General features: G+C 32.2%; 13 protein-coding genes and 1 non-coding gene across 16 annotated transcripts; 8 read left to right on the top strand and 6 right to left on the bottom strand.

Annotated features, from left to right (window-relative positions):
• Window positions 1-14,577: 14,577 nt before the first annotated feature.
• On the top strand, window positions 14,578-16,598 carry LOC11415425 (protein DOG1-like 4; the record flags this gene model as incomplete). The annotated part of the gene is made up of 2 exons (XM_003596293.3): window positions 14,578-15,063; window positions 16,161-16,598. Coding segments are annotated over 2 exons (762 nt in total), but the record flags the coding sequence as incomplete, so codon positions are not given.
• A 15,835-nt stretch (window positions 16,599-32,433) lies between these two features.
• LOC11406837 (tubby-like F-box protein 7) lies at window positions 32,434-37,272 on the top strand. Its single transcript, XM_003596298.4, has 4 exons — window positions 32,434-33,040; window positions 33,944-34,031; window positions 35,628-35,757; window positions 36,535-37,272. Exons 1-4 carry the CDS (start codon window positions 32,726-32,728, stop codon window positions 37,115-37,117), a joined length of 1,116 nt encoding a protein of 371 aa, XP_003596346.1. The 5' UTR covers window positions 32,434-32,725; the 3' UTR covers window positions 37,118-37,272.
• Window positions 37,273-38,747: 1,475 nt separating this feature from the next.
• Window positions 38,748-40,787, top strand: LOC11408400 (tubby-like F-box protein 7). The gene is made up of 4 exons (XM_003596299.3): window positions 38,748-39,047; window positions 39,595-39,682; window positions 39,843-39,972; window positions 40,105-40,787. Exons 1-4 carry the CDS (start codon window positions 38,748-38,750, stop codon window positions 40,688-40,690), a joined length of 1,104 nt encoding a protein of 367 aa, XP_003596347.1. The 3' UTR covers window positions 40,691-40,787.
• A 2,184-nt stretch (window positions 40,788-42,971) lies between these two features.
• Window positions 42,972-44,084, top strand: LOC11405276 (late embryogenesis abundant protein D-34). The gene is made up of 2 exons (XM_003596300.3): window positions 42,972-43,380; window positions 43,755-44,084. Exons 1-2 carry the CDS (start codon window positions 43,063-43,065, stop codon window positions 43,839-43,841), a joined length of 405 nt encoding a protein of 134 aa, XP_003596348.1. The 5' UTR covers window positions 42,972-43,062; the 3' UTR covers window positions 43,842-44,084.
• A 1,866-nt stretch (window positions 44,085-45,950) lies between these two features.
• On the top strand, window positions 45,951-47,470 carry LOC11406225 (late embryogenesis abundant protein D-34). The gene is made up of 3 exons (XM_003596301.4): window positions 45,951-46,354; window positions 46,881-47,096; window positions 47,205-47,470. The coding sequence occupies exons 1-3, from the start codon at window positions 46,037-46,039 to the stop codon at window positions 47,301-47,303; spliced, it is 633 nt and encodes a 210-aa protein (XP_003596349.2). The 5' UTR covers window positions 45,951-46,036; the 3' UTR covers window positions 47,304-47,470.
• Window positions 47,471-50,433: 2,963 nt separating this feature from the next.
• Window positions 50,434-53,048, bottom strand: LOC11405708 (uncharacterized). The gene is made up of 5 exons (XM_024777106.1): window positions 52,790-53,048; window positions 52,091-52,113; window positions 50,947-51,114; window positions 50,593-50,760; window positions 50,434-50,484 (listed from the first exon to the last, which is right to left on the bottom strand). Exons 1-5 carry the CDS (start codon window positions 53,046-53,048, stop codon window positions 50,434-50,436), a joined length of 669 nt encoding a protein of 222 aa, XP_024632874.1.
• Window positions 53,049-60,798: 7,750 nt separating this feature from the next.
• Window positions 60,799-63,082, bottom strand: LOC11413376 (uncharacterized). Its single transcript, XM_003596307.2, has 6 exons — window positions 62,812-63,082; window positions 62,252-62,511; window positions 61,782-61,946; window positions 61,486-61,653; window positions 61,296-61,372; window positions 60,799-60,844 (listed from the first exon to the last, which is right to left on the bottom strand). Exons 1-6 carry the CDS (start codon window positions 63,080-63,082, stop codon window positions 60,799-60,801), a joined length of 987 nt encoding a protein of 328 aa, XP_003596355.2.
• Window positions 63,083-67,687: 4,605 nt separating this feature from the next.
• LOC11409296 (cytochrome c oxidase assembly factor 5) lies at window positions 67,688-73,604 on the top strand. Its single transcript, XM_024776096.2, has 3 exons — window positions 67,688-67,876; window positions 67,981-68,085; window positions 73,265-73,604. Exons 1-3 carry the CDS (start codon window positions 67,808-67,810, stop codon window positions 73,304-73,306), a joined length of 216 nt encoding a protein of 71 aa, XP_024631864.1. The 5' UTR covers window positions 67,688-67,807; the 3' UTR covers window positions 73,307-73,604.
• Window positions 73,605-79,360: 5,756 nt separating this feature from the next.
• On the top strand, window positions 79,361-80,918 carry LOC11426162 (uncharacterized). The gene is made up of 2 exons (XM_024776269.2): window positions 79,361-79,800; window positions 79,939-80,918. The coding sequence occupies exons 1-2, from the start codon at window positions 79,382-79,384 to the stop codon at window positions 80,651-80,653; spliced, it is 1,134 nt and encodes a 377-aa protein (XP_024632037.1). The 5' UTR covers window positions 79,361-79,381; the 3' UTR covers window positions 80,654-80,918.
• A 2,377-nt stretch (window positions 80,919-83,295) lies between these two features.
• On the bottom strand, window positions 83,296-83,369 carry TRNAN-GUU (transfer RNA asparagine (anticodon GUU)). Its single transcript has one exon. It is a non-coding gene; the product is annotated as a tRNA-Asn (tRNA).
• Window positions 83,370-87,202: 3,833 nt separating this feature from the next.
• On the bottom strand, window positions 87,203-92,170 carry LOC11427217 (uncharacterized). Of its 2 annotated transcripts, XM_003596310.4 has the most exons (9): window positions 92,012-92,170; window positions 91,803-91,910; window positions 91,143-91,205; window positions 89,391-89,990; window positions 89,253-89,300; window positions 89,001-89,078; window positions 87,703-88,308; window positions 87,566-87,610; window positions 87,203-87,464 (listed from the first exon to the last, which is right to left on the bottom strand). In XM_003596310.4, exons 1-9 carry the CDS (start codon window positions 92,033-92,035, stop codon window positions 87,432-87,434), a joined length of 1,605 nt encoding a protein of 534 aa, XP_003596358.2. In that variant the 5' UTR covers window positions 92,036-92,170; the 3' UTR covers window positions 87,203-87,431. The 2 variants fall into 2 exon arrangements, with proteins under 2 accessions (XP_003596358.2, XP_013464571.2); XM_013609117.3 differs by lacking the exon at window positions 91,143-91,205.
• A 133-nt stretch (window positions 92,171-92,303) lies between these two features.
• LOC11416440 (uroporphyrinogen decarboxylase 1, chloroplastic) lies at window positions 92,304-98,408 on the top strand. Of its 2 annotated transcripts, none has more exons than XM_003596311.4 (6): window positions 92,304-92,461; window positions 92,541-92,674; window positions 95,682-96,064; window positions 96,152-96,436; window positions 96,973-97,208; window positions 97,984-98,408. In XM_003596311.4, the coding sequence occupies exons 1-6, from the start codon at window positions 92,433-92,435 to the stop codon at window positions 98,138-98,140; spliced, it is 1,224 nt and encodes a 407-aa protein (XP_003596359.1). In that variant the 5' UTR covers window positions 92,304-92,432; the 3' UTR covers window positions 98,141-98,408. The 2 variants fall into 2 exon arrangements, with proteins under 2 accessions (XP_003596359.1, XP_039686627.1); XM_039830693.1 differs by having other exon boundaries at window positions 92,541-92,673; window positions 95,678-96,064.
• A 709-nt stretch (window positions 98,409-99,117) lies between these two features.
• Window positions 99,118-100,933, bottom strand: LOC11415426 (GEM-like protein 2). Its single transcript, XM_003596312.4, has 4 exons — window positions 100,671-100,933; window positions 100,471-100,578; window positions 99,670-99,947; window positions 99,118-99,518 (listed from the first exon to the last, which is right to left on the bottom strand). The coding sequence occupies exons 1-4, from the start codon at window positions 100,795-100,797 to the stop codon at window positions 99,306-99,308; spliced, it is 726 nt and encodes a 241-aa protein (XP_003596360.1). The 5' UTR covers window positions 100,798-100,933; the 3' UTR covers window positions 99,118-99,305.
• A 9,577-nt stretch (window positions 100,934-110,510) lies between these two features.
• LOC11408401 (protein LIGHT-DEPENDENT SHORT HYPOCOTYLS 7) lies at window positions 110,511-113,273 on the bottom strand. Its single transcript, XM_003596316.4, has 2 exons — window positions 112,599-113,273; window positions 110,511-110,784 (listed from the first exon to the last, which is right to left on the bottom strand). Exon 1 carries the CDS (start codon window positions 113,162-113,164, stop codon window positions 112,628-112,630), a length of 537 nt encoding a protein of 178 aa, XP_003596364.1. The 5' UTR covers window positions 113,165-113,273; the 3' UTR covers window positions 110,511-110,784; window positions 112,599-112,627.
• Window positions 113,274-136,108: the final 22,835 nt, after the last annotated feature.

The following is a 136,108-nucleotide window of genomic DNA, read 5'->3' on the forward strand; positions in this document are numbered from 1 at the left end:
TTGTATACCGAGTTTCACAGTCGGTGAACTTCTTGCTCAGATAGTAGATAGCATGTTCTTTCTTTCCAGTCTCATCTTGTTGACCAAGCACGCATCCCACAGATTCATCAAACACTGACAAATACAAAATCAAAGGCCTTCCTTCCACGGGAGGGACAAGGATAGGTGGTTCCAGCAGGTAATTCTTGATGCTATCAAAAGCTTCCTGGCATTCATTGTTCCATACAATAGGCTGATTCTTGCTCAAGCAGTCGAGTGATCTCATATGGTATATCATCATCCTCTTCATCTTCGGCTTCATACACAGGGAATTCAAAATTTGGAGGAACCGTAGGATTACTGTGTTCAACGGGTTTATTATGGTTCAAACTGCATAGAATGGTTGAATGATTTTAGAAAATGGTTTTTTTTTTTCTTTTATGCAGTTCTTTGAAATTGATAAGAAAAATAAAGATGTTTTGGTTTTTTCTGGTATTACCATTATTTCCAAGAAAAAAAAGCACTAAAAAAAAAATAAAAGTCGTGAAAGAAACGACAATTTTTATTAATAACGGCGATGCCGAAACAAACATGCCCTTACAGAAAATATCACTGTCGCTTCGGGCAGAGTGAGAGGATTGTTATTTTTGAAAAACAAAACACATAAGCAACAAGACACATTACTCGGAAACATGCATGATTGAAGGAATGATGATGGCATCCCAATTTCTCGCAATGCCTCCTGGTATAACAAACATAGGCCTAGGATCAAATCCAGTCGTCTTTTCAGTAATTGCATTGGCAAACCCAGCACTGTAGAAGGTTCCTGTGGAGACTCCTGAAGTTGGGGAATATCCGAGACCCTCTTTATGCTTATTCTCAAGGAGTTGTATTAACTTGCCCCAGCCAGCAGCTTGTCCTTCTTGGATGTCATTGACAGTCAGATAATTGTCGTTCATCAGTCTCTGGATGTCATTCTGAACAACGTAGCAACCCCAAGGATTATGGAAGCATTCTGGGCAACTGGCATGATCATGGTCAAACAGAGAGGCTTGGCATAACTCGATGTGTGGTGGCACCAGAGGAGTTGCAACGTTACAAACGTCCGATCTGGGAGCTTCCTCATATACCTCAATCATGTTTACAGCAGCGTGATTCGGAAGAGGATTGTCGACGACGTGAGGGACGTTATTCTTAAAGGTCAATTTTCCTTGGTCTATGAGTTTTTTTACAATGTACCTCAACGCGTAGCACCCCTCGACATCATGACCCAGGGCGCCTTGATGAAAATCACATTTGAGATCGGACCTGAACCTTGGAGGCAACGGATCAGGTGGAGGCTTGCCCTGTCTGGTTGTGCAGTGCCCTTTGAGAAGTAGAGTCGGGAGTAATTCAGCATATAACATTGGTATCAGAGGAAAGGTAGGTCTAGCTTGTTGCTGCTGTCGTTGTTGAGCTGGAGGCTGTTGTTGCATTCGCTGAACGACGGCATTAACGGGTACCTGAGGTTGTCCCGATGGCAAAGGATACTGATGATAGAATGGTGGAAAGAAAGGATGCTGAGAGTATTGCGCATACGGGTACGACGGAGGTAGCTGAGCAGCATTGATGTCCAAGACCTGGAACGTGATCAGAAAGGTTTCGGGACAGACAGTTATTGGCAGATCTATCTCCCCAAGAATGTTCTTACGGGATCCGTCGAAGGCTTTAACCAGAAAGGTGCTCCTTCCCAAGGGAGTTCCCCGATAGCTCAATTGATCCAGAGTGGCCGTTGTCTGAGGCAAGGTAGTATTGACAGAGACTGTGTTCGTCCCAGGAATCTGGCCATTATTGACAGTACCAGAAACGCCAGCTGCAGTACTAGGAGTGAAAAACGGTGGAAGCCCATACGGAAACCCAGCTGGCATAGCAAAGCGAGCGTCTGCAGATGCGGTTGGGAGCACGCTTGTAGTCACCGGTACAGCTGTGACTATAGGGATAGCCGTAGCTGATTGTTCTTGAGCGGCTAGCAGAGCAGTCATGACATCATTAGCTTTAGCCAATTCTTCCCTTAGAGTGGCTAACTCGGTACGGAGCTGAGCGTTCTCTTCTTCCATAGCCTTTTTCCTTCTTCTGTATTCTCTGGTTCGATCGATTCTGTCAGGTTCGTAGACCTTCTGAGCACGAGCCACTTTTCAAACTGTGGCAGAGGAACCAGGAGGTAGTGAGCACTTGGAAGCCTTTGTGACCAATGCATGATGCATATGATGCATGATATGCAAATGCAAATGCAAAAGACTTCTTTTTAATGTCATCGAAGGACTTTTTAAACAAATTCGAAACATTGTAAACACTGTTAAACAAGCAAAATAAGGTTTTACAACGGTAAACTTATGAATACAAGTTCACACCTGCGATGTCTTACAATGTTTTGATCTGTCTAAAAAATCTTCGATGTATGCGTGAAAAAAAACTTATGCATGAATGCATGTATGCATGGTTGCTTTGTTTAGTTACAAAGAACAAGGTGGGTTGAGATTCAAAGTAACAGGGCCACGGATGGACACGGCGTCCGGTGAACTAAGGCTTTGGATAGTAGTAACCAAGGTTCTAACACAGTTCCCAAACTGCAACCTCTCTCACATATATCATGGTAGTACAGGACGACACCCGTTCCATGATTATTTGTGAGAAGGTCTAGTTTGAGTGTAGTATCGCGTGACGACTAAAGTTTGAGACAACACTCAATTTAGCCACCGCACTACGTCCTAAAAAGGCTAGGATGGGTTTGGTAACTACGGTTCATAGCTTCGTCGAACAATTGAAAGTGAAGTGCCTAAGCATGACAACACACGCCGACAATATCACCTTCAAAATGCCTCAGCTATGTGAGATTGATCGCATAATCCAATACACGAGGCAACCCCCGGATCGAATTGTCGATTATATCTCTACCTAAACATAAGTTCACTCAGCCCGGGTATAGAACTTTTGATATTCTCACCCCACACGTCAAATGAAAATAAACAAGTATTCACATATGTAAACAATAAAACAAAACGTAAATATAAACTAAGGAAAACTAGGCGCGACCCGCTAAAAAAAAAAATCCCCAGTGAAGTCGCCATTTCTGTTATCATGGTTTTTGGGTGCCAAGCCATTAATTGGACTTGAACCTTTTGACCGTTGATAACTCTCTTTTTTCTTGGGAAGGGCAAAATTGAGAAAAAACCCTTAGATTCTAAGTTCGGGGGTCGTTTTCGCTACGGGAAGGTGTTAGGCACCCGGAGCGATTATGGTATTCCATAAGAACCGTTCTCCTAAGCTTATTTCTACGCTTTACTTTTAGAGACTATTTGTAAAAAAGAAGGTGTGATTAGTGAAGAATGGGGGTGAGAAGAAGTAGAATTTGATTTTATTTCGGCTTGGAGGGGTTAAAGTCCCTTGCCTACGTACCGTTTTACGGGATCAAAACCGGCGTAGTTCTTGCTAAAAAAACTTGTTGTTTTTTTTGTTTTAATTGTTTGATTTTAAATTTTGAAAATGATTTTGAAGAAGGGGATTGAGAGGCTTCATGAGCATTAGAGTATGAAAAAGTGGGGGTTTGTTTAGTGATTTTGCAAAAAGTCTAAATGATTAGATTTATTTGAGAATTTTATTAAGAAAATAAAAGGTGAAAAATTGTTGGAGTTTTGACTCCATTTTTATGAAAAATATTTGAAGCTAATTTGTTTGCATATTTTTTGGAAAAAATTGGATTTTCTCTAAGTGTTTAAACCTAAGCATTCATCTAACCATGCAATCCTAGCCATACATCTACACATGCAATCCTAGGCATACATCTAGGGTGAGTGTGTGCGTGCCGGTGCGCCATAGTGTCCATAGTCCATATTACAAAAATTGCCTAAATACATTCTATGGCCTCTTTGCCAAGCTACAAACCAATGATAACAAATTACATCACCGAATGAATTAAAATTTGCAAAAATAAATGCTAAGCTAAAGAAAGTGGAGGAGATAGTGAAATGCTATGAGTGAAGTCACATAAGGAACAAAATGTTAGTGAAACAAGGAAAAATATAATGGGAATGATGAAAAATGCACCAAATGAATATGCAATAAAAAGGGGTAAAAACATGAGAACTTATCAAGCACAATGTGTAACAAATGGCCTATAATGCAAGAACAAGTATAAACCAAATGAAAACAGTGGCACAATCATTGGATTATCATCACATCTATCATGAAAATGCATTCTAATTAGCCATGCTATGCACCAAAATTCTTAGGACAAGAATCAACCTAAAAATCATGAAAAAGCTAACTAGAGAAGTAAATTGAACAAGAGGCCTATGCACATATTTTTACCAGTTATTTGCAAGAAAAATATCATTAAAAGTCATCAAGAGAGTGGTAAAAACATGTAGTAATTTTTGGAATTTTTTTGTAAAAAAGGTGAGCAAGAAACAGGTTCAGATAGCAAAAAGAATGGTGCAGATAGCAAGAAAAGGAGCAGAAACGCGCAAGAAGCCTAAGCCCAACCCAAAGCCCAACACACAAAACTCAGATTGCACAGGAGACGTTGGATTGATCCAGGGTAGGAAACCCTAGATCCAACGGCCAGGAATGAAGGAGGTTGGACCGGTCCGGTTCACTGGCTTTATAAAGGGGGGAATCCGGTTTTTTTTTATTTTCTTCCTCTCCTTCTCTCTCTTCTCTCACTCTAGTGAGAGAAGCTCTCACTTCTCTCTTCCCTCTCTCTCGCCGGAAACTGGAAAACTGAAGATGATCTTCATCTTCTCCGGTGGAGCTTGTTCCTCCGGCGTGGTGGCCGGCCACCCAAAGGTGGCGGCGCCGCCGCCGGAGTTGAGCAAACTCCTCCGATTTTGAAAATTTTTACATTTTTAGATATCCTTTTTCATGCTATTCACGAATCCAAACTTGGTTTTTTGAGAAAAAGTCCCAATCGGAGTAGATCTAACTTCAAAGATTCGGAAATTTTTGAATTCAAAAAAAAGGAGGAAAGAGGAAAAGAAGAGTTATTACATGTTTGTGATGTGTTGTGGAGCAAGGGAGAGAGCTTTGCTTTCTTCCGGATCCGGAATATTCCTTCCTTCTTTCTCTTCTCCTTCACGTGATTCTTTGACCGAATTTGCTTGTTGTTTGGTGATGTTCTTGGTGATTTGATTCGGATTTTGTTGATTTTTGTGGTTCTTGGTGCGGATTTGTTGCTGGATTCGGTTTTGTTGCTTTCGGTTTCGTTGCTTTTTTCTTCTTCTCCTCTCTCTGTGATCGTGCTTGGATTCGCCGCTTCCGGTGGCGGATTCGCACTTGAATTGTGGAGCAGAGACGATTCGATGATGAAGATTCGCAAAGAATCTCTGAGAATCACACAAAAGGAAGATGAATTTGATGAATTTGTGATGATTTTCAGTTAGGGTTTATGTGAATGTTCTTGATGATTTTCTATGATTTTTCTGTTTTGATTTGCAACTGAATGGAGAGAGAAAAAAAAAATCTGTTTGTGATGTGGCGTGTGATTAATGGATCTCTGGATTATGTGGCACTGTGAACAGTATTTATAGCTGATGTGTGAGTGATTGGACCATTAGAAAGCTGACATGTGGCATTGGACTGAAAAAGGGGCGCTGCCCTGTAATTTGACTTGAAGGACCTGTTTGCAAATTTGAAAAATATATGGACTGGACTGAAAAATGAAAGTAAGGACTGAAATGAAATTAAAAACTGTTTGGACAAAAAAATGCAATTTTGGGACCTCAATTTGAGGGACCAAAATGCAATTAAAAATAAAATTGAATAAAAAACGTAATTTGACCAAACGTAAAGCGAAACAAAAAATAAAATTGACAAAACGGACTAAAACGAACCAATGGCTTAAATGAGGTACTTCAAAGTAACCTCTCTATGCCGAAATTTTGTGTGAAATGACCAAAATGCCCCTAGGGCTAAAAATGACCTAAACAGATTCAAATTGACTTGACACTGACTCAGATGCAAGTTTGAAATGAATTTAACAAGGTTTACTGATGAAATGTTAAAAAAAAAAAAATCAATCTGAAAAGACTCAGAGACAGTCACAAGGATGAAAATGGGTCCCACTGCAGGAAATGACCAAAATACCCTTCTGTACGACTTTTTGCAAATTTTGAAATAAACTGTAGAAAAATCAATGTAATGATTCAGAGACACTTTTGAATGACTTACAAGACAAGTAAAGACATTTCGAAAGGTTTTATGCAAGAAAAACATAGGTAAAATGGTGATTGAAAATACTGCGAGGCAGAGACAATTTGAACTGTGCAGTTGAAATTTGATAATTGACAAAGTTTGAAATGAAATTGGGCCCAGTATTTTTAGGTCCAAAAACAGGGTATAACAATACAGAAAATGGAGAGCAACTTCATTCAAATGTCAAATCTTGGACAAAGAAAAATAAATCCATGATTCTTTTGTTGTTGTGTTTTCCTGTAAGGTTCTTTCATTGTTGTCAATCTCAAGTGTTTGTTCCTTTCGTGGAGGGTTTTATTTTTGGATAGGAGAGAGGAAATTGATCCAATTTTCTTTGGCTTTTTCGGTTACGATGTTATAGTATGGTATGCATGCACACAATTTATCTTTTGCTTTTTTCGGTGTGATGCTATTTAACCACCAACAACCTTCAAATATTCATATCTTCATAATATGGTGATATTATCTATAACAATAGTCATCAATACATATAGATATTATTCTTTGTTCTTGATTTTTATGTTTCCATTATTACCTTTCCATTAGTGTCGGTGTTTGAAACTTTTGTTTCACTACTTCCATTATTTCAAAGAAAAAATCAATCATTACAAAAAAACAGACAATGTGGAGAATTCTTTTCATTTCATTTTTTTTGGAGGATTTTGTGCATTTTCGTTAAAAAAAAACAAGTAAGTTTAACGGGTAAAGATGAGCATTGCATTCATTTTATTTTTGGTGTTTGGATATGGCAGAAATGTTCATTTCGTTGTTGTTGTTGTTGTTGTTGTTTCGTACAATTCTGTCTTCATGCCCACTAACTAGAAATAAATGAAACATTTTTCTTGCAGAAAAAAAAAATTATACTTATACATTGTTTAATTAATTTAATTTATTTTTTAGTAGTTTTTCTCACCTTTTTTTGTTCGTTTCAAAGTGGATGGTGTTTTTCTCGCGTTACTGCCGAAAGATAGAGGAAATGGAAGAATTATTGCGAGAGAAATTAAGAAAAAGTGATGAGGAAATGGGCTACAATGGCCACGGTAACATCAAGGCGTTAAGATATAGTTGCGGGGAAGAGAGCAGGCAACGTAGCAACAATAGTGACACTAATGTAGATAAAGAGATAGACATCCCGGAAGATAAGAAGGCGATGGTGATGGTTATTGATTGCACGTGCAAAAAAAAATGTAGACAATGAGAGTGTGGTGCTGATTGAGATGATGAATGTGTACTACATTTTGATTTTAAAGAATGTAAATTTGGAGAACGCAATGTTGAACATGGAAAAAGAACTGCATTAATTGAGTAACTTTTTACCACGTACATCTACTTTGATATTTTTAACTAATGAAGAGCATCAGCTATGTAGCTTTTAACTACTGAAGTGCATCAAATATTTGCTTCATTATAAGTTACGAGATTATCATATTCATTCTTCTTCGATTCTCTTGCTTAGATATATTAATATAATATTTTATGCAAAGTAATAAAATTAAACAATTGTTTCTTGATTAAGTACGTTTCTTAGATCAAATAGAAAGTACAAGTATATAAACCACTTTGAGAAAAGAGGCATTGTGTAGTTTAAATTACCAAAACAATGTGCAAACAACATGAAAATGAAGCACACAGTGGAGTAAAAGAATGTCATGTAGTTACGGGATGATACATCTTTGCGCAAATATTCTAACACACAATCTAAAATAGAGTATCAAAAGTATGATTATAATTTTTTTACACGAAACATATATTTTCCTTTTCATAGTTTCTATATGTTTTTAACAGGGTAGAACTTGCTTTATGGTTTGTGAAATATTTAAATAGTAGATAAATTTTAATTAACTTACCTATTGGTGCAACAACAAAGCAAAAAAGGGCAGACAGATGGATACAAGAGTGTCCATCTGCATGCGAGAACCAAAAAGAAGAACCAGAGAATATAGACATAAGAGAGACGAACCAACGACACTGCATGAGAGTTCAAAAAGGTACATATTCCTTCTTCATTTTTTTTTTACAAAACATATTCCTTCTTCATTTTAAATCAAATTATACAATAATGTTGTCTCATTTTTTTTAGGGGATCTCATTTCTTCTATATTCCTATTATTTGTTTATTAAATCTCTTATTTTTTTTAGTAAATTCATCTCTTACTTTAACTCTTCCCATATATGTTACATTAAAAATAATTTATACAAAGAAACATCAAATATATACATACGTTAGCGCAGTAGAAAGAGCGGATAGACGGGCACGGGAGTGCCCGTCTGGACGCTAGTTTATGTAATAAAAAAAAAAAAAAAAAGGAAAGATAGAAAAAGGATGTAATTAAATAGTACTTATTTTTAGAATAACTAATTGAAATGTATTTTTGTGTATCTACCTAAATGATATGTCCAAATTCTTGTGAATTGTGATGCAAGACTTCCTCCTAAGGAAACTTCTGACCATATGATTTTTCAATTAGTTTTGCAAGTATATCTATGGTATTGGCTCAGTTTAAGGCGAATGAATCTATAATTTTTCTCTTCAATCTATTTTTAGCATCTAAAAGAATACTTTGAGTCATCAAGCAGATTTCAATAACAAAATTATTTATGTCAGACCGACCATTAATATGATATTAACTTCTAATATGTCATTGAGTTAAAATTTAACCAAGAATCATATTTTCTTTTTAGTTCAGGAGTTCTCTCTCCCTATTAAAATCTCTTTTGTTGGATCATGAGGGGAGCTTGGGGACCGTTCACATCGAGGTTAGAAGAACCCCACAAGCAAGAGAGATACCTCACTCTTACCCAAAACCCTAAAGCTTTGTTTGGGAGTTTGGAGGGGAAGGGAGAGGAAAACTTTGGGGGGTTGGAAATATATAGAAAAATGAACAAAAAATTCACAATTTTTGAAAGAACAGTTTTTTAGAGACTGATAAACTAATAGTTATGATTAATATACTTTTAATTTTAAGAATATTATAACAATATAGATTGAATTTGAAAAATTCATATAAACCCTCCATAATCCCCCAATACAATTTTTGAGTTCCCCCAAATTAGGGGAATTTTTTATTATGAGTAAAAAATTAACCTCCAAAGCCCTCTCCTCCCCTCCCCTCCAAACTCTCAAACAAAGTCTAAGGCAATGAGTTTATGGGTCCTCTTACTTATAAGGTGTTCAACATTTACTATTTTATCCGATGTGGAACATATAACTCACACTTTCACACAACAACATCTTTTAAGTTAGTTACAAATTATAATCCTTAACAAGCTCCTTTACATTATCTTGAAGTCAATTGGTGTATGATTTCAATGCAGAGTTAGAATCATTTATGACTACTATCAATCTTCAAAAAGGTTGGTGGAAGCTCTAGTAGGAATGCAATTCATTTTTTGGATCCAATCTTTTTCATCTTATGATTTGGTTCCTTGGAAATTAGAATCCTCGTGTAAGATGGAGAACTAGTTTGTTATTATTATCGTTCATGCAATTCAAAGTTTCTTATATTTAACGTATAGAAAAATTTTGTGCTGGTAAATTGGTTTGATATGGAGTTTCATTTAAATATTACTCTTGGGATAATTATATCCCCTTTATATTGGCCTAATTTACGTGCTACCTTTTGTTCTTGTCATCAGGCATAAGAGTCGGCTAGTTACGGTGTAGATCAACCGTTGTCGTGGTTCTTGATGGTTGAAGTAGATCCTTCACCAATGCAGGGGGTTTGCGTGGAAAGACATTTTAATATTCAAGTCAGTGAGGTTTTGAAGAACTTTGAGGAGATTTTTAGAATAAGATTGTGTATTTTTAGAGGATTTGACCTTGACTTAATCTATACAACATTCCCCCAAGTCGTTGACTCTTGGCCTAAGGCAAGGACTCTATAGCGTTCTAGGCATAGCATTGGAGGAAACATATGTTGCGACCTTTCATTTTAGTACTAATGTATTGGGTTTTGTATGTGATGATTGCACTTCTGCTGCATCCACGTTTCTTAAAGGTTGTGGTGTAAATATAAATACATAGAATCTGCTACGATTACGCCGTAAATTATAGTTTTAAAATTCGGCTCGGTCATCGATTCGGCGGGGGTACTGGGTCAATGGTCGAACCACTGAGTCATTGGTCGAACCGCATGACTGAATCGGAACCACTCGGATGACTCGGTTAGATAACTTGGTCCTTAGATTAAATTTATATAGTTATTTAATCGGATTAACTCGGATTGAATCGGTGACTCGATCACTATAGAAACTAAAATAATTAATGAGTGTTGTAATTTAAAAAATGTTTACATTTAAGGACAAAAATAAAATCAAATGGGTGTTTAAATATAGGGTTAAATATGTTTTTGGTCCCTATCAATATACCAGCTTTTCGTTTTAGTCCCTCTAAAATTTTCCTTCAACTTTTAGTCCCTATAAAGTTTTCAATCACTACTTTTGGTCCCTACTTTTAAGTTAAAATTTGTATTTTTTTAATGAAATTGTGCAGAAATGTGTAGAATATTGTAAAAAATATTCCCCCAAAAAATTAGAATTTTTTAACAAAACATAAATTAATTATGAATTTTTAACCGTCAAACATATAAAAATTCATATTAAATTCATGTTTTATTAAAAAATTCTAATTTTTTTTTGAAGAGATTCTTATAATATTATGAATTTTTGTGCAAAATTTTATTCAAAAATATGTATTCTACATATGAGTTTACTTTAAAATAGGGACCAAAAGTGAAGATGAAAAAAATTTTAGGGACTAAAAGTTGAAGGATAATTTTAGAGGGACTAAAACGAAAAGTTGGTATATTTATAGGGACCAAAAACATATTTAACCCTTAAATATATGGACGAAGAGAGTAATACATATTCAAATAAATATAGTAAAATAAAACTATTCTTTCAAAAAAAAAATATTGTAAAAAAAATGTTTATTAAAATATTTGAGATGTCGGACAATAATATTTAAATGATAAGAGTGAGCTTGGTTCCTTAAAATAAAAAAGAGTGGTTGGTTCCCTTTAAAAAAATAGAAACGTTTACTTGTATAATATATTATGAAGATAGAATAAAAAATAAAAAGAGAATACATGTTTTTTTTTTAAGAAAGACAAAATACAAGTTATTAAAAAAAAATGACGAAAATACAAATTATGCAAAAAAAAAAAAAAAAAAAAAGGCAATACAAGTTCAAATGTGAATGGAAAACCAATATGGTATTTTGAATTAATATATAATCAATATGAATCAATATTTTATCACAACAAATTTTCAGCTGCACCAATTTTCAATTTTTTGATATATAAAACAATTGTTCATTAAAAAAATCGGTCAGCTCATTAAATCTCCGGTTCGCCGGTTTTAACCAAGTTTGTCCGGTTCATGCCGGTTCTCACCGGTTTAAATGCATGACCGATCCAATATGTCAACCGAACCGATTATCCCTCCGGTTCACGGTCGGACCGGTCCGACCGGCCGATCCGGTCCGGTTTTCAAAACTATGCTGTAAATATTTTAACGAGTTTTTGTATATAAAGTAAACAAATATTTTATAGAAATACATTAATATAAATGTTTGTAAAAATACTAGTGAATTTTCTCCACTTTATAATATTTACTTTATATATTATTCATTACAAAATAACAGACTTGTGTCTTTTATTTTTTAATTTTTTCTAATCAGCAAAATTTTATTAAAAACGAGGTCTCTGCCCAAGACGAACAGAGACCGGTGTTACAGAAAGTACAAATCAAAGCGCCGTATATAGGTAGAACACCCGAAAACTAACACCAACCAAGGCAACCCTGCGATCAACACCAATAAGGACAACTCTATCAAAATAAACATCAACCCATAAAACTGACTCCTATACTAACCAACCAGTGAAAAAACGACATCTGAAACACTCGTCGCCACTACTAACCGAACACCTTGTAAAAGAGAACCAAGTCCTCAACACCAACACTGAGTCACATCCGAAGAACTCCTTCTCTAAAGATCATTCAGCTTCCCCCACCACGCAACCTCCGGTCCACCAAAGGAACATCAAATAAGCTCAAAACCAAACTTGAACCAGAGAACTGACTCCCGATCTCGAATTAAAAGCGATTGGCCCACCAGACTTCAGCATCAAATAAGAAGGACACCCCTAACCCCCGGTCCACCAGAGAAATACCGAAGCCAACCACACCATAATGCCTCTAAACGCCAACTCCCGACCTCGAAGGAAAATGATCGGCTCATCAGAATCCAGCACACTATAAGCAAGACCGACCACGTGACTAGTGGTAGAGCAAAACAACAATCAAAGGAAAAAAAGCTCAGCTCGAAGGAGACACACCCTCAAAACACCCTAAACTCAAACCAGAGCTAGCGACAATGAGTATGGACCCGTATAACAGAGGCGGCCACCAATAGAAATCGCTCACAACAACCCCCCACCTCCTCACCTAAGCAACACCAACCACCACCACACATTATCACCCCCACCACCATCACCACCACCACCACAACCACCACTGCATCACCACCTCCACCACCACCCCATCACTACGCCGCCAAATAGCCTCAGCAAGAAACAAACAGCAACACTAACATAGATCTAGAGGAAGACGAAACCCAACAACAAAACACGGGCAGCGACGCCGGTTTGAAGCGGAAACACAACCTAGATCATAAAAAGGTGACTGTCAATGACAAGGAGAAGACATTCGTCGGTAAAGTAAAAGAGGACCACTGGATGAGCGAAACAACAGATTTATGATCAACACCCCAATCTCACCAAATAAAAACTCCACCCTTAAAATCGATTGAGAACTTGACACAAAATCACCATAATTATGTCAACTCCTAACCCAACACCACCATGACTTTTTCAACTTCTCAAAGTGTCAAAAGCGACTTCAACAAAACAACCCAACCCGTAAGAGCATAGAAGCCCCAAAGTTAAAGTGGCTATTTGGCGGTGATGATTTCATCTTTTGATCTTCAACAAAATTGTCTTCACTCAAAATTGTCTTCAACAAAAAACACTCAATGCTTTTGATGTTTTAGCTTTTGGCACGACTTTTAAGGAGTAATTAAAGTATATAATATTTGTGTGTTTTTGACCAAAATGTCCTTATTTATCATTAAATTCACATGTGATAATCCAAAGGTCACAACTACTTTAATAGTTTATGGTGTTTTCCAATAAGGGTAAACTGATAAAACAATAATAAATTTACTAAAACATCAAAAAATTTGGAATATATTTGAAGTTCTAAAACATCAAAAAAAAATAAAAAAAATAGAAGGAGTAATTTGAAACAAAGAAAATGTTTTTTTTTTTTTTTCCTATAATTTGGAATAGGGAGAGGTTCGATAACATAATCGTAAACAAAATGTATTTCTCTTAAAACACAATTAAATTTGTTCAAATTTCATTGAATAAAAAAACATTGAAGCACTTATACATTGAATAATTAGATGAGGTATACATTCTCAATCAAACTATACGTGTAGAAACAAAGTAAAAATATACTTCCACCGTTTCAAAATACATGTCGCAGTCAACCACCGTACATATGATAATACACAACTTTGACCATTAATATCTAATTTAATTATATATAATAAAAAATTATAAAAATTTGATATTTTGAAAATATTCATAGATACAAATCACACATCTTACGTGATAATATTTATATTTATATATTAGTTAAAAAATATGGTCAGAGTAAGCTATGTGAATAGTGTACAGTATAAAATTGCGATATGTATTTTAAAACGGATGTAGTGTTATAAATATAAGAAAGAAAATTGTCACAAAAATGATCATAAAATAATGAGTCCTTCTAATCGGTGCCCTTGGAGCATTGATTAAGAATTCTACAAATAAATATTTTATCTTAAAAATATAAAATGTTATTTTTAATCAAGTAATGATTACACAATTTTTTCATAAAATTTACTTATTTTAGATGATTAACCAATGCCCTTGGAACAATGGTTAACATTCTTCTAAAATAATTTTTTTTGGGTCATGTTAACTAATGCCTCCGAGACACTAGTTAAGAAAGTAAAAAATAAAAAAAAATATTGACTTTTAGAAAGTTGAGCATATCATTTTTAATAATTTCCAATGCAAAATTGTTATATTAGTCTGCTTAACCGGTACCTAAGAGACACTAGTTAAAATTACTTTTCCCTTTCCTTTTTTCCTTTTTAGAGAGTGATACATACCATTGTGTTGTGTTAGGACTTACGAGACAAAATAGCATACACCTCTCAAGTCTCAACTCTCAAGCTGAGTATTACACGTAAGATGTCAACGTGTCATCACCCCAAAACCTCTCCTCTTCTGTACCCCACTTTCCACCGTTTGAACAAAACTTCAACCATCTTCACATATCACACACAAACCCCACTTCACAATATCCAACACAAAACCATTCCTCAAACTCACTCAAACCCAAACAACAATGACAAACTTTGCTCAATTCTACGAATCATGGCACACTCAATTCAACAACCTAATCCACCAACTCAAACTATCAACCTCAACCCAAACCGACTCAGAAGAACTCATCCAAAAAGTTCTCTCTCACCATCAAGATTACTACAATGCAAAATCAATGGCTGCTGAAAAAGATCCACTGCATGTCTTAGCATCTCCTTGGGCTACAACACTTGAACGTTCTCTTCATTGGATTGCTGGTTGGAGACCCACTACAGCTTTTCATCTCATCTACACTGAATCTTCTCTTCTTTTTGAGTCTCATATTATTGATATTCTTCGTGGATTTAGAACTGGTGACCTTGGTGATCTCTCTCCTAATCAGTTTCGTCGTGTTAGTGACTTGCAATGTGATACTGTAAGTAATTCAATTTCTTATTAGTATCAGCACTATTGCATGTTTAGAGTTAATTTTATACTGATTAATTTTATGATATGGTAATTTTGTTTAAGCTCTATTGATTAATTTTTGCCTAAATCACTTGTGGCATTGTGATTATACTAAAGTTAGTGTCACGAGTCTTAATCTAAATATGCACTTAAATCCACAACATTCATTGCATGTTTTGATTGGATTTTGATAATCATCGTGACATTTTGGCAAAACAATTTGGTGCTTCAACTCCTTGATTTTGTTAAATCTATCAAAATCTAACAAAATTTTGTTAAATCTACCAAATCTATTGTCAATCCCAACATGCATTCAACAATTAGGGAAAAGTGCCGTTTTAGAGTTTCTATCTAGTTTTTTAACTACTGTCTAAACTTTAATAGTTTAATTTAATTTAGTCTTAAATGTGGCGAGTATAAGTCCCATAAGTTGTAAGCTCGGTTGATAGCTCTATACTAGGGACAATGTTTGCAGGGGTTGGGGTTCGAACACTGAATTCCCCACTTCTCCGCACTTTAAAAAGTGTAGCGAATACCCTATTTTTGCTAAAGTGCAATTTTGCTTTTGCTCTCGATTTTTAATTGTGCAACTTTGACCTTATCAATAAACTATGTCACATATTTGTCAAAAAAAAAAATAATAAACTATGTCACATAGTGTAACTTTCGCAGGGCCTCATCATATTTCTGCCTAAGTCACGTTTCAAATTCAAACATAGTACACTAGTTAACATGTTTTTGTTAACCTTGAAAAGAAAAGAAAAAATATGTTTGTTAACCCAACGTTTTTTTTAATGACCCCGATAATTTAATTTCCTTTATTTTGAATGGATATAATACATATACTAGACAAATTGTATGTAATACATGTTCATTTGATGTAGCTAGTGTTATAAATTGGTTTGCTATTCAACCAAAAATAAATTAACCAAAATGGTCATTTACAACATTAGATGAATTGTTCTGTAAATATTTTTCAGCAATTGGAAACTAGTTTTACAATCATGAGTGACTCGATTGTATTTTCTTTTGTATCCATTCATTTCTTTTATTGAAAAATGAAAGGTGAAAGAAGAGAATGCAATAACGGAGGAGCTATCAGAGTGGCAGGACAGTGCAAGCGATATGATGGGTTCAGAAGCTGATATCAACGACAAGATCGAACGGCTGGTAAGTATTATCAAGAAAGCTGATGATCTACGGCTGAGAACGTTGCGCAGTGTGGTGGAGTTCCTGTCGCCGCAGCAGGCTGTTGAGTTCTTGATTGCTTCAGCTGAGTTGGTTGTTGGGATACGGGGTTGGGGATTGAATCACGACCGTTCACGTCCTAGGATACGATGAATCCTAGGATGTGATGAACTCTTGTTTTATGGGTTGAAAAATTTGTCTCTTAATTTTGATTTTTATGAGATTTATTTAAATCATTGTCAAATGAGTACTGTTGCTACTTTGTCATTTTATTTTCTATTTGCAATGTAAAACTAAATTAAGTACTTTAATGAATTGTTATTTTTCAACTAATCTTTTTTTTATAAGAAAAATTTAGTGTGAGAGAATCATGTCCAAGTCAACTTCAAGACTTGCAACATTTATATTTATCGAGCGCATTACTCTAACGTCTGATTACAAAATTTTATACTCTTCAAATTGATATTTATTTTATAATGATTTAAATTTGTCTACTTACTTATTTTTTAGTTAAAGAACTCAGGTAATTGTGGACTAATATTTCATATTGAGAAATGCTACTTCCAGCGGCATTTAACTGTTGCTCAGCTCTCTATTGACAGTTAAATGTCGTTTAAAACTTTTAAGATCAGTTTCATCTTTAAATCGGTTTAACTGATTTAAAAAAGTAATCCGAACAACGACTAATTGTCGCTGTCGTTTTGAGTAAACGAGTAGTTTTAGGGCGTTTTGTAGAAATTTTGAAGTAAGAAGAATATTTTTCTCCATAACTACCAAATGGGAGCCCAAAACTAATGCCCAATTGCTATTCACACCTTTGTTCTACACAGCAGTGAACCAGGATAGGCCTACAACACACCTTTGTTCCTAGAATCCACAAACACTCATTGCCCCCATAATTAGCCATAAGTCGGCAGTTACAAGATTGTGTTGTTTGTAACGGTTGCCAACAACATCCAAAATACAATCTAAGAAACCTAAAACTCGTAATCTAGCTCTTGTACCGACTTAAACATGGAATAGACTTTTGCAGATACCACCCCTCCCCTCATGTTGCCGTTGTTTCAACACCACACTAAAGTTCATCGGATGTCGTTCTTCAGATCACTATCATATCTTATCTTGATCAAGTATTTGATGAACCAATAAAAAATGATAAATGAATTCTAAATCTTATTGTATCCTGACATCAATTGAGTTGTTTTTGTAGGGAATATGATTAGAGTAAACGAAAATCATTTACCCTTATAAATTATAATTTAATTATAAAAAATTGGAATCTAACAAGTTCTAAATAGGAAGTTCAAAAAAGAGAATGTAATTGAATATTAAATTAAAAATATAAACATTAATATTAGCTCCAAAAACTAAGTTTTCTTTTTATGAAAACACTAACTTATCATTGTTTTTCTTCTATTCTCTCTTCAGCTGGATTCTTCTTGTGTTTATACGCATGTTATGACTTAATTTTTAAGAAACTTAATGTTAATTTGGATCAGCCAATAAAGCCCAATAACTAAATAAGTGAAATTATTCATATCCACACTTAGTGATTCCGTAACTGAATTACGCGACTCGTGGCTCTTAGCATGCGACGCAAATTGAGTCGTGACAAGACAATGTAACAATCGGGGTTCTTAATTCAAAGATTTTCTGATTAAATAATTTTAAACAATATCAAGACCAATTTGAATAATGGAATTGAAAATAAAAGTAACATTTAATTACAAAATAATTGAGAAGGAAATTATTAGAGTTTACAAAACATGTGGAAATTAAATTACAAGAATATAAACTCTAAAACTGGACATTTAACACTGTGACCCGACTCCAATTAGCTTCAAAATAGTTTATACCTGAAAAGGTGAAATCAATGTGGGATGAGATACTTTAGTGAGTTCTCAAATTCAGAATAAAACATAATATGTCACGTATAAAAAATGTTAGTATACTTTTGGAGGATTATGATCAGATGAATATCATGGTAAATCATAAGTTAGTTTCTTATATCGTAATTACTTTTTTTTTTTTACAAAATAAACGATATTCATTCATTCAAATTGATAGAGTACATCAATACAATAGAAATCCAAATTTGCTAAAAATAAAAAGGATGAATCTGTGAACAAACTCACAGCATTCATGTTAATAGCATAAAACGGCAAAGTATCTATGCCTACAAATATGACTAATATGATTATGTTTTTGTCTCTGGAATACTTATGTCTCCGGATCTGCAACGTTGACGACGCCAAAGTCATTGTCATTGATCGGATCTGCACTTGCTCAAAGCTAACTTTCAACCTGAATCAAATAAACACCGCACTAAGACAGGAAATCAAAAATACACCGCACAAAGACGGGAAATCAAAACAAACAAAGTCGTTCAAAGACGACGAAATCAGAAAAACAAACGAAAGAAAACAGAAAATATGTGAAATCACTTATTCAACTAGGATAAAAGAAAAAACAATTCGGAAGGGTGATTTTTGGATCAAAATTGACTCTAAATCATCCCTCTAAAAAGAAGAAGAATAAAGGGGTGACAGCTAAGGTTTGAGAAGGAGAGAAGAGAGATGAAGAAAGGGCTAGTTGAAACCTGGAGAAGCCATTGATGAAAAAACTAAAACCCTAGATTTTATAGTAAAAAGATTAGAAGATAAAATATTTTGTTATATCGCAACTACTTAGATAACTCTACTATTACATATACATACATATATATATATATATATATATATATATATATATATATAAATGTAATTCTGATGGGATGAGGTGAATCCGACAGTACATTATCTTTCAAAAAATATATATTTTGCAGGGATCTTTTAAAAATCAAAACATTTTGCAGGGACTATTTTTCTAATAAATGGGTTCAGTCATCATGTGTCACGTGTGCAAATCATCACAAAAGTGGGGCCAGGGACCAAAACCAAAATTAGACATATTTGCAGGGACCAAAAACAACAAAAAAAAATTACAGAGACTAAAACCAAAAGAGGCATATTTGCAGGGACCAAAACCATATTTTAGCCTACATTTAACAATCTATTGCATGATTGCTGCAATGCTTTTATCTAAATAGCGTTTCATAGTTAGCTCTTTATCAATCAAACACTAATACTTTCTTACTCCCTCCGTCCCAAATTGTATGACGTTTTGGGCATTTCACACATATTAAAAAATGTAATTAATATTGTTTGGGAAATAGATATTATGAGTTATTTTACAAAATTATCCTTAATAAATGATATGGGAAAGATAAATGAAATAATTGAAAGAAGAAAGAGTAATAAATAGTTAAGGATATAATAGGAAAAATATCATTAATGTTTCATTGGTATTGTAAAGCGACATATAATTTAGGACAATTTTTTTTCTTCTAAAGTGACATACAATTTGGGACGGAGGGAGTATTTGTTTACTTTACTATGATATAAATACACAACAATTCGCAACAACAATAATTATCATTATTATTATCATACTAACAATTATTATCAACATCTTTTCAAGAGACAAAATCTAGATTGACATTTATTATATAGTTTCTATGATCAATTATAGTCAACTATTATCAAACCAGTTCGAAGTTCCAACATATGGTAATTATAGTAATTTCAACATAAATCACCACATGTCATTCTTCCTACTATTTTATCTTATTACTACCGCATAATCATAAGTTTAAGGCATATTGTACTATAAATACTAGTTTAACAACTTTGTCTCATACACACATTGCACCTAAAACGCCTATTTTCTCTGGCATTAAGACTATAACTAGTCATTAGTATAAGAATTCACCAATCTATCTTAACAACGCAACATTATTTATTTTTCAACAACCAGACTTATGTTTCAAGTAGTTAATTAAAATATCAAATGATATTTAATTTGAGTAAACAAACATTCTCTGGAAAGCATATAATGTTTAGACTATAACTATAATCTTTATTTTTCAAGATAGACATCTAATTAGTTTAGTTTATTAGATTAAGACACCAAGGTATGAAATACGAGAACAACTTTTATCTCATTTTATAACACAATTTAGACTATCAATAGTCAGTTAATTGCAACCAAAATTGTGAGAAAACTGAAGGGAATTAAGTCTTCTTCTCAATGTAACTAAAATCACTTAAAAATGGCATGTATATTAAAAGTTATACGGAAATACTATCAAGATATCCAAAATACGATTTGCAATATTTTATATAAATCAATAAATTTAGCATGATCTTTGGTGTTGTACAATTCTAGACAATATTTTTAATTTCTTCTATTTTCTTTCTATCCTCGTCATCAATTGTTTCACACTAGTTTTTTCCCTTAGCTTTTGAACGTCAATTATAATTTTTTTAACGTTATTTTTGTAGTTGAATATGTAACCAATTTGACAACTAAAATGTGGAACCACAACTTCAACAATTTATTAGTAATAAGATTCATGGTCACCCCTTTGGTAATGAGTGTGATTAATGAGTTTATAGAATAATGTTAAATCAAATAAATATTTAGATTACAATTTTTTAAGAGGGCTTGGATTCTAATTTATGGGAAAAATCACATGACATCATAGTTAATTTGATTAACTTGAATAACACATTGAATTGATAATTTTAGACCGCTTAATTTTATAAATTATAATCTAAAAAAACATAATAAACAAATCTTTATATGATGTAAATTAAAGAAGGGAAATGTTAAAGAGAGACCTTATGGCATTGGTCAAGAGGACAAACTTAAAAATATTGTATTGGAAAATGGTGAAAAGTGATAGATTTAACTTACTAATTTTAATTTGCTTAACTAGTGCCCTAAGAGCGCCGATTAGCATAACTCATTAAAAAATACAATAATTATTTAAAATATAATTTTAACACATAATTAAATAAAATACAACTTAACATTCGTTTAAAAAGCACAAAAAGCATATTGTTTAAAGAAACGACATACAAACCAAAGATGGTAGCAAAAATAAAGTTTGTATCCAAACTATTCAAACAAATAGTTTTTCATAAACTACAATTTGGACTACTAAACAAAGTATTTATCTAACTGATAAAAGGATTAGATCATAACCCTAATATGAATATTTTATAAGTGTATTATTAACCTCCGGTTTAGTAGTTACAAAATACTATCTTAAAGCTATAATAAAATACAGTTTTAAACAACTAAACCTCCATTTTCAAATAACTAATTAAAATATGAAATGATATCCTAGTTGAGTAAACAACAATTCTCTAGAAAACATAGAATTTTTGGATTATAACTATAATATTTATTTTGTAAGATAGATATTTCATTGGTTTAGTTTATTAGATTAATACATCAATGTATTAAATTTGACAACAACTTTTATCTAATTTTGTAACACATGAGAAAAACCACAAAATCAATCATGAAAAAATGCAATGGTTTATGTACATAAGTGTGACCTAATGACCAAGCTTAAGTTTATAGAAATTTTGTAAAGTATATTATACCTTATTTTTTATCTACTTACTCATATTAATTCATTTATCCTAGTCACCTATTTTAAGTTAATCAATACATACTTTTGTACTAGCTGAACATAGAACATGAAAGATCACTAATCTAAGACTAACAAAGTACACACATTTTAAAATAACTAATCATGATGATTGAAAACCCTAAACACGATTCACACTTCAGAGAATAGTAGCGCTTCTTTCCACGATTGGCCAAGCTTCTCTCCCTCAAATCTCGCCCACACATTGATTTATACACCTCAGTCAAGTTCTGTCATCTGTGTCTGAATAACAACAACAACAATGGTTAAGGTAGAAACAATAAAGATGGTGGTCGAAGAGTTGAACGCTCCTTTAGATGTTGTCACTAAATTATATCAAATCCAAACAAAGCTTAATGAGAAACATAAGGAGTAGAAGGATGAAATTTTGACCAAAAGGTGGGCTTTCATTGCGTCTGAAAAACTAAATTATCTTGAGCTAAATAAAATTATCAATCAAATTCCTGATTTTTGGTCAACTATGTTTTCGAACATGATGAACTTGGTAATTGCTTCACCAATGAAGATAAAGAGATTTTCAAACACTTGGCTTCTCTTGAGGTTGAAGGTGTCAAATCAGATTGTTCATTCACTTTCATGTTTGAGGAGAATGACTCTTTCACGAATAAAAGTATTGTAAAGTGTTATAAAGTCTCTGATGAGACGGATAATAGTACTATAAAGCGTTATAAAGTCTTCTCTGATGGAAAACAACCATTGAAGTTACACCAGTGCAATGAAAAAAGAGGGCCATAGTTCTCAGAAGAGTTACAGTAGAAAATAAAGAGAAGAATGGTGTTTTTAATCATATCAGTTTCTTTACTTGATTTTGTGAGCCAACATTGCTGATTGAGTTAGTAGGAGATGAGCAATTTGCAGAGATAATCAGGATCGTCATATGACCAGATACGCTGTCTTTTTTACATAAGGTGAGTTAACCAGGGACGACATAAGGAGAGAGTTGTGTAGGCCTCGACAGCCAACACAAAATTTTGTCGAATATTACCATTTAGCGACCCCAATTAGTGGTAAAAAGCTTTTGGTTGTTATTGTTGCCGTTGTTTGTCGATGTCTTAATATTAAAATTTGGGTTGACTAAATCTTATGTTTAATTTAATTTTATGCTCAATTATGATAGTCTTCATAATTTTTAATTCTCCTAAAAAAATAATCATGATGATCATTATACAGTATGTTCAAATTAAAATTCATATCATATATTTTTTTTATCAACACTATAAATTAACAGCATATCATGTACAAGCCGTACAAAAGGTTGCAAAAACCAATACAACAACCAAATTATGGCAGGTTGGGACTGATACAATAGAATAAACACAAAAAAACAACACCAAAATTGAATACCGCATCAGCAGAACAAAGGCACTAACTCTTAACCAAAAACTAAAAGACTCAAATTCAATCATATATGGCCAAACATAGAAGGTACACAAGGAACAACAACATGCACCAAAAACACAAACCACAAACTCTTAATCCCACTACTGCCCCCTCCCCGGAAAATACAACATCTTCAACGTCATGTTACCGTAAGACACAATCTCTCGGATTCCAACACACTCATAAAAAAGACATGAAACAATCTTCAAGCGACTTAGACTCCAATTCCACGACACAACTTTAATATCATATAATTGAAAACAAGCTAAAAAAACTTATTTGATAAACACATTTAATAACATAAATTTCAGATTTTTCCTTCTTCCAATATCACATCAAAGTTCACAAATTTAATATCATACCCCCAGTTTGTAATAGTTTATCTTTAAAAATCAACTTATCAAAACCAAGCTAAAGCTAAAACACCAGTTAAAGAAATCATCCAGATCATACAAAATAACACTTAAAAAAACAATTTTTAATGTAAAAATGAACTAGGTCGTTGAAGAATACCCCAAAACACCACAACTTCATAATTATGAATACTCATGACATAAATCAACAACAACAACATCATTTAACCATGAATTCATCAATAATTACAACCACAACATCATTTTACACCAATTTAAACTGGGTAAAATGATCCTTTCTCTCTCGACTTATTTGTCTTCAAATGCAAAGAAAAATACTAAAAACATAGCAAAAAATGTCATGTTATGTTTTGTCATCAACAATCATATAATGGTTATCCCTAAAAGTGTGAACTATTTTAGGTGTCATAAAAATATCAACTTGATTGTAAGGAACCTCGTTGGAAGGTTTGATCGAGAGGGATTACCTACTAAAAAAGTTGCAACAATTTTTTAGTAGTGAAAGCTCGTCATTATGTAATTGAGATTGTTGAAATCATTTGAGATATCTTCTCTCTAGAAGTTTAAATGTCACTAATTATCAAGTTGTGTTTAACTTTTGCAATAAAAAAACAGGTTAAGAATCCAAATTTCTTTTTATGCAATACAATGTATTAATGAGTCTCGAATGATTTTTTTTTTTTGGTGGATGCAAGACCAAGCTATAAAACTTTTGAAGATGTGGTTACATTTAATAAAACATATAAGACCATTAACTCATTTAATCATATATTATAAATAAAATTTTGACAGGGTTCACTGCATTAGTATATAAAGTTACAATCACCAATTTCAAAACCCTTACAAAAGAAGATATCTACAGGACCTGAGACCAAACTAAGATTGCAAGCTTGTCAATGCATAATTATATAAATGGTTGCAGCTTCAAGTATGTATCAAACATATATTACTTGAAAATCAAAGTCATGATAAGCAATTTAATAAAACACATTATGTCATATTCTTTAATATGTATTCAACATCCTCAATCAAACACTCATCATGGTTCAATAAGCTTGGAGATTCCCTTTTGAAATTAGAAGATTCTTTGATTTTCAACCCTGACTGTGCAAAATGGATGAGGTGGCATGCTGAGTTGGATTTGACTATGTACAAATGCTTATTTGACGCGTTGACTTGACAAATTAAGTTTGTTTTTATTTTATTTATTTCCACTTGGATAAATAATAATTAGGTCAATATTTATTTTTCCCTTCAGAAAAAGGTCATCTTTTTTTTAGGATCTTGGTTAAGGATTCCATTAATAGAAACTTTGTCTTGAAAATACAAGTCTTTACTTTTTTCATAGAAATAATTACACCACTTTTCGATGCAAACTTACTTATTTTAATACTTTAACCAATGCCCCAAGGACAATGGTTACCATTCTCCTTTTTTTTAATATCTTCATCTCTTATCCCTCTCTCATTCAACATCTTCATCAACAACACACAAACCCCGATTTTTTTTTCTTTCAGAAACCACCACACTCTCCCCTTCTTCTTCTCTCTATCTCTCGCTCTCCCCTTCTTCTTCTCTATATCTCTCGCACTCTCCCATTCTTCATTTCTTATCCCTCTCTCATTCAACATCTTAATCCACAACACACAAACCCAAGTCTGGGATGTTTTTGTAAAGAATTAAAAAAATCGAAACCCAACAACAATATTTTGAAAATAATTTAATTTTTTTTTAACCTGCATATGTGTGGGTTTATGTTGAAGGTTTGAAAAAGAAGATCTAAAATTTTTGGGTTTGAAAGAGAGTCAATCACGTGTTAAAAATTTAATGGAAAGTAGGATTGTGGTTTGATTTGAGAGGAAAATTCGTTTTGGAAGATGATGAGATTGTTGTGTTGTTGTTGTTGATGTTGGTTTAGGAAGAAGATGTTGTGTTGTTGTTGATGTTGTCCTGTGTTGTATTGTAGTTGATGTTGTGGTGTTGTGTTGATAATGAGAGAGATGATGGAAATTGATGAGAAGATGAAGGCACATAACATTAAAGACAAGAAGAGGCTCGCTGGTGAAGAAGAGGGGAAAAGAAATTGGGATTTGTAATTTAGCATTATAGGTACTTTAGGTATTTCACATCTTTAACATTATTTTTTGTAAAAAATTATAATGTGTATGCCATGTGGATTTTAAAATTTATATTTAATTGGATTAAATGGCATGTATGCCACGTGGAGTTTTAATTAAATCAAAACTAAAAAAATAACACATCAGCGTGGCACATCATCTCATTAATTATGTCAGATGGCTTGGGAGGTGTAAACCAAAGTATCTTGATGTTTCAAGGGGGAGTCTCTAAACTTTTTTTTTATAGGGGGTAAACCAAATTTCACCCAAATGGCAGGGGCTAAATGTCTATTAATAATTGATTTAATGTAGAAATTATTGAGGGAGAGACTAAAGTTTATTTTGCTGTTCAATTATTTAAGACAATATTATTGTTAATACTGGTGTGTTGTTTGAGCTCAAGAATATTTGTATAATCAATGAGAATGGGTTTAAGACAATATTAACATTATAAATGTTATTATAATGAAACCATCTACAACTTAATGTCTTAAAAGTTGAAAATGATGGAATCCCTTTGAAAATTATAAGGAGGATGTTGTCTCTAAGGTGTTTAGAAATTACAAGACACACAATGACTCAATTTAAAATATTACAGACCCTTTCTCAAACCGCAAGTATCTCACTATAATCATCTATAAAATCCTAAAATTAAAGATAAAAAGACTCAATGAAACAGTACAATGCATGCTATGATGCAAAGCCTTCAACTATACAAGGCTAGGGATAGGGTTCCATTGTCCTTTTAGTCTTGATGCTAAGAATTTGTTCGATGTAGAAATTATTTAGAAAGAAACTAAGGTTTACAATGATTTTGTTGGTGAACTTTTTAAGACAATATTATTGTTAAAACTATTGTGTTGTTTGAGCTCAAAAACATTTTTATAATCAAATGAGAATGATTCGGAATTGGAAAATTTTCCTAAACCCAATTTCCTAAAGTGGCCATGAGAATGGTTGAGTTAGGGTTCAAATAAAAAATTTCCTTACTCTCTTATGTGGTAAATCTTTAGAGTCTGTTTGGTTGGAGATTTTTGGTGGGGAGGGGAGGGGAGGGGAGGGAATATTTTAAAATTTATTTGTTTGGTTCAATTTTTAAAAGGGAAGGGGAGGGATGGAGAGGGAAGCAAAATCCCTTATATGCTCATTTATTGCTTCCCATCAAATTGGAGTTTTTTTGTGGGAAGGGGAGGGAAGCTCTTTAAGATTTTATTACACTGTCAAAATTATCCTTAAATTATTTTAAAATTCCAAGAATATCCTTCTCACAATTTTTATTATTAGGTTATCTATCATTGTTATTTCTTACATGTAACTACTCTTCCAACCCTACTCCTACTTTGCTGTCGTTGTCGTCGCGGTTGTTTCAGAACTTTACGATGTGAGTATTGCTTATTAATTTTTGTCAGATGATGGATGAATAATGTTTATCTATATTGCTTTGTCACGTTTTCTTGGCCATTAGTTTTTCACGTTATTATTGGATATGTTAGTGATGCTTTCAAAACCACCACTGTGATTGTCACGTTATGATAATGAATAATCTTCTTTATGTTTGTTTTCTTTTTTTGTTAACAAAGCCATTATTTTTATCATCATTTTTATTGTTTTATAATCCATTATCCCATGATGATGATCAATGATCTCTTGTTTGTTTTTTTTTCCTTTTTATTCTAGTTTATTATTTCAAGTCAGTTGCAGCTTTTTTTCTTCTAATTGTATTAATTTATTTATTTTATAAGTTGTTGCATTTTATTGTGTGGGATATGAGTTATATATTATCTAGAAAATAATTTTATAAATATCTTATGGAATTAGATGGAAAATCAAGATCAGGAAATTGCTATCAATAGATGGTTTGATTTGCGTCGAAGAGCTGTAGCTCAACTCATGTGTGCTATTGTTTATTGTTATTTACGGGTGTTTCATAAAAGAAAAATAAGTATAGTATGAGTTTTGAGAGAGAAAGGGTCCGTGAAGAAGTAATGTATCGAATTAGAAACAGTGAAAGTAGTCGAAATATATTAAGAATGGGTCCTCGAACTTTTTTAAAGCTATGTGATATGTTAGAAAGTGAAGGGGGCTTACGACCTACACGATGGTCAAGTGTGGAAGAACAAGTTGCAAAATCAATCTACATACTAACCCATAATGTTAAAAATCGTGAAGTCAACTTTTGGTTTCGTCGTTTGGGTGAAACAATTAGCCGTCATCTCCATCAAGTATTGAAAGCTATTCTTGAATTGGAAGAAAAATTTATCGTACAACCTGATGGCTCAAGGATCCCCTTGGAAATTTCTAGTAGCACTAGATTCTACCCATACTTTAAGGTAAATTTTTTATTAATAATTTGTCCAACAATAAAATATAAGCAAGATTTGTATAGATCATATACATATATTTATTGATAAAAAAAATATTATGTCAGAATTGTGTTGGTGCTATAGATGGAACACATATACGAGTTAAGGTATCTGCAAAAGATGTCCCTCGATATCGTGGTAGGAAAGACTACCTAACACAAAATGTTTTAGCAGCGTGCACTTTTGATTTAAAGTTCACTTACGTGCTTGCGGGATGGGAAGGCTCTGCCTCTGACTCAAGAATAATAAAGAATCCATTAACACGAGAAGATAAACTTAAAATTCCTCAAGGTAATATAAGAATCACCATACACATATAACTATTACATTTATTGTTTCAAACTATAACATTAATGTTGACAAGTATTATCCTTTACCATAGGAAAATATTATCTTGTTGATGCCAGCTTCATGTTGACAAGTGGACTTATTACGCCTTATAGAGGAGTTCGGTATCACCTGAAAGAATATTCGGCAAGAAATCCACCCCAAAATTTTAAAGAATTGTTCAATCTTCGGCATTCATCTTTACGAAATGCAATTGAAAGAGCCTTTGGTGTGTTAAAAAAAGATTTGAGATTTTATCGAATTCAACAAAACCCACTTATGGAGTCAAAGCGCAAAAATTAATCATTTTTGCATGTTGCATTCTTCACAACTATCTAATGAGCGTAGACCCAGATGAAGACCTTATAGCTGAAGTAGATGTTGAACTTGCAAATCAAAATGCATCTCATGAAAATCATCAAGCATCAAGTGATAGGGATGAATTTGCTATGGGTACTTTAATAAAAAATGGTGTAGCCCATCAAATGTGGTCGAATTATGAAAATGATGGTTAGACCTAAATGGTTTACCTTGTAATTTAAATTATTATTTTGATGTTTGTTGTTCTTTGAGGAAGCAGTACTGATTTTATTGTCATGTTTATTAGATACTTGTGTTTGGACTAAATGTTTATTTGATATTTATGTCAAGTGAATGATATTGGGACTTCATGTTGATTATATTTATTAATTTAATTGTGCTATAATTGACCATTTTCATATAGTATGGCATCAAAAAAGCAAATTCCAACCAACAATGGTAATTCTGGGACTTTGAGTTGGAATAGAGCCATGGATGATGCTCTTGTTGAAGCTTTCATGCAAGAACTTGAAAATGGTAACAAAGTCAACGGTAACTTTACGACAACAACATATAACAATATTACAGCTGAACTTGTGAAATTATTTGGTGACAAAATTGATAAGTTAAAGGTACAAAATCGCTGGAAAACTTTGAAAAGAAACTTCAGTGAATATTACGAAATTTTTAAAGGTGGTATGAGTGGATTTTCTTGGATTGAAACTACACAGTTATGGGATGCCGAGGAAGAAGTTTGGAAAGCTCTAATTGAGGTAAATTTTGTAAATCTTGAATTTTGCAATATTTTATTAATCAATAGTTTTATAAATTGTCTGAAACCTACTTTTCAGTCGAAACCAAAAGCAGCAAGTTGGAGATTTGTTCCATTTCCAAATTATGAGAAAATGTTGAAACTCCATGGACCCAACCGAGCTGATGGAGATGAATCTGAGACTTTTAAAGAAACAAGAAAACGAGGGGCATCGATCACCGAGGAAGATTTTAATGAAACTATTCAAGATATTGATGGCCAAGTTGCTCAAAATGAGGTGAATTTGGAGAGTTTTGTTCCTGATTATGATTTTACTGTACCTGAAACACAATCACCAGATCCTTCACCCATTGCAAGTGGTGGCAAAAGGAAGAAACTGAAAGTGGTTAAAAACAAAGAGGCAAAAAATGAGATTATTGAACTTAAAGAGTCAATGAATGTGGTTGCAGAGGCACTCAGAGAAGGAAATGCAGCAATACGCGAAGGAAATGAAATAACGAAAGAACGTCATAAACATGAGTTGCCTCCGATTTCAGGAGAAGAAACCTGGAATTTAATAAAGGAGTGTGGGTGTGACAAAGATTCATTGCCTAAGATATATTGTGCTGTCATGAAGGATAAAGACAAACTTAGAATGATTCTTCAGTGTCCACCGGAAGCGCACAAAGCGGTGATAATGCAAATGGTCTCTGGCTAGTTTGAATACTACAATGTTTATGAATATTTTATTTGCATTTAATATGTTTTTGAATATTTCGAATACTGAATATTTTCATTTTAATTATTTGTGTTGTTTATGAATGAACATATTTCTCTCCCGTGTGAAATTTAAGTTTTAGTCAAGTTCCAATTTTTTTTATAACTTCTTTTTTTACAACGACGAAAGATGTAACTCATATTTGAATGAATCATGGTTTCTTGCTTCATTTGCAAATGAGTTGGTAACCTTAAATTTTTAACCATATTGCAGGTTTGCATGAATCATATTTACATGGCTCTAGTCCTTTGGTTCCGTTTTCAATTTTTCTATTACTAATTTTCAACCAACTGCATTTATTTAAAATTGTTAAATAAGCATTGCACATGTTTTTGAAAAATATATTTAATTAAATTTAAGGGTAAAACTGTAAAATAGTTTTAAAATCCCTCCCCTCCCCACGTGAACCAAACACATTTTTAATTAAAATCCCTCCCCTTCCCTCCTTTGAACCAAACATATGTTTAATTAAAATATCATCCCTCCCCTTCCCTTCCCTTCCCTTCCCTCCCCTCCCATCCATTAAAATCCCTCCCCTCCCCTCTCCTCCGTTGAACCAAACGGACCCTTAGTTTAAATGAAAAGTTTAAAGTAAAATGAGAGTTAAGATTATGATCAAAGTAGGAAAATAAAATTAATTTGGTCACCAAGTTACAAAACATGGATTGAATAATGAAGTGATATTGCAAGCATTTCCTTTGATCATAAATACGTAGCTATTTATAACTTTATATTTTGAAAGTTGAAAATGATGGAGTCCCTTTAAAAATGACGATGATGTAGCTTCCGAGGTGTTTAGAACTTAATTTTTAGAGGAGAATGTTAACCATTGCCCTTAGGGCATTGGTTAAAGTACTTAAATAAGTAAGTTTGCCTCGAAAAGTGGTGTAATGATTGCTAAGAAAAAATAAATACTTGTATTTTCAAGACAAAGTTTCTATTAATGGGATCATTAACCATTACCTTATGACAATGGTTAGCAAGACCCATTTTTAAATACTTGAAATTTTTAAGAATGAACACACTGATGCCCATTGATACCTATGCAGTTTTATTGAATATGTACTCTTTTGATCTAATTAATCAATATCATATCATATTAATTTATTTTAAATTAAATTAAAATATCAAACAAATATTTTCTAGAGTATACCGTTGTCTAACCAAACTCAAATTTACTTACGAATATATATTTTTAAAAAGGATTTTAAAATAGTGAATCTTTACTACTCCCTCCGTCCCTGAATAAGTGATCTATTTGACCATTTCACACAGATTAAGAAAAGTGTAAAGATGAAAGAAAGAGAGTGATATTTTTACTAAATTGCCCTTATTATTATTTTTAAACCTTCACTTTTAAATAATAATTACTTTAATTGTTCCACTACAAGCTTTTACTACAACCAATGAATAAACTTTGCTCTACATGCCAAAGCTACGTAGCTATCAGATACCAATATGCCTATGCCATGAAACTTGTAGCAATAAACCAAATTCTGATTGCCTTAGTTGTAGTGTAAACCAACCTTTAATGCACCAATCTAAATCCTTAGCCAAAGTTTGATTGCTTTACGTTAACCACTAATGCACTCTCAATGGAGCTGACACACTTTTTTTACATGGAGACCATACAAGCAATTATAAGGGGTAAAATTGTCAAATTTTGCTTTAAAATTTGAGAAGGTCAAGTATTTTGGGACAATTTTTTTTTACAAATATGTCACTTATTTAGGGACGGAGAGAGTAATATTTAGAAAGTCATGTATCCATCCAATATATCCAATAGGAGGAATGTTATTTGAACAACTCTTTCTTTGGACAACTTCTTGAACAACTAAAATTTACAAAGAAATTCAGGTAGTTACACGAAAACCAAAACGATAGAAAGATAAAGTAAAAAGAAAATGTGAGTTTGAGAGAGAAAGTTGTCACAAAAATTGTCAAAAACTGGTTGTTCGAATATCATTTCTCATCCAATAGATTGGATACATTTGGTAAAAAATATTGCAAACATGAGTTGAAAAATATTTTAAAAAAGACTTTCTCATTGAAGAAAAAGTCAATAAACAACTAAAGTAGACTTTATTTTATAGTAAAGCGTAGGTTCAATCCATCAAATTTCCAACCAACTTTGAGCAAAAACATAAATAGCACTACTTGTCAAGTATCTACCCCAAAATTCCAACAATCTATCAAGTCTTCCTAGGTAAGATACGAAAATAGTGCACAAAAAAAAAAAGGTTTGATTAGAATAGATAAATGAGTCAAAAACACACTACTCCGATAAAAATGGTAATTAATGTAATAATTACAGCTTAGACAAAGTCATAATCGTCTTATTACAACACAACATTTCAATTCAACAACAAAGCCTCTCCACCCTTTCACACACTCTTTCCTTAACCTTCTTTCTCTTTCTCTCTGTAAACTTAAAACTCTCTCTCTCTCTCTCTCTCGAACCCTAATTCATAAAACCAATACTACTACACATGTCGTTAATGAAGGTATTTCGATCTCGTAAATACTCAAAATCCTTCAAGGAGGTTCAATCTATCGACACCGTCGCCGATGACCGGAGAGACGCCGGCGGTGAATCGGCGGATGGAACTGATTGGTCTACGATGCTACCGGATCTCCTTGCAGAGATAATTAAACGAGTCGACGTTGCCGAGGAACAGTGGCCGCACCGTCAAAACGTCGTCGCTTGTGCCTGCGTGTGTAAACGGTGGAGAGATATTACACGTGAGATCGTTAAGTCACCTCAACGTAACGGCACAATCACCTTTCCTTCTTGTCTTAAACAGGTACTTTGGGTTTGGTTTAATTTGTTTATGCTTTTAATTAGTTAGAACTTAGAATAATTTATGGTTTTGAAAAAAAAATGATTTTTTTTTGTTTTGTTTTGTTTAGATTTAGCGCTTTTGAAAGTAGGTTTGCACTTGGTACTAATAATTTCTTGAATTTATTAATTGTTTTAGGAAATGATTATGAGATTAATTATGGTTTTACTTGTTGAAGATACAGCAGAATGGTTCAATTAGTGTTAGTAGTAAAAGGGTTTATTGGTGAGTGGTTAATTATGTTTTTGTTGTGAGGATTGTTAGTTAGTTAGTGATTTTGGGATATTTGCATTAGCCATGGAAGCTATTTGATAATGTCTTAATACTACTTGGGAAATTGCATCAGTAGTTGAATAGTAAGGTGTTTTGTTACATTAATAAGGTGTTTGTTAAACAGGTTATTAGTATTGGTTTATTGTAGTTTTATGTGTTTGATGTGCAAAAGACCGAAGAATAGTGTTTAGGAATCAAGGAACATAAATCATTTTATCTTAAAAAAGTGATTTTAGGATAAAATGATTTATGTTTGAACAATAAATTTGAGTGTAAAAATCGCGTTAGGGGGCAAAAACTAACATTCCATTGCTTCACGTTAGAACCAATTCTCGAGGAAAACTCATTTCTAATCTAAAACCTGCTAATAATACCAAAATCAATTTAATGGTTTATTTTTGCAATACTTTCTTCAATAAAGGATGGTAATTGATTATGGTGAATGTTTTCTTTGCTTGTAGTGATTTTACATAGTGTTGATTAACATTTTCTTCAATTGGTGGCCTGTAAATATCTGGTTTGTATTGAATGGGACATAAGTTGATTTCGGGGGTTTGAAGTTTGACAATTTTGTTATGTTTTGATGACTTACAGCCAGGACCACGTGATCTTCCCCATCATTGTCTTATAAAGCGGAGTAAGAAGACTTCCACATTTTACCTCTATCTTGCCCTTACATCATGTAAGTACTGTTTTGGTAAAATGTTTTTTTTTTGCCTGTTTTTATATATGGTTGAAAATTAATTATGAACCGAGTTGTATGCTATCCTTTTATCTTCCTATGGGGTACAATGTTGATCTTATAAAGTCTAATGGTATATGTATATAGACTAGATCTGCGAAACATCTCATTGGTCAAATGTATAGCTCAATATTTTCCTTATTGACTTGGCAAACATTACTTGTGGGGTATCAAAACAAAGAAGAGCTTTGTTGTTGGTCAACGTGTGAAATGACTTCTGTTCATTTTATAAATGAAAACTAAATATATTTGTCAAACCTCATGGTTCTGACCAGTCAGTTGACCAGACTTAGTCCAATACTCCAAGATGACTTGCTTCAGTCAATGTATGGAAGACCTACCTTGTTCAATTTACTCATCCTATTCCTAACTAGTTTGGTTTAGTGTTGTGAAATATCGGCCATGGTGGCACCATGCCGTTTTGTGGTGGCTCAATATGGTGGATTTTTGGATTTCCACTACAGTCTGCCAATTGATAACACTGGTTTGGTTTCCCAAATTTAAGAAAAGTGAAACTTTAAGTCTTTCAATAATGAGTTATGTGTATGAACAAACAATAATCAGAAATGTTTTCAGAGATTGAAGTCGAAGGATCTATACTTGTTGAAGTGTATGATCATATATTTAAAGAAGAAATTTCATTAACATATAAGGGGGAGATTTCATGTGTGGCTAAGCCAGCCTCAAAGCAGAGGTTGTTTGAAAGCATACTCTGATATGTTGGCAGTTAGATGGATTATTTGCATTTAAGCATGGTGTCCTTGGTTACTTAATTCTATCATCTTTTGGTCTTGCAGCATCTCATATTTCTTAGAAGTTGTAAAGAGCATTTTTGCTTTTCTGCTGAGAAAGAACATTAAGGAATTCTCGTTATATAAATCTGGATATACTAATTTTCTAATTTAATAATTTGTAGGTATTGACATTAATTCTGTTTCACTTAGAATTCAACATTGCATAATTTGCATTTCTTGTTGATTAATATGCGACATAGCTTTTATGTAGACCCAGGTCTAGGAAAATTGCTGATCCTGATACAGGCCAGCAGCAGTTTGCTCTATGTTTTTCAGTTACCCTTTCTCTTCTCCTGTAGTATAATGAATATTCCTTTGTAGGATAGTTATGTGGTTGTCACATGAAAAATCAAATAGAGCTATAGAATTCCAATTCTTGACAAATTAATGGAAGTGACAATGTGACATTATTTACAGTAAAATTATGTTTGAAGGACGTCAAAGTTTGAATCTTCTTTGGTTGAAAGAACTTGTGAGTTTTTCTAACATTAATAAATCAGAATATTATGCGGGATTTTAATAAACCTATGTAATGTAATTTGTCGAGTAGTTGATTGTAACTACGATAATGATTAAAATTTAAAATGATGATAGTTAGTACAAGGCTTATTTTTCATTTCAACAGTTATAACTTGCTGATTATTGAACAATTTATGATTTTTATTTTACATTTTCTTTGATGTTTTGGGAGTTAATGCTTTTTTATTCCCCTGCCCCTATTTCATGTTCTGCCCATCGCCAGCATTCTCAGATAAAGGGAAATTTCTATTAGCAGCTAGAAGATATAGGTGTGGTACCCATACTGAGTATGCTATATCGCTTGATGCTGATGACTTATCACAAGGAAGCAATGCTTATGTTGGCAAGCTAAGGTAAAAATTTCTTACAACAAAAAGTTATTTGCTTCCAGAAAAGAAATAAAAAGTGGCTTATGTGTCTCTTTTGCTTGCTTTCTTATCCTTTTGTTGAACGGTATGGTGTTTATGTAAGATACTGCCATTGTTTACCTTTATATAGTGTTTTCAAAATGCATCAACTTATTGCTACATTTGCCATTAAACTAGACCTTTTATTTTCTCTTTTGAGACTGCCTTGGTGAGAAACTGAGAATTAGAACTTTGTGTTGGCACATTCAAGGAACCGATGAGTTACAGTTTGTGTTTTTTCCAAATCCTCAACCACAAGAAAAATAAAAAGGAACTTACTCAATCTAAAGGATGGATTACGGCATTGTTTTTTACATCAAAACTGCTCCTAAAAAGATCTAAGAGCAAAGTTCATTGATTTTAAAAATCCAAAGCACTGCAAATGATCTTAATTTGCAGTTTGTATGTTTGTTTTCTTTATATTAAACTATAGTTAAGTATCATCCTCTATTTACACCCAAAGCTACATAATATTGTTGAAATTCTATTAATTAAAACCCTCTTAGCCTTGTCTATACAAAAACTCTTGATGTGTATGTTGGTCAACAAATTTGCTGCTTGTATTGAAATCTATGCTGAAATCTGTGTTCATAGCTTGGAGATTGTCTGCTAATTTGCTTAGTTTTATTTTTTTAAATGAAAAACCATTAATTGAATTTCTGGTCAATCTTTTAATTTATCCCGAGTACTACTGACCATTTAGTTGCTGAACTGTCTTCACAGCTCGGACTTTCTTGGCACCAACTTCACAATTTACGACAGCCAGCCGCCCCATAATGGTGCCAAACCATCATGTGCAAGAGCTAGCCGACGTTTTGCCAGCAAACAGATAAGTCCTCAAGTTCCTGCTGGTAACTTCGAGGCAGGGGATGTCTCCTACAAGTTCAACCTTTTGAAATCAAGAGGGCCAAGGAGGATGATGTGCTCACTGAAGTTTCCTGTCCCATCAGTGGGTGAAAGTTCAGATAGCAAGTCTTTTGATGGTCAAAAGATGCACAGTAAAGAACATGCTGCTTCTGCGCACACAATCTTGAAGAACAAAGCTCCAAGGTGGCACGAGCATTTGCAGTGCTGGTGCTTGAACTTCCATGGTCGTGTGACAGTGGCATCTGTGAAGAACTTTCAGCTGGTTGCTACTGTGGACCAAAGCCAACCGGGAGGGAAAGGAGATGAAGAAACGGTTCTCCTCCAGTTTGGTAAAGTAGGGGACGATACCTTCACCATGGACTATAGGCAGCCCTTGTCCGCCTTCCAGGCGTTTGCCATTTGCCTAACTAGCTTTGGCACTAAACTGGCTTGTGAGTAATATAATTTTAGTATCATTATGCTTATTTATTCCTTGGATGTTATAAAGTGAATAGTTTTTTTTTTGTCCTTTCACTTGGCTGAGTATAATTTGATTGTAGGAAGCTTGTTGTAAATGTTACATTATTACTAATTACTAATATTAATACAACATGACGTCTTCCATAGTCATATATTTGTGGTCTCTGTCCAGATGTGGATAGCTCATGACACTGCAATAAAATTTACAAACAAAAGTTCTACGAACTTGTACATATTGAACTAACAAACAGTAAATGTATAATGAAATAATTAATCGGAATGACTAAGTTTATGTAGAAAAATGCATCAAATTGTTCTTTTCTATTGTTATATGGAGCATTTTATCCTGGGTTCAACTTCCAACACCATCTTCGTTTACCAGTCTTGCTCTTTCCTAATATCTGCACCATAAGCGAAATCTTCAATAAATCATCTTCTAGTCCAAGAAAATTACAGAACGTAAACTATCACATTTCACAATGCACCAATCTTAGACGAAGACACCACTGTGCTTACATATCAATTACATGTCTAAAGAAATTCATTTCCTCAAACAGTCAAACTCCATCTTTCAACAGTTGCAACACGATCCTCAAACATTCATCTATATCAAAAGTGTAATGAGTGTGTCCTCAATAAAACGTCACAACTAATCTAGAATGATATTTTTATGAAGTGTACCGCACATTAAAGTGTACCACAAATTCACTCGCACATTGAAGTGTAACGAGTGTATCATACAAACTTACTCGCAAATTTAAAAGTGAGTTTGGATGGAGGGTTTATGAGGGGAAGGAAGGGGAGAGTTTATTTTTTTTTTTTAAAGTAAAATGATTTTTTTAAAATTGAATTAATAACATGATAAATGATCATATAATACTTCAAAAACACTTAATTTATTTAAAAAAAAAAAAACATTTTACATTGTTTGTAATTTAAAAATTAAAAGTGAGCCCTCCCTTCCCTTCCCCTCCTAAACCCTCGATCCAAACGCACGTGTTGGTATACTTGCTTCCTAAATCAGCATATTACCGATCACTTATTGAAATAAATAGCTATTTGTCGATTTATATATTATATAAAATATCATTTTATAAGAAAAAACATCATTTCATTATCTATAAGAATCGTATACTAAATATTTACATTTTTTTTTAAAAATAATCAATATTTACTATGATAATAAAAAAAAAATATTTTGCCAATATTTTTGATAAATAAGATTTTGTTGTTATAATTGTAAATGATAAAAAAATAATATTTTTCTTAAAAAAAAAACAACTTGGTTGAATTTTTCATTGTACCGTAAAAATTGTTTAAAAGATTGCTCCACATTCCATAATCACTCAACTTTGTTGATAATATAATATCAATAAAATTTCCCACCAACTTGAGCAAACATTGGCACCCTAACACTTTGCTAACCTCACGATCCACTCATTCAACGCTTTACCACTCTCTCTTCTCGGATCTCTCCCAATGTAAAAACAACACACTCTCTCTCTCTCTCTCTCTCGTGCCCAAGTAATAGAACTATTATTATCTTATTCTTTTGTTATCGCTCTCTCTTGTGCCCTAAGTAATAGAAACATTATCATTATACATGTCTTATGAAGCTCTTTCGATCTCTTAAATTATTCAGATACTTCAGCAATGTTAAGGCTCTCAATGCTACCAACGATGACACCGTTGGTAGTGAATCAGAGGACAAAACTGATTGGTCTACCATGCTTCCAGAAGTTCTTGCGGATATCATTAAACGAGTTGATGTCATCGGAGAACAATGGCCGCATCGTCGAAACGTCGTCGCTTGCGCCTGCGTTTGCAAACGGTGGAGAGATATCACACGTGAGGTCGTAGGGTCACCTTCTCTTAACGGCAAAATAACTTTCCCTTCTTGTCTTAAACAGGTCCTGCAACATAATGAATTCATTTTATTTTTCTCTCTTGAATAATTTATGGATCATGAAAAATTTGGATGTAATAATACATTATTTTTCTTCATAATGTAGACTAACATTTTGTTCAATTAGAGTTGGAGTTTGACAATCTTGTTATGTTTTGATAAAGGTTGTTAAAATCACGAGTTAACTCGTAGGATCGTATGTTTAGGTATCAATTTTGAGTTGACTCGACTATAAACTCCAATTAAGTTAACTTGAAAATGAAACCAAGCTTACTCGGATGGACTCGTAGTGAATTTGTTAACTCTTAAACTATCAGAAATTTTTTGAAGAACTTTTTTATCTCTTCTTTTTTCATCTCAATTTTTAAACTCAATTCCTTTTCTTCTTTAATAGTTTGATTTTGAATTATTGATGCATTTATTAAGTATATAGGTCATATATTATTTTAATATTAGGTAAACTCATACAAGTCTACGAGTTAATTTCACGTAGGCAAATTGAGTTTACTTAAACTATCGATTTTGACAACCTTGGTTTTGATGGCTTCCAGCCAGGGCCACGCGACCTTCCCCACCACTGTGTTGTAAATTGGAATAAGAAGACCTCCACATTTTACCTCTATCTTGCCCTTACTCCATGTAAGTAAGTACTGTTTTGGCAAAAGGATTATTTGGTTATAACTACGATAATGATTAAAATTTCAAATGGAGAATGAACAATGCTTATTTTTCTGATTATTTCAACAACTATAACTTAATGATGTTGCACAACTTATGATTCCTTTTTTCAAATCACCAGCATTAACAGATAACGGGAAGTTCCTATTAGCAGCTAGAAGATATCGGTTTGTTACGCATACTGAGTATGTTATATCGCTCGATGCCAATGACTTTTCACAAGGAAGTAATGCTTATGTTGGCAAGCTAAGGTAAAGATTTCTTGTAACAGAAAGTAAAATTATCCTCATTCAGGAAAGAAAAACCATTTATTGAATTTGTTCTCAACAATCTTTTGCTTTGTCTGGAGTATTGATCATTTAGTTGCTGAAATGTCTTCACAGTTCAGATTTTCTTGAAGCAAACTTCACAATTTATGACGCCTCGGCTGGTGCCAAACCATCAAGTGACAGAACAAGCCGGCGTTTTGCAAGCAAACAGATAAGCCCTCAATTTCCTGCTGGTAACGTCGAGGCAGGGAACATCTCCTACAAAAAATTCAGCCTTTTGAAACCTAAACGACCACGACGAATGATTTGCTCTCTGAAGTCTCCTGTGTCATCAATATGCGAAAGTTCAGACAGCAAGTCTTTCGACAACCATACGATGCACTGTAAAGAACAAGCTACTTCTTCTGCCTACACAATCTTGAAGAACAAAGCTCCAATGTGGAACGAGCAATTGGAGTGCTGGTTCTTGAACTTCCATGAGAGAAAGGATATGACAGTGGCATCAGTGAAGAACTTTCAGCTGGTTGCTACTGTGGACCAAAGCCAACCAGGAGGGAAAGGAGATGAAGAAACAGTTCTTCTCCAGTTTTGTAAAGTAGGAGGTGATACTTTCACCATGTACTATAGACAGCCCTTATCCGCCTTCCATGCGTTCGCCATTTGCTTAACTAGCTTCGGCACCAAACTGGCTTGTCAGTAAGATAATTTTGGTATCATTCTACTGCTTGTTCATTCCTTTCAATGTTAAAAAGTGAATATATATTTTTTCCTTTCACTTGGCTGAGTCTATTATTTGATTGCAGGAAGCTTGTTGTAAATGTTATATTGTTTTTGGTGTCAATGAATGTTATGTTGTGTTACTATAAATTATTAGTACTAATCTAATACATGACATCTTCCATAATCATATATTTGTGGTCTCTCTTTTGAAGTTATATTCGCTTCTGTATGTGCATATTAATTATGCGAATGTTTAAGGCCCTTATGAGTGAAGGGATTTGCTATGCTTAAGGATTGATTTTGATAGAAAGACCAAATTAACATAAGAAAAAAGAGGAGGGTTCAATATCAAGATTCAAGCTTCCTTGTTTCTGGCGGAACAAAATTTTATTTGTTTGAAAATAGGAGAGATCAAAAGTGCATTTTGGCATAAATTGTATATGTGTTCCAACAATACTTTTCTTTTGTTTGTCATCCATTTAAGGCATATTTTGTCTAATGTGAACAAGTAAATTAGTGTTGCCCCATGTACAAATTTATTTTTCACCATTTGATTCATAAGTCTTGCAACATCTTATTTGATCTAATAGTGAAACTTATTGATTCATAAATCAGTTTGAATGTATAGTTAACAAAGAACAAATTAAGATCAATCCAATCTGCTATTTACAATTCACCAGTTGCTGGTCAAATGAATTCACTGCATAACAACGACCCTTATATAAAAGGAAAAAGAAGGTAGTTTATCCTTCAATGGAAACATATATAGACTTTGTGAAATTTCATATTTTGGATCCCCTCCTTTCAATCAGTCTCTCCTTTCCCTCTTTCAAAAATGTATTCATCTCTTAGTCTCTCTCTCTCTCTCTCTCATGATATTCTCTTTAAAATATATAGAAATAGACATAAATTGTGGAAGGTGAGGGAGAAACATATAGAGTGAATGAAAGGAAAGAATCCAAATCCAAATTTTAACATTAAACACCATTGCAAAGAACACTGTACCCTAGATATGAGAGAGGCAGGGGAAGGGGCATGATTGTACGTTTGAATGCATAAATATTCTCATTTTTTTTCTAATGAATATAGACAATTGATTAAATCTAACAATTTTTTTTTTGAGTTTTCAACCTAAAATCCACCGAACTTGTAAAGTGATTTTGTTTTGTTTTGTATTCTCCGACTTAGTCTTCCAAAAAAACCTTATTTTAGAGACTGGACAATCAAATATCACATTTTTTTTATTAGAGAAAATTTGGATTAGTGAAGGGAAATTTCGCATTGTTAGAAGTTAGTTAGGAAAATTTGTTCCCCAAAAAAAAGTTAGGAAAATTTGTTAGAAAAGTAGCTATAAGCGATAACATGTTTCCCAAGTAACTTGCATAACAAGTAATGTAGACTATAAATAGTTTAGCTTGCATGTATGTGTTTGTATTAGAGATTTTCCCAAAATAATATACAGGTTTGATTTCTCCTACAAACTCTCTGTAATATCTTTTCTCTTTTCCTCTCTATTCACTCTCAAAATTCACAAATCAATCCATTTGTTCTAACACTTATAAAACAAGCAATTTCATTGAAAATTTGTAGGAGAATTTACATATAATCTGACGATTGTACTATTCCGTGCTCAAACCAAAGTCACAACTGATGTGAGTAAAAGGTCTAACCGTATGTGCCAATTAATTGTGACTAATAAATATCACTCTTTGTGCTTGTATTCAACATGGAAGGAAAATATTTGTATAAATATTTACTATTTTTAAAGAGAAAAAAGAAATATTTTACACATCTATAAGAATTGAGTATATTATTTAAAAAAAAAAACAGTTATAGTGTAGATTTACGTGACAATATGATGAGTTTTTTTTCATTGAATTATACCTATACGATACAAAATTATTTTACAAGGCATCTCAATTGAACTCATTTTTAAATTTATGTAGGTCTCATTTTTTTCTTTCTATTTGATACTATACTATATTGTATCAATGAATCACTCTCTTTCTCAATGCATTGACATAGTTAATTAGTCTGCTACTGCAAAATAAATTGTCTATATGCCATATCAAGAAACATCTTGACACAAGGAAAGAAGAATCCTGATTGAGAACTTATCATGTATTCTCCACCTGTCCCATATTGAACATGCACCTACAATAGTGTCCTTCACCGCTTAGTTACGATGCAATGAACATAACTTTATCCGTGTCAGTGTGACAGTGTCACAATATGATACGAGTATATATAAATAATCACTTCACCCCTTAAGCAAGCAAAATCAAGAAAAGAAAAAAAAAGAAAGATAGAATCACTTTTGTTTGAGAATAAGCTGTTATTAATCTCCTCATCATGAGTCAAGAGAAGCCACGAAGACCTGAGCAAGAACCAATAAAATACGGTGATATATTCAACGTGTCTGGTGATTTATCATCACAGCCTATTGCACCAAGAGATGCTGCAACCATGCAATCAGCAGAAGATAGAACATTGGACCATGCTCGAAAAGATGGGCCTGCTTCACTCATGACTTCTGCTGCTCAAAAGAATGAGGATGCTGGTTTCATTGATAATAACACTGCAACAAATATAGCAAGAAATGAAGGTGTTGCTGTTTCAGAAATTAATAATGGAGGCAAACGTGTTATCACAGAGACCCTTGGTGGACAGGCAAATATTTATTTCTTTGATAGATAAATAAATGACAATAATCATTAAAAATTCACACACGCAAATGGAGGAGCTGGGTTTCGTAACTTTGGTCACGTTAATCTGTATAACAATTTCAATATTTTTTTCGGTCTGACCTAATACTTATAAATAAGCATTCATACCTTTTAACAATATTTAAAAACATAATTTTTTTTAAAAATGTTTAAAGTTATTTTGAAATCTTTGATTGATTTGAATATATATACTTCTTAGACATGCAAGAATAGCTAGGCCAATTAATTTAATTTGTTATTTCAAATGCTCTTCTTTTTTTAGAAAAAAATAATAATATTTGAGATATTGAATTGCATGTTTATTCTTTAATGGAACAGGTCCTGGGGAAGTACGAGGAAGATGCAGATGGGGCAAAAGGGACTAAGGATGCAAATTCCAAGCATGCAGGACTAAGGGCTGTCTAATAGAAATACTGAAATTATATATAAATAGTTCCCTTGGGGTTTAAGTTTAATATATTTTGTTTTCCAGCAATGTTTAGTTTAGCTTTTTTGTTCTTTTATTTCTTTAGGTAAAAATGCAAATTTTACCTTTTTGACAAAGGGTTCTTTGGATGTAAATGTATTATCAATCCAACTTGATGGTATTAGTTTTTTAAATCCTTATCAAGTGGAGTTTCATGAATGCCAATTGAATTGTCTTTTGAACACACATGTCAATGAATAATTAATATTACTGATAAAATATATTTTAGGGAAATTTATATGATTGTGTTTCATACTAAAATATATTTTACAAATTGTCCCGTAAAATGCTGAATTTATGATCTACATTTGAAATGTATTCACAGATGGTAATATGATTTTAATGGACTTAGTTTTACTTTTGATATTATCAATGACAATAATTCATATTTAAGATTTTTTCATGTTATAATAATTAAAAATTTAATATTAGAATCCACGGTGGTCGGGATGTAAGATGTGTAGTGTTGTAAATAAGATTTTCTTAAAAAGAAGTTAAGAAAATAAGATTTATTCTTAACAAAGAAGAAATTAAGACCAGTTTAATCTGCTATTCAAAATTCACCGATAACTAGTCAAACGAATTTCACATTTTTGATTCTCTCCTTTCAATCAAGTATCTCTGATCCTTCTAAAATGTATCTATCTCTTGATATTCTTTGTCTCTCTTGTTCATCTTTATTTAATTTTCTCTCTAAAATATATCGAGATAGACACAAATCGAGGAAGAAGAGAGAAAAATAGAGTGAATAAAAGGAGAGGATCTGAATCCAAAATTTCAGTATTAAACACCATTGCGGAAAACATGATACCTTAAATATGAGAGGTAGGGGAATGGAAAGATCGTACCTATATAAGGTACCTAGATATAAGAAGTAGGGGATGGAGAGATTGTACCTATATAAGGTGTAAATATTCTCATTTTTATTTTTAATGAATATTGACAATTGATTAAATTTAACAATTTTTTTTAGTTCCACTTGATTTGAGTCTTCAACCTTGAATCCTTCGGACTTGTAAACTGATTTTTTTGTTTTTGTTTTTGTATTCTCTATTAGTCTTTCAGGAAGCCTTATTTTAGAGTTTGGTCAATCAAATATCACATTTTTTTTATAAGAGAAAATTTAGATTAGAGAAGGTACATTTTGTATTGTTAGAAGTGTTAATTCATGGTTTGAAGTTAGTTAGAAAATTAGTCATAAGAGATAACATGTTTCTCAAGTTGCTCTCATAATATATAATATGGGCTATACAAAGTTTAGCTCTCATATGCGTTTGTATTAGATATTATTTCAAAATAATATATAAGTAGTTTAATTTCTTCCATAAGTTATCTCTAATCTCTTCTCTCTTCTGCTCTCTATTCTCTCTCAAAATTCATAAATCAATTCTTTGGTTCAACATGTATAAGATCAGGAAAAACTTCCAATTTCATTGAAAATTTGATGCAGAATTAACATATAATCTAACAATTATATAATTCCGTACTAAAACTAAAGTCACAACTGATATGAGTAGAAGGTTTAACCATATATACCAATCACAATTGATAAATATCACTCTTTTTGCTTGCATTCAATGTTGAAGGAAAATATTTGGTAAATAATATTTTCCACATCTATAAGAGTTGAGTATATTATTTTTTTAAAAAAGTTACAGTGTAGATTTACGTGACAATATGATTATTTTATCAAGCATCTCAACTGAACTCATTTTTAAATTTATGTTTTTTTTTTTTGTGTTCGGAGTTTAAACCTTATCAATATTTATATTTATGTATTATTCTTATCAACTGAGTTAAGTTCATAAGACTTTAAATTTATGTCTTATACGCCTAGGTTCAATTTTTTTTTCTTTTTGATACGATACTATATTGTATCAACGAATCACTCTTTTTCTCAATGCATGCCATATGAAGAAACATCTTGATTCTTATTGAGAACTTGCCATGTATTCTCCACCTGTCGCTATTTGAACATGCGGTTGTGTCCTTAACCGCTTGCAATGCAATGAATATAACTCTCACCGTATCAATGTCACGCACCTTCACTCCTAACAAAGAAAATTCACAAAACCAAAAAATAAACATAAAATCACTTATTTTTAAGAGCAGTTTTGGTAACAATAATATCATCATGAGTCAGGAACAACCAAGGAGACATGAGCAAGAACCAATAAAATACGGTGATGTGTTCAATGTGTCTGGTGAGTTATCATCACAACCCATTGCACCAAGAGATGCTGCTACCATGCAATCTGCAGAATATAGAACATTTGGCCAGACTAGAAAAGATGGGCCTGCTTCTCTCATGACTTCTGCTGCCCAAAAAAATGAGGATGCTGGTTTCATCAAACATAACACTGCTACAAACATTGCAAGAAATGAAGGTGTTGCTGTTTCAGAAACTTATGATGGGGGCAAACGTGTCATCACTGAGACTCTTGGTGGACAGGCAATTTTTTGAACTATATTATATACATAATTTTTGTTTTATATAATTAATATAAATAATTAATAATGGTCCCATAGAGATCTCTCGGTTGATAAGGATATTACGGTATTCAGATGTGAAATTTCAATCACTAGAATACTAACAATTTTTTTGTTAATTATGATTTAGATTTCAGAGGGTACTACTCTCAAGACCTTTCCAATACCAATTTATGTGGATCATTTTAGTCCATATAAAGTTTTGCTCCGACTTTAATTGACCTTCACTAATGGAATTGGATTTAAATTGGTCCTTAAATCGGAGATAGAGATTTAAAAAATATATAACTTGTTAATTATTCTTTTTCTTTAAAAAAAAGTTATTTATTATTTTGAGAAAAATAATAATTATTGTCACAATATATTTTGAAACAATTATTCTCGTCACAAATGTACAAGCACAAGTACAATTTATCAAGAACTTTAGGGTATATACTTAAAAGAATTTATTACATCTATATATGTACTTCAATTTATTAATGGAACAGGTCCTAGGGAAGTTTGTGGAAGATGCAGATAGGGCAAAAGGGAATATGGCTGGCGATGAAATGGAAGACGAAGGTGATCCTAATCCTGCCTCAGCTCAAGCTCCTAAAGTGGGAGCAACAAAAGACATTGATTTTATAAGTAACAAAGGTGGTGGTGCCATGAATCCTCGGTTTGCTGGGAACCAAAATGAGTATGCTAGGTCAAATGATTCAATGGTACGTAAACATGTCATATACTATGTTGTACATGTTTATTGTTAGCATGTATGTTTCAAAAATCACGTTTGATACTTTTTTTTTAAAGTGCAACTTGTGAAAACACAGGTGGATAATGAAAACCCTGGAGTTATAAATAGTGTACCTGGTGGCATGGGAGCATCCATGGCAACTGCGACTGCAGATCGAGTTAAGAAAAACAAATGAAGTGCACTTTGAAGTTTGAGTTCCAATGTTCCAATTTGTTTTTCAGCAGTGTTTTATTTTACCTTTTTTTGGCTGTGTATTATTATGACTTAAAGTTAATCGTATAGCTCTAATATCATAATTCCTAAATAAGAACTGTATATTGATCTAATGTTTGTTTAGCTTAACTTATTTGCATTTATCTAGTGACATAATAACATCATTGTTTATGAGAGTTATAATGAAAATAGTTTATAAAATATACATAAGTTGTTTGCGAGAACTTACGAATATAGCTTATAAAATAACTTATTTTGACAAACAATCGTCTCTCTTAAGATATTTTATGATAAATATTTTATAACTTAATACAAAAGTCATTTTGGTTCTTTATAACACATCTTTTCTTGCAAAAAATAACTTATACATAAACGTTTATTATGCTTCTGCAACTTGGAGAGTATGTTAAAAATTCTTAGATCTTTCACATAATAGAAACTCTACACACAATACTAATGTCATATATTACAGGTATGATCCTTGGAGCATTCCCAAGGGGTATTAGGTTTTCTAAACAATAGAAGATGCAGTCAACGGATTCGGATCCTCTCCATTGAAAATTTTCTCAAATTTTCTCCATTTTCAATCTTTACCAATTAAAATATTACAACTACTTTCATTATAATTTAATTCTCACTTTCTCTCTCATGATTGATGGTTGAGATTTCACATGAGAAAACTTAGAGAATTTTAAATAGAGAGAATCCCAATCTGCAGTCAACATGACAAATAGACACACGTGTGAGTATTATCGGTTGAACTTGGGATATAGGGTGTATTTTTTAACAACATAAAACTTTAATTTATTAACTATTTTTTGGGAACTTGGTTACGATACACAATACTAATACTAATACTAGTGTTATATATTAGAGGTATGATTCTATGGATGTGTCGTAAGAGGTGATCAATTTTGTAAACAAGAGAAGATGACAAATACAAATGCGTGAGCGTTACCGGTCGGTTCGACTTGAGCAAAGGCAACATATATATAGAAAAATAAAATTAAAAAATAAGACAAACTTATACAGTAGCTTTTGTAACTTACATAAATAGAGTAGCTTTGTAGAATTATATGGGAAAGGTATTATACGGGTAGTACTTGGATGATATTGGTCAATACGGGAAAGTGGAGAAGGATATAGCAAGTGGATGCAAAAAATAACAAAATCATTGCAAATGGATATTAATTTAATCTGATTTAATTCTTTGAATATAATATTACAATTAATTTGTGTTTCTATGGTAGGATTTTTTAGCTATTGTGGTTAAGATTATTGATTTGAGTGGTTGTAGTATCGTATTTGAGCGTGTATGCATTTCGATATGGTTTTAGTTAGATTGTTCTTTTTAATGGGGACGTCATGGTTAATAGATTGTTTGCACAATTTAGATAGTATCGTAAATATATAGTTTAACATATAGTGTCCTAGTCTACAACTTAGATATTTCAATATTTTTTTCGGTGGCTGCAATCCATGAATGGATGTAGAATTTTGATAAAATAAAAATAAAAATACACTTTATGTGTTGCGAGAGCTTTGTCTCTTTTTTAGTTTTGGATTGAATAATACTTTGATCTTATCAAGAAACCATGTTTCTTGTGGCGATCCTCTACTAAGTTGATCATCTTCCTTAAATTGGGAAATTGTATTAGCTACCATTTCTGTCTATTTTCCACCGTTCTTCACCTTTTTAATATCATATTTTATCCAACATTCACAAAAATACAAAATTAAAATTCTATCTCCTTTTGATCCTTATCAGTGGTGGATATTGTCAATTTGCATTCGTGGTAATGTTATATAGTATAAATCTTGGGTCATTTGCAAAAATCTCCTACTCAATCGAGTTGCAGAACAAAAAGTGCTACTCATGGCTTTGTTGGAATAGCAAATTAGGGAAGTAGAACTTGGATGGGTAATGATCTCTATTTCATCTGATGAATTCACCTATATCACTATATAAAAAAATATTTTTATTCTTTTTTATGGTAGAGAGGACTATAGTCACTCAAAAAATGAAGGTTAAAATAACTAATTCTGAAGTATATGAAACACTAAATTAAATAGACAAATTTTTTTTTTAGAACTACGTCATGAACAAAAATTGCACAGTTTTCAAACAAGAAAAGCATAGGACTTTAACATTTTTGTTTACTCTATTTGATTTAGACACTAAACAGAACTAAACAAAAACATGTAGCACGAGATCGATAAAAAATAATATTGTTTTATCTCTTACTAAACCACGAAACAACTTATTATCCGAAGTATAAACTATCAAAAATTACTAGAATACCTTATTTTTTATACAAAAATATCTTTTTTATTGTTAACATGATTTTCTTTACCGTTCTATCTCTCTCAAATACAGTTATGTCTTGTTATAGTGCTTCATCATGTCATGTGATGTTTTGTAAATCAAACACATTCTATATCACTAAGCTAGTATTACTATGAGAATGAATCATCTCATATCACTTAAGAGATCATTCTCCATTATTCATCAAAAAGAAGAGAGAAAGTGAATTTATAAAAAAGTAAATTTATAAAAAAAAAAGAATAAAAAAAAAAAAAAAAGCGAGTTTTAAAGATAGAGATCATAAAAAATAAGTGAGAAAAATTAAAAGAATCCATCCTTCAAATATAACATGATAAATTCTTGTTCTTAAACAGAATCATGCATTCAATACTTCATAAAGATAAGATTCAATCATGTAAAACTCATTGACAACAATGAGATAAGCTTCAAGTTAACACATGAATATCAAAATAATTAATGAAAAAAGGTACTGGTATAATTATCTGAAGTAAATACATCCAACATAAAAAAATAAATTTGAGCTGATGGATACCAGTTCCGGTGAGATACCAACAAGTGCATTATACAAATATCATAGCTAAGTATGAATTACGTGTCCAAAATCAAATTATTTAAGAAGTACTATGCAGAACGAAAAAGGTCTTCATACCCATAGAGAATTCATCGATTTCTACGCATTATTTTTCGTAGAAGTCAAAGCTTCTGATTTACAAATAGGACATTCATTTTTTATTACCAACCAATTTTTGATGCACTCCACATGATATTAATGCTTACATTGAAGGATTCCAATCTTCTCCTGGTCTTCAAATTCAGTCTATCCAATTAATAAGGAACAAATAATAAGTATATTGAATTAAGATCGAAAAAAAGACTTTGAAATATATGTACGAAACTAGAGAAAATAGTGACTGAAATGACATACTTGACATATTGTGCAAACAACAATTTCTTTGTCGTTAAAAGGTAACTCCTCCAAATTAGTACAATTAGGGTATGGGATGTAGACTCTTGTCTCTAGTTGATCCGTAATTCTTTCCTCATGTAAACCAGTACTCACACTACCGATCCTCTCACCCAATGCAATAAACTCCTGTAATCAATGATTTCAAGCGTAAATATTTTTCAATTTTTTGTGTAACCTTCAAACTCCACGGTCCTATATTTCACATATGATAGAAAAAAAGTATAATTTGAATATGTGTGTGTGTGTGTACGCGCGTGTGTGTATATATATATATATATGTGTGTGTGTGTGTGTATGTATATATATGTTGACCTCATAAGACATGTTGTTCATGTCCAGGCGCATGTCTTGATGTTGATCAAGCAGAATTTCCACTTCATCATAATCTAAATCAATAATGTCAAGAAGATTTTGCATTTGATCATTTAAAGCAACACCGTCAAGACGGTTTTGCACTCCCTCATTTAAAGCAACGCCATCCTATACAAATGAAGTTCAATTGATTAGGAAATCTACGTGTTATCTTAATATATACTCCTAATCAATAAGCACATGCAGATACATTTATTTATTTTTCTTTATCCTTAAAAAAACAAAATAAATATATGTTTATAATTTTTTTTAGAAATAAATGCAATTTAATTGAATAATTTGAATTGTCTATAATTCTAAATTCTTGAAAATTTATCAATTACCTCGTCAAAACACACTCTTAAAAAAATAAGTAAAGAGACTTTATAATTTGTGATGAGGTAATTGATAAAAAGAAATAGTTTTTCTATCTCTAATTTTAAATATTAATTTAATTATTTTCAAGTTGTGAGAAAATACTACATCGATTTGTGCAGATTCAAAGGGATGAACACTTTGATGTCCGAGAGTCATCTCTGGCATCATTCCACGAGATTGCAAAATATGAAGGCCTGATTGTAGAGGATTTGCACCACCGCGTGGAGGATTTGGTTGAACTCCATGCATAGGAAGTGTTGGACGATGATATCATGGTGTTGTTGATTAACAGGAGGATGAGGAAACCTTAAGTCATTCCTATTTGCAGTTGTATCATTTGTATTGGATGCTGGAGAATGATAGTGAGACAATCAAACAAACTTTACTAAAATAATAGATTCAAAGAAATATTTCTAATCTTAGGCACATCAAACATGGAAAAATTAAGTATGCATTAATACAATCTTAGAGCATGTTCACTGGAGAATTCTTAAAATGAGTTTTTAAGTGAGTATTATGTGTAACATCATCCATTTCTAATTTTTAAATATCAATTTATCATAAGCATTGAACTAGGTATGACAACAAAACCCATACCCGTGGTTACCCGCCCAAACCAAACTCAATTTGATGGGTTTTTCCCGCTTTGACTGGGTTTGGATATGGGTTTGGGTTATCCTCGATTTCAAAAACACGGGTATGAGACGGGTAACAGGTATATAAGTACCCACCCCAAACCCATAACCAAACCTGTCACAAATGCAGAAAACTACTTTATGCTGATATGCCATGTTATTTTGTTTGATAATTGTCGTGTTATAAAAACTACCATTGATATTTAAAGGAGCAACTAAATCAGTCGGTCTAACAAATGTTAAAGTGAACATATTGTTGGATAATGCATTACAATATTTCTCAGGGGTTGCAAAAAAACATCTATTTTTTATTAAAAAAAATTATTCAATGCGGGGACGGGGACGGGGACAGGATTCAATTTCTCATCCCCGTTGGGTATGGGTAGGGTAACGGGTAAGTATATGATAATCGGGTATGGGGACGGGGAATGTAAAACCCGTCCCCACCCCGCCCCATTGTCATGCCTACATTGAACCCTTCCAATGCAATTTTTCTAAAAGTTTACTGAATGGATTCCATCAATAACTACACATCATTACATTACAACAATAATTTTTATTATTCTACCAATAATTGAGAGAGAGAGAGGGAGAGAGAGAGAGAGAGAGAGAGAGAGAGAGAGAGAGATACTCTTAAAAGTTCAAATCCAATGATATCTAAACAAATCTTTTCGTAAATTTATTTATTGAAAGTTTTTTTTTTTCATGTTGTCACAAATATGTATATTTGTCAAATAGATGAGAAGATATATCAAAGAGAAGAACATCAAAATAAGAAAATAAAATTTTACCTTGTATATGAGGCGTTGGCCAAAAGTGTTGCACCAAATTGTTTTCAGGAACTAAATGGCTATTACCGTTATTCACCATAATTGATTGACCGGGCCTTCTCCATGAATTACCAAGTTGTCCTACTTGATCGAGCAAGTGAATTTGAGATAACAATGTTGCATTATCCCTCATAGCAATCCCATTAAAAGAACTTGCCAATGTACTAGGAGATTGGTGATTTCCTCTAATCCTTTTGGGTGGACCTCTACCAGAATCCATGGAGTCTATGCTTCTTCTGAATTGAGATAATTATGCTCAGTTAAAAATTTGAATATTATCATATTTGCATTTTTTTTTGCAGCAAAAACACTAATAATTTACTCACAACTAATAAAAAAAAATTTAAAATAGTTTCTAAGAAAATAAAATAAAATTGTTAATCTCCTTGGTGATTTAGTTGATAACAAATAATATTTTGATAATTTCAATTTAGAAAAACTTCAGTAATAGATGCAATTGAAACATAAATAGTTAATATTATTCAATAAATTTTGCATATACTAAAAAACACTTAAAAAAAACTAAATATCTTAAAGTTTATTTTGATTCAACCGTTCAAATCTCGCTAATAACTTTTAGTTATTAAAATGATACTCCATTCGATCTTTATTTTAAAAAATAATATACATCAATTGATTAATTGATATATCTATGGTCTATAATATACATCAATTGTTCAATGAATCTAAAAAGTAAATTATTTCTCATAAAAAAGACTAGAGGAAAGTATTTCATTACCAAGATCATAAGACTTGTTAGGCTTGATACGCATTTCAAGATTTTGCAACATAATACTAAGTTTTTATCGAATAAATGACTAAAATATAACATTACTTAAGAAAAATTCAAAATTCTCTTCATGTGTTATAATGCTCATATGTACTATTAAATGAGCATTTATTTGATCTACACATACATAAAACTAATAATCGACCCCCAATGTTGTGTGGATTTTAGAAGGATTTTTATCATTGTGTTTTCTCCGTCGAATTTGACATTTTTAAACGAACATATTCAATTTTTTTTTTAAGTAAATGAGGCACAAATGAATCTACAACACCCCAAGTAGATTAAAATAAAAATAAAAAAGAGTAGAAAAGACTAACTATTATGTCAACACTAACTATTTTATAGTCAAAGCAAAAAAAAAAAAATAAGCCTTTTGATGACCAGAATACAATAAAAAGTGAATAGTTGATATAACAGATCTGGATGAAACAACCACAAATAAAATAAAATAAAATAAAATGATACAAAACAATAAGAAGGGTAAGGAAAACCACAAATATCAATTTACAATTATGTCAACGGTAACTATAAAATTGTCAAATCTAGTAGAAAGGGGGAAGGGGATATACTCATATACTAATATTCAAAATGAGAGACAAAACTACATGATACTTACAATGGTGGTGACGACACGATGATGAGTCTTTTGATGACCGAGACAAAATAAAAAGTGAATAGTTGATATAACAGATCTGGATGAGATGATTCAAATTTGTTCTCTGATCATCTAGAATATACTTGTGGGAATCGAATATGGTGGTCGCGGCTGTCTTAAAGAGAGCAATGAGATATCTTAATTTTGTTTTACATATAAAATAGGGTATTGCCAAAATGTTTGTGCACGTCACATGATAAGAAAGAGGTCTATAATTAATTTATTATTTATTTTAATTATATTTAAAATATTAAATACATAGGTCGAATTTTCAAATAAAAATACAATGTACCATTATGTTAAAAAACTAAAACAAATTCATGCTCTACAAAATTTATACCATATATTTCATATCTATGAGTCTTGGTCAAATCTATTATTTTCATTAATGATATATGATATATAAATAAATAAATAAATAAATAAGGGTGCACATCACATTTTGATTTATTACAAAATATTTTAAAATGAATTATTTACTTTCTCCATTCCTTTTAAATTTTCAATTTTGTAAAAAAAGATTTATTCTTATTTACTTGTTATTTTAAAGTCCAATGCAACATGAACTATTATTTTATCAATAATCTCTTCCATTTATTTGAAAGAGTCAAAAGTGTAAATAAAAAGATAATTAAAAAAGAGAGTACATTTTTTTTTAAGAAAAAATTTAACATGTTCATAACTGCATACATGAGTGAGATATAAAAACAAAAGCGATTCTAAAGTATGGCTCGACTAGGGTATTTTTTTATGGAGTTCACCGCAAAATCTCATAAACCTCCGGATGATGATCCTAATCAACAAAAAATATTCTTCCGTGAAAAACTCATGGGAGCCCAAGAGCCTCTCCCGAGGTTAGAAAGAACTAACTTAATTGAGAAGGATCTATTCAAGATAGAACTACAAGACGATGATCGTTTGAAGCCATGATGTTTCTTGGATGAAATATTGTATAGGGGCTTCAAAAACATCTTCAAGATGTTGTTATCATCAAGTAACTCGATAAGAAAATTGGTTACAACACAATGATGAATAGACTATATGTTAAGTGGAAGCCTACTGGAGGAATTAAAATTGTGGATGTCGACAATGACTTCTTCATGGTGAAGTTCGATGTAAGAGAAGACCGTTAGAAAGTGATTGGTGAAGGTCCTTGAATGATCTTTGATCATTATTTGGTAGTTCTTGCATGGACACCCGACTTCGATCCAAAAAAGGTAATTATTGATCGCACTTCAATTTGGGTTCGTATTCTCGGGTTAGGCATGGAGTATTATGACGAAAGTGTGCTTCTTGCATTGTGATAAGCTATATGAAATCCTATCAAGATAGATTTTTGTACGAATGATGCATCTCGGGGAAGATTTGCTCGCATATGCATAGAGATTGATCTCAGTCTGCATGTTCTGGGTCAAATCTGGTTTCGTGTCAAGTACGAAGTATTACACCTCCTGTGTAAAAAGTGTGGACATTATAATCATGTTTAGAGAAACTGTACGATGGAGGCAGAAGAAAATCGAACCTCAGTGACGCACGGTAATGAGGCAACATGAACGATGCACCTGAACCTCACGTAACTGCCAACAATTGTATGATGTCTCAACTACGTTGGCACCACTAACAAACAAAAATCATATGCAACCATATGTGTGTGTGTGTGTGTACTACGCACCATCCCATGTCTTGCTCGGGGTGTCTAAACACCAGTACAGTTGGCGGCTCTACTTTGGGGCTATGTTTTTTTGGCCAGTGGTCTGGTGCGTCGGTTCCATAACGTGTTGGTGTTGCTCGACCACCATTCACGTCAGTTTTTTAGTTGGAGCAATCAGAGGTGCTCCAAGCCTTCGATTTTCTAAACCCACAAGGGCAATCTCACTCCAGATCCGGTGGCACAAGTGATTTTATATGAACATACTTGTTTCTATTCTCAGTTCGCTTCTTTGGGTCTTCGTCGCCGTGCTTTTTGGTGGATGCTTCTCCATACTTTGGTTTCCTCGTTCTGCTTCAGATCTATTGAGATCTACAGGTCTCAAAGTTTCAAATTTTGTGTCTGTTGCTCTGGAGGTTGAGATTGTTTATGGTTGCTTCTTTAAAAACCTCGTTGTCGTCACATTGGGTTTGCTCAGATCTGTTTCGCTAGGTACGAGGTTCGTTGGGCCCGAAAAGGTTGTAATGTTGTTGTGTTTTGTCGCTGGGGCTGGTTCTTGAATATGTCTGTGTTGGCGGTTGATTCATACACCATTCCTCATAAGATATAAGATCAGTTGATTTTATTTAGCTTAGTTTGTGTTAGTTCGTTCAATGCTCGTAGACTGTTACATATCAATTTCTTTTGCAATCTGGTTTCGGGACCTGCATTGGGCTTGGTGGATTGCGCTTATGATGTTTATTTCTTTGCGTTGAATTTGAGTTCATCATTGGATTTACGTCCAGTTGTTCTTTTCAAATACCATTTTTTGTTAATCTTTGTTGTATTGCCATGTAAAGGTTTTTGTGGTTGTTGGGTCAGGTTTATCTCCCCCTTGCTTTTTGTACTTTCTTTTTTAATTAATATATTTTCCTTGCTTAAGAATTATATTTATATATACGTATGTGTGTGTGTGAAGAAAATACAATAGAAGATGGGGCCGAACCGAACCCACTTCAATGGCAAAAAAAAGGGAAAGGAAAAACAAAAATGAAAAAATAAAATAAAATAGGCTTATGCTTAATACATAAGTTTTACATGTTAATTATATTCATTTTTAATGAGAAGAAGGAGCACCCTTTGAATGGGTTTTATAGGTTGAATTTGCTCCTTTTGCCATTTTCTTCTTCAAATTATAAGATACATATGGTGTAAATGGTACCTCCTTTTCACTATCACTACATTTTGCCTTAAGTTGTGAAACCTGTCAAATTACCGCAATATCATATAAAACCACTTTGCTTAAAATTGGACGGGTTTCACTTCAATGTGTGTTTCTAGAACCTCGCCATCATGAATACTCTATTTGCATTGCTAACTAAAGGTTGGGAATTCTCTAACTCGGCAGGAGTAGGAATGCTATCATCACATTGTGTATTAGTTGGAATGTGATATGCACATTATTCCTCTAGTAACCTAGCATTTTGTTCCTCCTCTACATGGGGAACAACCAACAAAGGAGTACCATTGGGCATGACATCGGTTTTGGAATCATCTTCATGAGGGAGTATGAACTTGATCATCAACCGTGTGAAAATCTTCATTAGTGTCTTCAACATGAGCCTCATTATCATGCGCATCAACAAAAGGTATATTGGTCGTATCTTTGGTTTCCATATCATTATTGTACTCCGCACTTTGATAATTTTAATTGGAAGGTATAATCTTATCCATCTTATCAATAGAAGTTGATTTTCCACTAGATGAGACTTGTTGAGATAGAGGCTAAATCCCAAATTGATGTTTTAATGATAACAAACCTTATGAAATAAAATTTTTAATTTTACGAATGCCGATCTACTAATCTTAAGGTTTTATTTAAAGGATAAGAATCAAAGAAGTGGACAAGCTAGAAGCCATTTACATCAACAAGCATGTAGATTAAGTTTTTTTTTTTTTTTATAATATAAAACAAGCATGAAGATTAAGTTTTTTTTTATTAAGAAGCATGACGATTAAGTTATTAGAAGAACATGTTGGTTGATTTTACATTTGTTTGACAATATTAACTTCAGATATATATCTTATAATTTCTTATTTTTACTTATAAGTTGCGCATTTAAAATTTTATATTTTTCTTATTTTATATTGGACGGGGTTTCACTTCAATGTGTGTTTCTAGAACCTCGCCATCATGAATACTCTATTTGCATTGCTAACCAAAGGTTGGGAATTCTCTAACTCGGCAGGAGTAGGAATGCTATCATCACATTGTGTATTAGTTGGAATGTGATATGCACATTATTTCTCTAGTAACCTAGCATTTTGTTCCTCCTCTACATGGGGAACAACCAACAAAGGAGTACCATTGGGCATGGCATCGGTTTTGGAATCATCTTCATGAGGGAGTATGAACTTGATCATCAACCGTGTGAAAATCTTCATTAGTGTCTTCAACATGAGCCTCATTATCATGCGCATCAACAAAAGGTATATTGGTCGTATCTTTGGTTTCCATATCATTATTGTACTCCGCACTTTGATAATTTTAATTGGAAGGTATAATCTTATCCATCTTATCAATAGAAGTTGATTTTCCACCAGATGAGACTTGTTGAGATAGAGGCTAAATCCCTAATTGATGTTTTAATGATAACAAACCTTATGAAATAAAATTTTTAATTTTACGAATGCCGATCTACTAATCTTAAGGTTTTATTTAAAGGATAAGAATCAAAGAAGTGGACAAGCTAGAAGCCATTTACATCAACAAGCATGTAGATTAAGTTTTTTTTTTCTTTTATATTATAAAACAAGCATGAAGATTAAGTTTTTTTTTTATTAAGAAGCATGACGATTAAGTTATTAGAAGAACATGTTGGTTGATTTTACATTTGTTTGACAATATTAACTTCAGATATATATCTTATAATTTCTTATTTTTACTTATAAGTTGCGCATTTAAAATTTTATATTTTTCTTATTTTATATTGGACGGGGTTTCACTTCAATGTGTGTTTCTAGAACCTCACCATCATGAATACTCTATTTGCATTGCTAACCAAAGGTTGGGAATTCTCTAACTCGGCAGGAGTAGGAATGCTATCATCACATTGTGTATTAGTTGGAATGTGATATGCACATTATTTCTCTAGTAACCTAGCATTTTGTTCCTCCTCTACATGGGGAACAACCAACAAAGGAGTATCATTGGGCATGGCATCGGTTTTGGAATCATCTTCATGAGGGAGTATGAACTTGATCATCAACCGTGTGAAAATCTTCATTAGTGTCTTCAACATGAGCCTCATTATCATGCGCATCAACAAAAGGTATATTGGTCGTATCTTTGGTTTCCATATCATTATTGTACTCCGCACTTTGATAATTTTAATTGGAAGGTATAATCTTATCCATCTTATCAATAGAAGTTGATTTTCCACCAGATGAGACTTGTTGAGATAGAGGCTAAATCCCTAATTGATGTTTTAATGATAACAAACCTTATGAAATAAAATTTTTAATTTTACGAATGCCGATCTACTAATCTTAAGTTTTTATTTAAAGGATAAGAATCAAAGAAATGGACAAGCTAGAAGCCATTTACATCAACAAGCATGTAGATTAAGTTTTTTTTTTTCTTTTATAATATAAAACAAGCATGAAGATTAAGTTTTTTTTTTATTAAGAAGCATGACGATTAAGTTATTAGAAGAACATGTTGGTTGATTTTATATTTGTTTGACAATATTAACTTCAGATATATATCTTATAATTTCTTATTTTTACTTATAAGTTGCGCATTTAAAATTTTATATTTTTTTTATTTTATATTGGACGGGGTTTCACTTCAATGTGTGTTTTTAGAACCTCGCCATCATGAATACTCTATTTGCATTGCTAACCAAAGGTTAGGAATTCTCTAACTCGGCAGGAGTAGGAATGTTATCATCACATTGTGTATTAGTTGGAATGTGATATGCACATTATTCCTCTAGTAACCTAGCATTTTGTTCCTCCTCTACATGGGGAACAACCAACAAAGGAGTACCATTGGGCATGGCATCGGTTTTGGAATCATCTTCATGAGGGAGTATGAACTTGATCATCAACCGTGTGAAAATCTTCATTAGTGTCTTCAACATGAGCCTCATTATCATGCGCATCAACAAAAGGTATATTGGTCGTATCTTTGGTTTCCATATCATTATTGTACTCCGCACTTTGATAATTTTAATTGGAAGGTATAATCTTATCCATCTTATCAATAGAAGTTGATTTTCCACCAGATGAGACTTGTTGAGATAGAGTCTAAAATCCCTAATTGATGTTTTAATGATAACAAACCTTATGAAATAAAATTTTAAATTTTACGAATGCCGATCTACTAATCTTAAGTTTTTATTTAAAGGATAAGAATCGTGGACAAGCTAGAAGCCATTTACATCAACAAGCATGTAGATTAAGTTTTTTTTTTCTTTTATAATATAAAACAAGCATGAAGATTAAGTTTTTTTTTTTTTATTAAGAAGCATGACGATTAAGTTATTAGAAGAATATGTTGGTTGATTTTATATTTGTTTGACAATATTAACTTCAGATATATATCTTATAATTTCTTATTTTTACTTATAAGTTGCGCATTTAAAATTTGATATTTTTCTCGCTTAATCGTACTTTTAAGTTTGCGCCCCCCCCCCCCCCCCCTAAACTTAATTACTTCCTTTGTATTTGTCTGTATTGTTTTGCAAATTAAACACACCCTATATCACTAAGCTAGTATTACTACAAGAATAGATCCTCTAATGTGATCACACAGTTCTTTGAAATCTCCATCATTCACTAAAAAGAAGAGAAAAGGAGACTTTATAAAAAAAAATGAATTTTAAAGATGGAGATCATAAAACATAAGGTGGAAAATTGAGAGAATTCATTCCCATAGTCCTACACAAAACAAATATAAATCATAAATTCACAATATAGCTTGATAAATTCTTGTGCTTAAACAGAACCACACATTTAATACTTCATGAAAATAAAATTCAATCACGTAAAACACAATAGCAACAATGAGATAAGTTTCAAGTTAATCCATAGATATAAAAATAATAAATGAAAAAAGTAATGATATAATTATTTGAAGTAAATACATCGAACATAACAAAATAAATTCAAGTCGTTAGATACTAAATCTAGTGAGATACCAACAAGTGCATTATACAAATATCATAGCTAAATATGAATTATGTGTCCAAAATCAAGTTATTGAAGAAGTAATATACATAATGATAACGGTCATCATATCTATAGAGAATTGATAGATTTCTATGCATCATTCTTCATATAAGTTAAAGCTTCTGACTTACAAATAGGACATTCATTTTTTATTACCAACCAATTTTGTATGCACTCGACATGATATTCATGCTTACATTGAAGGATTCCAATCTTCTCATGATCTTCAAATTCAGTCTACCGAATTAATAACAAAAAAAAATAAGTATATCAAATGAAGAACTGCCCAAAAAAAAATCCTTCGAAATATATGTACAAAATTAGAGAAAATAGTGAATGAAATGACATACTTGACATATTGTGCAAGAATCAATTTCTTTGTTGTCAGAAGGTAACTCCTCCAAATTAATACCATTAGGGTATGGTGTGTAAATTTTTGTCTTCAGCTGTGTTGTAATTGCTTCCTTTGATAAACCAATACTCACATTACCGATCCTCTCACCCAATGCGATGAACTCCTGTAATTAGCAATTTCAACGGTTAATATTTTTAACTTTTTGTGTAACGATCAAACTTCATTGTTCTATATTTCGCACATGTACATCTACATTGATAGAGAAAATATACTTTGAATATATATATTAACCTCATAGGACATGCCCTCAATTTCCAAGCGCATTCCTAGATGTGGATCAATCAGATTTTCTTCTTCATCATCTAAATAAATCCCATCAAGTAAATTTTGCACTTCATCGTTGAAAGCAATATCATCAAGCAGATTTTCCATTTCCTCATTTAATGAAATATCTTCCTATACAAATGAAGTTCAATTGATTAAGAAATCTTTGTGTTCTTCCCAAAATAATTAATTAGCACACGCAAATACAAATACAGTTATTTTATTTTCTTTGTCCTTTTAAAAAAACTAAATAAATACTCTCCTCCATCATATTTATAAGAGATATTTTGGTCAATAAAATTTGATGTATCTGATCCGAATTTTGTATTAGGTACATCAACTTTCGTTGATTAAATGTCTCTTATAAATAGGATTGGATGTAGTGTATGTTAATGAAAACTTTTAGGAGAAAAAAAAAAGTAGTGAGGAAATATTACATCATCCTGTGACGATCCAAAGGGATGAACACTTTGATGTCTGAGAGTGTTCTCAGACATCACACCACGAGATTCCAAAATATGAAGGCCTGGTTGTAGAGGGATTGCACCACCAAGTGGAGGATTTGGTTGAACTCCATGCATAGGAAGTGTTGGGCGATGATTAACATTGTGTTGTTGATTACCAAGGGGACGATGATGATGAAACCTTAAGACATTCCCATTGCCACTCTCTAATGAACTTTCATTTGTATGGGATGCTGGAGAATGATAGTTAAACAATCAAACAAACATGTATTTCTAATCAACACATCAGACATGGAAAAAACATGCATGCATGAATGCAATCTTAAATGTTCAAATCCGATGATATTTAAACAAATAGATTTTTCATAAATTTATTTACCTCGAGAAAGATTTGTTTCATGTTGTCACAAATATGTACATTTGTATTTTTTAAAACTTTTTACATGTTATTAATTCATTGACTTATAAAATATCAAATTAATTAGAAGATATATCAATGAGAAAAGCATATCAAAATAAGATAATAATGTTACCTTGTATATGAAGTGTTGGTTGAAAGTGTTGCACCAAATTGTTTTCAGGAATTAAATGATTATTTTCATTATTCACCATAAGAGACCGACCTGGTCTACTCCATGAATTACCAAGTTGTTCTACTTGATTGAGCAAATGAATTTGAGATGGCAATGTTACATTACCCCCCATAGCAACCTCGTTAGGGGGAGAAATAGAAGAACTTGCCAATGTATTAGGAGATTGGTGATTTCCTCTAATTCTTTTGGGTGGACCTCTACCATCATCCATTGAGTATATGCTTCTTTTGAATTGAGATAATTATGCTCAGTTAATAATTTGAATACTATCGTCTTTGCATTTTTTGCAACAAAACACTAATATTTTACTCATAATTAATAAAAACTTTAAAAAATAGTTTCTAAGTAAGTAAAAGAAAATTGGTAATTTACTTGGCGATTTAGTTTATAACAAATAATAATTTGATAATCCCAATTTAGGGAAAAAAATCTAATTGATGCAATTGAAACATAAATAGTTAATATTATTCAATAAAATATCCGTATACTAAGAAACACTTCAAAAAACTAAATATCATAAACTTTATTTTGATTCAACTGTTCAAATCTCGCTAATAACTTTTAATTCTTAAAATGATACTCCCTCCGGTCTTTATTATAAAACATAATTCAATTTTTAGGTCCATTTACTAAGTAATATATATATGATCTCGATATACATCAATCGTTCAATGAATCTAAAAAGTAAATTGTTTCTTGTAAAAAGGACTCGAGGAAGTATTTCATTGCCAAGATCATAAGAATTGTTAGGCTTGATATACATTTCAAGATTTGGAGCATAATACTAAGTTTTATCGAATAAATGACCCAAATCTGACATTACTTGAGAAAATTCAAAATTTTCTTCATCTGTTATAAGGAGCAATTATTTGATCTACAAATGCATAATAATAATAATAATAATAATAATAATAATAATAATAATAATAATAATAATAATAATAATAATAATCGACGACCCCTAGAAGACTTGGCAGTCGTGCCTCAAGGTTTGGTTCTGTGGATTTTAAAGGGATTTTTATCATGGTGTTTTTTCCGTTGAATTTGACGTTTTTAAACAAACATATTCAGTATTCAATTTATTCACAATTTTTTAAGCAAATGTGACGCAGATGGATCTACGAAATCATAAGTAGATTAAAATGAAAATAAAATAAAAAAGTACAAATGAGTAAGACACATAAAGTCTGACCCAGTCAAAGCAAGAAAAAATCCCAAAAGGGTGATACAAAATAACAAGAAGGGTAAAGAAAACCACAAATCTCAATTCACAAATGTCAACCTTAACTATAAAATTGTCAAATCTACTAGAAAGGGAGAAGGGGATATGCTCATATACTTATATTCGAAGTGAGAGACAATATTATATGATACTCACAGTGGTGTTGGCAACACGATGATGAGTCTTTTGGTGACCTGGAGAAAATAAAAAGTGAATAATTTATATTGCAGATCTGGATGAGATGACTTCAAATCTGTTCTCCGATCATCCAAAAGATTCTTGTGGGGAACGAAAAAACCAATAAAAATATGGTGGCCGCGGCTGTCTTAAGTAGAGCAATGAGATAACTTCATTTTATTTTTGTTTTTATATAAAATAGGGTTTTGCCAAAATGTTTGTGCAAATCACATGATAAAGAAGTGGTCTATAATTAATTATAATTTATTTTTAAAATATTAAATACAAAGGTCTAATTATTAAATAAAAATACAATGTACAATAACATTAAAAAAAATAAAATTGATGCTCTACAAAATTGATGACGTATATTTTCATATATATCAGTCTTGGTCAAATCTACTTTTTTTATTAATGATATATGATATAAAAATAAATAAATAAGGGTGCACATTTTTTTGAGGAAAGATAAATAAGGGTGCACATCACATTTTAATTTATTATAAAATATTTAAAATTATTTATTTACTTTCTCCATTCCTTTTTAATTTTCACTTTTCTAAAAAACAATTGTTCTTATTTACTTGTTATTTTAAAATCCAATGCAACATGAACTATTATTTTGTCAATAATCTCAACCATTTATTTGAAAGATTCAAACGTGTAAAATAAAAGAATAAATAGTTACGGCAATGTAGAAAAAAGATAATTAAAATAGAGAGATTACATTTTTCTAGGAATAAGTTAACATGTTCTTAACATAAGTATCCTTTCAAAAAAAAAAAGATGTTCTTAACATAAGTGAGATAGGGTCATTTACTTATTCTTAAAATATAATTTAATAATTAAAAATTTACGAATACCTATTTTTAACGAAAAAATTTACGAATACTTGATTTTCATACTTCAAATACTTTTTAATTTAAAATATATACTTTATCATTATAAGAAAAATCACCAATATTGGTTTTCATGCATTTCATTATTATCAATTCACTACTAATTAAAAAAAAAAAATCTAGCTTTTGCGTATAATACATAAGTTCTACAAGTTAATACTATTCATTTGGAATGTGAAAAAGGAGCACCCTTGGAGCGGGTGTTATAGGTTGAATTTGCATCTTTCACCATTTTTTTCTTCTGATTACGAGACACAGACAGTGTGAATGGTACCTGTTTTAACTTTCACCACATGTTACCTTCAGTTGTGAAACCTGTCATATTACTGAAATATTATCTAACCTCAGTTTTCATAAAATTGGATGGGGTTTCACTTCAATGGGTATTTTTAGAACCTCGCCATCATGAGTACTCTATCTGCACTTCTAGCCAAAGGTTGGAAATTCTCTAGCCCGGCAGTTGGAATGCTATCATCACATGGTGTATTAGTTGGAATGTCATTTGCACATTCTTCCTCCTAACCTCAACATTTTGTTCCTCATCCACATGAAGAGAACAACCAACAAGGGAGTACCATTCGGCATGGTGTTGGTCTGGGAATCATCTTCAGGAGGAGTATGAACTTGATCATCAAAACATAGGACATCTTGGTCCTATCATATATCTTGAAGGAAAAAAATTGATGTTAAATCAAAATTGGTTAAAAGAAAAAAGTCCTTAAAGTTTTGATGATAACAAAACATGATTGAGATCAATTAAGATTCTCTAAATGTGTGTTTAAGTGTGCAGAAAATTTAAAGTACATGTGAAGTATTGTCTCTGTAATAAGTCAAAGCTCTCGAGATGAAGTCAAAGCTCTGGACTAAGTCAAAGTTATGGCCATGAAGTCAAATATTTGAGCTTATGCTTCACACACTATGCTAAGTGTTTGAAAGCTATGGACCTTGATAAGTTATGTGTCATAGATAAAGGCAAAACTCTGCACTAAGATTAAGGTCAATGTTGTCGTGGAACTAGGATAAACTTTATGTTTCGTTTCTTTCCCTTATCTCTTTACTTTCCGCTGCTATCTGTGTGTTTTAATGAGTTACAAAAATCGACAAACACAATTAAAACCCTCATTTCTTGTGTTTTTCTCACTTTTATTTGATACAATGATAAATCTATACAAAAATTAGCACCTTTAAACTAAGTTCGGATTGTAGAAATCGAAAAGATGATGAATACATTTCAGATTCTATATGGTGAAGGGCACTAGAAACCATAAAAAATTTCAATCAAACCACAAAGATTTAAGAAAATGTGTACTAACTTCTTGTGCAATTGTACAGATGGTCTCTAGTTCGAAAGATTCTACCAAATTTTGTTGAAAATTGACACAATAAGGAGAGATTCATATCCGGTGACGGAATTGCGAGGTTTTAGGTTAATTTTTGAGAAATTGAAGGGGATAAGAAATTGACTAGTTTATTGGCTAAATTATTATCGTTTATTTTATTTTATTTTGCATCATCATCTTCATATTCTCGTAGAATTTTATTTTTTGGTATAAATGTACTCTTAAAGTTTGTCCAATAAAATTACATTCTTTGTATTCTTACAAAATTAGATTTCATGCCTTCATCATCGACAAATTTATTTTGTATTTTAAGATATTGTTATTTATTAATGTATTATTTTATTGTTTGAGGAAGTTGATAAATACACACAAAATTGGCCATATCATCATATTTAAAAATGCTACATCAAATATATACTTAAAGAACCAAGACGTTTAATTTTTCAATAGAGACACTACTATCATGGGTGTTATACACTAAAGGAATTCTATTTGTATATTGGCTTAAATTGCTTCAATATAAATTTTAGTATGGTTGTTTATGTAATGTCTCTATTAATTGAGTTATATTCACGTGATGAATCTAAAACTATTGTCATTGATTATAATTTTATTTGGATTTGCCACATCAACAACAACATATTCACATAAACACAAAAAAAAAAATTCAAAAACTGGATAACGATGAACACGTTTTATGACTTAAATCAAAAGAATTAAAGAACTAGTTTTATACAATTTAGATCTTTATAAATTTTTGTTTCTCTTGAGGGAAACCTTTACAACACATTGCAAACCTAACATGTTTAAAAGATTAGTTTATGTAGTTGCACACAAATAATATCTCATTCCCAATAAAAAAAAAACCTTCAAAAGTTTTTTTTCCTTTGAATCAATCTAGAGTTTAATTATAAATTATTTAACATTTAGAGACTTACCTTAAAACCTTTTGCGCAAGAACTTAATACAAAAACTATGGAAATTGTAATTAATGTTTTTTTAGTTTAAATAACTATTTAATTTTCTTTGTCCTATGAGCATAACTCAGTTGGTAGGACAATGCATTATTATATGTAGGGGCTGGGGTTCGAACTCCGAACACCCCCACTTATTCACGTTATAAGGTGAATTCTAACCACCAGGCTACCTGACAAAAAAAAAATTACCGGGTCGGAAACGCTATTGAATAAACCGCTTTAGAAAAACCCAGAAACCCTTCAAAGTGCAACGTTTTCTTCACATTAACATTCAAAAAAATTGATTTTCACGTTTAAGAGAGGTGAAGGTGAAGAAGAACAATGTCCAAGTCTTGCAAAGGATTAGCCATGGAATTAGTTAAGTGTCTCAGTGAAACTGATTGTGTTAAGGTTCGTTTTTTTATAATATTTTTTTATTAGTGTGAATTTATGTAATTTTTAATTATGATTTATGTGATGTTAAATGGGTTATGTTTATGTTTATGAATGAATAGGTTGATAATAGATCATACAAAGAATGTGCTGGAGAGAAGACTCCGTCAATTTCAGCTGAGTGTGTTGGACTTAGGGAAACCTATTTCAATTGCAAAAGAGGACAGGCAAGTTTTTTTATTTCTTGTCTCTATCATCATGTTACCTTGTAAGTTGTTGCATTTCAGTTATGTTAGTTAGTTTTTGATTATAAAACGTAGATACGGACACCAAACACGATACTGACACATGTTGATAGTGATAATCATTTGAAAAGAATATATAATTGAATGTAATCAGATGTGTCTGTGTTGGATGGTGACACGTGTCGGATACCGAGCATGCCTTCAACAAGAAGTGTTGGTGATAGATAGGTTGTTAACCTCTTAAGTGGGTTAATTAGGTTGTTAGTTTGAGTAGGTTGGTTAGTTTTTAATTTTGTTTGTTGAAGCTGTTAAGAAACACAGGATTCATGTCATAAGTAAAATAAGCTTTGAGAGCTTGATAGAGAGGAAAATTTCTTCCGATTCGTATTGATTGAGGAAAGATGGTAAATGAGTACGTGTGATGCTCTATATTATAGAGAGCTAATATAGAATCAACAAAATAACTACTAATCAACAAATTAATTATCTACTGACGAACTTTAACTAACTTTCTAACAAACTTTTATATTTCTATTAGAAGCTAACCAACTGTTGTATAAACTTGTATTAGTAATGAAATTCAATACCAGTCTTGTCAAATATCGGCCATGGCGGATATCAGTAGGTTTTTTTTGGCTTTTCGCCAGGACCAATTTTGTAAATAATCACCACCATACTCGGATATGGTGGCGCCACATGTCGGCCGGTATGGTGGGCTTTTAGCTCTTCCCCATGGTCCGCTCGACATCGGCAACACTGTTCAATACGGAAGTTTTAGTTTTTCCAAACATCACTCTACCAGTCTTCCTAACAGCCGCTATCAGAGCTTCACATGGGGTCTGATACAGAAACTGTAGTTCTTTCTGTGACAGTTAGAGAAGAAAGTGAGAAACTACAGAAATTCATGGCCGATGGGAACAATTTCGTTTAACCTGCAATTCTAGGGTTCGATGATCACCAGACCATTAAGCAATGCTGATAGAGAATGTCCTTTGAATAAAGGAGTATTGGAACATGGTGGAAACTAGGATTCTGTCTCTTTCAGCCGTAGCAACTTAAGAACCGGTCAAGATTGTCGAAGAGAGCAAGTTTAAAGATTTGAAGGTGAAATCTGGATATTCCAAGCTATAGATAGAAGAATCATGGAGACCATTGCTGTCACTAATGTGTTTTAATTACATCCCTGAGTTGCAAAATATTCTGTTTAATGTTGGTCAGCTTCAGCAGAAGGGACTGATTGTTGTGTTTCAGCAAGATATGTGTAAGGTCTATCTATCATTCTTTAAGAGACCTTCTTATGTCTAGCAATATGTCTGCTAATAGATTTTGTGTGCCATTATTGCAACTGCAATTCTTCCTTCCTGTTTGCAAATGAGTAAACAACCATTTTTATCTGTGAATGTGTGAGGCACCATCACTATAGTATCAAAATTACAAAACATACTTAAATGTGTCTTTTGTTAGTCATTTTGTCCTTGAATGTGTCTTTAGTTAGTTTGTTAAGTTTAATGCTCAAATTTGTTTTTCTTTGGTCAATTTAGTCCATAAATATACTAACAAATGAGACACTTGGAGACGTATTTGTAATATAGATACATTTAGGAACTATGGTGATATCACCTTTTACATTCAGGTGCCAAAATGATTGTTTTTACACCCGTCTGCAAATAATGGGTCTGGACAACACGCAATTGTGACACCACATATATGGTCATTTCAGCATCAATGGCTTGAGAACTTCGGCACATAAAGAGATGGTCTGAGAATTATCAGTACCCAGGGTTTCCCCTGTTATTTGCACTTGTTGTGTGGTTGGAAAGCAGCACAGGGAATCTATTCCAAAGAAGAGTTCTTGGAGAGTTTCTCAAAGACTTGATCTTGTTCATTCTGACATTTGCAGACCCATCAAACAGAAAATAAGAGGTGTTTCATCACCTTTTTTTTATAACTTTAGTAGAAAAACACGGGTTTCCTTAATGCCAGAAAAACCTATTGTCTTTGATATTTTTAAGAAGTTCAAGATTATGGTTAAAAAGAGTCTAGAAATTCCACATGCTTCCTAAGAACAGACAGGGGTGGAGAGTTCACTTTCTCAAAATTTGATGAAGTTTGCAGAACTAATTGTCTTAAATGACAACTCACCACCACATATAGTCCATAGTAGAATGAAGTAGGAAAAAGGAAAAATAGAACTGCAAGGAGGAGAGTCAGGTCAAAAGAGTTAGGCGAAGACCTAGGAAAACTATAAGAGAAACCATTAGAAAGGATTTAGAGGTCAATGAGTTGGATCCAAATATGGTTTATGATAGAACACTATGGCATAATTTGATCCATGTAGCAGACCCCACTTAGTAGGATAAGGCTTGGTTGTTGTTGTAATGATTATTGTTAGAAAGTATGTTGTCAGAAAAAGAGGTTCTTAAAGAATTTTGGACAATATATGTGCTCTAGTGGTAAAGGATGTCACATCCGAGGAGGCTTGGAGTGGAATCAAATACTTTGTCCATCATTTTGCAAATACTTGGGTGCATTACACATATTAATTTTCAGATACTCAAACAGATAAATTGAACAACGAGAGCATCAAGTGTGTGCTCTTGTGAGTTAACGAAGGAGTTCGATGTGACAGATCTAGGAAGAATGAGACATAATGTAAGAATAGAAGTGACTCAAAATGATGGTGGGATAATCAGTTATCAACAAAAATATGCTAAGGAGGTATCGGAAAGGTTTGGTTTAGAAACGAATAACATGGTGAGCAATCCTATAGTCCCAAGACTAGTTAACAAGATATGATGTAAGAGAAACCTTGGAGTTCTGTACAAAAGGAGTAAAGGGATAAGTTTGATAGCATACTTGGATAGTGATCACTGGGGGTGTGGATGATAGAAAGAAGACATGAGGATATGTTTTATGCTTGGCTCATGATCCATTTCATGGTCTTCAAAGAAGCAACCAGTGGTAACTTTATCAATCAAAGAGGTTGAATTCATAGTTGCAGCATCATGTGCTTGTCAAGGGGTTTGGCTAAGAAGAATCTTGGATACGAACAAAGGAACTCACCACCATTTTCTGTTATAATAATTCCACTATCAAGTTGCCCTGTAATCCAGTCATGTATGGCAGGAGATAGCATATAGGTGTGAGATTCTTCTATTTCCTTCACTATCTTGGTAGAGAAGGAATCATTGAACTGGTGCGCTGCAGCTTTCAGGAGCAGCAATTAGACACCATAGCTAAGCCTTTAAAGTTTGAGTCCTTCTATACTCTTAGAAACTAATTAGGTATCTGCAGGACGTGTAATAAAATTGATTACAAAATGCAATTCAGTTTAAGGGAAGATAGGTTGGTTGTTGTATTTCAGTTAGTTTAGTTGGTGACTTGGTTTTTAGTTCTGTTTGTTGAAGCTAACCGACTATTTTATAGACTTGTATACGTAATGGAATTCAATAAGAAAGTTTAGTTTTTCCAAATTTCACTGTACTACCAGTCTTAACATTTATTGTATGTGAGTTATAATAATGCAAGGTTGCCAATATTTTCCATTTGGAATATTCATTTTCTATATAGTTGTTCTACTGCTAGCATTTCGTATAAGGCATACACGTTACTAGTTGAAGAAGACACATTTAGATTGAATGAATGGTGATTATTTCATGAATGGCCCGCCCTTTTGGATGTTATTATCATTTTTTATTTAGTTTTTTAACTTTTTTTTCCCTTTTTCTTGGGTTGAGGAAATGCATCTTCGCATTGTCTCAGCCAAATAATCTGCTTATTTATTATTATTATTATTATTATTATTATTATTATTATTATTATTATTATTATTTTGGTCAAGATCTGCTTATTTGTGAACTATAATATAAAAATGTAATGCTTGAGATTTTGGCAACTGGTACATGGCAGAAAGTGTGGAGTTGAAAAGTTGGGATGGGAAAGCCAGTCTATGAGCTTGTTAGAAAATTATTCAGAGTTATAGGATGAACAGTTATTTGGGTCTGCAAGGTACAGTTAATGAAGATGAAATAGCATTGAAATTTGGGACATGAGATAGTGCAGTAATTGTTTATGAGGAAGTGCAGTAATTTGGGACATGAGATAGTGCAGTAATTGAAATTTCAAAGTACAAGGAGACAATGGTATCAATTTAGGCTCAGAATGTTGATACTTGACAGTTTTTCTCTCTTAACTGATTCTTGTATTCAAAATTATGCTCCCTCAAAAAACGTTTTTAGCAATGGGAATAAATAAATGTTGAAATGGGTTGATGGCCATGGTACTAATGTTAGTCTATGTGATATTGGCCTAGTTTGGATTTGGTTTCAGCTTATTGGGGCTTCTCAGTTAAAATAAGTTAATGATTTATCGGTTACGGAAGTCCTTAGGTGTTTATGAAGTTATACGAGAGAGCTTCTAAAAATTTGAGATACTAAACTAATTTTAATTGATATGAGAACCTTTTGTTTAAAAAAAATCATAGTTATTGAAAATCGTTTCCTTGACTGCATGGAAGATCTTGAAGTGTTTAAAACACGTCCTTTATGATCTTACCTGAAGATTTTAAATTGGTAAGTCAGCTTGTTATCGCATCTGATAATGATTTTACTTGGTTAGCATAGAAACTAACAACCAACTAGGTGTCGTTGTAATTCAGGGTTGAACTAAACCAGGTTAACAATAAGATTGATGTCTTTGTTAGTAGTGATGCTGATATGCAACTATAGTTCATCTTGTTTTTACTAATAATTACTGACAATATTTATACTGGATGTTTTAAAAAAAAAAGTCCATCTTGTTTTATTAAGGCATTTATGGCCCGTATTATAGACTTAGTTTACAATATATCATATTAACTGAGATAAATTTGTACTGTACATTTCACCATTCACATGTTCAAAAATGCTGGTAAGATAGTGGTTATTAGTTGTCAGGGTTTAGATACCTGAACCTTCTGCTTAAAACTCTCAGTGTCCTTTAGTTCATCAACCGAACTACTTACTCGAGACTTCAAATAGTATTGTTAGTAGGGCCAAGAGAATCAGTTGTAAACATGTGTGTATTTGGTGAAAAAATTGAATGAATTTGTTAGTTATAATGCATAAGCTTTATTCAGTATGATATTGATATTAAACAGCTAATGTTATTTTTTCACTCTCAGATTGACATGAGAGCTAGGATTCGTGGAAACAAAGGGTATTAATGATGCCATACACCGGAAAACTGCGGTATTGTGCTGTCCAGTTTTGGTACTTTCATTAGTTTACTCAAGATGAGTTCAACTCAAAGTGAAAGATGAGAATCAGTCAGAGAAATGGAAAGCTCTGTAATAATTGTTTGAGATCATGGCATTGTAATGTTTTCATGCACATGAAAGAGGAATTTTGATATGTTAAGAGAGAACATTAATATAGACAATACTCCCAAGGGTTAGATGAATATAATGATAAGTCATACTTTCAATTTATTTCATAATTCATCATCGAAAACTTTATGGACTACACTATGATTTCCATGAGTCTGGAATGCTTCCTATTTCAAGATAAAGAGAATGGGAAATTGGGTTGTTGTGACAATAATGATGACGTTTTCACTATAACCAGCAGAAAACATGTGTATTCGTGCGGGTCGCTTTAATTTTTTTGGTGGTGTCCACATTGCATATATTATGCATTGTCCTTACCAACTGAGCTATACTCATGGGGACATTCGTACGGATTGCTTGATGTTGTTGAATATATTAAGGTATAGGTATATAATAAAATTATTTAGAAATTTGTTATAAAATACTTTTATTTGTTATAAAATACTGTTATAAAATTATATGATTTATTTTATTTTATTTGTGGGTATTCATTAAGATATTCGCCATGTATCAGTCTGTGATGAAGACATATCATGGTAAAGAAAATGGGTTGGTGGTGATTTAATGGAGGTAGGTTTTTGTTCATTTCTTTCGTGAGAAGTTATGAAATAAATTAGAAAATGAGAGAAGATAAAAAAAATAATTTGAACATGAGAGAAATGATAAGGAAAATAAGGAGTGTGTGCTTTTCTATGAGCGTGAAAGGAATAGAGTGAATTGCCTATAATTTTACTGGTTTGATTAAGGAGTTGGAGATTTTTGAATAAATTATCATAATGTTGGCATAATGTTGGGATTTCTAGGTGATTTTTCACCGGGTTGGATGATCGTATTAGGTCAATAGCAACCATACAAATGAGATTGACACCAGAACTTCACATGAAACCTTAAGACATTAGGTATTTTGGTCATCTGACTTATATGTTGCTCAAAATCTACTCTTCCATCTAATGTATAAAGTTAACTCGCATTTGACACATTAACATATCCTAATCAATTGTGCGTCTGTCTACGTCCATAATTATGTTACGTAATCAAATAAGGTCAAAATTAGACACAACATGTTCAAACAAGTTGATTGATGGTGATTTCATGAAGGAAGGTTTATATTCCTTTCATCTATGAGAATAGAGAAAGGAAACTAGAAAGAAAAATAAAACAAGTAAGAAAAAAAAATTAACATGAGAGAAAAATTAAGGTGAAAAATATGTATTGTGTTTTGTCCGTGAGAGTACATAAAATAGATTGAATTATCGGTAATTATGTGGTTTTATTGAAGGAGTTGAAATTTTTTGGGTAATTATTACCAAAAAATTAGACTTAATTAAAAAAAACGTTGTATCATTTTAAAATTTCTAATAAACATGTATTTTGTAAACTCATCATAGCACATGTGCATTTTCCAGTGTCACACCCCATCATAGACCATATGTGAAGGAGTTTGAAAAAATAGAGGTTGAATAGAAGAATAGAATGAAAGCGATTGACATCTACAAATGAAGTTTTACCGAAAAAATGGTTAATTAAGTAAATGTTTCCTATAAATATAAAGATATTTTTTTAGTTTCTTGAAAAAAAAATTGCATTTTTTTAATCGTTGTAACTTTTTTATTTGGCATTTTTAGGGACCAAAAACACGGACTTAAAATTTTACAGGGACTAAGAATGTTGATAAAAAAAATTGACAAAAACTAAAATTGTTGACAATTTTTTTACAATAACTAAAAAGTGCGATTTATTTTTGTATGGACTAAAAATGAAATTCTGGATATTTATAGGGACCATTTACTTGATTAACTTTACAAAAAAAAAAATTTAAAAAAAATCAAACACCAGTAAATTAGTTCGTCATAATGTTGGGACTACGGAGGAAACCTACATTGGTTCGGAACATCATGTTATGGTAAGAGCAATCACACAAGTGAGATTGACACAATATCTTCACTTGAAATGTCTAATAAGCATGTATTTTGGTAAATTAGCATTACACATCTACATTTTTCCATTTTCAGATCACACAAAAGATCAAAAGTGAAGTAATTTAAAATAGTAAAGGTTGACTAAAAAAATTGCATCAAACCAAATGATATTCGAAAACTAAAATTTTAACATGATAAAAAATTAAACAAATGACATCTAAAACTAACAAAACAGTTCATCGTAATGTTGTGACTTTCAGGGAGAGCCTAAATTGAGTTGGATAATCACATTTGGGTAAAAGCACCCATAAAAGTGAAACTAACACCACATCCTCATCCAAAATTTTAAGGCATTAGTTATTTGTGTAATCTCACTTATATTTTTTTTGACCACCTACTCTTGCATCCAATATGAAACTTTAACTCACATACGAAAAATTAACTTCTCTCTCCTAAATGTGAGACTTTCTACATCTGTAATTTTGTGACATAACCAAATAAAGTAATATTGAAGCACAAAATGGTAGAAAAGGTTGGTTCATGGGGGTTTCATGAAGAGATGGTTATATTCATTTATTTCATGAGTATAGAGAAAATGAACTAGAAAAAGAAATAAATAAAAAAGGAATTTTAACATGAGAGAAATGATAAGGGAAAAATGAGTGTGTGCTTTTACCATGAGAGTATATGGAATAATGTGAGTTGCTCGTAATTTTGTGGGATTGTTGAAGAATTAGGAGTTTTGGGGTAATTATTTTACGACAAATTAGATTCAATTAAAGAATCGCAACATCAATTTAAATTTTTTAATAAGTATGTTTTTGTCAACTCAGTAGAACATATGCATTTTTCCACTGTTAGATTCTACAAAAGACCCAAAGTGAAGGAATTTGAAATAAGGGAGGTTGAATAAAAAAAAATAGCATGGAAGCGAATGGCGTTCAATAATTAAAATTTAGGATAAATTTTTTAAATAAATGAGATATAAAAGCTAACAAAACAATTCATCATAACTTTGGGACTTCCAAGGGATCTTACACTGAGTTTTATCACCATATTAGACTAAGAGATATCATACAAGTGAGATTGATATCACATATTCACACAAAACCTTAAGTCAATAGTATGTATATGTCATCTCACTTATATGTTATTCAAAATCTACTCTTCTATCTACTATAGAATTTTAACTCATACTTGACACATTAACTTCTCTTATTCAAGTTTGCAACTCTCTGTGTCCATAATTACGTGACATAGTCAAATAATATCAAATGAAGACACCATATGTTTAAAAAGGTTGGTTAGTGATGGTTTCATTGAGGGAGGTTTATGTTTCTTTCTCACATGAGAAGAGAGAAAGGAAATTAGAAGTAAGAAAAAAGATACGAAAAAAAGATTTGAACATGAGAGAAGATAATGGGAAAAAACTAATCATTGTGTGTTTTGTTTGTGAAGGTATAGAAAACAGTGTGAGTTGTATGACAAATCTATGAGTTTACTCAACGAGTTGGAGATTCTTTGGACAACTATTTTACCAAAAAATTAGATTCAATTAAAAAAACACCACATATTTTTAAATATCTAATAAGCATATATTTATCAACCCAACATAACACATTGACAATTTTTCATTATCATTTGCCACACACAGCCAAAAGTAAATAAATTTGAAATAATTGAGGTTGAATGAAAAATTCACAAGAAAGAGAATGACATTCAAAAATAAAATTTTAAGATTGAAAAGTTAAAGACTTAATTGCAGATTTAGTCCCATATTTTCAGCAACTCATGAATTGGTCCGTTCATTTTAAAATCACTCAGCTTCACTCCTAGGAAATGCAAAATTAGTGACGGAAAAAATAAAATCCCTATAAATTCCTTGGTCGCAAAATTTAGTAACATAATTAGAGAGAGATTTCATGTTATCCCTCACTTTTTTGTTTTTTTAGTAGTGTTTAGGTCCCTTTATGCTATTTTTAGACTAGAAAACAATGATGTGACATATTTTAGATGACCTTGCATTTAGTCTGATGATGTAGAATGATCAATACCCATGTAATTACATGAAAACTCCTTTAAAGTTTTTATTTAAATATGACATATCACCATTTTTAAGTTCAAAAATCTGAATAAGGCACCAAGACCGTGTAATTTTGAAATGGAAGGACAATTTCCGTGAGTGAGTGAAAATAGAAGAACCAAAACTGTAATTAAGCCAAAATTAAACAAATGACATTCAAAAACTAAAAAAAATAGTTCATCATATTGTCGTGAGTTTCGTGACATCCTACATTGAGTTTGATCATCGCGTTAGATTAAAAGAAACCAAACAAGTGATTAGACACCACATCTTCACCCTAAAGCTTAAAGTAGTAGGTATATGAGTCATATAACTTATATGTTGTTCAACATCTACTTCAATTTAATATTAAAATTAAATAAATGACATCCAAAAACTAACAAAACAGTTCATCATAATGTTCAGAGTTCAGTAACGAAAAAAAAGTCCACAGTTCTGATGGAGACTACAATGAGTTGAATCATCACATTATGTTAAGGTTAATCATACAATTGACAGCACATCATCATCCAAAATCTTAGTGTATTAGGTATATCGATCATCTCACTTATATGTTTCTTAACATTTACTTTTGCATCCAGGGACAAATCTAGACATTGGATACATGTGAGGCTAAAGTAGTCCATCAATTTATAAAAAATTTAAGTTGTCTCTGATTGTACACTTCATTAGTCAAAATAGTCCCTAACATTCAAATACTTCATTGATATTGTCATATTAGTCCTTCAATATACTTTTTTACTGTCACTTCAGAGACTATTATGACTAACAAAGTACAAAATCATGGATTCTTTTAGAATTTTAATACACTGAGAGATTATTATGACTATTTATTACATATTCAGGGACCAAAATTGTTGGAACAAAATGTGTTTAACAATAATAATCCTTAAGAGTTTTGATGATAACAAAGTATTAAAAATTGTCAATTGGATATGCTAATATTTGTTCAAGTGTACAGGACTATAGACAAAAATTTGACATCTTAAATTGGTCTTGAAAGAACAAATAAAGAGCAAATACATCAACAAAAAGGGAAGCTTAAAGCGTTTGAAGAAAACTGCTTCTGAAGTTTGAAGTGCTCCTGAAGACAAAGTGCTCCTGAAGTGATGACATCATCAGAAGCAAGTTCATAAGAAGTTGTGAATCACCAGAAGCTGCAGTTCATCAGAAGATGCAACTTAAAGCCTCAAAAGTTGTTTCAAGGATTCAAACTCGCATAAAATTGCAGAAGACTGGAAAAGTATAGCAACAACTATTTTGAAATGCATTGGATGCTTATTCTTCAAAGAGCGTTGACATAATACGTTTGTACGAAGTGTACAACCACTATCTCCACTACTCTGTTTTTGTCTCTGCTACAAGACAAGAAAAACAACTCTGCCTGCAACAATGTTTCTTCACATTGAGAACGCATTTGAATTTAATCCTTCATAGGACAATAACCATATCAGGCAAAAGATCATTGGTGATTGATCAAAAGCTTCAAACGACTCTATTTTGAATGTGCTGGCAATTCAATATCTCTTTCACACCTCTATATAAAGGAGTGAAGACTCAGAGTTTCACAAGAACAATACGAAGCATTAGCTAAGCCAAAACTCTGTTGAAATTGTTCTCCACTTCAAAGGTCACTTAGAATTTCTTATCAAAACTTATATTTGATTTGGAAGTGCAATGGGGACAGGACCGACTTCCGGTTTGTGGAAGGAACCTGTATAAATTGCTTGTGTTCTTCTCTCTCTCTGTTTTATCCGCTGCAATTAGTTCTGAACTTCTATTCAGAAGTAGAATTCTATCTGCTTCTGAACTGCATTTTCAATTAGTAGCAAAAAAATAAAAAGCTAACACAATTCAACCCCCTTCTTGTGTTTTTCTCACCTTATCTCCTCATTCCACGCCGCAAACACTATGTCACTGTCTGGTCATCTCCAACACAACAACACTCACATTGAACTCTCAAAATCAACCATGTCCAACAAATTGTTTTTCTCCCATAATCTTGTTTTAGGTGTCATCACAACTAAATCAACAACCTTAAAATTCAACAACCACTTCTCATTCCCATTTTCACTCAAATGCAGCAGCATCACAACATCTCAATCAGAATCAATCACACAACCTTTTGCTGTATCTTATCTTATCAACAATTTTGATTTCTCAACTGAATCAGCTCTCAAAGCTTTCAACCTCAAGCAGGTTCGTTTCAATACCTCAGATAATCCTGATTCTGTTATCACCTTCTTTCAAAACCATGGTTTTTCAAACTCTGACATACGCATCTTCATCAAAAAAGCACCATGGTTACTTTCATCACAACCCCACAAAAGGTTATTGCCTAAGTTTCAATTTTTTATATCCAATGGTGCTTCTTTATCTGATATTGTTCCATTGTTAACTGCAAACCCTCACATTTTACAAAGTAGCTTGGACAAACGAATAATCCCTCTTTTTCAATTGTTAAATAGGTTTTCGAAAACCAACAAGGATACTATTGTTTACTTAATTCGACATTCAAGGTCGTTTATTGTTTATCCCCTTAACCTTCTAGAGGCTAATATCAATTTGATGGTTGATTTTGGAGTTTATGATTCTGCCATTGCTAGATTGCTTCGAACTAGGAAATCTATATCTTGTTCAAATGATTTGATTAAGTCATTGGAGGACGTTAAGGGTTTAGGGTTTGACCCTTCAACGATCGCATTTGGGACTGCTTTGGTGACCAAGCAATGTATGAGTAACATACTTTGGGATAAGAAAGTTGACGTCTTTAAGAAATGGGGTTGGTCTGATGAAGATGTTATTCGAGTATTTAGGAGTCAGCCTAGTTTGATGTTGACTTCAATTGATAAGATTAATCTGTTGATCAGTTTTTGGGTTAATCAAATGGGTTGGGATCCCTTGGCACTTACTAAATCTCCACTTATGTTTTCTTTTAGTTTACATAAAAGGATCATTCCAAGAGCCTCGGTTTTGCAATTTCTTTTGATGAAAGGTTTGCGAAAGAAGAAGGCGAGCTTAGTTAGACCATTTGCTTATTCCGAGGATATGTTCTTGAACAAGCGTGTTTTCAGCTTTAAGGAGGAGTCTGATTATCTTTTGAAGCTATATTACGAAAAAATGAAACTTGCAAATGCAATGGAGAACAATGGGATGCCATCCACCAAATGTGTAATGTATTGATCTTCTTCTTTTGTAATACATCCTTAGCTTATTCCTTCGTAGTGGTTAGTACTTATACTACTGTTGGGTTTGTTATCCTCAGTTTTAGTTGCAATTTTGATGTATGAGTCTTGTACGTGTGAAAGTTCAAATGCTCTTGCATTTGTTCAGGGAATGCTTGTCTCATGATTGCCGTAGTCTGATGTGTATCTTAAATCGAACGTCAAATGTTATACGAAAAAGAACATGAAAGAAGATTTGACCAACTTATTCTTCATGTAGAAAGGAAAAAAAAAAAGTGTATCATTCCAACCAACCAATAATTCACTTATTCAATCATGTTTCGATTAATGCATTACCCCCCGCAAAGAGTTGTTTTATTAGCTTTATTAAATTGAGTTATTTTATATTTTCTGTGAACTTAACTCAGTTGACAGGGACATTGCATAATACATGCAGGGGTTGAGGTTTGTATTCCAGACACCGCGTCTATTTATCTTATAGGTGAATTTTTAGCACCGAACAAGTTGATAAAAAAAAATTGAGTTATTATTTTAATTTTTTTTACTTTATACTGTTTTTGTTTTTAAACGATTATTACTTTATACTTTATCACAACATAATATGAGTGTGTATTCCTGCGTTACATTACATGAGCTTCACAAGTCATACCATGATGCTTGCTTGGCCTTGGATTGCATACTTATTTTTCTTTTCTTTTTTTCCTTATGAACGTGAATATCATGCTTATAATTACGCTAGAAAATAACAAGTTCGTGACCACACATTTATTCCGTGATCCTTAACTATATAATAATTTAAAAAATCCAAATTTTATATTTAACCTTTTTCAAAAAATTATATATTATATGCGTGAAAAAGTAAGTAATATTGTATTTGTTATACAAATTACTGAATTAGGTACCGTTTGGCCCGGCATTTTTTTCAGCTTTTCTACGTTTTTAAGGAGAAGCTAGGCCAAACACAATATCAATAAAGTACCTTCGAAAAAAAGTACTTTTTTTAGAATGCATAAAATTGAATGGAATGAGCTTTAACCAAAAGTTGTTGAATGCTACTTCAAAAAACTATTTCTCCCCAATTTATTTCACAAGCACCTATCTTCAACTCCCGCCGGCAACCTTTTGTTTTATTTTTTCAATATGCTTTTTTCTTCCATTTTATTTTATTTTATTTTTTTTAACCGGTCCATTTAATTTTTTTAATGAGGTTCCATTTAAGTTTATTATCTATTTTTTTAAGGAATTTTATTATCTTTTTATCACTTATATATTAATTTCAATATCTTTTGATCATCACAACCACGCAAATATTTGTATTCACGCTGTCAATGAATGACACCGAATATTTTTATTCCCTTTCTTCAACCACAGAAATACACACACACACATTAGTGTTTAGAGTAATACTTTATGTTCCTCTCTCTGTTTTTTTTTGTTATGCTAATGCGTATAATTTTTGTTAGTGTTGTGTAATGCGTATAATTATTTTTATAAAATTTTGATTTTAATTAAAAGTACAAGTGTAGTTGCCTAAAAAAATTATACTTATATATAATTTACACATTTGTATTGTAACAAACTATGCATATCTTTTTCTTATTAAAAAAACTAAACATATCTTTTTCAATGACACCAGCAATGTAACAAATATAATATTATATATATAAATTCTTATCTTTTTGACCAACACTAAAAATATGGTATTCTTATAACAAAATTTGTTATAACAAAATTTGTTATAGAGTATAATTGGAAAAGAAAAAACCAATTATTCTCATTATATATACACACATATACATATTATAGATATGATTGAGCGTGACGAAGAAAGCAATATAAATGAAGAAATCAGTTCATATAATCCAGGAAGAGTGCAAGATGGAGGCTACATGAATAAAGTTAGAAATCAAATAGGAGTTGCGTTGATGGAGAGTAGAAATGTTTGAGTTTGTGATGATTTATGTCTTTAAAAAAAATGATTATTGTTTTTAATTTTCCAAACTACTTTGATATTATTTATGTTATTATTTGAGCCTCCTTAAATTATTTCTCCTATTCAAATATTTAACAAGTCGTTTATATGATGATACAAATTTGTATTCATGTTACACAAAATAAACGTCATTGAGTAAATATAGTATTGGTAAAAATATATCTTTTATATTTTAAACCTTTTTTCCCTTCAAAAAATATTTTAGACATTTTTTTATTTATTATGTTAATTCATAATGAATTCAAAGTTTTTTTTATTTATAGACAATGCATAAATATATGCAAGGTCCCGGGTTCGAACCCCAGACACCACCAAAAAATAATAAATTCAAAGTTTTGTACAATATTTTGCCAAACAGCTTTTAACTCAAAAATAACTTTAGAACTAAAAAAAAATAAAGAAACCAAACAGCTTTAACATTTTTCTTAAAGAGCTTTATTTTAACTTTGTTTTAAAGTAGCTTTTAAACCGAAAAAAAGCCTGGCCAAACGGTACCTTAGTGTTGTCCCACGGCAGATTTTTAAGAAAATAATAAGTATTTTTATGAAAATGATTTGAAAATATATACCATATATAAATGCTAGATGTGAGAGTAGATTAGTACATAACCTATATTTTTTTCAACAAAAATAAAATTGATTAAAAATCGCTAGAAGGAGGGGTTGAACCTCCGACCTTGTGGTTAACAGCCACACGCTCTAACCAACTGAGCTATTCCAGCAGACATATTAAAATATAATCCAACCCAACTTGTTTGCTGGTATAGTCCATTAGAATGGTTAAAACTCAAAAGCTTGTTTGTCATTTATACAGCAACATAATTGTTAAAAAAAGGCCACAATTACAAATAAAAAATATTGAGATTGATAGCCATCCACAAATATAGATATTAATTATTTTATAAAAAAATAAAATACATTACTACACTATGTATAAAATATTCAATTTGTTCATGCTGTCATATCTATTGAATGAGTGCAAAATACTAAAAAACATTAGAAGTTTGGAATTTGTTGTAGAGACGGTAAACAGCATTGAAAGTATATTGATGAATTTTTAATGAAAATCTCTAAACAACCTACAGAGGTTATTATCCAATAACATTCTGCTTAAGAACGAACTTATTGAAAAGAGGAGTCTATGGAGTAGTCTCATTTGTTATGAAGCCGCTGAATCTAGTGAACATTTGTTTATACAATGTGAATTTGCCAAAATTGTCTGGTTCTCTACCTTTAAGAGATCACACCGAACAAGACGTAACAATTTTTGAATGGATGCTTAAGGACTAAAAAGCAAAGATAAAATGGAATCCCAATTTTTGTACATAACTTTATTGAAATTATGGGCAACTAAGAGTGATTATGTGTTCAATTTCAAACAATTCAACCCCATTGATATAGCTAGCAATTAGACTTAGTTAGCTCTTGGTTTATGTTAAGCATAGTTTGAATTCTATTGATAATAATCCATTTAAATTGTTAAAAGATGTTGCTATGTAGTATCTGGTTGGGGCATGTCTCAAGTCAGGCTAATAATCACTCTATCGTAACTCATTTTTCATTTATCAATAAAAACATTTTGCTGTAAAAAACAAGAAAAACAACAAAAACCTCCATATTCAGAGGCATATGACTCCATTGAGATAAGGGGCTCAAATAGATATTTTAAAATCTTTCATCCCATAATTAATATAAACTATATTGAGATATGCACGCCATCCGAAGAAAATAATATTTTGTATCTTATTAAATTAGAAATTGATATAAAAATACAAATAAATTGAATGTGTTGTAAACATAATTAATAACTAATTTAAAACTATCGTATTGTAGATATATGTATATTAAAAACAAACGTATAAAATAATTTTCTCAAAGTAAAAGTAGCAAAATTGTGGATGGACCTAGAAATTTAATTTTGAGTCTTTTAATAATGTTATAAACATATTTGAAAGAAAAAAAAAATCACCTTGGCAGACATATCATGACCTCGTCTATATCTGGAGCTCTGGATGTCCGTTTGATGTCATGATATGTCTGTCTTGATCCCACCACATCATTGTCAACGAGTTAAAGATCACCTCAAACGGACATCCAGAACTCCCGATATAGCCAAAACAAGACAAACATATCATGACCTACGAAAATAAAACTTTGAACCCAAAATTAATTAGGTTCTTTTATTCCATAATGACTTTATTATTCTTTTCAAGAGAGAGAATTTTAGGATCACATCAGATGTGCTTGTGGAAAGAGAAAAAGTATGAAACAACTCCTCGGCAGTTAACTGCCGAGATTTTCCTCGGTAGTTAACTGCAGCCGATTTCATTTTTCCTCGGCAGGTAACTACCGAGGAGCATTTATATCTTTTACTTGTGTTTCTAAGCTAACAAGATGTGTCAACAGCAATTTTCTAAATGAAAAGTGATGGAAATAGTTTTATCCTTTTGTAAAATGGGGAGAGCTCTTGTTTGAGAACCTCGGTTTTATGTTTGAACCTCCTTTTATTGCAAATAATTCAACTATTCCTTCAACATTGGATACCTCTGTGTGTATTGCTGGTTGCAGAAGAATATGAGATAAAAAGTACAAGCATGTGCAGAGTAGTTGTTGTTGTATGTCCTGAATTGCAAAATGAAAAAACTACCAAAAAGTAAAATTGGATTGTATAACAAAATAGCAAAAGCATGCAAAAATAAATAAATAAAATTAAAATATTTCTTTATTTTAATTTTTTGTATTTTATGATTTTAAATTCTTATATGGATAAATATAAGAGACAAGCTAAATTAATGGACATGATGACTTAACCTCATATATACTTAATGTTTTGATTTTTAAATAAGAAAGTAAAATAAATGTGATTCTTATCACACACATCCCTTAAGTGAGGTGCTACATGTCGACCATTGTGGGTGCCACGTCAGCGAAGATTAAGTCAAAAGTGGCATTGGAGACCAAAACTGCCAAAGATCCAATAAATAAGAGGTTGTTTTGTATTTTAATTAGTTAAGGGGTCAAAATCGTAACTTTTGAAAAATAGGAATAAAAAATGCAATTAAACCTAATTAAAAATACATTGATGCCACTTGCGAAAATGATTTATCAGGTACTCCATGTGTGTGTATATGCATAATCAATTTTCTTCTTACTTATGTCTTGTCTTTAATGACTTTCGACTATTCAATCTTTCATTGTTGGTCTATGCGCATTAGCGAAAAACATAGTTCTTGCATGTTCGTGGTCGTGATCCAATGTCCTGATTTAGGCCATCCAGAGTTGGAAAGTGTGCTTAATCATTATAGAGTCTTGAACTATTATATATATAGGCGGGAGTAGTCTACAACTATCAGCTCAAAAGTACTGCTCCCTCCCTCCTATATTAAATGAAATAGTTTGACAGAGTCACGTATATCAATGTACAATTTTGATCTAGATATCTTTAATAATTGATTAGAAAAAATTATGAAAATTTGATATTCTAAATATATTTATCGAGACGAATCTAACAATATCTTATATGATATATTTTATCATTATATATTAGTAGAAAAATAGGATCAAACTATGTTATGTGAGCAATACACATTTTTAAATTAGGTCATTTAAATGGAACGGAGGGAGCATTTTCTTGATCGACTATAAACTTCTTTTATTTCAATTATACCTTCACGTATCACCTTTTGTAGATCTCGATGTCTCGCAGATAACAACAAGAGTTCAATTGATAAGTGCCAAATGAATGTTATTTTACCTATATAAATCATGACACTTATTTTCCAAGAAAAATCATAAAAATCCCCAATTATTGTCATTATTATAGTACCAAGATTATATTAGTATTATTTGTACTTTTAACATTTTTCCAACAAAAACGTGCAATAACTATTAAAATATTATTTGATAATTCAAATTAAAATATTTTTTTATTTTTCAATTATCCAATTTTTTATAAATAGATTTATAAGTGTAAACATAAATAATCAACATTGGTAAAAGAGTGAGAACAATGGGAGTAAAAGAGAATGTCCTAAAAAAAAGATGTCAAATATCATTTATGATAATTTAAACAACACCAGCAAAAACTTCGACTCAATTATTTTAGCAGTTGTGTTTAAAATATTGATTATTTGCATTTACACTTATAATCATACTCATAAATCTTAAAAAAGAATTCACCTTGATTAAAACAACCTCTTCAACATAAAAAAGGTTCTTAAATCTACATCTACTCTATATCTATACTATTTGTCAAGCAATCGATCAATACTCTACATCTAATTTGATATCAAAATTTGATGTCAAAATAACACGAACTTTTTTTAAAAAAAATTCATAGCAAAAAGTTTTTAACTATTTTTTACCATCACCAAACTACTATTTATTGCATTTTAATCATTTAACTACTCCACTAACTATAATTATTAAGAGTGTTTTAGTAAATGAAACATATTTTACTATTGAAATCAACACTACTAATCATTTCCTTAATAACTATAAATAACTCAAAACGGACACCTAATTTGAGACGGAAGGAGGACCAAACACAATAATATAAAAGGAACATGGGGAAATGAGAATAACCACTTGCAATTTCAAGCATCGTATTTTGAGATTCATGGAGTTTGAGATGCATGTATTTACAAAATTATCACTTAGTAGTTAGTGCAAGGGAAATTCCTAAGACTGCAAACAAGCTCCCCAATATTGTGAAGAACAGCATGGGTCTCCCTACAAACCATATTTAATCCATTCATTTTGGCTTCACTTTCATTAAGAACATCCTAATTGCCATCAACAGAATTAACAAGTTCACCCTGCAAAAAACAACTTACAGTCAGCAGTATATATTTTAAGTTAACTATAATCGAAAACCAAATTACATCTGACATACAATTATCGCACTTATGATACTTACATTTCGATCATCATCATTCGCAGCCGCAGGTTTCTCGGGTTCAGCCTGTGAAAATCAATGCGACATAATTAGCAATAATGAGGTATTTATAATCTTGAAATAGAAATTATAGATATATATCAATTATGATTGTTCACCAAAAGCTTCCTTGAAGCTGCTGAGGAATTCAAATCCTTCAACACAATAGTTGGTAACTGATTAATGTCCCAACCAACAATTTTACAGACGACTTGTGCATAAGCCCTGTGAGCTCGCTTCCTTTTCGTCCTTAGTACAGCAGTTGAATGCTGAATCAGTGCAACGCAATCCTTAAACCTCTTCCACATTTTCTTCTTAACACCACCACAAACCAAACAATAAAAATCTCCTTTTTTACTATTGTTCTCGTAATATTCCCTCAAGCCAACATCTTCAGCAAACACTTTCTCAAAGAACTTATACTGTTCAGATTCTTCACAATTTTCTCCAAACTCATCTTCTCCTTCATCCTCATCTTCATCTTCAATAACATCCTCATCACTGTCAGAACCAACTTCGGGAGCTAAGAACTTTTGGCAAGCATCTATTGCGTTGTGCTGCAAATGCAAAACTGACATAATCGCTTCCTCATTCCCCACAAGAGAATAAGGGTAAGAACATGGTTTAGTGTTGAAGGCCGGCCATCCTGAAGCTGTTGAAGATAATCCACCATCAGGACTTTTGCAAACCCATTCAGCATCAGAAATCACATATTCATGAGTTACCTACATTGATATTTCATTACTAATCAGAAGTAAAACATCAAAGAGAATCATGGGATATAAAGGTGACATTGTGGTTAGGACGGGGAGTTAAAGAGTGAAGTGATAAGGTGGTCGAGGGTTTGATCCCCAGTTCCCCACTCCCGACATAACACTAAGTTACTATCAAAGTAACAATACCAACATTTTCTATTTAAAAAAAAAAATGATAACCGAGACTTCTAAGCTAGCATACAAGCACTAACAATACTACTATTCCTCTGCTATTCCAATTTACAACAAAATTGGAGTGCAGCTCACAAATAACAGGTGCCAATAATAGCCATGAATGAAAGAGATAAAACTTCAATTCAATTGACACTAGCAGGATAACAATCGAGTTCCGTGCATCTTGTAACTATTTCTTTACTAGCAGAAAAATAATTTTAGAATTAACCAGAAGATGAAGGATCTTACATTTTACCTAAACTACCATATAATACAGATAATTTAGTCTATAAATACAGTAATCAGCTGACAAGAAAAGCATCAAGGCGGTAGCATTATCACAATGACTATATTATCCAACCAAGAAACATGCACATAAAATAAAAATTTTAATTGAAAAGGAAACAAGAGAAAATAATAAGAGATTAAGAGGAAATATATCATTGTATTCAGCGTTTATAATTTGAGATAGACCACAATTGTTTTACCTCAACTAACTTTCCTCCATTTTCTGAACTCAAATCCAATGCTCTTTCATCTGGAATCTCACCTTCCTTCAAAGAATTCTGCATGCACAACAATCAATAGAAAACTTACATTAAAATTTCAAACCATGCCAAATTAGTTTTTTCCCCTCAAAAGGGTGCATAGAACCTCATACACAAAAATTAATAAAAAAAAATGAACCTCAGTAACAGTGTGATGAAGCCCTTTTAAAGCATCTCACTTATGATACTTACATTTTGGTCATCAACATCACTTGCAGCAGCAGGTTTTCCAGGTTCAACCTGCAAAAATGAATACAACCTAATAAGCAATAATGAGGTATTTATAAACTTGAAATATATATTATAGATATATTAATGATGATTGTTCACCAAAAGCTCCCTTGAAGCTGTTAAGGAGGAATTCAAATCCTTCAACACAATAGCTGGTAACTGATTAATGTCCCAACCAACAACTTTACAGACAACTTGTGCATAAGCCCTGTGAGCTCGCATCCTTTTCGTCCTTAGTACAGTAGTGGAATGCTGAATCAGTGCAACACAATCCTTAAACCTCTTCCACATTTTCTTCTTAACACCACCACAAACCAAACAATAAAAATCTCCTTCTTTACTATTGTTCTCGTAATATTTCCTCAAGCCAGCATCTTCAGCGAACACTTTCTCAAAGAATCTATACTCTTTAGATTCTTCTTCACAATTTTCTACCAACTCATCTTCACTTTCATCCTCATCTTCATCTTCATCTTCAATAACATCATCATCGCTGTCAGAACCAACATCGGGAGCTAAGAACTTTTGGCAAGCTTCTATTGCGTTGTGCTGTAAATGCAAAACTGCCATAATTGCTTCCTCATCCCCCACAAGAGAATAAGGGTAAGAACATGGTTTATTGTTCCACCCTGAAGATAATCCACCATCTGGACTTTTGCAAACCCATTTAGCATCAGAAACCGCAGATTCATTGGTTACCTACATTAAAATTCCATTAAAAAACAGAATTCAGAAGTGAATCATCTCTGAGAATCAGGGGACATAAGGGTGTGCTTCATGGTTGGGGCCGGGGAGTTAAGAAGTAGAGTGATAAGGTGATTGAGTGTTCGATCCCTACTAACAATACTAACATTTGCCTTTTGACTCGTTCTAAAAAATATGTGAAAATCGTGATTTCTCAGCTAGCACACAAACTCTAAAAACACTAGTATTCCTCAGGTACCAATAATAGTCATGAATGTGATAGAAACCGGCATCTATAATTTGGAAAATCAAGGGATAAACACAGAATTTATTTACAACCTCCGGAAAATGATACACAAAACAAAGGAAGCTGTATTACAAATTACACACACAAAATCTCAATCTTGATTCTTGACAGAAATAAAATAGAACAACAGTGAAAGCAATTGCCCACCAAGATTTTCAAGAGCTTGATCTCTCAAAATTAATATCCAATCCCAAATAATTACTATTTTGCAAACTGCCTAACTTATCTATTTATTTAAATAGCATATTAACTTCTAATAAACGACCCACACACTTTTGAGTCTTTTATTATAATGCTGACTTATAAGAGACCTAACAGAATGAAAGGGATACAACATCAATTAAATTGACACTAGCAGGATAACAATCCGGTTCTGTATATCTGGAAACCATAGTATTTCTATACAAGCATAAAAATAATTTCAGATTTAACCAGAAAATGAAATGTCCTACATTTTACCTAGATTATCAAATGACACACACAGCTAAATTACTCTTAAAATACAGTAATCAGCTGACAAGAAAAGCATCAAGCGAGTAGCATTCTCTGTAGCACTGACAATTTAGATGGTAGGCATGTTTGGTGTCTTACAGACATGGGTCGGTGTCCAACACCGACATCAAAACATGTGATTATGTCCAATTAATTAATTTTTCAAATTTTTACCGGTGTCAGTGTCTGTGTCAGTGCTTCATAGGTAGCAATATAGCGATAAAAAAGACTATACAACCAAGAAACATAAACATAAGGGAAATTACAAATGAAAAAAAAAAAAAAAAAAAAAGCAAAATGAGAAGTAAAGAGTACATATATGTTTGTATTCCACATTTGATTTTGACAGAGAGACCAAATTGTTTTACCTCAACTAATTCTCCATTTTCTGAACTCAGACCCAATGTTTTTTCATCTTGAATCTCACCATCCTTCAAACAATTTAGCAGACACAACAATCAATGGAAAAATTTAGCGCTCAATTGTTGCAGATTATTCAAGATAAAAATCACCTTTCTAATGGAAAAAAAAGCATTTTTAGTATTTTTTTAATTGAGTTTCTTTTAGCTTTTGTAATTAACCGTAATCTATTAAAAAAATGATTGAAGTGAGTTGTTATTTTTAGTATCTTATGCACAAAATCTCATTTTAATAAACTGTTTTTCACTATTATAATCTATGAAGCACAAACACCAACGCCAGACACAACACTGACACGGGAACACCTATAATAATTTACGAAAATGAGTTAATTGAATGTAATCACACGAGTCAGTGTCAGACACCAGACATGCTTTTAACGAGAAGTGTCACTGCCACAAAGATTATAATCAAACTCAAATAAGTTTATTTCTACTTCAAACAAAAAAAAAAGACCTCTAAATTATTTATCTCATAATCACTTTTATTGTAGGTCTTAAACATTAGAAATTTATAACCATGCAAAAATATATGAGAACCCATTTAAACCCTTAAAAGGGTAAAATAAAGCTGTTACATAAAAAGTAAAAAAAAAATGAAAAATGAACCTTAGTAACAGTTTGTTGAAGCTCTTCTGCATGATCCTGAAGCTCAACTGGAACTGAATCATTATCATTGGGTTTAAGGGTAGAATCATTTCCAGCATCAACATTGTTCTATAAAGTTGAAATCATATGAAACAAATTAAAAATGATGAAAAAATGAAGTGAATAAAGTTTGATTAAGATTAAAAAAGCATGCATTATTAATTTCTTACCTCAGAGGATTCAGTAATCTTCATCTTCAGAGAGAGAGAGAGAGTGTGTTTGAATTTGTGAGGAAGGTGTTAGGGTATTAGTCAGTCAAAAACAGAAGTAAGAAATGAGAAAGTGAAGCTGGTTTTGTGGATTTGGGCTTTGTTATTCCGGTGCCCGCCCGATTCGTGATTTGGTATTACACCCCCCTGTTTTACTTGTACGTTTTCATTCAGTTTTTTACCACGTGGCAATATCTGGAACGTGAGATTGGTTGAACGGCTCAAAAAGTGTGAAAGGTACTCTTCCTTTCCCGCAAAAAACAATAGAGAATCTGGTATTGGTAAGATGAAGAAGATATGGGTAATTTTGGGTAATGGCTATTGGTAGTAGTTTAGAGGAAAAGAACAACGAAAGAAATTTCTCTCATCACTCCAATTCCTCATGGAAACCATTCCTACTTCCATCAACAGGTTTTCCTTCACTCTCTCTCTCTCTCTCTGAAATTAATTGAATTGAGATTCTGACTTGTGAATTTGTTCTATTGTACAGTGGTTTAGGATGGAAATCTTCCCCCTTATTTCAACAATCCAATTGCTTCAACCTTCTTTCTTCTCCATTCAAACCAAAACCCTCTCTCACCAAGTTTACACTCACTTGCTCTGCCGCTTCATCTTCTTCTTCTGGTATTCTCATTTTTTTCTTCAATTAAAACCTGCATTTTTTGTTTTTCCTATTAATTTCTCCCAATTTTCACTTGGGTTTATTGTTTTTAAGTTTAAATGTAGTTGCTTTATCCATGTATGATGACTTTTTTTAGCTCTTCATATGCATTGTTTGTTTTATAACAAAAAATTTTGTTAAGGGAAAAAAATTGAAAATTGAAAAAGTATATCATCAGTCCCTTTCCACCGTCGCCGTCCCACACAACCGCCGTTCTGCTGAGTTTGTTAATCTTCTGCAATTTATTTTACTCGAAGTGCTTATCATCATATATAAGGCTTATACATTTTAATTGATTCGAACATAAACAGTTTAAATTGTTTATGTATAAGGTGTAAGCTGTTTTCATAAGTTCTCCCAAATAGTGTCACAGGTGCTTATGTTAGTAGGTAAGCTTAAATAAGTCAACCCAAACATACCCTATATGTGGTTTTTCGGCTATATCTGCAATTATCACAAAGATTAGGATCTTTTTTTCTCTTCATGTTTGCTGAATTAGTGACCTTATTCTAAGTTTCTTATTGATTTGTTTAAATTTGTTGATTGTCACACAGGACAGACTCTGTTACATGTTTGTTAAGTTTCTTTTTGAGTCTGTTACTCCATTGTTGTGATAAACTTTTCTATGGTACTTTCATCATTCATTCAATAGAACTATCAGAGATTCATTACATAACATGAATCGTCATTTTCACTACTTTGGCGTGTTGCTTTTAATAGTTAAATGTGCTTGGAGTGTGGAGTAGGTAGTGATTGTTTTATGACACTCTCGGTCATCATCACTTAAAACAAGTAGTCTGTTGTTAAATAGTAGAGGCTATAGCGGCGCTATAGCGCTATTAGTAGATGCTATAGTGCTATTACATAGCAAACTTTAACAAATCGTTATTGTTCCACATTTAATGCAAAATATTGTGAAATAGCAGCTATAGCGTTGTTGCGTAGTGGAATTAGAATAACCCGCTATTTTCTGCAGTCCAAATTGGGTAGACTCACATAGCTCGTAGCTCCTAACATAAATAAAGTCACGAACACAAAAACTTGAACAATCCCATCATCGCAAGTTTCTATGAAGCCAATGAGGTCAAAGAATCCAACTTTGATGAGCTGAAACCTAACACTGCCGAGTTGGATCATAGTCCAACGAGTATATCCCATTGCTACCACACCATTTGCTCTTTAGTAATTTTGAACTTTTTGATTTGTCAATTTGTTGATCGATTTTGAACTTGTTATGCATTTTTCTGTGTGAATTGTGAACCAACCTATCTTGTGATTTGTGAATATGTTCATCATTTCTGAATTATGATGCTATGGTTCTGGTTTGATTGTATGTATGAATTGAAATTGAAGCAATAAAGGAAAACTGTGAATGATTGATTAACCAGAAAGCAAAATCTCTTTGAACTTTGAAAACTCTGAAATTGTTTGATTTATTTAAAATTAGGATATGTATTTTTGTTATAATTTTTTTTAGTATTACACAAAAATTGCCATTAGGCTAAAAATATGATACTTTTTGGTTCAACTAAGGTGCTGAATCATTTATAGAAGTGGAACAAAACAGATTTAAATACAATAGTCTGTTATATACTGTTTTGTCAGCATGTTAAGAACTATCTAAGAGCATGGTTTTAAATTGCGGTTGATGTTATGTTGCGAACTTTCATACTATGGCAAAACGCAGGAAAATGCAACCGACTCAGTCGAAATTTTAAACCATGCTTGAGAGTCTATTAATTTGGTTACTGTGTGTTGACATTGATTAAACGAAAGAGTGGTTCAGAATTTATATGAATTATTTAAAGGTGATGGATTAATTTGATTGAAGATAAAGAAAGTTTCTTTGTGTTGGCTGCAATTGAACATAATTACCCCTCCTATTTTATTCGTGCACTTAGATTGCTGGACTAATGAGGTCAGCAATAAAAAGAGTAGGCGCAGACTATGGCTTATTTGAAACGCCGTAATTTGGGTGATTTGGAAGGAGCGAAACGATAGGATTTTTAACAATTGTGTGAAGGAAAGGAGGTGGATGAAATTGTGGATTGTGTTAAGGTTTTATCTTGGAAGTGGAGTTTGAGCCGGCTGAGGGTGAAGGCATCGTTGTATTATGAGTTGTGTTGGAACCCGAGAGAATGCATAGCAAGATAGCAGCTGTTGGGGACGGTGCTGGTGTTTTTAGCAGAAAAGGGGCAGAGTTAGTTTTTCTGCTACTGGATGCATGCTGGATTCTGTTTTCAGCCCAGGATTTTGTAGTGTGGGCTTCTGGTTTTGGTCTTTTTTAGCTTTGGTAGTGTCTGTTGGGCCATCTGTTCCTAAGGGGGTATGGTCTGTCAGCAGAGGGTTTTTGCTGTCCTCTCGGGTGTTTGTTTTTCGAAGATATATGCGGCATCTTTGTTTGGTTTTTCTGGTGTGTGCAGTCTTGTGGTCTTGCACCGGCTAGCCTTCAATAATATTTGCAGCATCAAAAAAATAAAAATTAGCTGATCGGTTTACTGCTGGTGGGGCTTATTTTAGTATGGTTCTGACTGTATGCTATGTAGGTCTGTTCAGGAGTTTTTTTGTGGTGCCTAAGCAGCTCTGTTTTTGCTGTGGCCTGTCTGGTGTTGTTCTTTTAATATGTATCAGCTAGTGTTGCTGTTTGTATTTTTCAATCCATTTGGCTCTCCTTGAGCTGGTGGTTATTCAATAATGTTTTGGCTGTTAAAAAAAAAAGAAAGAAAGTTTCTTTAAAGAGTAAATTACTGTTTATTCCTAGAAGCCAATTAACATTGTATTCGTGCAATTGCAACTTCTTTGAATGTGATTAATGTCGCATAAACAATATCATTGAAAATAATGTTACGAACATTTCTTACCCTTCATTATCCTTCCATTTCTGTCTCACATGCAGATGTGACCCTGCTGAGATACAGGCAAGAGAAATTGACTCGAATTCGTTGTTTTTTTTATTTTAATTACTATCAGATCCTCTCTTGGTTAAGGCTGCGAGAGGAGATCCTGTTAGCCGTCCTCCGGCATGGATGATGCGCCAAGCAGGAAGGTACATGGCTATTTACAGAAAGTTAGCTGAGAAACATCCATCCTTCAGAGAGAGGTCAGAGACGACTGATCTCATTGTAGAAATTTCTTTGCAGCCTTGGAAAGCTTTCAGGCCTGATGGAGTAATTATTTTCTCCGACATCCTAACACCTCTACCTGCGTTTGGGATTGACTTTGACATAGAAGATGTGAGGGGACCTGTAATACAGTCACCGATACGCTCTGAGGAGGGATTAAAGGTTTTGCACCCAATTGACTTCGACAAGCTTAGATTTGTAGGAGAATCACTTAAGATCCTGCAGCAAGAGGTAAAATTTGGTTGCAACATGTCGTCACTTTTTATATCATGGCTATCTTTCTAAGCATGTTTCCCTCACTACTTATTGTTTATTTAGGTTGGTGGTGATGCCGCTGTTTTAGGTTTTGTGGGAGCACCTTGGACATTGGCAACATATATAGTGGAAGGGGGTACAACGCGCACATATACAAATATTAAGAGCATGTGCCATACAGCACCACACATACTACGGACTCTGCTTTCTCATTTGTCAAAGGCAATAGCAGATTACATCGTTTTCCAAGTGGAATCTGGGGCTCACTGCATACAAATATTTGATTCATGGGGTGGACAACTGCCACCTCATATGTGGGAACTCTGGTCAAAGCCTTATATCAAAGAGGTAAACTAAGGGAAAATTCCTATTTCTTTCTTACCTGGTAAAATTGTTTTATCTTTTTAAATTTTTCATTATTAAGCCAAGTATAACCAATTTCTTTTGTTGAAGAAAGGGAAATAGCATGTAGCTGGCCGAGCTTTTAATAGTTAGGTTTATGTCAAGTTAATTAGTATATACTTTTCCAAGTCTCCATGAATCTTCTTGGTTGGTTGGTTTGGTAAATAATGTGATTGGTAAAAGCTTGTAACTTGTAAATTTTTGCAGCAAATGGAAAATACTTGTTTTGTGTAAGCCTTGGCTATTACATAAGCTCATTCGATATTAAGCGTGCTTGTGACTTCACGGGAGAAAATTTGAAATTAGAACTCAGAAGCTACATCTTCATATTGTTTATATATTTCGTTGAGATAATTATTGCTATTGGTATCTTTTCTTGTTTAAAATTTTTTCATAAATAGAAAATTATAGGTTAACTTCTATTGTGCCAATTTCTCTTTTTCTTTTTCTCATTTGTAATATTACACTTTCTGAACTTCCAGATTGTAAATTTGGTCAAGAAAAAGTGCCCAGACACACCACTTGTTCTTTATATAAATGGAAATGGCGGCCTTCTCGAGCGTATGGTAGACACTGGAGTTGATGTTATTGGACTTGACTGGACAGTGGATATGGCTGATGGGAGAAGAAGATTAGGTAGCGGGATAGGTGTGCAAGGAAATGTGGACCCTGCTTCCTTATTCTCTCCTCTTACTTCCCTAACAGAAGAAATTCAGAGGTTGGTGACATAACTGCCATTAACTTAATCATTTGTGTCGTCTTTCTATGGCTATTGCCATATAGGTTCTAGGAGAGACTACACCATTGAGTCGTCAATCACAGATCATGGAAAAACAGTGGTTTGTTTAAATTCTACTATGCTATAGCGCTGTTATATTATAGCCACTATTTGAACACAATTTGTACTCAATAACGAATCAGAAATCAATATCATTTTGTTCAAATACCGCTATAGCATGTACCGCTACGCTATAGCCACTATGACAACACTACATCTGAGTAGTTCCTAAGTGACTCTCCCAGATGATTCCGCATAATGAGAAACTGATGTTTCATTACGTGGTGATAAATGCATTACCAGGATCTTCCTCGCAAATGTCCTTTCTGGATCTTTTCTGTTTATGATCCAGTATCTAAGATGTGTGTAGGTTTAACCTCCCTGGTATTTGCTTAACTGACTGAAAAACTGAAAATAGTGCACGAAGGGCTTTGAACAAATAGTGATAAAAATGTTTTTCAAGGAATTGTTACTATGTTAGTAATCTTTTAGTTTCAAAATTATGAATTGGGTTAATCAGAATGGGGTACCTTTGCCAGAAAGGCCAAAGTTTTGTATGACGTGGTGACAAGCTGATATCACTTACTGTTATTATGTTACTAGTTTTTTGTCCAAATGAGAACACTCGTTGTCATGAATAAGATTGGATAAATGAATTTTGCTGATGAATTATCAATTATCTTGATTACTTAATATGATTACTTGACACTTTCAGGGTTGTGAGGTCTGCAGGACCTAGACAACACATCCTTAATCTTGGGCATGGTGTTCTTGTTGGCACACCTGAAGAAGCTGTAGCACATTTCTTTGACGTCGCGAGGAGCTTGAAGTTTGACACAGTCTCTCAAAACAACACTGCAAATGTAGCTTAAAGAGAAATATGTTAGTGTTGCCACTTGTTGTACTTACTTTGCCTGGTAGTTCAAGCTATTTCTGGAAGAGTTCAGGTTTTGTCCTTGATTCTTATGCAGCTATGTGATAATGATCAGTGTCTGAGGTTTTGTACATTGCTGTGTCGGCTAATAGATGAAAATAGTCTCTACATTTTTCTGTATTTTGTAATTGTGCATGATAAATTAATTAGAGGATTCCTTCTATTTGTTTGAGTATAATAAAAAAAAATTGTTATTTATTTGTTGATAGCTTTGATTTGTTCTGATGAACTTGGTACTCTAGATTCAGTGTACTTTTGTTTTGTTTTTATTATAAAGTTTAGTTTCATTGAGTTTTGGGGATTCTGATAGGACCCGAGGATTGAGTAGGTCCTTTATTGTGCTCAAAGCATGGGAATCCCACGACATGGGAGAATTAAGCGTATGAAACAGAAGTGCTTAGACGGAGGGAATTGGTTAAACTTGCTGGGTTGGCAGTTTGTTAGGACCTGCAGCATAAATAGTTGGGAGGAGAAGTGAGGGGTAGGAAATTAGTTGTTTTTTGTTATTAGGCTGAGAAATTGTTTTCTCTGAGGAGCTCGGCTCTGGGATTACCGGGACTAATCTTCTGTAATAGTTTATCAGTTCTCTCTGAATTCTGGTTCCTATCAGATTCACTTGGTTTATAGAGATATAAATTACCCGTCAATCTCAACATCTGCAACTTGATTTGAACTCACGGCTTTGTGGAATATGAGTCAAATTCTTTCTAATTAGATCAACCTCGGTTGGTTGATTTTCTTAATAAAGGGAAATATAATCAATTTGTGTGAATTATTGCATTGTTAATAGAGGAGACTTCATAATCCCACACTTCACTTCACAACTGAACAAAGGAAATACAATGAACTTGTTTATAGTATAATTTATAAACCTTTGATTTTATTATAGAAAAAACTAAACGAACAAACTGAAGGTGTGAGTAAAATAGAAAATCCAAAATGCAATTTTTGTAAAGTAAAATAGTATAGGTACATTCCTTTTATTTCTTTATTCAATTTATGTATCTTTTGGAGATAACTATGTAAGGGTACATTGAAGGGTGGGTCCATGCACACAGTAAAGTGTTCCATGTGATTTTTCAGACCAGATGCTTTGTCACAACTCACAACAGGTGACCATTAACATTTCCACTGGAATGGTTGCCATATTGGTGTAGAACCTCATTCAGAGTTTTGAGAGCCCTGTCATATGACACAAACCCCATAAACAAGAACTCATAACCATCCACTGTGAAAATCTCGATGTATTTTTCTCTTGAGTTAAATCTATTTGTTGCAGGAGTAACTGTCCCCAACTGACCCAGCTGTATTACCACCTACAAGTTATGTTAGACATAAATTAACACTTGATAGATACCATACCATGAAGTTACTTCAAATTTTGACAAGATGCTAAATTGAAAAATTCCAATCACCAAATGTGTGAGATGCATGAAATTATACCCAGGCAATGAGATAAGGAAGTACCTTATAGTACAAGCATTGATGCTGCAAGGAGAATGGATGATGACACATTGGATAGTCACTGCAAAATGCCAACCTTTTAGTTGTTATATAAAGTGTTCCAATTACAGGTCCTGAAGCAGTTGTTGATATGTAACAAACATACTGCTTCAGTAGTTTCTCTCCTGAAAACACTCCAAATGTTTGCTGAAATAGCTTCTCAGACCCTCCATTTGCAATCACTTTTGTTCCTTGAACTAATCTAGCCATTGCAGCATCAGCTGGACTAGAACTCATTCTGACTGTACACATTCAAAATGGGTTCCATAGGGGATGAATCACTAATAACTCATAAGGGTCTGGCTGTTATAATTTTTTCTTGGGTTAATAGTGTTTTACCCCCTGTAATATAGGCCATTTCCGGTTTACCTCCTTGTAACTTTTTATTATTTTTTAGATTCCATCCTTGTAATTTGAAGAATCTTTGGTTTTCGACCTTCATGAATTATGACCGTACAAAATCGATGATATGGCAGGGGTAAACTGAAATTTGCTCATATTATAGGGGGCGAAAGTACCATAAATTTTGTAATTTGATGCCATGAAGGTCCAAAACCAAAGAATCTTCAAATTACAAGGATAATTTTTTTTTGCAGGGGTAAAGCACTATTTAACTCATTACTGTTTAGTAGATGAATTAAATGGATATAGCAATTGATGAATATGGATAAATGGATTCTATTGCACCCTAATGAATATAAAGTCTAGTAAGAATTTAAAGATACACAGACTAGCTGCAGAAGTAAAAGATAGAGTAAAACTCACCATGATTCCAAATACTGTCAACCATGTTCTCAGCATGTCTAGTTGCTTCTCCAACCTTCCTACTACAATTATTTATTGCACCACTTACTTTATCCATTGGATTAGGACCTAAAATCACAACAACATGGTTATCAACATCACTGAAAAACATAACAACTTTAGTTACATGCAGAAATCACAATCTCATAGAAATCACTCACGGTTGGCAGCTGCAGAAGAAGGGTTAGCAGGAGAAAGCTGAACATAAGGGTTGTTGATATTGTTGTGCATGCCTGTACTAGTAATTGTTCCTTCAGTAACAGGAATTTCTCTATGATTGTAGTTCATTTTTCTCTTGTTTAGTAGCAGAACCAAGAGAGAGATTAACTATAAAGGATGCAGAATTGGAGAGAGTGAAGATTAAATGTGGAAGAATAGAAACTTAGCTTAGGATGGAGGGGAGAATAGTTGGAAAAATATGTCTAGGGACACATAATAATGTGTTGATATGAATGTTAATGGGGAATATCATATCACATCACATTACCTTTGAATATATTCGGTTACCGCCATTGCTTATAAAAAACAATATTTCTGTAGTAAACTTTAATTTTGACTTGGTTACAATAGTAAACTTGAAATGTCTATACTTTGTGATACATATTTGTCACACAAATTATTTGTATAATTTCATAAATATCGATATCTCATAAGAAGTTCTACTAGAAATGTTTACCGCTACACTTATATATACAGTTGTAGGATAATTATCCATCATCATAATCGTATTATGATCATAAATAATTTATTTTATGTTCATATTTCAAATATTGATTATAGTTAAAAATGAATTTGTCGACCAAGTTACACTTGACTGAGGGCATGTATAATGAAGTAGTTGCCAAGTACCCAATAAGCGCGGCTCAGTTGGTTAAGCAATATGAGGTTGTGGGGGAAGACCAAAGTTCGATACCCGTAGAACAAACGGGGAAGGACAAAAAGTATTAAACTACAAGCATCCGGAGTGGAGATCGGTCCATAGCCGGTCCAAATGATCAAAGCTTGGTGGGATATATGTGGAGCCATTGGGGTGGCAAAAACCCTAATTGTAGGGTTTCTGAAAAGAGTTTCTAAAAAAGAATTTATTTGAAAGCTTGTGTTTGACTTTATAATTGTTGAACCTACATCAAATCTTAAAAGAGTTTCTAAAAAGGAAAATATCAATGAGCATATTTGAAGTGGTATGTGAGTGGCTCCTTGTTTAGGAATTGAGATTAGAGTCAAGTACTACTAGAATTGTTAATGGTGAATATATTCAAAGATAAAGGCCGAAAGAGAGATGCTGATTCTGCTGAATAGGATACCAAAAAGAATATTATCATGGATGCAATTTATGATAAGGTACAAGAATATATTAGAGTGGATTTAAGTGTTTATGCAGTATGTTTGATTTTGTGATTTGACCGTGTCATGTTTATATAATTGCAAACTTTTTGATGAGCTTTGAGTTGATGACATGCATGATGATTTTGGTCTTGGACGAAATATTGCATGATGTAATGGTCATGCTATGTGTTGTGAATTGACTCAAAATTTGAGGATTAGAAATCTAGAAAAATCGAGCCTTTATTTGGAGAAATCGAGCCACGATTTTGGATGCAGTTTTGGGAGTTTTGTTTCTGGAAAAATCGAGCCACGATTTGCAGAAATCGAGCCTCGATTTTGCGCTGACGCATAAAAATAAAACGTATTTTTATGCGTGTGATTTGTTCCAAGTGTCTTATAAGAATGAAGATAACACAACACATGTATTCTACAAAATCAACTATATATGTTATCACATCGAATTCCCTCATATAAGACGAGTCATCACATAAAGAATGAGGTGCATTCCATGACACTCATCTTATATGAAGGAATTCGATATCATAACTTATATAGTTGATTCTGCATAATACATGTTGTGTTCTATTAATCTTTTGATTTTTCAAACCAACAAGAATTTAATTTAAATTCCAACAAAATAAAGACACTACCTAATTTTTGAAAGGAACAATAAAACTTTCGGGTGAATGCTTGAGAGCTGTTGTTCAATAGGTTTGACCTTATCCAATTTCAGAGGTAAGACAATTGTTGTAGTTGGAAGGTGCATTCCCTACCTAATCACGATCTTCTGGCGGAATCAAATTGTTGAGAATATCTTCAGTTGATCTCTGCAACGTGACAAACATATCGATAAACGGAACCATGCTATGCTTCCAAAAAATTGAGAACATGCTCCTCACGTCGTTGTCGTTCTTTAATTCTAGCCGACTTAACGTTATTCTCCCGTCGTCCAACATTGGACGTTCATACCAAATGTATTTCACCCTCCTTGTGTCTCCGGGGTTGAGTCCTTGGTTGATTTCATCTAGTTGATCCTTGAGACCTTTTAACGTGACATTAATGTACCGAACTGTGAACATCTGAGAATTTCCACTCTTGAAGTGTATGCAAACACTAAACAAATCGGTCGTTGTTTCAAACCTACACCATAAAAAATTAAGCAATCAATGAAAAACTCATTCAAGCATTTCATCAAACACTTAGAGTGCAAATTAAACATAAACCCTAAAAATCATAACTATAGCATAAACATCATGCAAACATTTTAACAAAATTAATCAACTTACATCTACTCTAAAAATGAATTATAACATGTAAATCTACTCAAAAAGTAAAATAAAATAAAATAAATCTACTCAAAAACTAAAATTAAAAAAAAAATAGAAAACACCAAAATTTAAAATAACCCTAAAAATCATAACTATAACATAAACATCATGCAAACATTTTAACAAAATTAATCAACTTACATCTACTCTAAAAATGAATTATAACATGTAAATCTACTCAAAAACTAAAATAAAATAAATCTACTCAAAAACTAAAAAAGATAAACATTTATAACAACTAATGTAAGTTAATAGCGCTATGATTACTTACTTGTGATTTTGTTGAATAAATTTTGGTTGGGATTTTTAGAGAGATTTTGAGAAAGATTTGAGAAATTTTGAGATATTGAGAGTAATAATGGATGAGAGAGCTTCTACCTGAATTTGTATCAGGTTCGCATCGGTAGTTAACTGTCGATAGATCTTGCGGTAGTTAACTGCCTCGGTTCCATCGGCAGTTAACTGCCCCCGAGGCATTTTAGTCTTTGTGTGGTGTTTTTCAGCCTTAACACATGTGTCATCAGCAAATTTCTAATTTTTTTTTCCAGTATAATAGGGCCTCAATTTGGGCCTAATTTATCTTGGATTTGAGGTAAGAGTTTTACTTTTTCCACCTTATGCCTTTACTCGTGCGTCCTATTTTTTTTTTCTTCCATTTATACATGTGGTCCATATTTCTTTTTCCGGATTGTATTGTTAGAATTTTGCAGATGTATCCGGATTTTAAAATCCGGAATGAGTTTTTTCAAGAACTTTTACAATTTTAAGCTTTAAAATTTGTAAAATAAAATGCAAATAAAATAAAAAATAAAAATAAAAAGACACAAACATAAAAACAACTCATTTTATTAATATATGAACAATACATTACAATAATTTTCAAGATTTTTAAGCTTATTACATAAGATCCTAAATCTATTTCTAATCTCGTAAGAGCCGAATTCTAATCTCCTAAAAGTCTAACCACTACTATGTGATATGACATAAAAGTAGTTTCCCTATTGGAAGACAACCGAAGGAGGAGGGAAAAGGAGGGCAGGAAGAAGAAAAAAATGCCCCTGAGGGAGGTAGGGGTGTTCAAACTTACGCCCATATAGGCCAAGCTAAGAACCACACTGACTCACATGACCCCATATGAACCGCACTTTGTTGCAGCGCGGTTCCATTTTCATTGACCGTTCATACAAACCCTGAAAGTTTTCAACGAGGCCCTTATCCATGAAAGGCCAACGATGAAAAACCATGGTTGTAGAAGGAAGAAGAGGAGGAGAGGGTAAGAGAGGCTGGTGTAAGAAATGGTGGGGGTTGGAAGGCTATTTATAAGGAGGGGGTGGGTCAAAAACCGTTGAGAGGTAATAAATGTAGTCAAAAAACGTGTGACCATCGACAAAAACATGTGGTGCAAGCCACCGGCCATGCCACTGATGTATTCCGGAAAATAAAATCCGGAATGTACCTTTGTGTTCCGGAATATATTTTCCGGATTAATACAATAATGGTGAACAAGGGAAAAGTTGACACTTCTTGTAGGGCCAAGGAAGTTCCGGAATGTATAATCTGGAAAGCTTCAGCATTGGATTCTTTTGAAAGAGAGCCATTAATGTAGGTTTGGACGGTTACAACCACTAACACGTTTTCATTGACTGTAGTAATGACCTAGGACTTGTTTTAGGCTATAAATAGGTTTCCATATTCAACAAATATCTTCATTCATCACTTCACCTCTTTTCTTCCATTTTCTTCAAATGTTTTTATTTTTTTAGGGTTGCCGGTGGTGTCATGGTCATTGTTGACCGTTCATATGAACCATGCAATAGCATTGCAGTTTGTGTGGGGTTCATATAACGGTCAACAAAGACCCTTAACATCAAAGAAAGACACAAAAAAGCACATAACATCTGGTCCATATTTCGTTTTCTGGAAAGCATAACAATCTGGTCCGGATTATATAATCCAGACCTGAGGTATTTTAGTGAATATTGCAGGGCGCGCGAGAAGGCAGCAGGGTAGAAAAAGTAAAACTCTTGAGGTAATACTTTCTCCAATTTGATCCAACTCTCCTTAACTATTTGACCATATATTTTCAAAGAATTTGATCCAACTCTCCTTAACTATTTAACCATATATTTTGAAAGAAAAATACAAGGGTTAATTATGTTTTAAGTCCTACAAAATTACAAGCTTTTAAGTATAATCTCTACAAAAAATTTATTCATTTTTAATCCCAATTTGCATTTTATAGGGACTATTTTGGAGGATTACAAGTGTCCATTTTTTAAAAAAAGTTTTCAAAATTGGGACTATTCTTACAAATTACAATATTATGGAGAACTAAAATTACTATTAAAATTTTAAAGGGATTAAACTTAAAAATTTGTGATTTTGTAGGGACTAAAAACATACTTAACCCAAAATACAAAATAATTTTTTTTTGTTCTTATTTTTTTTAGAGTATTTCTTAGAATTCCTGGCTCATACTTGTTGTATAATTATTTCTCTCCGAAAATAAAATAAAACAAACATTATAAACTTTTTTCTTCTTTTTATTTTATATAAAAATTATGTTTTTTTAGGGGCTTATCTTTAATATGAGAGTTAGGCCTCCAATTTTATAGGAACAACCCTCTTAACAAACTTAAATTGTAGTTTAAATTCAACTCATTTGATTTATGAACCAAACTCAACAAATTAATCATCGAGTTGAATTTCAAACTATATTCGAGTTGGTTTAGTTCTTTACCAACCCTACACCAACCTAAGTGGGTTACCTCTCAATATATGAGTTGCAACTGTTCTCCTGATAAAAGCACCCAAAATTTCCACTTCAAGAAGAAACCAAAATGAGGCCAACAAACAAATCCCTTTGTTTGAAGCCTCTTTGAATATTGATCTCTTAGGTTGGACTTCAATTTACTGACATTGACATATTCCCCTTAAAAACACATGCACACATCCACGATTTCAAACTTCTCACTGAAACGAAACCTATCCAACATGTAATCTAAGACAGTAACTTTTTCTTCTTTCAATATGGAACCATTTTTAATATTAGACCTTAATAAGTTCAACCACCTTCAATTAATTTGAGAGCTGATTAGAGAAAATACAAATATTTCATGCCACCCCATAACTTACTCAATTACTATTAGGGATATGTTTTAATTTAAGAAGGATTGTGCCTATGCCTAGCTAGTAGCTACTAGCTCCACCATTTAAGCTACATGATATTATGACATTATCTTCAATTAGAAAAGTATACAACTATAAATAACCCTATACATTTAGAATATGTATTTAATCCTTCATGGCTAGATTGGTTTATATAGGATACTATGTATATGTTTTTTAGGCAATTCTTTAACTTACTCCCTTTATAGTCAAATGAGAGTCGAGCACATATAGGATTCTAAAATGACAAAATATCTCATATCTCATCTCATAATGTACAATCAAGAATTTGTTGTGATGTGCCTAATTAATTTAGAGATTGAAAAACTTCAATCAATATAACTTGAAAAATATGTGCGGTAGTTTTAGATTATAGTCTTGTAGATTGAAAAAATTTAGTTGGGAGAAGACTCACTAAAGGTGGTTAGATAGACTATCCGATGGATATTAATATTAATCATCAACAAAGTTGACAAATAAAAAAAAAAAAATGGTATGACTACCATTTTGAAATTTTTGACATCTAAATTAATAACTAAATACCAAATTTTTGGTCAATAGATAATACCAATAGTCTCTTTAGAGAATCTCTCATCTATTGAGTGTGGTATAAGTTAGACTACTCCACGGTGTGTTATAATGTTTCATCCATAAGTTCATAACAACGCATTTTTGAGGTATTGTCTACTCTGGACTTTGTGTGAGACCTCAGGTTTGTCCTTTGTAAAAAGACGCTTTGTTGAATTGAGGAGAATGAATGTTGTTTATAAGCTATGCGTAGCCACAATTTCCAAGAAATATGATTTTTTTTGTTTATCGTAAAAGATCCCTCTTAGTTGAAGCTAAGAGACTAAAGAGTTTGCCAACCCTCAAGTGTGACATATGTTAGACCCATACTACTTGACGCGTCAATATGTTATGACCACAAAAACGCAACATTGAGTTTCTGATGTATTGCTTGTTTTGAATCTTGGTGAGCCTCGCAGTTTTGTCGCTCGTAAAAGAGTCGAGTTGAAGTATGTGGGTGTTGTTTAAAACTACTCCAGCCTCAACTTTTCACGTAATACGGGACTTTTTTGTGCACTACAAATAATATCGGAGAAACATATTTATTATATATGCTTGACAATATTTTGCATCAAATCGATCTTTATAAATGAGGGAATGGCAAGTTAAGTAAACAACAAAAGGAGGAATTAAATCAAAGATATTGAAGTGGACAGACCCTTATCTGATGATTTCTAGGTTTGCAATATGCACACCTATATTCACATCATCTTGCATATCTGTAAACATCACTAGTGATATATATAGTGAAAAAGATTGTAGTCCGTTTGATTTAGATCACTATTAAATTTTTTAGAAAGACGAACACTTTGATATCATGTAGTTTTCACTACTAAACTTTTTAGAAAGATGAACACTTTGATATATCTAGTTTTGTTGAATATAATCCTTATTTTAGTTATTTAATGTCATGTCATCATTTTATATTTAAATTTTAAACTAATTTTGCATATATGATATTGGTATCCAACAAAACTTTACGGTATAAAAAAATATCTAAAATGAAATTAACCAACAAATTTTTTCTTTTTAAGAAACATTAACCACCAAAATTAGAAATCGAAAATTGAAACCCAAAAATGATTTTTGTATCACTAAGCGTGTGTTTGATTGTATAATATAATTAATTTTGATTGAATTAATTTTACAAAATTGATATTGATTAAAAGTGAGTCATATGTAAAGTGATTTATTTTTTAATATTTTTGCAATATATGTGATTTTTATGAGAAATTGTGTTTAGATATCTTTGCAATAGATGTAGATAAATTTGTGATTCAATTTTAGATAATAAATTTATAGGGGCACTTAAAGTTAATAGTAAAAAAATATATATTAGTGTCCAACTAGAATCAATTTACTTTGTCTATACGAGCGGGTTTCGGTGGGATTATTCGTAATTCTGCAGGTTATTATCTCTCGGGATTCTCTGGATTCATCCCTATATCAACTGACATCTTGTTTTCCGAGCTCACCGCAAATCAACAAGGTCTTCGTCTAGCTGTGGCAATGGGCATAGAAGATTTGGTGTGCTATTCAGATTCTCTGCTCTCCATAAGACTCCTCACTGGTCATGTTCCAAGTTACCATGTTTATGCGGTGTTAATCCATGATATAAAAGATCTCTTGTCCTCAAGAAACTTCAACATTCATCATTGCCTCCGTGAAGGAAATCAATGCGCCGACTTCATGGCGAAGCCTAGGGCCAACTCCAATGAAGATCTTTCTATTCATGCTACTCCTCCGACCGACCTCCTCCCTTTGATTAGAAGCGACGCCATGGAAACCTTCTTCCCTAGAGCTTAGGTTTTTTTTTTTTTTTTTTTTTTCTGTCTGTTTGTTTCTTTTTTCTCTTTTACTTTAGCTTTGTAACCAACAAAAAAAAAAAACTCGTAAAAGCTCAAAATACGGTTCTACAAGAATAAATTTTGGATGACAAAATTTCTTTGACTTTATCTAGCCAAACAACATAAAAACATCAAATCACGTTTTTTACTCCAGTATTACATTCAACCAATTCTATTGTGTACCCAAAACATATAATAAAAATCGAATGACAAACTGGAAACAAATTTCACATTTTTTAAATTAAAATTTTCAGAACTAATTGATTAATTCTTGTCAATCCAAAAAAGAATAATTTTACTTTCCATATACTTTAATTTCTACGCTTCTCAATCTTTTTTAGCATGATCTTGTACCAAAATAAGTGATTTAGTTGATTATTTCACATATTTTGATGTAATTTTTTAGATATTTAACATATTTAATTATCTATTAACAATCATTATAAAAAATGAATTTTAAAAAATTCATCGAGACAAATTCAAAAACATCTATATGACTACTTGTCTTTATATATTAATAGAAAATATGTTTTTTTTTAAGGAGTAGAAAATATATTGAAAATAGTGCACATAGTCTAACTATGTCATTTATTTTGAGACATATGAAGTAAAAAGTTTTTTTATTTGGTACATATGAAGTATAAGGTTTATATATCGAATATGTTATACTCTCTAGTCTAGTCCCGTTACAAGCAAAAAAAATAATATCAAACTCCTTAAAGAAGTTGTTAGTATCCTTCAGTTTTTTGTAATACAATAATCGAAAAATTAATTCCAAATACATCCAAATAAATGTTGTTTGTAGAGTACACTCAACAGCATTTATTTGGATTTTTTTAGAAACTTTATTTGGAATTTATATTGATGCAACATCACACAATTATTACACAACTCAATAACTTTACTCAATAGTTATTTTATTTTATTTTAAATTTGCCACTAAAAAATATTTAAAAATTAGAACATTTTTTTAAGGAAGCATTAAATTGAAAGTTGATATCATATAAATTATCTTTAAAAGCTTTTAATAAATCTAAAATCATTTAGTTACACTATTGAGGTGCATAAAATTAATGTTGTAAAATAAAAAGTATTTAAATCGTTTATTCTGATGCACCTCAATAATCTAAAAAATGATATTACATTTATTTCAAAATTTAAATGATATTACATTTATTTAAAAATTTATATAGACGACCATAAATTTTCAATCCAACAATCAATTAAAAAAATACATATTAATGTAATGTTGCATCAGTGTAAGTTAATTCGTCTTGTGTGTGAAGGGGAGATAGAGAGAGTGAACATTCAACATACATATATCCAACGAGAAATCGACAAAACAATTGTAGTGTAGTGCAAGTAGTTGGTGTGCAATATATTTGAGTATTGTAATTTTTGAGGTATTGAGTTCAAATTTCTAAGAAGAATTTTTTTTTTACTTTTTTTTTACAAATTTTAAGAAGAAATCCTGGCAGCTAACATGCACTTAATCTACCAAATTTCGATTTCATGCATGTTTAGTGTGACAATGAGTTCTACAAAATCACAATGAATCATTGAGATTTCAGTAAAAATAATACTTTTAAATTTTAATAAAATCACAATTTCATTTTAATTTTGGCAATGTCATCTTAATTCAAACATGCATTAGTTATAGAAAATTTAACGTTACTTTCAATATATATATATATATATATATATATATATATATATATATATATATATATATATATATATATATATATTTGATACCCCCATCAAATTATACGCAAATAATCCATATAATATGGCTGAATTGATATATAGTACAGGGACTTGCCCAATATTGTAAACTCAATTCTTCCTCAACTTCATTCTAAAATTCTCATTCGAACATATAACAAAATACATCCCATAACTCATAAAGACCATATGAAATGGGTTAAAACTTTACCCAAGAATATATTAAACAACCGGCATTCCATGTCTTTACCTGAAGTAATTATCCAATGCTTAGCAACAAATTTAGATTCAGGACTTTGAAATACTTTAGAAACCTGTGATCAATAACAAAGGATAATCCAAAATTAAAAAAATGTGCACTACAAAAATAATATATGAATTGCTAAGGTAAAAGAAGTGTAATGAATTGCTAAGGTAAAAAAATAAATAAATTGTTGCACATGGTGAGTAAGGATTGTAGTACAATACAAATTAAAGACCATGGTCAAAACTTTAATTTCAAAACTTTCCATTTTATTGTTGATATAAATATTGATTGTGAAAATGCAAGAACACACATAGTAATAGTATGGTCAGATATGCCTTGCAGTGTTAGGTGGTTGGAAAGACTGTGTTTCATGTACGGAGGTCAGACTCAGATATATATACCAACAACAAAAAGGACATTCATATTATATGAAAACAATGGGATATAAAAAAATTAAATTGGTTAGAATAAGACAATATTTTAAGAAAACAATGAGATTTTGGATTCTAGAAGATGACACCAGCTTATAAGATTCATGGAAGAGAATCTAAATTCATAGATTTTGAAGATGCTATAAATATGAATCTCTTTTAAAATTGTTAAAGTCGTAAATAAAGTACATATTTTATCTACTTTCCGATCAAAAAATGCATATAAGTTAATTAATTCGGCGCCTTAGTTATGTAATTTATGTTTATTGTTCAGCTTGTGCAGAGACTTGATCATTAGTAAATTTTTCAGTTAAAAAAAATCGATGTATAATTTTTTTACTCAATGTTACTATAATTATTTACAACTGTAAAAAACATATATTTATTGCAAATGGGTAACAACAAATTGAAACTTGTAGCAGGTTAGTCTATGAGATCTACCATAGGACTATATTAGATCCCCAAAATTTTGAGTGCCCTTTTGGCCATACAATGTTCCCAAGAAAATCTACTTATGAATAATTTAAAATGCTTAACTTTTATATCATTGTAGAAACATTGTTTATGGAAGCCACATTAACATAGCCCGTTTATACTAAAAGGAGTAAGTTTTTTTTATTTTTAACAAAAGAAAACAAGTAAGATTGTGTGGAAAAGCCAACTTGTAAATATATAAGCAAAATATAATATATCATAAGATCTGAAAATGAATAATTAGAAAATATAGGAAACATGGTAATATTGTCATCTTCCTTAAAAAAAATGGTAATATTGTCATCTTGCATTTGGAATCGACAAAAATAAAACTAATGAAAGATCATATTACCAGGTAGTATCTCCAGTACTGTATGTTCATTGTAAGAAGAGAAGAAAAAGAAACGATACAAGGTATATAATACTCCAACATTTATAACAAGTATATTACAATTTAGGGTTTTGAAGTCTATAAATTAGGGTTTGATATGAAATCAAATGTAGATGCAGTTAGAGAAGTTTATGTAAATACAGTAATATTTTATGGCTTAAAATGAGGTGTACTGTGTCTTGATGAGATTTATGATTTTTCACTTGTTGCAGAAAATTCAACCAGTAAACACTCAACTATACAAAGTATATAATTATTAAAAAATTCAAAAAAACTATACAAAGTATATGGATATATTTTCCACAAACTGGTTTGTTAAATAATTGCATAAAAAAATTGTTCAATTATGTCCTTTCTATTTAGATAATGACAATGTTAATTATTCAAGAAATGATTCGTTTCTTTTACATCTCAACTTTAAAAAAAAAAAAAAAAAAAAAAAAAAAAAGAAGCAAAATATGACCCATTGTACTCTTATATTAATAAAATTAATTTTTCTGTTAAAAAAAATTAAGTTAGATCGAGTATCCCTTAATTATACTCTTCTTAATGCATATAAAAAATAAAAAAGAGAAAAAAACTTACCATATATGGTAATGAAGAGCCAATAAACTTTACTGCATAGGTAAATTTGAGGTATCCCCGTTATGTTTAATTGCAACCCTCTTCTTCTTTTTCTTCTTGTAAGGAATTCCTCTAGCCTTAGCTTGAGAATCTCTCACCTCACGAAGATAGATTCTTATGGAACCACTAGCAAAAGGATTAGTTTCAGGTAATCCACCATTTTCTTCATAAGCAGCTCTTAATCTTCCAATTAGTGCATCAAGACTTCCCCAAGCTTGTTTTAGAGGACAAGTACATGGTCCAGGTGGTTCGGTTTGTCCGAAAAACAAACAACCTTGTAAGTGCACTTTTGTTTTTCCAAATTGATCCAAGTACCTTAGGAATTCAAGAACATGGTTTGAATTACAATTTGATAGTGCCACTGGTGGTCTTTGATTCCTTAAGTATTGTCCAAAAGTGTTCCAATCTCTTCTCTTTTGTGACTCGTATCGACTAAGCGGAATTTGTTGTTGCTGCTGCTGATTTTGATCATCACCTATTGAAGATCTTGATGATCCTTCAACTATGTCTTTTCCTTTGTTGGACATATCTTTCTTAAGATTAATTCATTTAGTATTTCTTTATTATGAAAGGGAAGGTTTTTTTGGTTTGGTGGAGAGTGAGAAGAAGGGAGAGAAGAGAGAAGACAATAGAATAGAAGTGGAAGAAATATATTTAAAACTAAAAATGAAAAAAATAATTTAGGGTATCACATCAAAGGGCTAATGAGGGGACAATGTATGGGACCAATGAAAGTGCTTTAGCCTTTCTTTTTCTTCATTGCCTACATTATTTTCTTGCTTTAATGGTACAATTAGTATTAATCATACTTTATTTTTTTCCACATTTTTTAATTTTTTTTTATCATTGTGCTTCCATCATCAAAGCAATTATTAATGGGTAATTTAGAGTAATTAGCACTATACGGTTATTGCCCTTGTAACTATTTAATAACAGTCTAGCTTTGTCTATTGTTTAGGGGCTTGTTTGTCACGTATTAGCAAATTTTGTGATTAAAAGGTAAACTTAATGGTTTCCGTGACCTATCCTATAATTTATATTCACATGGTAGATAGTATATGGTGTCACATCTCTTTCATATGATAGTCACGAATCACAAAACTTTTCAAATTAGATTACCTTATATGCAATATATATCACTTACAAATGGAAATTAATTAAGCTAGCTGATCATTCAAGAGTTTGTAACAAATAGATTTACCCGGTATTCCAACCTATTTTTTTAAGAAGTTAAAATGGTATATATTCACAATAAATTAAGGCGCCTCTTTAGAACAAGACGCATTAAAGAGGTCGCTTAACATACGAGTTTGTCAGTAAACTGGAAAAAACAAAAAGCAGACATTAACCGATACCCAAACAAACCAACGAGTCCGACCGCCACTGACAACCATTAATAAAAAGTAGCATTATTAGCACGCGACCATCAATAATAATGAAATTTAATCTTCTCCACAAGCTCGATTTCAAATCGAATTTTAGATTCAATGATATAATGCCATTATAAAAAAAAAGATTCAATTATATTAATAAGGACTGTGGGTAAAAAAGAAAAAGTTTAACTTTCATATAATGTTTATGTAAAATTATTTAATAACAACACATCACAACCAACCATATGTGTGAGTTAACATAAAAGTATGATAAAAGTTGCATGTTTATAAGATTTGGCCGTTACAATGGATTGACAACTTACATTAACGATGTATATGAATTAAATTCATCAAAAAAAAAAAATACCGAAAGAAATGTTTTTTATTTTTCGCCTTGAAGTTTCTTAACAAGAATACACCTTAAATGTTTCTTTAACTAACCCATATAGTATTGGAAAATAAAATAAAAAATTCGGTTCAAGTGGAAGAATAGTCGTTATTGCTTGCATAATTGTTCAAAGTATCTTAATCTGAAAAATCCCACGCACACACGCTTGAGGCTCATATTGTAGTATTTTTTATACTTAATTATGTTGTACACAATATCTATAAATTGTAGTTTATTACTAGTTGTGGTTATGTGATTTTTTTTTATCAAGTTAAGTTAAGTCTTCTTCAAATTATCCATATTCTTCACTTTGATTAGAGACCAGTTATAATTATATTCCTCACAGTTTCATCTAATTGTATAGTTTTGTTTTGATTCTGTTGAGTTTTGACTCAAATTTTGTGTTTCTGGTGGAGCTGAAACCATGACATGATTTTACAATCGTGATACAATTTTTTAGGCAGAATTTGGAGGAAGTTAATGGAAGTTAAATCGTGACATGATTTTGGAATAAACGTGCAATATTGGAAATTGTGGCACAGTTTAATCGTGGCACGATTTAGGCAAATCGTGACACAGTTTTGTGGTTTATAATTTTACACTTGGTTGCCAGATATGATTTAGATTGTTGTTATTGCTTGTGGCTATTTTGGTTATTAGTTTGCCATTGATACATGTTTCACAACAGATTCATGTATGCAAATTGTAGTCAATATTTTTAATGTATCTGATTTTTAAGGAAAAGAGTTTCGGTAATTCAAAGTTCGACTTAGAGATAAATAATGTTTAATCAATAATTGTTCCGTCAGAAAAATGTCACTCACAATTTAATTAAGGGTTTTCTAATATTAGACCTCATAAGATGGTCCATTTTAGTAAAAAGGTGAATTTTCTAATGATAAAAAAATGGAAAGAGATATCATATTCTATTAAAATTTCTAATGATCCATCTTTAAACCCTTTTTAAGAGGTCTATATTAGAAAAATCCTTGAATGAATGGCGTGCTATCCGGTTGGATTTTATTCAAAGGCAGTAACATCAAGAGCCTCATTTGTTTTGTTTTTTCTTTAATCCTTTTTGTTGTTAGGTAGAGTACGTACCCATTGCACACAATCTTTTTTTACTGTTAGAAAATGAGCTAAGAACCAAAATCTAGAAATACAAGGAATTTGAGTACCCATCTAATTAATCTTATATTATATATACTTGCAATAAACCAATACTAATACCTAATCTTAATCAAGTCAAATATCAATTGATCATCAGTTGAACAATGACACCACTCAAAACAAAATTATCATGCATCTTCCTCAAGTTCATGTGTATATATTATATTCGATTAAAATATACTATCTTGAAACTGACTTAATCTTTTAATCTATTTTATTTTAATGAAAGACACAGATATTATGTTTAATCTATTCTAAAAAAATTATCCATTGTATATTTTAAATTATATTATGTTCTTTCTAAAACTGTCTATTTAAATTTTAATCAGCTAATAATTATACATTTATTTATATATTTCTTTTGATAGTTATACATATTTATAATTGTCAACGATTTTATTTTTTAAATTTGAAAATACCAATACTTGAAATATTTGCTAAGTAAATTTTGTATATTTTGAAAATTTAACTTCTTTTTTTTATATATTTTGATTTTTTTTTTTTTTGAAGAAATGAAAATTTAACTTATATGTATTGTTTCTTTTGAGACGTAAATTTTCATTCCTCATGTGCCCTAGTGATCACATGAAGAGCATCAATGATCCGTACAAAATGCAAGATTTCAGTTTACCAAACCCTACATCTAAAATATTCTCTCCAAAAATAAAATAAAAACTACAGCTAAATATTACTCCACGATCTCAAATTATTTGATTTTGACTCTTGAATGAGAAAGGATCGATGTGGACGTGCATAATAAAAATTTAAAACTACATAGCAGCCCCAAAAAGTAATTTTCACCAAATATTTAAATATTATTATATATAATAAACTAGCCAGTAATTACTAATTAAAAACACTGTGAAAGTGAAGAATCGTAATGCCCACTAACAAATGGTGGAGACTAATCCAATCCAATAACCTATAGTTAACTACACTAATATTATTTCATCTAGCATTACCAAATTGTCCTTTCATGTGTCTTAAGTTTTTTTTTTTTTTTTTTTTTCTAGCTCCTTTACCATGGAATTATATTGGTACATGATTTGTCACACTTCACTGACACTATCACCCAAAATTGCCAATTCACCAATCTAACAAACAAAATTTCATAATACTAAATAATATCCATAATATAGAGTGTGGTGTGGTGCTACATTTTGTTGTTTCCCTCAGGTTTCCGGCATCTTTCCTTCAATTTGGACTTTACACAGAAACGTGTAAACCAATCGTAGCACTTGGGAAATACACTTTTACAACCTGTTTCCATAATTCTAGCAACAAGTCAAATTGTTCAATGTCTCATGTAGTACATAGTCCTTTCCTGCGATCAGGAACCTTCATATATACGTATAATAATTTTTTAATATATAAAAGAGAAATACAAAGGGTATTAAAATCCAATTACACAAGCATGACAAAACATTTCCACTAAACTACACAATTTTTTTTAATAAAAATGATAATTTCTTTTAACAACAAAAGAGAATTATATAAATATAATGAAAGGAGAAAGAGGGGTAGTACCACGAATATTCCTCCAACCCAAAATAAAAGAAGGGTCTTGTTAACCAGTGTCCCCGAGGCACTAGTTAAGAAAAGAAAAAAAGAAATATTTGCATTGAAAATATCATTCTTTACACTTTTTAAACTTTGACTACACAAGTTATAAGGTACTTATACTATATTTGGTTTCCATAAAAGAAAAACAAAAGGACCCAATGAATACAAGCAAAGGATAGATGTACAGTTCGTTAAACAAAGAATCCCTTGGCTCTATTTGAGAAGGGATTTGGATCATCTTATTCCCTCTCTTAAATCTCTATATGTTTTTTAATATGGTGACAATGTTAAGATCCAATATGAGAGGGTGTTATAAATGTTCATTATGATTAAATAATAAGAGGTTCATTATGGAAATTTTGAGACATATATAGTTAGGATTCTTCATGAGTTATGTTGAGTTTTGCCCTAAGTTGTTAGAGAAACCTTTTACCACTATTATTGTTACTATAAAGAAAGCACTATATTTTTCTTAATTACACTCAATTTCTTCATCTTGCTTATGTTGTTCAATTATAGCATCTCTTGGTTCCTATCAAATTCTCTTAATCTTAATCTCTCTTCATTAAAAAGTAAAAATAAAATCAAGAGAGAGAGGGGGATACCACCGTTATTGAAAATACCACCGTTATTGATCAATTGGTAAATATGACTAATTTCTCTTATGGAAACAATTTTTTGGTAGGACCCATGGGCATCCCTTTACAAACTACGAGTGGATAATAAAACATGTTCTGTGTTGAGGGGGATAGTGGTTTATGAAGGAATTCTAGCCAAGTCGGTTTGTGTTTTGGGCAATGGGTTGGTTGTTTATGGTTTTCCTCTTAAGTGTGTACTTCATTCAAGTATACCTGCTTGAGTTGATTTTGGAGAGTGTTTTCAGTCTTTGTGTTGCCTACTAGAGGTTCTCCTACTTGTTTTATTTTTCATAGTGGTTGTTTTTTGCTTCATCTCTCTTTATTTTATATTATTGTTGCTTTGTTGTTATTTCGAGTGACGATGGTCCATCATATCGTGTTTTTAGGATCCTTTAGGAGTCACTTTACAATCCTTGAGTCGGTTTTAGGTTTTTGTATAGTTTAGCAAGAAGCGAGGAAATTAGCTTTGTACTGAAAATATACAAAGAAGACCTTAAACCCGGCTAATTAATATTCACCCTAACCAAACAACTTTGCAGTCGTGATATGCTTTTTACAAGAGAAATCAAGTTGTCTTTTTGGGTATAGCGATCACATACATTAAGGTGAAGAGAAATTGGGAAAAGAGGAAAAGAACATGATCGAGGCGTTTTGATCTCTACATGACTTTTTTTGCGGTATTTAATCATATATGGAGTGGGACCAATTATATGACACTTAACATCCATATCGACAACTTTTATGATGACACTAAAGTACAATTCATCTTACAAAAAGGGTGAAAAATGCAATTATCGCGAGGTAGAGGAAAGTTGTGCGATGCGCATGATTGAAGGCCCAAAATGTGCAGACTACTGCCTCGTGAGTGATGTGTATGCTACACTATGTGATGTGCACGTCCATTTCTTTAAAAATTGGAATTTGTGAATTCAATTAAAGAGGCACGACCAAACTGAGTTAGGGGTCGAAAAATACAAAGAAAAGGGCAATAACCTCGTTTTCCATGGGATGGAGGCTAGGGAATCACCTTGGAAACAAGATTTCATCAACCTCTTTATCATATATCCATGTGTAATTTTTTAATCTTGTTGTCGTGTCTCTTTTTAAACCATGCAGTCTAGTTGAGCGCTTCTTCATGCAATTGAATTCCTAGTATTATTCAGTTATTATTTATTTTTAATGTTTTTATGCCTTTACGAATGTTCATAAATGGATTTATGTGTTGGATCACTATTAAGCATAACGTATGATCTGTAATAGGTTTAGACACATTCTATAACCACGTCCATGACATTTGTTTTAACGTACAATCAAATCTTCCTTGGGCTAGCTTTCCTTAAAAAAAAAATAACATGTGGAAAATTTTTTATGCCTTAATTTTGTTGAATACATAAGGTTTTGTGTTGATATGATTTCATTTAACTTTTCCTTCGGTAGGAAACAACGCTTGAAATGTGCAAGGGGGGCCACAGTTCAACTCTTCCATGTATGACTCATTTCCTAATTTTCCCTTTCTTTTTAAAGAGTTTAGTTTTATTCTAATTATTTTCTTCTCTTAATTGTTCAATTTTTCAATCCTTCTAGCCTAATTGTGCTAAATTAATCGAATGTTGATTGAAAAACTTCTTTCTAATTAATGTAGAACTCTAATCAACTAGTAGGTATTTTGACCACCTCCACATTTCATATGTCTAAATCTATCCATATAACATTGACAAATTCCTGATGTTTTCTCTTAACATTGAACAAATTAATATGTAAGAGTGACTTTCAAATCACCCTCTTTGCATATAAATTAATATAAGGTGATTTGTAATTAATATATAAGAACTGACACTACTAAAAAAACTAAATTTAGTGAGGGAAATTTAATGAGGGAAAACGTAAAATCCCTCTCTAATTCCGTCACTAAATTTTGCGACCAAGGAATTTGTGAGGAATTTCATTTTTTTCCGTCACTAATTTTCCTCGCTAATTTTGCTTTTTCTAGTAGTGTGATCATATAAATTTCAACTATACACATAATTAGGATTTGATATTTAAAACCAGGAAAACGAATTCTTTGTCAATGGATTAGGAAAAAGTTTCAATTTATAATAACAGATCAGATATATTTTATTTTACTAAGGATATTATTTGAATTACGATCGACACAGTTCCTTAATTAGATAAAATGACATCTCTTAAGTATGGAATTTAGTTCATTTTAAATGCACAAGTTACTCAAAAAAGTCCATCGAGCATGCCAATTTATTTATTTTTACCTTTATTATTTGAATAGAAATCTATCAACAACATCAAATAAAATGTTTTGTGTGTGATGTTAAACGCATATGCAATCTTTGGGAAGGAAGGAGTTTGGATTTTTTTAAGCTTGTAGATTTGGCACTGATTTGACAATGTCGATGCACTTATTTTTTGGAAACCAAGAACTATAAGTAATTTTAATGCATAAAATCAAGTGATTTGAGTTTCACACATTTTTGCAAGTAAAATAAAATCATGAAATTGAGAATGTAAAAGGTGTGAGACGTACGTTGTAGAAAATAAAATGACAAAATCTTAAAGTGCAAGAATTGTAAATGATTTTGAAAACTAGATTGCAATGAAATTAAAGTGCATAAATGTAAAGGAAAACATATAAGTTGTAGGAAAAATTGAAGAAAAGTATCACTCACACGAAAAGAGAGGTTTCAATTGTGACAATTTAAAAATTATAGTTAGTTCTCAATATTTGAGAAGAGATTCAGATTTGTGAATCTGAAGTATGTATCAAAATGAATTTGATACAAGAAGAATATGAATGTATGTGTATGTCTTTGATTTATCAAATAAAGGGCTGAAGATCCTCTCCATTTGACAAAATAAATGGAGTTTTAAGGATACAGTACACTCCCTCCATCCTAAATTATAAGCAAAAAAAATTCATTTTCTTTGTTCCAAATTATAAGTAAAAAAGATCAACTTTTATCATATTTAATTATATTTTTTCAAAAAATTATCTTTTTCAAAGGAAAATTAAATGCAAAGTGCATTTAATTTGCTCTCTTTTTCATTTTCTCTATAATCAACTACCAATGAAAATTATTTTTACATCTTCCTATAAAACTTATTTCAAAGATAACACAAAAAACTATATTACAAACTACTATGTATTAGTTTTCTTAATAAGTGTGAATTTTTTCTTCTTCTTCTTATAATATAAGACGTAGGGAGTATAACACAAGCAAGTTATTATGGTTCATCAAACTAGGCTAGTCTAGTCACTATAGTATGCGGGATTATCCAATATAGTACTTGAGTTACCCTCTCAATGTAGCTTGCTCTCTCTTATTTTTCTTGTCTACATGACCTCTCAATCTCAATCTACCTGATCTACAAACTAAAGTACACTTGATTGCAATTTTGATCTCAAAATTTTCATCTTTGACTTTATTGGTGAGATTACATCTGAACTTTGAATTGATGCCTTCTTTGAACTTTGATCTGAAGTGTTTTTGACTTGCCATCTTGGTTCGTGAGAATGAAGATTTTGGTTCATTCCTTGATTGACATGAGATTGCATCAGATCTCCTAATTCCTTAGTTAATCTTGTCTTCATTTGGATGTGTTGATGAGATGCTTCTGTTCTCATTTTAAAGTACTTATTTTTATCAATATGAAGTCCTTCTTAACACATCTTTATGTTGAGAATCATGTTTTTTTTTTTTTTTTTTGGATATTTTTTATTTGTGCATTTGTAATATTTTGTTCTACGGAACACTCAGAAACTTGTGAGAATCATGGTCCAAATAAGTTTGTCATCACTAAAACATCAACTTATGATGTTTTAGAACACAACTTGGCTTGAAGAGTTTGCTATGGTACATGCTATGTGTTGACATGACATCTCCTTGGTTTGCAATGGTGTCGAGCATGACTTATCATCCATTTTGCACTACTTTGTATCGTACAATTGATCAACCATTTTGCATTTGTATTTTATTTGTTAAAATACAAATACAATTTAGTTTATCCCTTTAACAACTTTTGAAACATATCAAAATTGGAACAGCCCTCACGGCAATAAAATCATCGAGATAAATTGAGACGACAACAACTACCCAATAGTTTTTTAAAGTGTAATGTTGATGCTTCATTCTCGAGGCATCATAATAGAGTGGGTGTTAGAATGTGTCTAAGAGATGAATTCGACATGCCTATGGAAGCTAAAACTATATGGTTGCAACCGATTATGTCAACTGATATAATAGAAGCTTTAGGATTACTAGAAGCTATGCAAATGGGTAAGAGAGTTATAGTTTAAGAAAGTTATTTTCTGCTTAGATTCAAAAGTAACAGTAGACTCATTCAACACACGTGTTCGAGATGACACATAGATTGGTTCCATCTTAGTTAGGTGTGGAGTTACTTTACCTGATATTTTTAACAACTCTTATGTCGAGTTTTCTATGAGAGAGAATAATATGGTTGTTCATAATCTTCCAAAGACGGCCATAGATAATGTCTATTCTCATATATATTTTGACATACACGATTATAGTATTAGGTGGATATTTGTGTCCAAATGCACACTTGTTAATTTGAACTTTCATGTTTTTTTGTTGGTTTAAGTTAGTAAATATATACACACACTATTATAGTTGTTTAATTCAAACATTAACTAGGATAAAACTTGATTGATGTTGTGCGACGCTGCTCTTTATCTTTGTTTAGAATAGAACAAAATAGCTCACTATGCCAATAATTGAGAGAAAATGATTACATCTCTCAACCTATCGTCCTTTTTTTGCAATTTGATTAATCTGTTGGTGAAATCCCACAAAATGTTTTGGAATATGAACAAAGAGATATCTACATCATGATCAATAGACTCTTAATCACTGCTTAAATTATTCTATTAAGATGGTGAAAGCTTTAATTACAAGGCTATTCATATGAAGTGGGTAATCCATGTTTACCCATATCTAAGAGAGATTTTGGAATGGGTTAAAACAATAATAAATGCACTAAAGTTTGGTTTAACAAAATAATTGAGATTTTCAAACTAGGACAATCATCATCTTTAGTATGCAATGGCATAGACAAACTTAAATGGCTTCCAACAAGTAAATGTGCCAATGTTTTATTCCTTTATTTTATTAACATTATCAACTTTTTTTATTCTCGTACTTTTTTGCTTTCTTATAATGATGCAAGATCACGTATCAACATCAGGGTCTTTATTTTTTTTCCTTCAATTTTTGGCCCCATTATGAATCAATTAATCAACCTTTGATGGAGAAAGGACTTACTTTTCCTTTGTATTTTATCCTAACTTAATTATTTCTTTTACCTATAAGGATCAACCCATTAGCATTTAGATGAAATGGTAAAAATCTTCTCTTACAATACTATTAAAAGTTTTGAGGGTAAACTTTATCACTTTGTTCTATCCGGATTGAAAAACTAATCTCTTATTTTGCATGATAAATAAATATCATTTATAAATACAAGAACCTAAAAGAAAATAATCGAGGTTATTTTATTTATGTTTTCATCTTTGTTGAAATAAATTGTTTCAATGATGTAATTTATATATACCGTGAGTGTAAAAAAGTTGCACGTCAATGAAACAAAACCGTCAAATCATTATAAATATTTGACTTTAATTATAATTGATTTTAAAATTTCATATATGATTCATTGTAATTTATTTTTAATTAAAACTTTATACAATAATAGTGTATAAAAATTAAGCTATTGTTTACCACAAAATACTTTTTTCCTTGTACATGCGTGGAAACCGTCTCCAATGAATTATGAATGCTTTAATTTTAGAGTAAGATTCAGTACAACTATTTATGCCACTATAATTCATCATATCGATGAAATGTTCCGAAAGAGATGATAATTCCTTTGACCATTATTTTTTATCCTCAAAATAAATAAATAAATAAATAGATAAAATTAAGGGTGGGATGGTTTACCTCGTGTTAAAAGGATTCCTGAGTTAAAATATGGCTTAATAGCAATTTTTGTTTCCTAACTTTCACGAAGTTGCGCTTAAGTTTTGCAACTGTAAGAGTTTTGGCCCCCTAAAATCAATTTAAAATTAAAAAAAAAATAACACGTGGTACGTCATTTAGGGTGACACGTAAGCCTTGACCGAGTCAAAATTGACCTTGAGGGCCAAAACTGCTACATTTGCAAAACTTAGGAGACAATTTTATAGTTTTTTCTTTAGAGAACCAAATCACAACTTTTAAAAAGTTAGGGAGTTAAAACTGTTATTAAGCCTTAAAATATACATCAATGACCAATTAGATAGTCTATCACAATTGGTCGAACTCTGCTAACTTTTTTAATGATGACATGCTATTTGATTTGGCAAAGAGTAAAGTGATAAGAAGTTTGAAAGTTTAATTCACATTCCAAATGAAAAGGACTAACTTTTATTAATTAATTGTCTTGATGATCTATTGCGCTTAGTAGAATTATGTGTATGGCTTTCCTTAACACGTCCTATGATTTAATACCTATATTTTGTTTGTGAGAACTATGAACTCTAAATAAATTATTTTGTATGGCTTTTTTTATCGTCATTGAACATACCATCTTAATGTTAAATGGTTTATAAGAAATTTTTAATAAAGTTGGTTGAAAAAATGGATGACATTGTAAATATTTTACAACTTAAAGGACCAATTTATAATAAAATATAACTTAAAAAATTAATCGGTAACAAAAAAACTTAAAGGACTAATATGTTATAAATGTATAACTTAAAGAACCATGGGAGATATTTGACCAAAAAGGCCAAATACCATTTGACAAAGACAGACTATTTTGAAATATTGTCAAAAGTGTATCAATTATACTTTTACATGACGAGGGATTTAATTGAGAAATTTTGACAAAGACAGTGACTATTTTGAAATATCAATAGAGTCATAGACTAATTTGAGAATCACTTACAAATACAGCGACCAAATTGGTGGTTTATTCAAATAATGGCATTGATCACTTTATTATTCATTCCCATTCTTCTTTGTAGGTGTTAGATGCGATAACAGAAGCGCCTCACCCTTCAAAGCTTCAACACACTTATGCCGGATTTGCCCTCATCTTTACCTTCAAATATCGTTGCTTTTGGTAAACTTCCCAATGTCTCACTTGGCACCCATGGTGTTCTCTCAAAGATTTGTTCTGATTACCCCACTGTGGACGCCAATTTGTTGTGAATTTGTTTAGAGCAATTTGATGGCCACCAAAACAAAAGAAACACAATAATTCTCTTGAACAAAAATAAACAATAATATGAAGGAAGAAGAAAAGTAAGAAAAACACACAATATTGTTTACTTAGTTTAGACCAATAATGACATACTATGTGGAAGAGAACAACTCTCCATTCCACTAAGTAAGAAAGAAAATTTACACGAAGATTTCAAAAAGAATTATAAGAGTTATTCTTCAAACTTAATTCTACCTTTTTTTTATTTTCAAACTTAATTCTACCGTTTTTTTATATCTAGCTGTGACCAAGAGACAAAGTGTTTTAGTATTCTTGAAGGTGATCCACTTGGGGTTGGCTTAGTGGTTGATTCAGGATCTTAGTGTTTGCTCCTCTCAAAGTCTTAGGCTCGATTCCTTCTATTACCAATTTCGGTTGGGCGGTGAGATTAGTCCCTCAAATTAATTGATTGTTGGATCGGATAGCAAGTTTTCAATAAAAAATAAAAAAGACCGAGGAAAGAACCGTTTATGCCAATTGTTCTCCTTCGTGTGGAATAGAGAGGTAATTCAAAATGTGCATCAACAATTATGGGTTTTTTTTTCGAAGACATTGAGTCAATTAACCATCTTTTTATGCAATGAATTTAAGTGAGAGATGTCTTTGAATATGGTGTTTGTCTGGTTGCAGCACGATTTTGATCAAGGAGAATTAGAAGTACCGATGCACTTTTCAAAATTTAGATCTTCGTAAGTTTGTTCCACTTTAGTTACTCAATTCAATTCATAAGACAATAAACATTATTTACCTTATATTTCACAAGTTTTCTTTATCATCCTCGTTCTCAAACCCTAACCGTCATTCATTTCTTCTTCTTCTTCTTTTTGTTAGAGGGGTGATTTAGGGTCAATTTTGACCCAAAAATCACCCCTCCGAGTTGTTTTTCCTTATATCATAATTCAATAAATAAGTGATTTCACATATTTTCTGTTTTCATTCATTTGTTTTTGTGATTTCGTCGTCTCGAACAACTCTGTTTGTTTTGATTTCCCGTCTTTGTGTGGTGTGTTTTTGATTTCCCATCTTTGCGCGGTGTGTTTTTTTATTTTCCGTCTTAGTACGATGTTTATTTGATTCAGGTTGAAAGATTAGTTTTGAGCAAGTGCAGATCCGATCAATGTCAATGACTTTGGCATCGTCAACGTTGCAGATCTGGAGACATGAATATTCCAGAGACTTTAATATAGTCATATTAGTCATATTTGTAGGCATAAATACTTTGCTGTTTTATGCTATTAACATGGATGTTTTAAGTTTGTTCACATATTCAACATTTTTGCTTTTAGCGAATTTGGATTTGTATTATATCGATGTACTCTATCAATTTGAATGAATGAATATCGTTTATCTTTGTAAAAAAAAAAAAAAAATTAGATCTTCATTTATTGGAAAAAAGAAAGTGGTACGATTTTTCATTTATTTGGAAGATGGTGAATATGTTGTCTTGGTTTAGTAATAGGGATTACTCACTTGATAATGACAATGCATAATATATGCAAGGTTCGAGATTTGAATCCGGAAGAAGAAAAAAAAAGTAATAGTGATTAGAGAAATAAGAATATAGTATTCAAAACGTATGATTGCCTTGCATTATAATGAATTTTGACTACCCTCTTAATACTGGCATTATTGTAGTTTGTTTATATGAAAAGAAAAACCAATGAAATAATGTTTGTTCTCTCCCTTCTCAACATTTTAAACCATTACTCTTATTGTCGCTATCACTGCATTCTCATTTTCATTGTCATAATATACAAGTGAGATGTTAAATTTCAAAAGGTGCTGTATATATATAACTTCTAGAAATTAATTTTTGAATAAGAGTACTTGACATATAAAAATCAACTCATGGGATGTGTTAATGTAGAAGGTGTGAATAGCAACTCCTTCTTATCAAACATATTTGGTTCAGAACCGAGAATAGCCCAATAAAGGTTCTATACACGAACAAATTTTTCTTCGGGAGACCATGAGAATTGCTCTTCTCCCGTCTGTTTTTACTCATTCTCATTCAACATGAGTTAACTCACGTTGAAAATACATCTACATGAGTTAATTTCGGCTGAAAAATACACCTACGTGAGTTAACTCACGTTAAAAATACACCTGCGTGAGTTTAACTCACGCTGGACTATTTTGATGGGAACGAGTAAAAATAGATGGGAGAAGAGCAATAACCTGAGACCATTGCCTAAGGGTGTCACTGCATCTTTTTTGGCCTTAATTGATTCCACGATATGACAACCCGCGAGATTGAATGAATTCAGGCCAATTTGTTTGATTTGTTGTATTTATAAGATTGTGGCAAAGTTGTTGGCTTTGAGATTAAAATATGTATTGGAGAGATTATTTCTGAATGTTATACTGCTTTCGTACTCGGCCGACAAATACTAGATGGAGTTCTTACTCTCAATGAAATTGTCGACTTTGCAAAAAGAAGTAAGCAGGAGTGTTTGTTGTTTAAGGTTGATTTTGAGAAAAAAGCGTATGATGGCGTTAATTGGAATTATTTGAGATATATACTACGGAGGATGGGGCAATATATGGTGCATCAAATATATATTAAGAGGTTTCGAACTTATATCTGGTCTTCAAGTAAATTTTCATAAAAGCAAAGTTTACGGAATCCATGCAAGTCAATATTTTTTGCAAGAGGCTTTAACTTTCTTAAGCTGCAATGTCGGTTTGCTTCCATTCAAATTCCTTGGTATGCCAATAGGTGCTAATCCTAGAAGGTGTCATCGTCGTTGAAGAATCGTCATCTATGTTGGTTGGAGAGTTACTTTGTTAAATGCAACTCTTAATAGTATTCCACTTTATTTCCTATCCTTCTTCGTATCTCCAAAGATTACACAAGAAATTGTGAAAATTCAAAGGAATTTCTTGTGGGGTGGTGTGAAGGAAGAAAGAAAGAAAAATTTCATTCATAAAATGGGTCAATGTATGCAAAAGAAAGGAAGATAGCAGATTGGGTGTGAAATGTAATGAAAAGTTTAATGTGTCATTATTATGTAAATGGAAATGGTGATTTAATAAAAAAATAACAGTGACAAGCGATACAATACGTGGAAGGTTGGATTCAATATGGTGGTGGGATTTGCTATCAATAGATAGACAAGGAACAATGTTTCAAGATTGTTTTGTGAAGAATGTGGGATTCTCAATGGATAATGGTGACAAGTTGTTGTTTAGGAACAGAAATGGTACAATGATGTTATGTTTTCTGCGCGATTTCCCACTTTGTTTGCACAAGTATGTGAGCAGAATACACACATTGCGGACTATGGTGTATGCGAGTTAAATGTCTGGGGATGGCATATGGAAGTTAGATGTTTGAGTTGTTGTCTAGCAAAGCGACAGATGAAGACAATACATTTATGGAACTATTACCGGATTATGTATTTGACAGAAACGCGCAAGACAAGTTTGTGTCGATTCTTGATCGATTGCGAGGCTTTAGTTTGAAGACATTTTTTTTGCTGACTTTCACGAATGAAAACTTAATTTGTTACAATTTTTATCCTCTCAATTATCACATTTGTTGCAATTTTTTTACAATTTGTATCGGTGCTTAATTTCTATTTTGTTGCATTATATCGGTGTTTCTATTTGTAACAATTTGTTACAATTAACACATTGTACCAATTTTAGCTTAATTGTAACAAATTGTAAAAAAAAAATTATCCTAAAATTGTAACAATTTGTAACTTTAGTGGAAGAGGATAATTGTACCATATACCATATATCATTTTGTCCCCTTTTTTATCCTCTCAATTACACATTTGTTACAATTTTAGCCATAATTCAGATTTTGACTCGAGACATAATGATATATGGTCTAAAAAATGTTTAGTTACGTTTTGATCCCAAAAGTCCCTAAAAAAAAAAAGTTTTGATCCCAAAAGTGGTATTTTCTAACGAGGTTAAACCAAAATTTTCACAAAAGTGATGATACAGTGTAACACAGTGAGACACTTCAAAAGTTTAGTATCAAGCAATTGCAGTGGCAACTCCCATTACATTGGTCGATGAAGGTGTGTCACATAGCACTTCACATGTATATAATAGATGACTTTCTTCAAGTAAACTATCTATAACTAAACAATCCAAATAAACTCAACGAATAATGAAACACATAAACGAATTGAGCAAACTATTATATTTTAGAAATAAAATATCAAATTTTTGTGTGGTATTTCAGAAGCATAATGAGATAAATTTCGGCTATAACGAATGGAACAAAACCTACTATAATAATAATGCATGCGCTGATTGCTCTAACAAAGAAACAACCTAAGCTCTAAGCTAGGCTAGTAGTGCTGCCATTTCCTTGTTGCCAAAGAGGGAACCGCATAACAAAAATAGGCAGCACATAAGAAATAGCCACAGAGAAATGCAACTTCCCCATATAGCATCTGGATGCGGAAGTTACGACTGTAGAGCAGGATTCTTTTGTAACGGAGGTCATTTATTAGGACAAAGAAGAAGATGCAACTTGTTCCAAAGCAAATGGATGGACAAAGTGAAAATACCATGAATATCCTCGGGAAATCATGTCGGAAAATACCATAAATTCCGATTATGAAAGCTGATATTAGTGTCACAGTCCCCAAAATGATGCCTACCCTCATCAAACACTCAAAGTAATTGATGTAAGGAGCCCTAGAACAAAGCAAAATCAGATATAGATAATGTTAATATGGGAAAGCAACATATGCATAAAGAAATTAATGGTGAAAAACAAACTTACATATCACGGGCGTCATAGACCGGAGCCGAGTCTATAGTATGCTTCTGTTCAACTTCGATAACCAGGGCTTTTGTCGAAGGTGCATGCGTCCCATGGCTTGTTCCTGCAGCGTTGCCAGAGGATTGTTGCGATGGAGACAATATAGTGCTTGATGGAAAGGGTTACGATAGAGAGAGGGTTTGGGTGAGGAAGATAATTGGTTTTAAATAAGGGAAATGCTTTTTATAACGAGTGTCAAGGAAATATGGTTTTTTTTTTTTTTGAGAGATTATAGCTGGTTTTTTTTTGACAGAAAGATAATTATCTCATTTCATTAATAAGGATATCTTGAATACAATCAGGTAATACAGTGAAATAGTGGATACTAGCATAAAATGTGGCCGCCCTAGCAAGTCTATGAGCAACCTCATTTGCTTGTCTCCTAATAAACTCTACCCTTGAGTTTGTGAAAAAAGATGAGAAAGTAGTCCTACATTCTCTGATGATAGCTCCTAAATCAGATACATCATTTCTAGTGCTGTGAAAACTATCTACTACCCTCTTAGAGTCAAGCTCGAAAGTAATATTATTTAAATTCTGCTCTTTTGCCCATCTGCTAGCATATAAAAGACCAATAGCTTCTCCCTCAGGTACATCTAAGAGTGGCGTTGACCAACTGGTTCTGGCTTTCACCAGCCTCCCGCTATCATCCCTGATGCATATTCCTATGCCATCCCGGTTACTTTCTTTGAAGAAAGCAGCATCTACATTACATTTGAAATGACCTTCATCTGGCTTTCTCCAAACTGTGTCGTCAATACGTTGTTGCTGTACATCCGCTTGATTACGGCTATCTTGCGCGTTTTGCCAACCCGTTAGAAGATTAAGGCCTCTGTCACGAACTGCTGCAGTAGTCATGACTTCATTCCTCCAGATACAATCATTTCTCTGTTTCCAAATAGACCACATAACACAAGCCCAAATGACTCGTTGACTCGAATCTAGCTCCTGCAGGATTTCAAACATGGTGACCCCAAAGCTGAGATTTAATTGAGCCTTTTGCTGAACTTTGCTCCACAACCCTAATTGCTGCCAACACTGCCTGCTCTTTGTGCAATAAAAAAATAAATGCATACTATCTTCATCCTCATTCTCGCATAAAGCACAAGTTTTTGTGCAATTTACCCCTCTGTCTTGAAGTCGGACTCTTGTTGGAAGAGCATTTCTGCACGATCTCCATAGAAAAGTTTTCACCTTAGGAGGTACCTTAAGATTCCAAAGGAGTACCCAATTTCCATCACAACGGTGAGTACTCAAATCCACATGTTGACTGAGACTGATACGATATCCACTTTTAACAGAATAGATACCATTTGTCTCTGACTTCCACACTCTTTTATCGTGCTGATTAGGTTCAAAGATTGGAGTATTAAGGATGCGATTAGTATCTTCGTTGCTAACAAGGTTCCTCAATAAACCAACATTCCAAAACCGAGTTTGAGATATGAAAAGATCTGCAACAGTAAGCTCTTTGAATTCTTCTGGCACACTTTCTGGCTTCTGTAGAACACCACCATCCACTAGCCACCGCTGGTCCCATACACAAATATCAGTTCCTGAACCAATGCTCCACTTGTATCCTTCGCTAACAACTCTTTTGGCCCCCCAAATGCTGCGCCAAACGTAGCTTGGATTGTGACCAATCTTTGAGTCCAAGAAATCACATTTGTTAAAGTATTTTGCTTTGAACAATCTGGTGACAATGTTGTGTGGTTCCATCGTGAATTTCCAAGCATACCCTCATTAAAAGCGCGAAGATTTTTAAAACCAAGACCCCCTTCCTTTTTCTGAATGCTGAGCCTTTCCCATGACATCCAGTTGATTCCTTTGGTGTTCCTTTTGTTGTGACCCCACCAGAATGAATTAAGCATTTTTTCTATATCAACAATAATGGATTTAGGGATAGCAAAGATACTCATGATGTAAGAAGGTATCGACTGCAAGACCGATTTGATTAGAGTTTCTCGTCCATCTTGTGACAAGCATTTGCTGCTCCAAGAGTTAATCTTCTTCCACACTCTTTCCTTCACAAATTTGAAAGTCGAGGTACGACTTCTGCCGACCATAGAAGGGACACCAAGGTATTTACCTGTTCCCATAACCTGTTGAACTCCTAAGATTTGAGAGATAGAAGCTTTGACTGCATCATCTACATTCCTGCTATAAAAAATTTCGGACTTCTGAAAATTTATAGACTGACCAGAAGCACTTTCATACATTTCTAATATATTTTTCATACCCTGAGCTTGACCACTTTTAGCTTTAAAGAAAAGAAAACAGTCATCCGCGAACAGAAGATGGGATATGATCGGTGCATTCTTACAAATCTTTGCTCCACTTATGGTACCGCTTCCTTCCGCTTGACGAATAAGTGATGAAAGCCCTTCAGCACAAATGATGAACATGTACGGTGATAACGGATCTCCTTGCCTGAGGCCACGACCTGGAATAATTGGACCAATTTTCTCACCATTTAATATAACAGAGTAGTCAACCGACTCTACGCACATCATAATCCACTTTGACCATTTCGAACAGAAACCCATCTTCCCCATTATGCTCCTCAGATACTCCCAATCGATTCTATCATAAGCCTTGCTAATGTCTAATTTCAAAGCCACATCCCCTTCCTTACCTTTAGTCTTGCATTGCATATAGTGAACTATCCCAATAGCAGCTAAAGCATTATCCAAAATCGACCTTCCGGGCACAAAAGCAGACTGATTCTCAGATATACATTTCGAGAGCACTACCTTTAACCTGTTAGCAAGAACCTTTGCCACTATCTTGTAAAGCACATTACACAAAGCAATCGGTCTCCAATCTTTCATCGATGACTGGGTATCTCCTTTCGGAATAAGAGTGATGTTGGTAGAGTTTAAACACGGAGGAAAAGAACCATTATCTAGCCAAAAACATGCAGCCTCAAAAATATCTGTACCACAACTACTCCAAAAACTTTTAAAGAAACCTGGATTGTAGCCATCTGGTCCTGGACACTTATCATTTCCCATAGAGAAAGCAGCCTCTCTAAACTCATCAACTGAAAACGGTCGAGTGAGAAGATCATTATCTTGGGTTGAAATAGACTGAGGAACTGCATTAATAACTCTGACCCGATCTCCATCCCGGCGTTGAAACAACTCAAGAAAATAATCCTTAGCTATACCTTTCATACCGTCTATAGAGGTGCACTTAACATCATTTGCATCCTCGAGATGGGTAATTTTATTAACTGTTCGCCGAGAGGTTGCTGAAGCGTGGAAAAATTTGGTATTAAGATCTCCTTCTCGGTACCAGTGTGTCTTCGCCCGTTGTTTCCAGAAGACATCATCTTTAACAAGCAAAGTGTCGAGTCTTCGTCTCAGAGCATTAAAATAATTGATGTTTGAGGAGCACACCTGAGTTCGAACTCTTTCAAGTTTCTTCCTGCACTTTTCAATTTCTTTCCTTATTGGTTGTTATACTTATATTGGAGGTTTGTTTTATGATTTTCGTTTTTTACGCAAATACCTTGTGTTGTAACAAACCAAAGCAAATATATATTATAACAAACTAAAACTAATTCCCTCGTATACCATTACCTTTTTTGTGACAAATTTACCCCTTTTGTTACCAAGCCAATTTTTATTTAATAAAATAAAGCCAATTTATGAGCTTATCTACTACTCTCCATTTCAAAATGAGTGTCGTTTTAGGTCTTTACACACATATTAAGAAATGTAATGATTAAAAGAAAGAGAATGATTATTTTACCAAATTATCTTTATTAACTATTGGTAACAAGTAGACACAAAAAAAAAAAAAAAAAAGTAAATTACACTCCCCAAAAAAATGCTTGAATTACACTCTCTTTCCCTTTGATGTTAAAATATACACTTCCCTCCCTTGCAAAGTAAAATTTATACTCCCCCTCCCTTATAAGATGCTTGAATTACAACCACATCCCTTAATAATTAAATATGCACTACACGTTAATCTATTTTAACATAAATAAATATTTTTATGATATATATTAATTTTGAACCACATTTAAGAAAAAATAATTCATTTCTTTCTAATTTAAATGTCAATGATAATTAAATTTAAATAATCCAGAAGTCCTAGCTCAACTGGCAAAATGCCGAAATTGTTAGGCCGGATGCCATGACCGGGGTTCGAACCCCGGTGCCTCCACTTGTGTGTGTGAGTTTTATAATGGCTTTGCCATTTCGTCTATCTACCAAAAAAAAAAATTAAATTTAAATATTTTGCTATTGATTTTATAATTTAGAGTATAAATTAACTTTTAAATAACCATGTTTTATTGTCTTTAAATTTTTTACATGTTTTAATTTTATTTTGAGTTGTTTCATATTTTATAATAGGGAATATTTATAATGAAATTGTGAATAAAAAACAGCGAAAAATATGTATTCAATTTCTTATTATTTTAAAATAGACTCATAATACTATTTTTTTAAGTGTGTTAGATTATTGTTATTTTTGCTAGATTATTAGAAATAAAAAAAATATTGAGGGAGTAAAGTGTAGATTTTAATATAGGAGGGGAGGGGAGGGGAATGTAATTCAAGCTTCTCTTAGGGGAGGGGAGTAAAAAGTTTTCTAATATGTTTTGAATAAGAGGGGAGGGGGGTATAATTCAAACATCTTAGAGGGGAGGGGAGTGTAATTTACTAAAAAAAATTATAGGGAAAAAAAATTAAAATGGAATATTTTTTTAGAAATCGTAAGCATAGTTAACTTCTTAATTAAGGATTTGGAGCTTACATCATTGGTAAAGAAGATGCGATCCTTTTTGTATTTTTTGAAGTTGTAAATCCACAAGTTGCAAACAAATTGAACGGATTCAAGATTAGGAATGTCATCAAAAGTCACACTAACAAGGAAAAACTCATAAGCTTACATAAGTTCCTTATGTAAAATGCTCCTGGGATTCCAAAATCATTCATTATCCCAATCAAAGTGAATACTAAATGCTTCTTGTCTTGCTCCCAAAGTTGATTTTATTTGGAGAAACAAACACGTCCCTAGTATTGTCTTGATTCCAAAAAAAGTAAGAAAGGATTTTATTTGATCAACAACTTATAGCAACACTATTAGTGGCCAATTCTGTTTAAGTTCTCTAATTACATTAAAACATTTGTAACCGATAATTAAAGTGTGAATATTTTTGTAGTTCTTGTTTTGGGATAACGCTTGAACACGTCATTTAAAAAATTTCATCCAATGGTATTTTAACATGTGTGATTATTGTGTTGTTGAGCCAATCATATTGTATCGTTTTAGTTTTATTACATCATATTTTTTGTTTTAATATTAATTTAAATAATATTTTACTTATACCATTAACCTATATATACCCCATTTATATCCGGTTATCTCATCTACCCATTTCTCTTCCCTCTCAATCTAAAAAACAACATTATAATGGCATGAAGATCGAATAACACCTATGAGATCAACCATGTGAAGGAATCATGAACATAGTTGTTCGGATTGTTCATGTTTGTCTTGTTCGTGATGTCAATCGTTACAGACAGTTTCCTCTTGACATGGTTCTGATGGATACATCTGTGAGTATATTCTGTTTTTTTGTTTTGTTTTGTTCTTTCACTTCTTTAACTAATAATTCATTTTGTATTGGTAATTAAAATTCATATGTCACTGTGAGAAGAATTTTGATTTACAAATTCGAAAAAGACTTGAAGGAGGGGAAAGGTCTACTCTCAATAACTTTGATGTTGCTGTAAATCTTAAGATGAAATTAAGTGGCATGAAGACTGATTGCTTACTCGGTATGAAAATTAAAATTTAGTTTAAAATTTAGTTGTCAGTCAATATTATTTCTTAAAAAGTATCGTTTATTAATTAATTGATTTTCATTTGTATGTAGACTTGAGGTGTATGTTGACCGATGTTGGTATGCAAAGAGAAAATGAACGAAATTAAATGGGGTAAAAAAAATGGTAACCGTTGAGCTCGATTACGATAGGTTAATACTTTTGTATTACTTCTACAAATGTATTATTATTTTTTAATAATATGTTTTAAATGTTAATATAAATTTATTTTTGTAGATTCAAATATAAGGTCACTACATTTGGACAATATGTGGAAAAACTTCATACTTTTGTTGGTGTCGGAGAGACCGATAATATCATCGTCGTTGTGCTGCTTGCCAAAGTAAAGATTTGACAAGGTACCTTTTTTGTTATTTTCTATTTGTATGTAAGTTATAATTATAAACGTATAGTAATCAAATTTTGCAACAA

Source organism: Medicago truncatula, chromosome 2 (genome assembly GCF_003473485.1).
Source record: "Medicago truncatula cultivar Jemalong A17 chromosome 2, MtrunA17r5.0-ANR, whole genome shotgun sequence".
Taxonomy (NCBI): Eukaryota; Viridiplantae; Streptophyta; class Magnoliopsida; order Fabales; family Fabaceae; genus Medicago; species Medicago truncatula.

Bases quoted from the DNA above. Each gene is read 5' to 3' on its own strand.
- LOC11406837 (XM_003596298.4), top strand. From the start codon at position 32,726: ATGTCGTTAATGAAGGTATTTCGATCTCGTAAATACTCAAAATCCTTC. The intron at 33,041-33,943 runs GTACTTTGGGTT...GATGACTTACAG, and splicing joins TTCCTTCTTGTCTTAAACAG to CCAGGACCACGTGATCTTCC. The intron at 34,032-35,627 runs GTAAGTACTGTT...GCCCATCGCCAG, and splicing joins CTATCTTGCCCTTACATCAT to CATTCTCAGATAAAGGGAAA.
- LOC11408400 (XM_003596299.3), top strand. From the start codon at position 38,748: ATGAAGCTCTTTCGATCTCTTAAATTATTCAGATACTTCAGCAATGTT. The intron at 39,048-39,594 runs GTCCTGCAACAT...GATGGCTTCCAG, and splicing joins TCCCTTCTTGTCTTAAACAG to CCAGGGCCACGCGACCTTCC. The intron at 39,683-39,842 runs GTAAGTAAGTAC...TCAAATCACCAG, and splicing joins CTATCTTGCCCTTACTCCAT to CATTAACAGATAACGGGAAG.
- LOC11405276 (XM_003596300.3), top strand. From the start codon at position 43,063: ATGAGTCAAGAGAAGCCACGAAGACCTGAGCAAGAACCAATAAAATAC. The intron at 43,381-43,754 runs GCAAATATTTAT...TTAATGGAACAG, and splicing joins CAGAGACCCTTGGTGGACAG to GTCCTGGGGAAGTACGAGGA.
- LOC11406225 (XM_003596301.4), top strand. From the start codon at position 46,037: ATGAGTCAGGAACAACCAAGGAGACATGAGCAAGAACCAATAAAATAC. The intron at 46,355-46,880 runs GCAATTTTTTGA...TTAATGGAACAG, and splicing joins CTGAGACTCTTGGTGGACAG to GTCCTAGGGAAGTTTGTGGA. The intron at 47,097-47,204 runs GTACGTAAACAT...GTGAAAACACAG, and splicing joins CTAGGTCAAATGATTCAATG to GTGGATAATGAAAACCCTGG.
- LOC11405708 (XM_024777106.1), bottom strand. From the start codon at position 53,048: ATGGATTCTGGTAGAGGTCCACCCAAAAGGATTAGAGGAAATCACCAA. The intron at 52,114-52,789 runs GTAAAATTTTAT...CATTTGTGACAG, and splicing joins GCCAACGCCTCATATACAAG to GTTTGGTTATGGGTTTGGGG. The intron at 50,761-50,946 runs GTCAACATATAT...CATTGATTACAG, and splicing joins TGAACAACATGTCTTATGAG to GAGTTTATTGCATTGGGTGA.
- LOC11413376 (XM_003596307.2), bottom strand. From the start codon at position 63,082: ATGGATGATGGTAGAGGTCCACCCAAAAGAATTAGAGGAAATCACCAA. The intron at 61,947-62,251 runs GTAATATTTCCT...TCATTTGTATAG, and splicing joins TTGGATCGTCACAGGATGAT to GAAGATATTTCATTAAATGA. The intron at 61,373-61,485 runs GTATGTCATTTC...TTAATTCGGTAG, and splicing joins ATTCTTGCACAATATGTCAA to ACTGAATTTGAAGATCATGA.
- LOC11409296 (XM_024776096.2), top strand. From the start codon at position 67,808: ATGTCCAAGTCTTGCAAAGGATTAGCCATGGAATTAGTTAAGTGTCTC. The intron at 67,877-67,980 runs GTTCGTTTTTTT...ATGAATGAATAG, and splicing joins GTGAAACTGATTGTGTTAAG to GTTGATAATAGATCATACAA. The intron at 68,086-73,264 runs GCAAGTTTTTTT...TTTCACTCTCAG, and splicing joins TCAATTGCAAAAGAGGACAG to ATTGACATGAGAGCTAGGAT.
- LOC11426162 (XM_024776269.2), top strand. From the start codon at position 79,382: ATGTCACTGTCTGGTCATCTCCAACACAACAACACTCACATTGAACTC. The intron at 79,801-79,938 runs GTTATTGCCTAA...ATTGTTAAATAG, and splicing joins TCATCACAACCCCACAAAAG to GTTTTCGAAAACCAACAAGG.
- LOC11427217 (XM_003596310.4), bottom strand. From the start codon at position 92,035: ATGAAGATTACTGAATCCTCTGAG. The intron at 91,911-92,011 runs GTAAGAAATTAA...TCAACTTTATAG, and splicing joins AGATTACTGAATCCTCTGAG to AACAATGTTGATGCTGGAAA. The intron at 87,465-87,565 runs GTAAGTATCATA...TGTTTTTTGCAG, and splicing joins CGAATGATGATGATCGAAAT to GGTGAACTTGTTAATTCTGT.
- LOC11416440 (XM_039830693.1), top strand. From the start codon at position 92,433: ATGGAAACCATTCCTACTTCCATCAACAG. The intron at 92,462-92,540 runs GTTTTCCTTCAC...TCTATTGTACAG, and splicing joins ATTCCTACTTCCATCAACAG to TGGTTTAGGATGGAAATCTT. The intron at 96,065-96,151 runs GTAAAATTTGGT...TTGTTTATTTAG, and splicing joins TTAAGATCCTGCAGCAAGAG to GTTGGTGGTGATGCCGCTGT.
- LOC11415426 (XM_003596312.4), bottom strand. From the start codon at position 100,797: ATGAACTACAATCATAGAGAAATTCCTGTTACTGAAGGAACAATTACT. The intron at 100,579-100,670 runs GTGAGTGATTTC...TTGTGATTTTAG, and splicing joins TTCTTCTGCAGCTGCCAACC to GTCCTAATCCAATGGATAAA. The intron at 99,519-99,669 runs GTACTTCCTTAT...CATAACTTGTAG, and splicing joins ATCAATGCTTGTACTATAAG to GTGGTAATACAGCTGGGTCA.
- LOC11408401 (XM_003596316.4), bottom strand. From the start codon at position 113,164: ATGTCCAACAAAGGAAAAGACATAGTTGAAGGATCATCAAGATCTTCA.